Source organism: Manduca sexta, chromosome 27 (assembly GCF_014839805.1).
Source record: "Manduca sexta isolate Smith_Timp_Sample1 chromosome 27, JHU_Msex_v1.0, whole genome shotgun sequence".
Lineage (NCBI taxonomy): Eukaryota > Metazoa > Arthropoda > Insecta > Lepidoptera > Sphingidae > Manduca > Manduca sexta.
Genome location: NC_051141.1, coordinates 14,460,431 through 14,579,269, shown reverse-complemented (window position 1 = coordinate 14,579,269; position 118,839 = coordinate 14,460,431). Strand labels below are relative to the sequence as shown.

Genomic DNA, 118,839 nt, shown 5'->3' with positions numbered 1-118,839 from the left:
GAATCACACCTATTAATACAATTTAAATTAGAAGCAATCCGTAACGCTATTAAGACTCGGTTTCTAAAGCTAAAGCAGAGCCTAGAGTTAAAGAGAGGAAATATTTCATATACAACACATAGGATGTCAGTGTCTTGTCATATCATGCTTACTTAGTTTTATAGACACAATCCAAGCGTGTAGCACAATTTTCCCGTATTTCTAGTGCATATTTACAATAGCTTGAGGGAGAAGAGATATGAGGAACGTACAGCGAAGAGGAAGTGGAATCTTACACAAACTTGGGATCCTCTTCTACATTTAATTAAATCAGAACCCAAACGACCGGCTGCCGGACGTCAAGACACTCTGAGCTCAATCTGCGTAGATCGGGCCATTAAAAACTAACGTTTTAAAAATGTTTAATTGTAAAATATGTTGGTAGAAATTATACTTTGACTTTTAGGATAAATAATACGTCAGTCCTCCCCGTAAAAACGAAGGATGTAAAGTCTTCGACACAGAAGAAGAAAATTATAATACAAATATCGTTATAAAATCCGCGAAATATTTTTGTTTCAAAAATAGTATTGTTCCGCTCTTTTTTTATTGCTATTTGAATGATGACATGAGCTTGCCGTTCGCCTGATGGTAAGCAATACGACCGCCCATAAACAGTAGAAACACCATCCAACACCTTAAATTATAAAGTTTTGTTTGGTATTCCACGGCGCTCGCCATCCTGAGACAGGAGATGTTAAGTCTCATTATGTCCAGTAGTTACACTAGATACTATGTCCTTTAAACTGGAACACAACAGCGACTACAAACTACTGCTTGGCGGCCAAAATAAATATTGCGGTGGTAACTATCCAGGCGGACTCTCACATATGAGAGAATAAAGTAAAGTCTTGCAAGGCTTTATCCAGTAAGTCATACATACTGGTTCTGCTGCGCAACTTTTCACCATAGCCCATGAATACACAGTCTTACATGGAATCACAAATGTGAATGATATGAGAAGCAATTTCAAACTATTTTCTGCCTCAACACAACCGAAAACAATTTAATAGGTGCTCTTTTCGAAGCAATAGGATAATAAATTGATTTCCTTAGTTGATTGACCTTCAATAAGAGCAAAAAGCAGTTCCGCCCTGCGGCCCGAGCATGTTGATACACATAGGCTACTATTCGCTGTTTTAATTTCTAAAATCGTGAGTGGCATGAACAGAACAGCCGAAAGGATTTGCGCATTTCGAACATTAAGGGATCTACGCATAAGATATAAATCAAAGACGAAGGATTCATATAAGCCGATACCTGATGGTTTCTCTTAATGTAGAATCTAATTATTATTAGAATGATTTGCAGAGCGCATTCATGGATATTAGTACCAATACATTGTGCCGGGTTTCTCTAAAAAAAAATCACCTTTCGCCACTGATATAAATTGATGGTAAATAATAATAGACGCAGCCCAGGAACGATTATTTGAAACAGTCACCATCTTTAATGATTTTTCGCCGCTTTCAATGGCCCATGATCAACAATTCTGCAAGATTTCAGAGAGTGGAGTAGCTTAAAATAACATACGTAGACTCTCCATATCCGTTATATGCTGCGAAACTATAACAGGTTTCAGATGTCATCGAAATTTGCAGCATAGTTGAAACATGGTTTGTTTTGAATCGACCTATAGTTGCCAAGTACGTAGTACATATATATCGAAGGCCAAAGCTGACTTGATTAAGAACTCCACATTGTTAAAGCTCAAGCTAGTATTAAACTATTTTCATACAATAAAGTTTATTACAAGATCTCAGGCTACATAGAGGATTTTCTTTAGATGCATGTCATTAGTTTTATTAAATGTTTCTTTTATTTTTAATTTGTAAGCGGCTCAAGTATGATATAGCCGATCGTGTGCCGGGTCGCCTACTTCTCGATAATATCATGGTTGAGTAGACCGAAAGCTGACACACTCGTCATTCTTTTGAACTAGCGCTGCTTGTGGTAATCGGCCTACGATTTCACAAACTATATTAATTATCAAGTACTTAAAAAAATTAGATTAAATTATTTCATGATCCTCAGAGGATTGTGCACTTAAATGTGAACGGGGCGACTTTGCGAGCTGTTCCAATCAAAACTAAAAACGAATCATTTTTTTTTTTCTATATACTGTATCTTACATTTTGAACTGAATTTGAAAGAAGCAACACTAGAGTTTTCCGAACTGGAGCGCTAAAACTGAATTTGACGAAATCCAAATAATGTGTCATATTATATGAGTTCGAATTAATTATTTAATGTCACTATTGAAGCATCAGCCAATTTCATAATAATTAGAGGAATGAGGTACAATCTTAATAAGGACCTAAGGACCGGCGACGATAATATATTGAATCAGCCATGTAGATTTTCTGGAATAGTGCGAATCGTATTACCTTTTTTTATTGATATTCATTTATTTTGCCGCGCATTAAGAAATTTTGAGACGACAAGTATAAATTTCCCGTAAAGTACAATTTCACTGAAAAAAAGGATTCCTATTAAAATATTTTATATTTATACATATAGCACAGTAAATATATAATTATGAAATAATATTTCATTAACATATTTATATTATATCAAAACTGTAACCTAACCTAACCAAACGGAAGTCGGTTAAAAATTTATAATTTTCTGTAAAACAATTACAACCAAAAGAACCCAATAGGTATTAATGTGCATAGATATATGTAATACCTATGCACATTAATATTTTTGATACACATTACTTATAAAGGCGTAGCATCTTTCAATTCATGGTGGAGGGGGTCAATATCTTAAATATTGATCTAGGGGGCAAAGCAGCAATTTAATGTAGGTAGGTAATCCTAATAATTCAATACAAGCCCATAGAAAAGTATTTACTTGTGTTAAATCTATACTACCTGCCTAAATCCTTGCTTTTAGCAAACCGCAGTCAATATACATAAGAACTGGGCGCATCGGACGCGAATGAAGCTGCGATCATTTCTGAACGATTTGATCAATTGGAACAGATTAAGGACCTGCGACGGAGCTACATGTAAGGTGATTGACGCGATGTGGGGAAGTACTTACGTCATGGATACTCGCAAGAGAGGACAATCAAACACGAAATTAACTTAACAGGTCACAGCAGTATTTATGACTGTAAAAATCGATCTTATGACTTTCGATTTACAGACTGTGAGTTATTGCACAAGAAAAGCTAATTACTCATTGGCAAAGTTGTGAAAAACGTATTTATTAAGGTTTTTAATGAGTCAAACAATGCATAGAATAATAAAAGTTTAGGAAATCCTAGCAGATAGGTTGATTTCAACTATTGACTTACATCTGTTATTGAAGATCGTATGGAGTAAATACAGCGCCATCTGTTATCAATAATCTGAAACTGTACGGTATGATTATCAACATTATTATTATTATTATTATTATTATTATACCACTTTACATTCGGATCTGTTGGGACATTTTATATAGAAAATAATCAATAAAATATGCGCTTGTAACCTTAACAAATAATACATAATTGCTTGCGCCTACAATCAAAACCAGACGCGACCTGCAGAATCAGAATTGCGTTAAAAGTGGAAATTTTTTAAAGTAATTTTTTATACCATTCTCTCTTATCCTAAATATATGTGGGAAATAACTCAGCATTTATTTTCAAGCATATTATAAATATTATGACATATTTCTACAAGCTTGAAGAACCCAAATAAATCCCCTCGGTCGGCAATCATTTGAACTCTCTAAATAATTATGTTTTCTTTCGGTAAAGATTGGAGAGGGGCCGTAAAGTTATGTTTAGATAACAATTGGTTAATTTAAAAGTCTATTCATGCTATACACAAAACTAGGGTGGGCAGAGGTACAACTAGTGCATCCACTTTTCACCATGCATATTTCATCTTATTATGTGATAGGAGGCAGGCCCATGGGCACCGCCCACATTACTTTTAGGGAGGTGCATCTGCATTAGTAGGTACTACACGATATCATTATATTTATATTAACGTAATACAACCACGCCACCGAGGCAGTGAAAAAACATATTTTAGTCTTTATGTACAGTAGCGCCATCTAGAATACTTTTGTGAGAAATAAGCATTATTTACCCACTGAAAATTTACACTATAAATTAGTTCTAGCATTAGTCTCGAGATGGCAGTAATATTGTATATATATATATATATATTACGCAAACGCATGCATGCTCACGTTTTTTTTATCCCGTAAAAGGTAGGCAGAGATTCAACTAGAACACCCACTTTTCGCTATATGTGTTCCGTCATATCGCTCATATCGGCATACATTCTAAAATTCGGGTTGATACTGAGCAGTTTATCTCAATAACTGTTTGCCAGACACCGATCCAATATTTGAACCTAGACCTGGGAGCGGTAGTCTTACCGCCCATGCAATACAACTAGGCAATCAAATAAATAATTTATAACTTCAAAGATCTGTTTCTTTTTTCATTATTATTTTTTTAGTATATTGTATTTTTATTTGATGTCTACATTTAATTTAATTATACTTCATTAATATTTGTATATATCGTATTAGTTATATCTTCTTCTGTTGTATTTGCTTACCGCAACACATTTGTTGTGGTACCTACCTTGTTTATCTCTGCTCCATCCTAAGGTTGACTGGGAGAGGATGCCTGTGACATTAAGTCCTCCTATGTACAAATTTTATTGTATATGAAGTGCAAATAAATAAAATAAATAAATAAATTATTCCCAGTTGTAATAACTAAATGCTATAAGTACATAATTTGGTAATTTGTAATCGATTTTTGTTTTAAAGTTATTTATTTAAAATTTATAAAATCGCGTTATGTACGATACGACTGCACTAATTGGAGGATAAGGAATCATAAATTATTGGCTGTAAGGTATCTTTTTGACTTCGTACAAAAAACGTACCTACCATCCATCATGATATTCGCTATACAAGCAGAGAAGTGTAGGTACAATGTATATAACACTACGACCCCGACCCATCGGTCATCCTCTGCCTGCCTTCTCTGGACGACTTGACGCTGCTGGATTCGGCGTAACAACATTTCTGGGTTCGATTTTATGTTCAACGGTCATACTTTTTGTAACTAGTTAATTCGAAGAATCACACTTGGAATGCCTGGAATAAAAATTTGTGCTCGATATTTGTGTGCGAAAGGCTCAGCATTATAATATCATGAGTTAAATTTTGGAAAAAATTAGAGCGTATGGTAAGATGATGACACCCTAATCTTGAAAAGGCCACAGTGTTGACAACATTTCTACAGGGCTTCAATATCAAAACAGAAAAACAATTGACAATTTGTTGTTACATTTCACTTGACCAGCGAGACGCTGCACTGTAACAACTGTAACTCCGTCGAAATGTTACTTTTTTCTAAAGCGGAAGCGTATCAATGATATAGAATTGGAATTGACTCAAGACTGAAGACTTGACTTGACTTATTAAGTTCTCGGTAAAAAAATTGTTCTTAGTATATGCAGGGCTTTATTTCGTTTAAAGTGCAGTATAGAGGGGGGAGGGAGGGGCAAAATTTGGTGAACTAGCCTAGTGATGATTCATCATGCGTCGCAATTACTAGGTTCTAACCTACATGACACGTAAAAGTGTGCAGGATTTAGAATCTAGCAGTTTTAAATCAGCCGCTTGATACATGAAGAAGTTGCCGTAACGCATTGAGCAGATTTTATGTAGAGATACGGATGATTAGTCTTCATTCGATAGTTGGTCGCGTCCGTCATAATTGCCAAACGGTGCCAAAACTTTTACGACTCCGTAGCATGTGGATTGCCTAGTAACAGCGGCTGAGCTTGACAAAGAAAAGAGAAGTAATCCAATCTTGCCCGGGGCAGAAGAAAGAAGTCGAGCTTGTAAATTTATCGGTTAGTACTCGTTGAATTTCCCACTTGGCGGCGATCCCGTCGCGGGATGTCAACAATTTACCACCGGTACATGAATAAAATTTATTTATAATCGAATTATTTATTAGACTATGATTCAGTACAGAGTTGGCATCTTCTAGGCATGACGTACTGTGATGCGCTGTGTGCATACGCAGTCTGATGACGATTCATCATCTGCATCATTGTAAGTCATCAACGTATCCGCGTCGTAAGTTCATAGTGCCGATTAAATTAATTTCACAGACTTCTATGACATTTAAAGTTGATGGCGCCAGAGACGGATTAAAACACGCTTTGGCGCCGGAAGGTTAAGAATCAATGTTTCAGTGGGGAAGGGACCATAAAAGCCGATTCCTGCTGGCCTCCTTTTTGTAATTTATGTAAAATCAAATAATCATTAAAATTATTTGTACTACTAGAACCTATATGTTGTGTAGGGTTACATATTGGAAAACTTCACCCTTCGCGACTACAATATTTAATTATAACCATCAAAAACTTGTCAACATTTATAATAAGCAGAATTTACCAGAACACATTTGTAGCTCTTTGTTTCATAAATCTCATGAATGCATTATAATTATACTCACAAATATTATCGACTAGTATAAGCACAGGAGTAACAGTTGTCCTCAATGGAACCTCTAGGGCCTGTAATATCACTCCAACAATTTATTTAAATGCAATCTGCTAGCATTGCCAATATCCTCAATATTTTCCCAAATCGGTTAGAATTCCTGAGATCCGTTATACTTATACTTTTAAAATGCGCTGTCTGACATGGTCTATATATCTTCAACTTTTATCTATGCCCACATGAACAGCCTATCTAAGCTCTTAGGCGGGTTGCAGATCGTAATTCATGTACTAAGGTATGCACTATGTAATATTTTCTAATCTATGCAACATAAGCTAAACAAACTTAACTTTGTTTTCGATATGCTGTGACGATTCGTAATTGAAACAACATTTAGCTTTTTGTTTGGAACTTTGTATTAATCAGGTATCGATGTATGTATGTGATGTATATGTAAGATTTTGAGAGTTGTTCCTTTTACTAAATAAATCTGCGACCAGCATTAATCTGTATGTTTGCATACACCAGTTTAAAATGTTCTCAGTTTCCGCACCTGTGCGTTGTTGATGCTCACAAGGCCGGCGTCGTTGCGAAACCCCTGATCCGATGTAGAACGTTCTATTATTAACCGGGACCGACCGATCCTCGCCGCGGTCTCGCCTTGCATATCACCTTTAACACCTTTATCATAAGAACTGATAATGAGGATCAAAACTGATTATAGCTGATTTTGGATTTAGAATAGTTGTGTGGCACGTGGTGTTTGAGTTTAGATATGAACGACTAAAAATTAACATTAAAGTAATATACATTACTATAACACAACTTACTATATACAACATACACAAATACAACACTGAAAAGATTTAGAAAAATTATAAAAATTAATTTTGATAATTTTTTTGATCGCATTCTAACAGTTAATATTAAGATATAACCTACGGCCTAACGCGAAATCATAATATTAAAGCTTTTAAAATAATTAAATATGACCAAATCAATGTAAAGATTTATCGACAGAATATATTTCTTAAAAATTTTATTGTAAAAAACGAGAATAATTACATTTCTATTAATATAAAGCAGAATCCATCTTCAGGCTGATTTTATGCTGCTATTATTAAACTTTATGGTGCAACGGCACCCTTGTTATTTATATTAGAAAGAAGACTTGCACATTAATTATGTATCTCATATTTTTTTCATAATCAATTATTCTGCCGTGCTAAGCCCGAAAACGGTATCGCAAAATCTTGATTTTAATGTCGTCAGATCGCTTAAAGAAATACCCACCCAATGAATTTATCTAAATAACGGTATCTTGTCTATAACTTGTTAAAAAAATCTTAAAAGAGTTTCTCTATCTCTTTTTTACATATAAAACTATAAAACTATATTTACAAAACTTCGATTATCTCGAAATAAGGTTTCTGAGACATACCGTTTTTGCGTTTGCACGATAGAATTAATGTAGGTTGATTATAATATATGAGTATGTGCTTACGGAATAAACGCAACACTACTGCACATATAACTGCTCACTATAAACAGTTAATGGCTGTAATAAAAACTTCATAATCAACAAACTCTGTAGGATATTTCCTACTCAATACTTTTTACTACACACTGCTGTGGAAACGTACTGCTCGAGCAAAAACTTCCATAGAACGCACGTTTTCATAATGAATTAAGGAATTCTTTTTTCAAATGGAATTCGAATATTATATTGCTGATAAATAATTTCTTAAAACCGGAAACAAAATGAACCTCTTTAATTACAACTAAAATTTGAAATAGTTTATTCATTTTAAATTTTTATACAGCCTTATTCTATTAGCCAACTTTCACCAACAATTTTATGGAATATTATTCCTAACCTAAAGCTTAACTCAGAAGCGGCTATAGCGCCGGATTTGACGGCGACTGTCCGAGTGAATTTCAGTTTTTTCCGAATAACAACAGTTGGAGGTGATTCGCCGCCTACGCCAAGTTATTTTCGATGGACGCGGGAATGTACACACCTTAGCTCTAGGTGAGGATCGACGGCTTGGGTAAAGTTTCTATTACTATTATTATGTGACAGACCTATTTAAAAAAATCTTCAGCATGGACCCATTACTCGGGTTAAAAGGTTAACTAGTTTTCTCAATAACCTTTTCATTTGGTCGGCTTCTTAACAGCTAATTTCATATGATTAAGATCTAATGATTAAATATAAAATATTAAAATTTCAGCCGCAAAAATCACCTTCATATACGAATCCGATAAAAAATAAAGTAATATACTTATCAAATAATTATTAAGCTACCCAAATAATTGTGCAGGTCAAACCGAACATATCAAACCCGTAAAATAGTATTTTTAATCCCTACTTCAAATTGATAATGTTTTTAAATAACCTAGAGAATCAACAATCTCTACTTAATATTTTTTATTAAAACCCAGGACATCAAATAGAATAGACAACTTACGCGCTTACCAACTCTTTCTATTTAAGCACTGACGTAATAATGAATTCTTTAAAATCGGTTCAGTCAAAACTGAAACCAAAGTATTTACATTCTGTGTTAAAAATAGCGTGTATCCTTGACGCCGCCTAAGCCCGCGAGAACAACAGTTGGTGAACTTACATCAGTAGGATGTTTTGCCCTCATTAGCGGCCCTTTATCTATAAGGTGGAGAGCATCGGTGGCTATTAGCAAAGTAAATATTTCGCGGATGCTAATTGATGAAAAAAAAAGTGGTACCATGATTGTACTTCTGTCTACCTCTTCGGGGATAAGAGATGTGTGTTTTGATTGATGTTCCATAGCAACCTATGTAAACAGATAAATTGATAAATTTTAAAGGCAATTTGTAACACGAATTTATTCCTGTAGTATTTTAATTATGGGATTAGTGTTTTACATGTTAAAAGCAATGATCAAAATGTAGTATAATAATATATAATCATTTTCTTTTTGTATACTGGCATGGTATTAAATAACCCCATTGTATATAATGATCTGTGGAGTGGTGTCGAATAGAACGATATACACAGAATGATCCCGGAACGCCACACACTTACGTGGGAAACTATGGAGGATTTTAACATCTTGTGTACGGTGGTCGCTATTCGGGCGGATATAAAATAAATCCTACCATAAGCATAAAACTAAACTGACTCTCATTGCAGTAGCCCCGCGATAAACTATATAACGATTCTACATACTTTTTACGTTTCTAAGAAGAGTAGGGTCGTTTTGATATTATGGCAATAACGCTTTATTAGTATAATTGTCGATAACTGTTTAGGAAAGTAGTTATATTTGAATTCACACAGCTAGCTACTTCTTGCTGATTTATTTTTATTTATTTAGCATACAAAGAGCATAATTACATAATACTTTAATAACATTACAATGATATTGTATGTCAATATCATGGTAGAGTAAACATAATTACATAAAATAGGCATGGATGACGTTTAAAAAAAATAGAATACAATACATAATAAATAATCAATAATCAGATAGTGATGTTATGACTACGCGAGAAAGTCTGCTGATAGCAATTAAGCCTGCATTGTAATTAATTTTGAAAGCCTGCTGTTGGAGCAAACGCCCATGCCTTCTTTTGCACATTGCACAGCGTCTTTGGCTTCGGTAATTAAAAGGAATACTGCAAGAACTAAATATATAAGTAAAGTTAAACAAAACGATTTAATTAAATACATATTGGAGAATAAGGGTGCTGAAAAAATGGAATTTGTAACTAATTTTATTAATGCAACGTCCATAAATTCTCAGTCAGTAATAGTAGCAGTCAATCCACGTTATAAAAGGATGCTTGCACGATTTTATAAGCCTAATTCTATTTTATTTTTTAATAAAATATCAAAAATAATATCACATACGATATGAGATAGAAAACACAAACTACAACTAGGCCATTAGTACATTTATTACGCTTAGATATGCCTCTTTGGAGATTCAAATATGTCACATGTCATCAAAGTAATAGTTTTTGATTAGTATAGCCTAATTATGTAAGACTTAGCGCCAGACCGAGGTCTGAGAGGTACCATCGAATTATGACATCGATCAGCACTCCACGAAAGTGGGTTAGATATTCGAATAAACTCGAAAGAGGTGGCCGATTATAATCAGGAATGAGGTCGGCATGAAATAATGCTTTGTAAGTTATTAATTTTCTATTTTATAATCAACACATTCCTTGATATTTTTGTCCGTAAATAATTGGGATATAAATTGTTTCAGTTCTGCCTCCCTAGTAATTATTATATAATCATTTCTAAAATGGTATATAATAGAGTACATAAGTACAGTGAGTTTATAATTTGATACTCTTCGAAATCTATAAAATTATACAATAAAAATAACATTCATATATTATATGCATGGCTTTCCCTTGTAATTTTGAAACACAATTACACAGCCCGAATTGACTTTTAAACCGCTAACGTACCTACTGCTGCTTAGCGACAAAGATAAACAAAGCTTTGGCACCTATTCAGACGAATTCTCGCATACGAGTCCCATCACCTACCTTCTAAATATAAAAATATTCGTATGTTTATTATGGAAATGTTTAATTTTCTATTTTAATCTTCTTCTCGGTAACGTGCAAGAACAATATTTTTCGTATAATATTTGTCATTCGTGCATTATTATCAGTTTCGTGAAATTAATATCACTTCAGGAACAATTTCTTTTTTAAAAGTCATAAAATTCTCGTACAATCTTTATACACAAATTAGTTGGCAGCACTTGGCTGTACATCAATTTTCTCGCGCATTCTCTGAAGATTATTTTTCCTCATCAGTCATACATCAAGGAACCGCTTGGAGCCAAGTATTCGTTGATAGTTTGGGACACGCGCGGTTTAAGACAAGTTTATAAACAATTATAAATCGGACTAAACGTGTAGTGATCTTGAAATACAAATACATACATTATTATTGAGGGTAAACACGGCCTTTGCTATTGACTGCGTGCTTGACACCAGGTGGTTGTCTCTAAATAAGTTGACGATCATAAAACGTACGATGCGGTTTTACTATATTTGATTTATTGTAGTAAAATCACATCGATACATTTACGGTCTTTTTTTATATCGGGACTTAAGCAACAGTCCAAGAATTACGTTATGTCAAGTTTTCAAAGAATTCGACGTTAACAGACGTATAGGTACCTAACGGCGTTCTAAAAATTTTACATCCCAGCGTGCGACTACATAAATTTTATTATCTATTTACCTAAACTATAATATTATAGACTTGTGTTATATATGCAAAATGACCCCAGTGACCCTAATGGTAAGCAGAATGGGTCCAGATAGAGTATTGACTGTCGATTACCCCTCGCCAGCCGAGACAATTATACCGGCCAATTTGAAACCGTATATACACAGGGTGATCTCTGAATGCGACATACTTGCGTAGGCCACTATGGCGGGTATACACCTACAGTCTACACACTCAGACAAGTGATATACAGTGATATACCACATCTCTCAAAATAGTAGGTATATCATTGCACTCCGAGAGGATTGAAGGGAATCCAGCGAGATCTCTGCATCTGATTACTGACAGCTTCTTTGATATGTTAATAGCACTGAGTACCAACGATTGCATAAAATGCATAGCTCATTTAAACAGTAAGGTATGTAGGTGCATCTTGTGAATAAATAACACTTTACACAGTACAAAAAACATAATTACATTGTATTTTATTCAGAAAGTATTTTTTAGGTATCCCAATTTATTTATGATCACACTGTCCTAATTATACTATACAAATTATAATAGATTACTCTAATTTGAGATTTTTTTACTCTCATTTTCAAATTATTTGACGTGATGAATATGACAAAGAAATAATTATTTTGTCGAACCCTGAAATGATAGCGGTGATAGCCTAGTTGCAAGTGGAACAGTCTACCGAGAGGAAGGCCGCAGGTTCAAAGCCCAAGGCACACACCTTTGAGTTCGAAGTTACGTACTGTTCGTCACTATCGCTCGCTTAGCGTTAAAGGACAACATGGTGAGGAAACTTACATACCTGAAAATTCGTTAAAAGAAAATGGTATGTGAACTCTACCAACCCGTACTAGGCCAGCATGGTGAAGTGAGCAGCAGTTCAGCTATGGCATTTTTTTGGCATGTACGTTTCGTCTCACAACAAGAAACTGCTCACAATTCAGTTTGTGGAAATCAAACAGCATTAACATTCGTAGCTTTTTATAAGTAACGTCTGAAAAGTACGACCCCATCCAATTTACGAAATGTAACCAATATTTATCTCCCGATATTCGTGTGGCTACATTTTTGTGAGCCAAACTCGCCGGCACCGATGACTCATATAATGTTTATTTCAGAATGATTCATGTTTACGCGAGCGCTGAAAACGCTCGTGTGAATAATTTTGGGCTATTATTGACCGTGTTCCTGTACGGTATTTGTTTAAACTTACAATTTGGTCGAAGCTTGTAGAAACCTTGAGAAAGTTCCAGACTTTTGATGGAATCGATGTGAACAATGAACGATACAGAGTGGTTACAACTGAACGGTGTTTGTTGTGTGGATATGTTATTATGTAATTCTGTCATATTGTTTATAATGCAGTAACCTGTTAATGCAAATGAAGAAATTGGCTTCTAGTTTTTTGTATTTCCTTTAGAATTTTCACTTCACGTATATTATTATTTGCCTCATCCTCAAGATCATTTCTAAAACCATATGCCAAACATGTTGTAACTGAGACAGCGATCGTTTTGCGACTCTACAGAACCTGTTCCTTCTGCATCATCTGCAACGAACTAGAAAGTATCGGTTTATCATCGATCAACGCTAAGATTAATGAAGTGACGCGATCAAAAATCATTAATAAGAAAGTCAAATGGCGATGTCTAGCACACTTGTGCCTTCGTAAGTGCCAAAGAAGTCATCGACATTATTTATAAATAAAATCGAGTGTGATCACGTGTCCATAATTGAAATGTCATCGTGTCGCGTCTGCTATTCAAATTAAGGGTCACTGTAAGGAGAAATAGCGATCCAAACAATGCTCCCTTTTTAATTAGGATCTTTATTTCTGTAATTGCGTGTGTTGCAGCTATAAATTCTATAGTAGAGAAAAGAATTGTGTACTTTTGACTCTGCATTGTTATTGTAAAACGATTTTTATTTTGAAATGTTATTTAAAGCGACACAAGTTATTCTATAAAAAAGGTAATAAAAAAGATAAAGGTGATTTTTACAATAGGTACAACTGTATTTAACCATAGCGAATTTATTATATTGACAAACAAATATAGCTCACATAAAGATTGTAACGTAGCGGTGGCCGAGAAATTAAACAGCATTATCCCCGCTTTCAGGTCATTTAAAAATACAAAAGCATTAAATATTGCCGCGTTAATCGGCGTAGAGAAATTCATGAGAAACACTGAGTTCCAAGAATTATTGTCCATCCCTATTCTGAACTACTTTCAACATAAACTGACTTTTGCCCACGGCCTTGCCCGCGAGAGAACGCTGCTATATATTTTCCCCAGATAGAAAGTAGCCTATATCATTCCTAGGGTCTCACACTATCTCCATATATTTTATCGTAATCTGTTGGATAGTTTTTGAGTTTATTACGTTCAGGCGGGTAGACAGATGCGGCGGGGGACTATGTTTTAAAGTATATTTTTTATAACTTTTAGAGTGGAACTATTCCGTCACACATTCGAACCTATAATACCTGAGATTAGCGCCTTAAAATAAACAAACAAAAATTTTTTTCAACTCTATATAACAGTATAAATTCCGGGATAAAAAAGCGCTATATATTTTCCCGGGATAGAAAGTAGCCTATGTCTTTTCCAGGTTCTCAAACTATCTCTATACCAAATTTTATCAAAATCCTTTGGGTAGTTTTATAAATCGCGTTCAATCAGGCAGATAGATGTAGCTTGGCCTTTGTTTTGTAATACATAATTTAGATTTTTTTGAGAAGAATAATTCCGTCATACATAATTGTTGCATAACTTTAATCGTTTACGCAGCGAACGCAACGAAAGGTCTGAAAAAGAATAAATTTTCCCCGTTTTTGCAACATTTTTCATTAATGCATGCATTGACATGCATGCATTAATGAAAAATGTCATAACGTGATTTATTATCGCCTATAGCCTACCTCAATAAATAGGCTATAAAACAATAATAGTTTTTTTTTTTCAATTTGATTCCGTAGTTCTTAAGATTAACGCGTTAAGACAAACAAACTCTGCAGCTTTATATCTTGCTTTTGGAAAAAGTACAGGAGACATTTTTTAAGATGCTTATTTAAGCGTGCAAAATGATATTTCCCTTATTTATTTTTGTTTTTGCTGGGTTGTCTTGGATATAATTCTCTTGAAGTCCTGCGTAAAATGCAATAAATTATAATATTAAGTTTGTTGTAATGAATATTGTAAGTGGTGTTTTGTGCCGTACTATTTACAAGAAATAAATAATAGTAAAGATGTAGTGAAAAAAGCAGTGATAGCCTAGTTGGTTATGAAACGGAATGTCGAGAGGAATTTCCGCAGGTTCAAAACACAAGGGCACACACTTCCGACGTTTCTAAAATTAAGTGTTTATTCTTTGTGAATTATCGCTTGCTTTAACGGAGAAGGGAAACATTGTGAAGAAACCTGCGTACCTAAGAAGTTCTCTATAGGAGTGATGAAAGATGTAGTGAATATTTACAAGTACATTCTAATCGGATCACTATAAATACAAAGTAAGCACTAGAGAACAAAGTTTTAAAAAATATTCACTTATAAATAAACGTAGAGTTAAATAACACACAAGTAAATATTAGGGTATCTACAGATCAATATGTTCCCAGAATTTTCGAGACTTAACTCCAGAGTAGAAATGGAGTATAAAAGAAATTTAGCAATAACATTTTATTAAGTACTTGTTATATCGATATTTTTTCATTTTAACATCATAAATAACAATGACCGTAAAATGCTAAATATAATCATTTCAAGCGTGTTTTTATTGCCTCTACAACGTTTTGAATTTCTGGATTGAACCGCGACTCGATATTTTGGTGCACGGAATTTTAGTTTAAGCAATTGTAGAAATGATGTCTATCAATTATGTAAAGAAATTATTAATTAATTATTAAAAAGGTTTTCTAGTTACGTTCGACAATAAGTCGAACTGGTCACGAGTCGTAAATCAGTACAGAATGTTTCTTAAAAAATTCAAAATTTGTTTGTTTCGTTGTCCTAACATATTAATAAACCGTAAATCATAAAACAATGAAAAAAGTACGGCGAAGAATTGAGAACTAAAACAGAACTTTCAAAACAAAAACAAACTAACAAATCATTGCTAGTTTTTTATATTCAGTTGCTTTATACTGTAGATAGCGAAGGAAGTCTATGTCTACTAATCAGTATGAGCTAAAATCGCATTGTTAGCTATTGGTTATAAAAAACTAAATCCACCGAGAACAGATAACCATAAAATTGTTCTCTGCTATACAGGCCTAGAGCCTAAGTACAGAGATCGCCGTTAAACGGACACATACCTCCTTTATTATTGTTTCATATTCTGACATTGTAAACTTTATGGTAAATAAATAAAAATAAAATATGCCCCTATCGCTACAAAGAGATGTACTTGTATATTAATTATATCAAGTATAATCGTCAACATCGCTATGTCGCAGTCCCCTGCTAGACATAATATCACACTCTTAATAAAATAATGACCTATTTCAAAATCATCAATTTGTGGCAGTCGTCGGTAAAGTAATTTTAATTTGCCACCTTTTTTTGAAGTTGCTATAAAATTGAGCTTCTTAAAGATAGGTAAAAAATGAAACCTATAGAATGAAAAAAATGAAAAAACTAAAAGGTCGCAAACAGAAATTGGTTGTTTGACGATTCGCACAAATTGGCAATTTTGGAATGGGTCATTATTTTACTAAGAGTGCGATATGTCCCCTGCAATATGTGTCGTTTTACCCTGTCTAGATCTCGTCCAGCATCTGCCAGAGACGTTTCGCAAATCGTCATTCCACATATCTGGAGGGCCTCTTTCACTGCTCAATAATTCGTTTACCCCAGTTATTAATATATTCATAAATTTATTATATAAAGAAGAACTAATAAAGATGTCTACTAACGGTCCCAAATTTAAAACATATCGGTCGGCATTAAATTTTAATTTTAAAGAAATCATTACTCTTATGTCCTTTTCACATGTTTCTGCAAAATTTGTCAGTTATCGTATTAGACAGCTTATATAGATATTTCTTACTCAGTTTATTACCGTCTATTTGGGAGCATAGATTAGAGTGTGGATTTTGTATTTGATCGGCTTATACTATTATGTGATAAGTAACATTTACTCAGAAGTTTGAAACAGGCCGAAGATGAAATTAGCGCAATATTTATGTTTTTTGGAATACTCTGGTACCTCTCTAATCTAAAATCGCCCTCATCGTGAACTGAAGGTATTTTTACGTCATACACATAATCAGAATTGTTGGCAGCGGGCACCGGTGACTCCTTTACGACTGTTACGGGTGTAAAGATCAAAATAAACTTTATCGACTGCGAACCCGATGACTGCCCGACGAATTATAATTGTATTTTCTCCCATGACCAGTATTTTAGACCATTCTATCTAATTACTTACAAAATGAGGAAAAAAGATCCTATTTTGATATTTTTGTAATGTTTGGTTATGTTGGCGCTTTTTCTGACATATATGGATGTAGGCCTAAGAAAGTTTACCTCCAATCTTTATGTTCCTTTTGCTTATTGTGTTTAATGATAATGAAATATTACGTTCGAGAATATGTAACAGTGCATTAATTTACGAATCTACAGAATAAATCGTGAGCTTCACAGTCATAATAATAGCTCCTATTTTTAATTAATTATTATTATTTTCATTTTAATTAATTTTAATATAAATTTTAAAACTTATTTTATGCTTAATAAGTTCGCACGTCGTCTTGGCATTGTTACCTTTTTATTGTGTCCCTAAAACTCGGTTTAAGATTAACTGTGCCGCTTGAAGCCCAAGATACGTTTAGATTTCGTAGAATAGAACAAGATAGATTTCGTAGAATTTTCGTAGATCCTTAATCTCAAAATTTTATATTATATATTTTTAAATCAATGTAAATCTATTTTCCAATAAAGGATTTTCATATTTCAATCTTAATTAAAGTATTTAATACATATAAAAAAAAAACAAAGTTAACCACCGCCGCAGGCGAAGCATCTGTAAAGTTAAGCAAAAGACTCATTGACTATTTCTGAAGAACATTATGAAAAACTCGACATTTAAAATTCTATTCTGAAATTACCCGATCGCCTAAAAGAATTCACAAAGACGAAAATTATATAAACCTACGTGCACCGTAGCGTCGGAAAAGCTTCAGTATTAATAATTTCAGCTTGAATATTCAGCGAGCGATGAGTCACGGAGACAGGTGGAGGAGGGTGAGGTCTGGAGTGGCTAGGAAGGGGGGGACACGCGGAAAGCATTCGGCCCACTTCGTGCAGGTACGAATATAACCGAATAATTTCCCACCTGCGCCGGGGCACGATGGAAATCGGGACACGTACATGCAAACGCAAAAGTAGCTTTGAAATATTTTATCATATTATTTTCTTAACGGATAATAGTAATACGAACTATGTTAATATGTTTATTATCATCTTTCTTTTTGGAATATGTGAACGTTAAAAAGTCGAGGCACTGCGTTATTGTCCACACGAGTTCACATCGTGTTGACGAAAAATGTCGTCTATAATATTGTTTTTGAAATATATACCAAAAATATATTGATCACTCAAATACCAATAAATTACCTTTTTATAACAAATATTCCAAAATGTTACAAAAATATATTAAAACTTATTGATATATTACTTAATTAATGGAATCTGATAGTTTTATAGTAAAGGCACTGATATTCAAAGTTGACAGCTCGTTGACGCCACCTGTGTCCCGATTCTAAAGAGAGTCGACAGCGCCGCCGCACGCGCCTCCTAAAACCACAAACCACACGCACAGCGCATTTTCCCACCGCTTGTACACACGAAGACTGAAATAAATCTATGATTAATAACACCTACTTGATAGGAGATGCGCTAAAATATCATGACATTTCACTTACGAACCGTTTGAGCCGAAACTAATACAGGTGCAAGACGTTGCGAAACGTTCATACAAAGAGAATGATTACAATATTATATTATTAATTACGCATCGTCGGTCATACGTGTTATTTTCGGCTGTCGGTTTTTTTTAACTCTCCATTTGTTTTTTGTTATTACATGACATGAATAAAGGTCACAACTCACATACGGCTAATTAAGAGTACTTGAACGTAAACCACTAAACGCGTGGTGTGTGTGGTGCCCAAAATGGAATGATATGGAAATATATGTAAATAATTGTTAATTATAAAAAAAAAATCGTTATGGGTTGTTTTGCGATTTATTTTCTCTATTTCTGCTTCTGTTTAAATCTCAACAATTTTTTGTAAGATTATACAGAGGATCTAATAATAAATAATTACCTACACGTAAATTAACTATGACACTTTATGATAGATTATATCTTAAATACCCACCACGTATTTGAATCTTTACTAAATTAAATGATACATAAAATTATGTATTAAATTCTTTAACTATTTCCATATATTTCAGAAAAACGTCACACAAGATATCCATGAAATAATATTATCTCTATCGCTCCTTAAAAAATGTTTTAAATATAGATAGTGCTGCTGGTTGTAAGAAATATCTTATATCCGCCCGGATAGCGACCATCGTAGATAAGGTGTTAAAACCCGCCATACTTGCCCACGTAAGTGTGTCGTGTTCCGGCAGCCTGTGCATATCTGGTCCAAACCAACCGGTATATTTGTGTCGACTGGCGAAGGATAATTATTTCTCGCCATTCTACATTTTATTGGATTCCCCACTTCACTTACATTAGATGCAGTATGGCACTTTGCTGTGTCCGTATGAGAAAAATATATATATTTTTCTTTAAAAATGTACTCCACTTTAACAGAAATTTAATGAGAGTGAAATAGCCGTGTAAATCAGTTGGCGCCAACCTCAGGGGCCTTATTCTCTATCCCGCACGTTATTTTGACAGTGCGTAACAAGCACGTAACACAACGCATCATGTTTAGGACTATAGAAATTTGGCTTACAGAATACCATTCCACGCACATTTCTCGAAGATAACATGACACGGCCGCGTTACGCGTTTACACTATCATACAGAATAAGGGCCCAGAACAAGAACAAGCAGCGCCAACACTACGACAATGGGTGACAGAATGACGCACGAATTGAAAAAATGTGTATATTTGTCAACGGTTACGTGTTTATGGTATTTAAAATATCAACCCTGTAAAAATTGCGTGGGTTTATCAAAAGCTTACACTATACAGGGGTCCTGGACTTTTAATATCATGACTTTCCCCTTTTCAGTCGTAGACAGAAGTGTTATTACTCCCACATTTCACCAGCAATGTTACATTAAACCACACAAATGTATGCACAATACATTAATTTACACCATGCCTTACGCAGAAAAATATGTAATGAAGAAAAAGAACGCAACAATGAAGGAAGGGACTAAATTTTTCTAAATTTTAACCAGCTTTTAGTTTATACTGAGTGATAAAGTAAATATTTTTAGTTTAACAATTTACCGTCAGCAACATATAATTACTTTTGGTATCTCAAGTGATCGTGGAGAAGTAAGATTGTAATTTTCTGTTTGATGAGCTCTCTCGAGTACCCTAAAAGATACCGACACGTTTATATTAATAATAAAATTAAAATAATATATCCTTGTTACTCACGAAACACGTCAACGAAGTCATTAAACCATTATTTTATTTGCATGTTACACGTGCCCTATTTCTACACGAGAATTAATAATATTTCGTAGTCTGTCACATATTATTTATACACTGTGATACAGAAATGACTGCGAAATATAATTCAACCATACGGTTGAGTCATTTGTTTTCATCCTGAATTTCATGATAATCCAAGTCCAAATGAGTAATAAAACAAAGTACATATAAACTCAATGTCTCCAAAAAATATCGCAATTATCAGAGTTCCGGTTACTTTTTTCCTAATTCTTTTACAATACTCACTATAATACGTGTAAAATTACGATATCATAAACATATTAAATTATAATGAGTTCTTACCAATGTTGTCGAAAAAATACTAGGCATTAATAATCATGCTTATTTATTATTTTTTTGGCATGGAATATAAAATAAACTATTGCTACCGTATAGTTTAAAATGATTGGATTGGAATTGGCTGTACATCCATGTGCTAAAGATAAATATCCGTGAGACCGGCACACTGTCGAATTCTTTTTTACATGCATAGCAAAAGAAGAGTAGTATTCCAAGGACAACCATTATTCTTTTTAGACACCAGTGCAATGGTCCTCTTACTCAATGGTCATGAAAGGTTAAACTAGGCACCTCAGTAATCGTTCACATATATAAGTGTTAACGAAATACAGGAAATCTATTTTTGGCTAAAGAAACAATATACATATTACAATGTATTTATGTGAAAAACACAAGGAAATATTTCTCCACAGATTCTGGAATACAAATTAACTAGGCTGTGATAGGTTTATTTTTTCTGGTGTAAAAAGTTTGATCTACGTGTTGCGTTAGAAGTTATCAAGTGACAGAAGAACTCTACAAACGTTTTTTATTCTATTGCAGTTGATTAACGAGACGAGTATGTTGCTCTTTTACTGTTACGATTCCAAATTCGAATGACAAATTACTGCGTGTCAGTCTACCGCACTGCGCTGAGACACTGTTTAGTCTCGTAAGTACACTGATAACCTAAAATTTAATATTACTTGCATTATTCGAAGATAATCTCAAGGTCTTATTACTCAATAGAGTCAAAATAAATAAATATAATAATAGAATAATCCTATGAAATGTTCACAATAAGTAATATTATGTACATTAATGCGTTCCATATAATACGGGCTACGAAGGGTCTACGATGTGCTACGTCTGGCACGTGTGTGCGCCTGCGTACTTACTTAATATTATTTATTTGTGTACATATAGAATTTTCTGACTTCTTAATTTATTTATTATCAGTCTTTTTTTACCATTATTAATCTCATGCCAAATCCGACTCAGATTACAATTAATATTCCACTGAATTTTGAGTGAGTAGAATTTTTGTCGCAAGTTTCAAAATTTATGATTTCAGAATATTAACACAAGATTCCAAAACATGAACCAGTCCCGAGATAAACCGGTAAAATTAGACTTAATTAATGTTTGTAAACATAGAGCAGACTGCAGACGGGTGTCATGGGTTCATTTAAACAGTACAAGAAGTTCATTGTTAAGTTCAGCCGATTGGTGGCATTTAGTGAGATTGGCTCGCGGGCGCCTGCCAGGGACCGACAGGAATCCACCAGGAAGCGCCTGGATCCGGCTCACGCCCACGAAGCGCCGCGAGTACCGCTGCGGTGCGCTGCCCGGCGCCGCCACCACGGCCATCTCTTGCGCGGCGGCCGCGCTCCGCTACCGCCCAGTGACACGGATTTTAGGACATTAAGGGTTTCGCCAAATTTTTGGGCAAAACAAATAAAAGAGAACCGCAACCGCGTCAGGACGGGCGTGTCTATAAAAGGCTGAGAGGGGGGTGCGCGGGGGTGGTAACACGATCCGCGAGCTCCAGCCGGCCGGCCGCCCTGGAGCGGCGCTGCTGGTGGGATGCGGAGGGGCGCGGGTGCGGGAGGGCGCGGCGCGCGGGGCGCGGAGCGGCGGTTGGTGCGCGCGCGCCGCCCGCACCCGCTCTCACTAGTCGAACGGTGCCCGACCGGTAACGTAGCGCCGACTGCCGACCGAGAGACGAACAGCGACAATGTCCGCCGTGGCGAAGACTTCCAAGTACACCTACCGCAGCAGCGGCGGTGGCACCACCGACGTCAACATCGAGTACAGCGCCGACCTGAGTGCTCTCTCCAGGCTGGAGGTACCGGCCTTTCAACTACCAGTGCAGTGCTTGTGAAGTGTTTGCGGACACATGATAGAATATGTTGTATTTTTCAGGACAAGATCCGTCTCCTCCATGATGATCTGGAATCCGAAAGGGAGCTGCGTCAGAGGGTAAGCCCGAGCGTGCGAAATGTGATATGTGCGAGCGCGGCGGCCATACAGGGCGCGCGCGCGCACCAGGTGTAGGCGGGCCGCTACTCGCACACCTCTATTAATACCAAACGCCCTCCGTCCTTACTGCTGTACACCGCTGGCAGGGTTTACACCCTCCGCGTCTGAGTACGCCCACCCCCACCCCCACCCTAACTTCATCCCTTTTCATACATTTACTACCAAATTTCAAACAGTGAATTAACAAATTAACCTTCCAAGTTCAAGACTATTGTAATTTTATAACATTGAATTAATTAGTTAACACAGAGTTCTATTCTTCAATATAATATTTACTGCTTCCTAATAGTGTGCGGGGAGTCTTCAGTCCAATTGGATTTAATACAATATTAACAAAAAGAGGTGATCGTCTTCCATAGACCTAAAAATCATTCATACAACATAAATTATTCTGTGGTAAAGATCGGGTGGTATCATCTTATAGACATTTGCGTAGTCTATTTTTAAACGTAGCATCGTCGGTTGGGTACACGCAACTGTATCGAAGTGATACGCAAGAAGAGGCGCACCGCCCAAAGCCGCGCCGCCCGTCGCTACCGCTTCGACGTCCGCTGAACGCAGAGACTCGTTGCGAACGGCGCTCGCGCACTCCGCGATATATTTAGCCCCGTAGCGAAAGCATTCTCTGAAATCTTAACTTCTCGCTCTCCGGTCTCACTTTTGAAACTGGGCCAAATGATGTTCGTTCTCGTTGAGAATGCCACAATATTGAAATATAATAATAGACTGCGGTATGAGTGGCAAAAATATCCGACTTAGTCAGAGCTACCGTGAGACATGAAACGATTCTTATTATAGATAGGTACAATACTGAAATATGCGAAGGACGTCTAGCTCGATTACCACCTATTGCATAATATGCAATTATTTGTTTTATAGGTAAATGTTACTTAATACAGAAAATACTGAGGTATTAGACAATATTCATTGCCATAAGTAACTTTCGAGTACAGTCATCCATTAACACAACATATGGGGACCCACGTCTTGTTTTATAATACTTAAATATTTAAAATACTATTATAATACTACTATACTATTGAAAATAAAATAAAGACTTGTCTAACTAATCATTCCTAATAATTAGTTATCATTTGAAATGAGACTTAACGGCTCAGGACATAATTAATTAATTGAATTTGCAGATTGAGAGAGAGAAGGCGGATTTGAGCGTACAAGTCATTCAACTGTCCGAAAGGCTGGAGGAAGCTGAAGGCGGAGCCGAGAGTCAGGTAAACAAATTACATTTATACTTACTATACAACATTAATAATTGTGTATATTTATTAAGAAAATAAAACGAAATCAAATAGAAGTACAACTAAAGGAAACCAATGAAGACACTCCAGATCAGCAGACATATTATGAAGAATGTAAAGAGATAAGATAGATTAATAGGTTCTCATGAATCACCGAGTAAAGAAATGAAACAAAATACTTAGACAACAAGAAAATAAGTTACGAAAATACCAACTCAGAAATACCAACAAACAATCATCAAACAGTGAAGAGATTATTATAATTCACCAAACGTTGTACAAAACATCGAAGAAACTTTTGTATTGTGTTTAGGTACCGTACGAGTACGGCTTTGCGATTTATCTGTATTTGCATTTGCGATTGTTTTGCTAAGCGATATTATTGACCCTAATATTTATTTATTACAGCAAGGATTATAAAAGAAGTTATACGTATTTTTATCAAGTAGTGTCAGTAAAAGGGTTAAAAAAAATATATCAAGAAAATGTAAATATGAAACACAATTATGATTCAGAATATATAAACCATTCACTTCATGTTTTTAATAATTTCATTGAGCAACTTGACCTGTCATATTTCAAATGAGTACCCCAAATGTCAATTTGGGGGCATATTTTGAAATAAATTCATACATTTTTCAGTTCGAGATCAACAGAAAACGCGACACCGAACTTACCAAGCTTCGCAAACTTCTGGAAGATGTCCACCTGGAGTCCGAGGAGACCGCCCACCTGCTCAAGAAGAAGCACCAGGAGATCGTGGTCGACTTCCAGGAACAAATCGACCAGCTTACCAAAAGCAAAGCCAGGTGAGCGAAACAATATGCTCTCACAATACCATCGTCGTGTACTAACTGTTTGGCATGTCCTTAGAAATAAGAATTGCTGAGCGAACCCTTGCGAAAAGCTGTGCGTGATATCATGTATCGCATCATACCGAACTGCCCATCATCATCACAACATACCTATGCTCCGTGATTGCAAAAGATGTTTCTTTGTCCCCAGGTCTGAAAAGGAAAAGTCCAAGTTCCAGGCTGAAGTTTACGAACTGTTGGCGCAAGTCGAGAATGTCACCAAGGAGAAGATCACCATCTCCAAGACCTGCGAGAGGCTTGAGATCACCATCTCCGAGCTGAACATCAAGATCGAGGAGCTGAACCGCACCATTGTAGACATCACTTCCCACAAGCAGCGCCTATCCCAGGAGAATGTTGAACTCGTTAAGGAAGTTCAGGACCTCAAGGTATATTATATTTTCTATTTTAAATTCACCGTTATTGCTTTCTTTTTCAATGTTTAAAGATAAATTTGATGGTAAATAAATCAACTGAAGCTTTTAACTCTTGACATAAAAAATATATCGACAACATTTTTGGTAATTATAATTCAAAATTATTACGAACAAAACCATTTATGAATAATTGTCTAAATATTATTAGCTATAATATTCTCTACATCACTCGTCGTATGCAATACTTCATACGATACATTTCGTTAAAAATTAACACTATCTTTTTCCAGGTGAACATTGAGAACGTGGTGTACCTGAAGAGCCAGGTGGTCAGCCAGCTCGAGGACTCTCGCCGCAGGCTCGAAGATGAGGAGAGGAGGCGCTCTCTGCTCGAAGCTAACCTTCACCAGGTAATGTGACAAGTCTCAACTAACACTTAGAGAAATTCCATTAATATCTAAAAATAATACTGAATTCTCAATTTTCATGCAAATTCCAAATACATATTACATAGACTTTGAAGAATAATTTAAATTCTTCTTCGCGCTATCGAAAGTCTGAACCGTTTAATGAACACAGAGACCATTCATACAACATACAGTACATTAGTGTGAAGTGATTAATTCTATAGATAGCTAAACTCTTTTGTCAGGTTGAGATCGACCTTGAGTCGGTCCGCGTCCAGCTCGAGGAGGAATCCGAGGCGCGCCTGGACCTGGAACGCCAGCTCGTTAAGGCCAACGGTGAGGTCGGCCACTGGCGCTCCAAGTTCGAAGCCGAGGCCGCCGCCAGGGCTGAAGAGATCGAGGAGATCCGCCGCAAGTACTCCATCCGCATCCAGGAGCAGGAGGAGCAAATCGAGACCCTCATCGCTAAGATCAGCAATGTTGAAAAGCAGAAGTCTCGTCTCCAGAGCGAGGTGAGTCTTCGTGTTTATATTAGTTGCTAGCCAGGTTTATAAAGTACTCAAAGACAAAAATATTCTTACAAAAATGCTAACAAAACAAATTAAATTCCAAATTACACGTTTAATTGACATAGATACTTTTCGCAAACATTTGGAATGAAATTCATCAGCAATTTTATATCTAATCAACTGTGTCTTTAAAAAAAAAAAAAAAACTAATTTCGTAGGACTTAGGTGGACAATTTCAAATTTTATTTACAAAATTTAACCGCGATTCCTGAACAGGTTGAGGTCCTCATCATCGACCTTGAGAAGGCCAACGGCACCGCTAGGGAGCTGCAGAAGAGGACTGAGCAGCTTGAGCGCGTGAACATTGAGATCAAATCGCGCCTGGAGGAGACCGTGCAGTTGTACGAGCAGACCCAGCGCGACCTGCGCATCAAGGTCACGGAGATCCAGCGTATCAGCCACGAGCTCGACAAGACCCGCGAACAGAAGGACGCTCTTGGCCGCGAGAACAAGAAGCTTGGTGGTGAGTAATTTCGTCACTGACAACGCGATTATTAAACAGAATTGAAAATAATATTCTAATTTCAAATTTAATAAATCTAAATGGTTGAAATTAAAAAAGAACTTAAAATAAATTATCAATTTATTTTATACATCGTTTAATCATGTTTTATCTCCAATGTTTAATAACACTAGAATTATAACTTGTCACTTTGTGCGCGATGATTGCAAATTTGACTCTCCAGAAATTTCACATACCATTCAAAACGTTACAGGTTTCATGTTGGCATTTTGCGCAATTGTATTCGTGTTGTAGGCAGATATGTCCAGTGTAGCTTTAATACTTCTGAAACAGGATTAAACTTTTGTTAAAACTGTATGTACATAAACCTCTTCGCACTACCAGATGACTTGCACGATGCCCGCGCTAACCTCACGGAGTTGACCCGCCGTCTTCACGAGCTCGAAATCGAGCTGCGCCGTCTTGAGAACGAGCGAGAAGAACTCACCGCCGCGTACAAGGAGGCCGAAGCCGTAAGTTCATATGACTAAATTATTAGCTTGTATTTTTTTATACATAAGCCATAAGTTAATATCCATGGTGGATACCCAGTTGCGAACTTGCAGAGTTGAGAGCCAGTGTCTCATCACACCCCCAGTAATGAGGCTTTTTTTAACGCCTCCTTTTAATCTATCGAGTTTTTGAGACTACACTATTAGATTTGAAACGTTTACCTCCTTATTCATAAACGTTATTTATCTAAGGATGGAGCATTGCTGTGATAACAAGTCTGTTTCTCAGCTCTGTTTATCTGACAGCCTGCTGTTTGTTCAGCTTTGTTTATCTGACAGCCAACCAGGTTAAAGTTGTATCCTAATATTAGCCAATCGCAACGGCCGTATGTCTACGCACTGCGAAGGCTGCCATGCTGTCAGCACTGAGAAACAGACTTGTTACCACAGCAATGCTCCGTCCTTAGATAAATAACGTTTATGAATAACGGGGTTAGTGTTTAGTTGCCCCGGTATATGCTTCCGGATTAGGCCTGAACCCTTAGGAAAAGTCCGCCACTGGATAGACAATTGCCTTGACTATATTTTAAAACCTCTTCAAGTGAATTTAATACGAATCAAAAATACAGAAATTTTAGTTGGCCGATGTAAGAATTACAGATTTCAGGGTTTGCATTGTAAAAACGTTGCTGCTATATCCTTATAAAAGGTCTTTAAAACTATCGGTAAAGGAACGTTACAAACGCTTATTCATCTTATTATTCAGCATTACTAGATTGCATATTATTTAAATCTACCTTACAAAAAATTACAATGAAAATTATGTGCAAAACTATTTGCATATTGCCACCATAATTCCTAGCCTTTATGGTAGTGATAAGTATGTTAATCTATAATGTTACACATTTAAATGTGATTGACAGTAGGCAAAGTTTTAAATATCGCAACTGTCAGTTGTACAATTAATGGTTTTCTAATTTAAAATCAGCCACGTACTTGTTTATATGGACAAGGTAAATAAAGAAGTCTATAAAAAGAAAACATTGACGAAGCGAACGTCGATTTAATTTGACAACATTAATTAGTTACAAATTCACAGTTTGGCTTAGATTCAAATGTTTAACACTATCGATAAAGTTGCCAGATATCCGTTCCTAAGACTTCTAATAGATGCAATATTTATAGAATCTGGGACGCTAGGATAAAAGTACTTTTTACTTTATTCTAAGAAGAAGATTACATTATCATGAATGAAAATTAAATTAAATTAAATAAAACCATCGCTCTCGCTCTAATATGAAATACGTTCGCAAAATAAGCAAAGTAATTTCGAAATTAATTTATTATGATATAATGAAAATTAGTATGGAAAACTTAAAAAAAAAAACAGATCTATGATGAAAATTGGTTTATAAATAAACCCTTTTCTCTTCAACTTTAAAATAACTTATCGTATTGATTGGCCTAGTTATGAAATCAATAAATGTTTTTATAACAAGCATAATAGCATAAAACGGCATTACATAAATCTATATAAGCTGAAACAAATCTCTGGAGTGTTAATAGAAGGAACATAACCCATAGTCAAAGATTGCTTGCAAATCAATATCTAGTCATTTGATTTTCCCAAAAACGACATCCTTGTAACCAAAAAATACATGAACCTGTCATTCCCAGGGTCGCAAAGCTGAGGAGCAGCGCGCGCAGAGGCTGACCGCCGAGCTTGGCCAGTTCCGCCACGAGGCCGAGCGTCGTATCCAGGAGAAGGAGGAGGAGATCGAGGCTATCCGGTAAGTACCGCACCGACGTAGACAAAAACTCCCTTAAAAATATTTACTGGGAAATAATTATAAATCAAAAGTATACAGATATAAAAAGACTTATTAAAAAAGAGAAATAAGTATAATCAATATTCACGATATATCATTTGCAAACAGGATTAAACTCTCACTCATGTACAATAATATGCATTGTTTACACAAAAAAAATCCGCTATAGACTGAACAAATGAAGAACAACGCTCGATAAACGCTAACTCGGAACTACCGGCCTGGTTCGTCTTTCAGCACCGATGCCCCCGCTCTTCGAATCACTGAATGATGTCTGTCATCCAAAAACGCAACCTGCGATCTCCGACAATCATCAACCGTGACCCATTTGCATTATGGATTAACGCCAATTACACTTCGACACATTATGACTCACTCAATCTCCAAGTAAATGTGTTTACACTGAAGAAATGTCCATTATGCTAAATTCTTGCAATACTTGAATACCAAGGCGCATAATTTTAATACCGCACTTCCGACACGGAAAACATTTGAAGAGAATGTATTACACCTTAATATATCGTATTTCGAATTATTGGCACGAATTTCGTTTATATATAACTGGTCGTCTGATTGGTGAATATTATCATGAATTACATACGCATATTGGCACAAACTACTAATGAAAATGTACAAAAGACCACATCCATTTTCTCGCGCCCTCAATTCCGCGACCTCGGCCCCTGGCGACACACGTCGGGGTTGTCGATACTTTAGTTGCGTCGGTCCGTTTGAGTGAATCTATCTTTTAACGACTCACAATGCCGCCGGTTAAGGTGCCTAACTACAGTAAATGGAACAGACCACCTACTTCTGTCTACGAGGATAATTACGGCTACGGAATTCATTTTTATCAGCCAATGATCGATTATATCAGTGCTAAAGAGCAAGGCGTCGCTGCCAAACCTCCCCACTTACCATGGAATAACGAGAGAGCGTTGGATAAATATAGATTCGACAAACCGATACGTACGTACTCTCACGAAGATTTGACACGGATTTCACATGAAGTCGCAGAACAAGCGAAACGTGATCTAAATACATTCAAAGTAGCAAAGCGATCGCCATTTTCAGTGATTGCTACCGCAGCTGCTGCAAACGTAACAAAACACGTTGGTGTAGAAAGTATTACAGATAAAGCAAAAAAGAAGAAAATGGAAAGGGACAAGTATAAAATTGAGAGGCAAAAGAAAAGAATGGCTGAAATAGATAAAGAGCTAGAACTCTATGAAAAAGAAGTTCGTTTGGGTTCTGAATTGAAGCAAAAGGCTCCTATGTATAGAGGAAAATCGGCAAAGGCCATAGCTCAAACATTATTAGAAGAAAGCCGTAGAAACGTGGCTAAAGAAAGAATGAAAATACCAGTGACCATTCCTAGAAAACATATTATGGAAAAAGATTTATCTGAACTAAGAAGCAATATATTATCAAAAGTAATATCTGAAACAAAATTGCCCGCTGTAGCAGAAAGCAAAATATCAGAGGCTATTACTGAAACGGTTAGGACTATACGCGAAACTTCACCGATGACGCGTGTAGTTAAAATCACAACTGAAATACCAGTCATCGACGATTCCTACGTAAAACACCTTAACGAACTTAAAGAAACGATAAAACAGTTTGACGAGTTAAATACAAGTTTTTTATACGATCGGAGGTGAATTGCTGCATGATCCTCATTACTATTTTGATCCTTTTAATTATAAAGTTACGTTAAATGGGTTTGTACGACTTTTAATTCTTTTATTATTCTTCTACAGCAAGCAGACCAGCATCGAGATTGAGCAGCTGAACGCTCGTGTCGTCGAGGCTGAGACTAAGCTGAAGTCTGAGGTGACTCGCATCAAGAAGAAGCTCCAGATCCAGATCACCGAGCTCGAACTTTCTCTTGACGTTGCTAACAAGACCAACATCGACCTGCAGAAGACCATCAAGAAACAGTCCCTTCAGGTAAATGTTCTTTTTAAGCCTGTAAAATTTTCAACAACTTGAGGAATATTTATCGTTAGATAGAGTCTTGGCATCTTTATTGTACCTTCAATTTAATGTATGTTTGATAATGAGATAAATGATTCATCGGCGCTTTGTGTAGCTCACCGAGATCCAGACCCACTACGATGAGGTCCAGAGGCAGCTCCAGGTGACCCTTGACCAGTACGGCGTCGCCCAACGCAGGATACAGTCTCTCACCGGCGAGGTCGAGGAGATCCGTGGCAACTACGAGCAGGTAAGATAAGAAAGTAATTGTGAAACGCCAGTTTAATTGAACAACTTATACTTTTAAATTTGATTTCCTGTAAGCATTATAATTAGTATTTATATAGAGTAGATGATATTCAATAATATTTTTATTGTAATTAAGTCTTAGAATATAAATGAATATATTTTATTTTTATTCATTCCCTCAGGCCCTCCGCGCCAAACGCGTCGTCGAGCAATCGTACGAAGAGGCGCAGACCCGCATCAACGAGCTGACTGTCATCAACGTGAACCTGTCCAGCAGCAAGGCCAAGATCGAGCAGGAACTCGCTGTCGTCGCTGCCGACTACGACGAGATCACCAAGGAGCTCCGCATCGCCGACGAGAGATACCAGCGCGTCCAGGTACAATATGCTAATACGATTGACGATTCATAGCTGACATTAAAAGTCCTGGCGCTCACAAACAACCATTTGCATTAATTATGCATTTAATATGCGGCCTTATTATTTATTGTAAAGTATTCGTATTTCTATCAATAAACTAAAAATTATTATAATATACCTTATATTAAAATTTCAGACCGAGCTGAAGCACACCGTCGAGCACCTGCATGAGGAACAGGAGAGGATCGTCAAGATCGAAGCCATCAAAAAGTCTCTCGAAATCGAAGTCAAGGTACTGTATTCTGCGTACTGACACCATTAAAGTAATTGAGAATCATGAAGATGTTTGATTTTATTAATGTAAATGTAATTTATTGTTCAAATCGTAATCTAACTTCTAAATCTTCAAATATTTTTGAATGTCATAGCTACACATAATAACACCTTGTTTTCCACCTAGAACCTGTCTGTGCGTCTGGAGGAGGTCGAGGCCAACGCCATCGTTGGAGGCAAGCGTATCATCAGCAAACTCGAAGCCCGCATCAAGGACATGGAACTGGAACTGGACGAGGAGAAGAGGAGGCACGCTGAGACCATCAAGATCCTCCGCAAGAAGGAGCGTCAGCTCAAGGAGGTCATTATTCAGTGCGAAGAGGACCAGAAGAACATCGTCCTCCTTCAGGACTCTCTTGAGAAGACTTCCCAGAAGGTCAACATCTACAAGAGGCAACTCACTGAGCAGGTAAAACTCCATATTTGCGTTTAAATATTTATTATTAAAATTTTATTCTAGTTCGATATTGCACTTAGAGCCTCATGTGACACAGGTCACTTACAACATTTTCCATTCTTCTTTATTTCTTAATTCTGAACAGTTTTAAACATTATTCAAATATTTTGTAATAAATATCTTGAATATTACTCATATCATTATATTTTGTTTGCAGGAGGGTGTATCCCAGCAGAGCGTGACCCGAGTACGACGATTCCAGCGCGAGCTGGAAGCGGCCGAAGACCGTGCCGACGCCGCCGAGAGCAACCTGTCTCTCATCCGCGCCAAGCACCGCACCTTCGTGACCACCTCCACGGTGCCCGGCTCCCAGGTTTACCTGGTGCAGGAGTCCCGCGCCCTCAGCACGGAGCGCATGTGAACACGTCGCCACACTTCATGTGAGCGCCCAACCCCTCGCCCCGCCACACCAGCATTTCTCTCCACCAGTCAACAGAGGGGCGCAATTCCGGTCGGGTATAAGCCTAGTCGTTTGTTAAGTGATGTATGGAAGGGCGGGTGGCGCTACTGAGCCACGTATGGCTCGGTGGCGCGACCTGCCCCCTCCGGGCCGGGACGCGCGCTCGGCGCTGCGGCTCGCCCTAACCTCGCCGTGTCTCTACACCGGCCAAACGCCGACCGCTCGTCCCGACTACTTTTATAAATGTATGTAATGCTAATTCAACCAAATAAAGGAACCAAAAAATTTAAGCTTTTTTTTTCAATATTTTTCTATTATAAGATCACCGGCGTTATAAAATGCGATCACGTTGTGTACCGTAATTAAGGAGCGGTAGTTTAAAATGGATTATTTTATATTATTATTTATTAATTGTGCAATAGATATTGTACGTTTGTAACTGTAACTTTAATAATGAAAAATAAATGCTATTTATGTTAAAGAAACAAAAAAAGCAATAAAACTTCAAAAGAAGTTATGGATTTTTTCTTAAACGCCGGAGCCTTAATCCCAAATCAATTAATATTAATTTTGCATATCCTTAGACATTTTAATCAGATATAACATTAATCCTACCATCCAATAATTTATAACCTGTTGTAAATAAACTATTACTCAAGTAACATGACATGTGAAAGGGACAGTAATATATTATATTAATTATAATTAATATCTATGCGATGATACTATTCAAAACAATAATATTTGGACTCGTTCGTTCTTATCTTTAGGAAAAAAACGCATTAAAATATACATGTGCACATGATATTTATAGGTAGGTCACTTAAGATAATTGAAAAACCGACCATCTAACAAAAGACAAATTGACGTGATTAATATGAAGCATCATCTTATATTTGAATATACATAATTGCGAGGGAGGGAACGACTTCTTGGCTACTTACTCTTTGTAAGAAGTAATTAGACGTTATATTTGTTTGCACACTCGCGGACTATAAATCATTTAACATTACTTAATATAGGTTACACAGTAAACAAGTAATTTATTTCTTATAGAAAAATAATAAAACATTTAACATAGTAATTAAATTACCAACTGTATGTATTCTTTTATTTTACTAAGGAATAATATTACGAATCGTCGTATTACTTAATTATACGTGGTCCTAAAGTAGGGAAGGTTTTATCAAATTTTACTAATTTCATATGCTGTTTATCAATGCCACACGAAAATGTAATACGAAGCAAAGCTTTAGCATTTTGTATAGTGCTATTACACACGGATTATAATAATTAAGGAAACAAAATCACACACAGGTATTCTATGATCTTTAATTTTCCTGCGCAGAAGGGTACGAACTCATCGTTTAGGTTGTATTTTACAAATTTCAAGGAATAATTACAAGTAAAGACAAGTTAAAAAGTATTTATATATATATATTTATACTTCTATATTACGTAAGAGAAAATTCTATACCACGACATTACACCTCTAATCATGCTTTTAGTGGACAATAAATATAATGACAATAGATGGCGCTGGAAACAAAATTGTAAAACAATATTTTTAGTTACACCTGTACGTGGAATTTACTAGAGTTTAAACTAGCACGCCTCAATTTAATGAAAAAGCAAGTCATTTATTATAGCATCGCCAAATTTTTCCTTCGACTGTTCGCTTGTATTTCTTTTGAATTAAAACTGGGTAAAAATATTAATCAAACTCAAAATAAAGTATTATAGTCTCTACCGTCTATGTGAATAAAATTGGAATGTCTAAAAAAAATTTTTTTTCTTATATAATGCAAATAACATTCATAACATTTCGTAGCTAAAACTATAACACTACAAAAATAATAAAATTGCACACTATTTCCTGAAATTAGTTTATGTAAGATATGCAAAACCATGATAATTTATTTGATTTACAACATGTCTTATTAATATTATCTCTTTTGTTTCACTTCAGTGTAATATGTAACACATATTACTGATAACATGCATTTTTATCATAGCAAGATTTGGAACTTTGGATTGAACTCCCTGCATCGGTGTTCCCCAAGTGTTATAATTTGTCCTTCTTCAAACGGGGCTTTCAATGACTTCCCGGTAGGCAAAGGCTTGGCTGTCCCTCTGGCATTGCAAGGTCCATGAGCGGCGAATGCTGCTTACCATCAGGTGGAACGCTTGCTACTAGGGGATAAACAAAAAAGCCTTCTCAGGAGATAGATTTCGTATAAATTATCTTGTTAGGAAAAAGGTGTCTCCACGGTAAATATTTTTTAAAAATTTGACAATAGATGGCGCTGTATTTATTCCCTAGAACATTGTTTAGGTAACCAAATAGTAAAGAAAGATGACTTTACATCTAATGCATTTTTATTATATAAGTATAATACTTCATAGCTTGACCAGGAAAATAAAAAACCTGCTTTGGGAACGCCTACTGTGTTTTTTCATATTAAAGTTAACATTTTCAATATAAGACATTAGTTTCATATTTTACCAGAACACGGCGATGTCTTTTTATTTTCCTGGGTAAACTACAAGTTACACAACTGTATTTCAATTAAGATATCAAAAATAAATTATTAATAGAACTAAGAACAAAATATGTTAATAATAAATATTCATTTTTTTTAAATAAGCTAGTAACTAACTTTGAACCTAATGCACTAATTTCGACAATCATAGCAATAAGACACCAACTTGGAAGCTGGAACTTTCGCTCAGATAAAAACGACAATGATAAATAGCTACAAAATACTCATGAAATAAAAAGAAACACGTCAATTTTGAAAGATAACACGACAAACAAGTTGTTTGAGCTGGTATTCTTTAAAAAAAATTATCACAAGTAAATAGATATCACCGAGTATAAATATTCTGTTTTCGAGGAAATTATTAGTCATAGTTCCAACTAAAAATTGGTAAAAACAAAATATATAATATGGACCAAATCGGATTCATGCCAGGGTGAATAGGGACAATGAAGATTGTTTTATCTTGCGTGTTACTAATGTTATATTATTACACACTACAAAACTTTTATATATTGGACTGGATTTAATATAGATTTGGATAAATTTTCAAATTTTTTAGGCTATGTTTTATAGACATAAGATATTTTTTCCCGGTATTTTTTTGGATAGTTAGAACATAATGGAACTTTTAATCCTTTTTTTACTACAGTTGGCGTCGTATAGTTTTTTAAGGACTTTTCTAGCGGTAAAGGATTTTAATGCACACAAACCCACAAACAAGACTTAGTGTTAAATAAATCCACAAACCTATTCATTTCTACCGAACCATTAATGTATTAATCACAAGACCAGTTTAACCCCGATTTATTTTTGAGTTACCACATTTTACCGTAGCCATGTCAAAATGTTTGTATTTTACTAATAATATCAGGGCAGTACTAACATCTCCTGAAACCATTCAAGTTAGATTTAGCGGCCACACTGCGACCACGACCGTATCGGCTGGTAATAAGGTTCACGGTCGCGCAGCCGATGTGGCCGAGTCGAACTTGAATGGTTTTAAGAGATGAGCGTAAAGCCCTAGATATCTGAGTCAGCCTTTTCAATCTCACTCATGAACTATAATCAGATATACAATCGATTACGACCGGGTTGCTCAATGCAAATTCCTTTAACCCTGACTGGGTGTATCAATTATTGTTACTACTATCGGGTTTCGAACAGACCGGCATAATTGTATCAACTGTCAATGGATACTTTTCTCCATTCAGTCGATACTATATCTGAACGCCAATAAACCTACGAGCGGTGTAGATGTGCCACTTGTCCGTATAAAAAAGAATAAATTTAAGTTTATACTAAGTCCGTAATATAAAGTGCGACGTAAGAGTGGTTCTTTTTGATTATAGCTCACATTTATCATTCCGTCTACTAAAATAAATATAACATACAGTATTAAATACCAGAACTAAATCATTTCATTCGTAATTTTAGGTTGGTAGGTTGGTTTTTTATATCTGGTACAAAAATATAGAAACAGATTAAAGCTTATAGGCAAACTCCTAAGGATCACACAGTCAGAGCCAAATGTGTAAGATTAATAAGGTCCTTATCACCAATTATTGCCAATCAGTTGATTAGAAAATAATAAATTACAAATAATATAAATAAGGCAACTAACTGATATTAAAATACTTAGAAAAAGTTTGAGTACATAGGATGATAGACTGACCGTAAAAAATAAAATATATTATTGGAAAACGTGTTTTTAGTAGAATACCACCCACAATTTTACACCTCACGATAAAAAAAAAATCGTGTCGTAACCGTCCCGCCTTGTATAAGCCGTCGCCCCCCGGCGGAGTTGCGCAGACGCCGCCCGCCCAGTCGCCGGCCGCCCGCCCTGCAACGCACGCGCACGCTACACAAACGCCAGGTCAGTTACTGCATTTTTGACTAAAATACATTTATTTATGCCACAATATCCGTGAATCCATCTAGCGATGTGATCTAGCCGACCCTTCATACAACATTTCCGTAGTTTTATTTCTGTGCTGCATTCAGCGGGTGCATGTCGTCCGGGCCGCGGATGTGTAATTAAACGAAACGATATTTTGTGTATTTGCAACAGTTTTTAAATGAAACGAGGCCAGTTTCGACATTTCGTCCTGGTTATTTGATTTTGTGTAACGTCGATAAGTGTAGTTGAAGTCACGAACGCGCTAATGAAATGTTTTATATTATTTTTAATCACTTAAACATAGGTTTTTTTAAGTGTATGAGTGTTATTTTTATACGTACATCGCGGTTTTTATTTCCTAGTGATCTGTTGTTGTCATTTAATTTGCTATTAGCGACGTTTAATTACTTTGTTTTTGTGTAATATTTTCAATGATGCACTTTTATATATTAATGCAATAATAAAATTATGTTTTAAATTCGTACAATATATCGAATATAACATTAAACAAAACAGAAATAATATCATATATAGATTATAAATCATTATGAATTTATGAATATATTTTAACTAGGACATATTTTTACATACGTCCAAGAATTAATAGAAATATAAGTACCCAGTAAAGTACATAAACATTGAAAATTCTCATCAGATTTTAAAACTAGCGCGCAAGAGTTTTCCAATGTGCTCAAAGCACGTAAGTTAATGTAAACAAATAAACAAATTTATATAAACCAAAAAGTTAATTTAGGCGCGAATGAGTTGAGCGTGACTGCGAATATTTTACAAGTCGTGTTAATTGTTTCAAATTGATCTTGTGCACATTTAGTTTTAATTATATTGGTCAATGGTTTATAAAAATACTAGCATCTTCAACTGCGATATTGTAGAAAATGATTTTAAGCGATTGCGATAATATATGATTGATTTTAAAATTCAGATCGTATTGTTAATTCTAAAAAGTTGCTTCAGGTACCTATTTTACTTAAATAGAATTGCAAGTGTAAACATACTTTATACATAATATTTTACAAACAACTTATAATATAAACAAAATAGCAATAAATTTAGATTTAAATTTTATAAATTAAATCGTATATCTATTTAAAATTTAGACAAAGCAAATATGCACATCAAAATGTCCAGTATTCTCCGAGACCATAAAGACCGTAGTCTTCGAAACGATGGGAGAAAATTACAATATAAAAAACTGCGAAAATATCCGTAAAATAGTTTGATTTCAACACATCATAATGTTTATAATTTCTATTAAAATGAAGGGCTCTGTTGATAAGTCCGAAAGAACTGTAGTTGCGCACCTCTTCCATTAATATTACAATTAGAACTTGCCTTTGGGCCTAAGTAATTTATATCAAATCTATCAACAAGGTAACAGAATCCGAAATTACGCCGCAAAGTCTATAAATCCGATATGTATATGCGATGTTTATCGCGAAAACATACGTGCACTTCCTTCACAAGTTCAGTAACTCCTCATTATTTGTACTACAAACTACTAACTCGTTACTCAAGCAAAACAAGCCTTAGGAATTTCGCGGCAAATATTTAAAGTGTTTCTAGATGCCCTTTATTATATAGAGTCGTAAATCTATGGTCCGCTTTTACACCATTATACTTTATCACAGATATAAAAGAGATTTACGCTGATTTACTTGATTTAGTATAATAAAATTGTGATTTTCGCGATTATTATCTCATGTAGATCGCGAAAGATTTAAGACAGGTTGGACCGATAGTAGTATCGGTAAGCAGGGGCGTTTATAGTTTTATAATGTTTTCTTACATGCGCACGAGGGGGCGCAGTTGTTTCAAAACAAATAAAGTATTAAGTGCTTAACTTCTATTTTCATCCCATACACTACTTGTATATTACTATATTGTATTATGATTAAAAAAAAATTGGAAACTGATGATCCAATATTTAAACCTATTAGTCGTAGTAGTTGCCAAACATTTGCCGATGGACAGTATGTAATATTTTAAGGGTTCAGGGTTTTTCTTCTCAATAATAGTTACAACAGTAACCTTCCTTAACCACTATCGAAAACCATCGAATAATAATATTAACAAACCACTAGTTTTAGTGGGAAATCTATTAAGATGGCAACACTTACAGTGGTAATGTCTAAAGTCTAAACAATCGGTTCGTGAGGATGCAAACCTCAGAAAATTAACCGATATTGTCGAGTTCACATCATAACAAGATATAGATATTGTGAAAGTAACTAGTGTTGTATTACGTAATTTCTTTATTATTCTACAGATTAGTAAAATTTTGTTTTTATCTGCAGATGTAAGATTCGAATGCGCTAAATTAACGTCAAAATTTAAAAAAATATACGTCGCATAGACCTTCATGAAAAGTACTCATGACAGATCAAATATGTGTTATATAACTCATGCTCATTTTCATTTACCTTCTCTTAGCTTAACGTAAAATTGTTGTGAACAAAACAATACGACATGATGTGTTCGTCATTTTAAAGAGTCATTAATTCTGAAAACAAACATTACAACTACAGAGTTTTGCGTTTGCGTTGAGCGAAAACATGTTGACTTGTTCGGTAGTCAGCGCACATCGGGAAATAAATAGATAATTATTTCTCCTCGTTGAATCATCATTAATGCATATTTTACCATACCTTCTTATCTAGCCAAATGAAGATTATACAACGAATTAGAAATTCATAATATTACAAAACTTCGCAAAACTAGCGATATAACAAAAAACATGTGCCACAAACATTGGCTCTAATGTGTGTCAAGTTCGTTTGTTGTAATATATAATTATTTTATGCTCCGCAGTCTCGAATTTATGTATTCTTGTTCCTTCATTCGCAACCATCCGCGCAATTTGTAATCATTTGTTAAGATCTGTAGCGGGGAACGTGTTTTTATTACAACATATCTGTTAGGTAGATCACGATGTATAAACCAATTAAACAATATGGATGGATGCTTTTGGTTCATGTTTGGCAAACATTGACGCTTCCTCCCGCTCTGGCGTAGTAATTATCCAAATATACTTAAAAGATTTTTATAAATATGATGCTTCTAACACAATTCTTATATTATTGATCTAACATCAAATGTATTCAGATATTTTTGATACAAAATTACGAGCCAGAAGCAATCAAATCCAAAATATACAACGACTAAATTAAATACAATAAAAATAATCTTACCTATTTACAAATTACTCATACTTATGTACTCATCCAGAATAAAAACACATGTGAATGCATGCAATTCCACTGAATTAGCTGCGCTTTCTGGAGTTGTTTTAAAATTTATGCATGGTACGCCTGTATACCCGACCCGCCACTGTTTACATCTTGAAATAGTTAAATGCTATTTTGACGCACAATCTAAGTGGCTCCAGCAAAACTGCATTTTTAAATCGGGTCAGTGTCTCGTCTGTTGCTTTACTTTCTTTAGGCGCTGCGCAGACTTCAGTCGGCAGTTTTATAGCTATATTGTTTACTCGCCAACTGGTTGAAAGCGTTTGCGGTGGGGTTTAGGTCATTCGAATAATATCATAGTTGAATTTTTATTAATATTTTCAAGTGCTTCCTTGCTTAATTTATTTGTTAATACTTAAATTGCGTCAACAATTTCTGATGTATGTGCCCCAACTTTATATTTATCCTAATTATTATTTAAATTTATAGACATTATAACACACAAATACATCAAACGTAGATGTTGAAAATTATGTTATGAAAAATACACCTAGTTTACGTATTATTAGATCAAAAATTATTAAATCATGAAGAATCAAGACATGCCACTAAAAGAGAAAAGGAAAGTATATGACACGTGCATTTTACCCTGCTTAACATATGGATGCCAAACGTGGGCATTAACGGAAAAACAAACAAGACAAATTAATGTATGCCAAAACGGAATAGAGAGAAGTGTAATTGGAGTAAAAAGACGGGATAGGGTAAGACTACAAAATATTAAACAACTAACTAAATTTAAAGATGCAGGGAAAATATGTAAGAAATTGAAATGGAAATGGGCAGGTCATATGTTAAGAGATAGAAATGGGAAATGGACAAAAACAATAAGTGAATGGTACCCGAGGGATGGGAAAGGGAGCAAAGGTCGACAATCAAGACGCTGGGAAGACGACTTAAAAGGAACTGGGGGACCATTGTGGATGAGAGTTGCGAGGAATAGGGATATGTGGAAATTACTAGAGGAGGCCTATGTCGAAAGACAAACTGACGAAAAACATACCGATTAAAAATTATGATACTTAAGAATTAATTGTTACTCAGAAATAAAGGCTTATTTTATTTTATTAGATCAAAAATAGATTGTCCAGTTTTTGGTGCAATGGTGAGTCGCTCTATATCCTGAAGTTCTTTGTCAAGAATAATGACGTATGACGTATGAGAATGACAAAATCTTATTCCATTTTGTAAATCGATGAATAATCTTTTAATTTCAGTCATTGTAGGCCAAATGTGACTGAATATTCAAAGCCGGAAAATTATTTTAGTCAAATGATTCTACAGACTTCTAATCCTTTGTTTTGAACAAGCAAACATTCATTTAAATGCACTTCACATGAATGCGTCAATATGCTTATCGCCTTAATAAAAACATGCAGTGTCAATTAATGGTTGCTAGGGTGGCGTCCGTACCAACGGATATGTAGACAAACTGGGATATATAAAAATAATTTGTCAGGATATCCTATTGCATCGAAATGTAGCTTGCATCTATTTTTAGTGCAGTGCGTGGATCGTGGGCCTACTGGGCGACGTTTGTGGATCTTATGTTCAACGTCTTATATGATGTTCGCAGCGGCACGCGCGGGTAGTCTGAACAATCCTCTTTTTTTCTGTTGTTAAATATGGATATCGAATGTTCAGGGTGCTAGTTTGTAGAGCTGGCATTATATCAGTTAAGAAGAGTCTAAGTGTCGGTTAAATACATATTTAAATTACCAGTTACTTTGCCAGTGCCACTTCCGTCATAATTGTTTAATACGTTGTGGTATTATATTTACTAACATTACTGTAAGTAGATCATAATGAATTGTGTCAAGTCTTAAGTATATGTTCAATATTTTTAATATGTTTTCCAAAGGCAAATACGCAGATTCAAACAAGGTAAAACCGCGCTAGGCGGAACTACACTACGACAGATAAAGGCGCGTACCTTCTATAATAATCAATATAAACTTTATACTTTATTCGCCCGCGCTGTACACCACTGCATAGTGTAGTATGCTTCAAACAATTTCATTTTATGTAAAAATATTTGCCTTCACCCAGTCTCGCAGTTAGTGCAATCCTCTTGTAACAGAATATAGATCTGTCCTGTTGTGTCCTCCGACGAACGGAATATATTAATATTTGACTTGTCAGAGGAAACACGTGTAGAGTATGACGCTCAGATATTTGCAATTTCATTTTACTACGAGCGAAAATATTAGATTATGCGAGCAAAATAAACACATGCGAATTACCGACTCTTTATTTTAATAAAAACTGAATCAAACTAGAAATACCGTGACAAGAGATTTAGGTGCGTTTCGAGAATTTCAGAAAACATTAATCAGAACATTATTTGCACACTTTTAATACTATATCGTACCATTTTTACGAACACTACAAATGAAACGTTCGCTTTACAACTAACATAAGAATTGGGCAAATCCTCAAAGCAAGTTCCTAAATATTTACCCACTATAGTATCAGACACATTTGTGGCCAAAATTTAATATTTATCTACGTTTTAATTTTATACTTTCACCAAGCTGGCGTTATATAGTTCATTAATAAAATCAATGGTAAATATAAATACTCGTCCTATTGATCTCGGAATGTGGGCTACTCGGTTACCTGGTCGAAAGCTCTTTGAGTCCTCACGCAAAATTCACTAACTGTCACAGAGATAAACCTATAATTAACAATAAGTATTTTTGGCTCGAATTATTCTGGCCACCTTCCATATTCCAGATATTGTTACGTTACTAATGATTTCTTTACCATTCCATCAAATTATTTGTAGCCATTATTCTACTAGTAAAATCCATTATAAGGTAGGCAATGTCGAGGGATTTTTTAACAGGTGAAAAATTGTTTAACGATGAATACAAATTGATTAGAATAAACATAAAAAATAGTCATACCAATTGCAACCATTTTTCACAGCAATTACAATTATTACTGAGGGAATTTGCAGCTGTACCTCGTATACATTTTCTAATTATACTTCCATAAACAAACGTCTAAAACATTGCAAAATAATTTACTATAAAATATATCTAATTACGCCCACAACATCAGAATAACAGAGCACATAAAATATTCTCATTACCGACATGTAATGCATTTGTTCCACTCATGCAGTAATGAAAACATATGATATTCCCAATACACCCAGTCACAAAACGGTTTACGGTGTCACAAAATGCGTGCCACTGCTGATCCTGGCTTACAGGAGTTGTAGTGGTGGGTGTGAGGGCGGGAATACACCCAGTCAGTTTCATACCTGCCACCAATGGAAACAGCAACACGTCAGACAACGTGTGGATGTTGTCCAACCGCATGAGTAACATTGTACCTGTGTTATTTTACGAGCATTTCATCACATCATTATCGCCCCACTTTTAAATATAGATGTCTTTACGCCCTCATGTTTGATATATAACGCAATCTCCTTGAAAAATAGTGTTACGAGTTGACAATAGCGTTTGTGACTTTGTAGCGTCTATGAATACAAACCGCCCATCAATAGATAGCTCATAACATTTATTGTGGATGTTTATTTTTATCCAGCACGGTGACCTCACTGCACCTGATGGTCAGTGGGATGGGGTCCAATAGAATGTCGACCGATGAAAAGTGATTACCCGTCGATAGCCTACACAATTATGCTGGCCTTTTGTAACCGGATAACACAGGGTGATCCCCAAAAATGTAACACTTACGTGGGCCACTATGGGTTTTAACACCTCGTATACAGTAGTTGCTATCCGAAAAAATATTTTAAGCGACTGATATAGCGATATTACTTATAATGTACGTAAAAATATATACGTATTATCCCTGCAGTAGTACGAAAACGTGTGAAAAGTGCTTCTACGTTCCGCCGAATAAGCATTTCATAATTTAAAATACCATATAAGTTATTATTGAATATAAGTTCGCATCTCATGTGTTTTTCCCGATTACATTAATTCAGTCCTGCAATTAATGTTGTACCGCATCGAGCTAGATAAGAGTATCTTCGGTATTATTAGTTATTTAAAAGCTGTTGCAAAAAAACAAGCATAATATCAAAAAACTTAATTATAAATATTATATATGAACGCAATACTAAATAGCAACCATAAACAGCAGTCGTAAATTATGTACCATTACGTAACCACTTTAAATAAAAAAAAAATATTATCACATTATATTATACATTAGTTAATAGTATCTAAAATTCATTATGAAACGAACATTTCGATACTAATATATTTTATTAACAACAATACATTGCGAAACAATACTAATATATTTGAATAAATATAATATCTAAACTTCCTACTGTTATATAACTTATTGATCACTCTATTTCTATTATGTAGAATCTGCATAATGTGTTAAATTTAAATATTTATGTAACTTCGAAATATGTTGTGGTTAACTTTATTCTATAATTATTTTATTTTATTCTATATTTCTTTATTCTTTATTCTAAAACTACTTTTTATTTCCAATAAACAGTTATTCGAAGTTTGACTCCGAAGTAGTTAGTACTCATCAGTAGTCACTAACATATATTGCGCAAACTTTTACGGTATAGCACTTATTTTTGTAATTCGTTATGTTTTTTAAGCCTTTCTATGGCTTTGTCGAAGATTTCTAAGACTGTAGAGCGGACACTGGTAAGATCGTTATAGAAAAATTTTGCGCTCATGCGATAGTTACTCAATCTACAGTAAAATAGTAAAACTCCAATGTAATTATACTCCATAATATTTTTTCCATATCGTAATTTATACGTTTTTAATGGCTAAATTATCATATTATCTGCAAATATGTTATTTTTGTATTAATATCTAAGGACGCTGTGACATCTTGTTACACAAATATTTCAGATGTGACAACGACTCAATACCAATTCGCAATAACTTTTGGAGCACAAATTAGGTCCTGCTGTCTGGTCTATAAATAACTATATTGTTTATTGTCTTTGGGACTTGTTAACTTCAAAAATAATTACGATCTCGTATCATCACTTTGTTATATAACAGGTTATTTCATAAACTGCACTTTCTGCATCAGTTAATATTTGTGACACCCTAAATAAATTAATAAATGTTTATCTAGCATTTTGAGTACCAATATGTTGTCTTAATGTCTTTTTGTTCTTAATTATCATTGTTTATAATAATCATTAAATATTAAGCGACCATAGCTTAATTAGGGGTGGTATGGACTGACAAGACGAATGTCCACAGGTTCAAATCCCAAAGGCACACAACACAAACTTTTTAAAAAAATATATGCATACTCTTTGTGATCTGCTTCTGAAAATCTGCTTACCTGAGAAGTTCTCTATAGGAATTTGGAGGGTGTGTGAAGTCTACCAATCCGCACTAGGCCAGCGTTATTTACTGTTGCTTCTAGCATAGTGTTAGTTTTCTTTCAATTTTTTTAACTCATTTACACCTTATGAAGAATACTATATACTACTCTATTCTATTTACTTCACTGTAGCTATTTCACATAACTTCTTGGAGATTGCCCTAATGTATATTTTGTAATTGAATTAGAAATAGAATCTTAACGCTAAAACCATCACAGTAAACCAATAGTCTTGAGATTTTTTATGAAAAAGAATTTCGTTCATCAGATAAAGTCATGGGAAAACATATAACCTGAACAAATTTAAAAGGACAGTTGTATGAACAAAGTTATTCAAATCATTGTCACACTTTTATAAAGTCAGATTATAATTTATTTCAAGAATATTTTTATCTGCCGATCGAAAAGAAGCCTACAATAATTTATCTATCCTAACCAACTCCGGTATTGGTCACCTTAGTGAATTTTATACAAATTGTAGAACGATCTAGCATTGGTTTCAAATATCAACACATTCAGGAAATGTAACAAAATTAAATGGAGTATGTTTATTGATCTCGTAAACAATTAAATATTTCAATACACTCAAGTTAATACAATAAATAGAAAAACAGAGAAGAACAATAATTGTCTTTTTTAGTATCATAAATACATTAGTAATTGTTTTGCTACATATAATATATTATATTTTTATATACCAAATATCAATTACAATAATATACCTCACAGTTTATCCAAGTATAGCCTAAGAATCAAGTCGGGGGCCTCCGAGATTCAAATTCACAACACATTGCCGGTAAGCCAAGATGATGGAAATGAAAACTTGAATGCAAGCAAAATATATCATAACAGGTGCTCAAGATATCTGTTCACATAATACAAAGTGCGAATTGAATCGAGCGGAAATATTTAGATGGATGAACAATTTAAATACGCTTGAAATACCCATTTCAAACGATAGACAGATCTATAAACAATGACCGCATATTTTAACCAGATTGTATGTATCCTAGTTATTATAAAGGGTTACTTGTAATGAAAGATTAAAAATAACTGGTTTAAATTTTATTTTGATTTACGTTTACTGAGGTGATGAATAGTCCTTCGGCTAAACATGTTTTCTGCGTGTAGTTCAAATATGCGGCCGAACATTCATTATGTATGCTAATCATAAATCTTGCGCTGCACACATGTAACGACACCAGATCTTTGGCAACTATACACTGTTTTTGCATAGATAATTAAATTTTCTATTCCAAATGTGTCACGATCGCTTTTAGCCCCATTAAATCACGCTTCAGTTACTACGTTTCTTTGTCGATAACTTCCAAAATGTTTTGTTCTAAATTTATTGTTATAGTATATAGCTTGGATGTATATTATTTCTGTTTGTTTTTTTATGTCGATTTTTATTTGAATTTGGAACGTACGTGCGTCAGAATTCCGGAAAATTTTCTTTTAATGGTAAATATGCTAATTCTGTACAAAATTAGGTATTACTAGAGTCCAGCGTTTGGCACGAAGGTTGGTAGACCTGGCACCCTCGACACGGGAAGCAGATCCGACCCCATTTCGTCCGAGGCAACAACCTGATTCGAACTCGAGTCTTTGACACTTTGCAGCTGGGAGTAGGCCATTTATTTTCGTAATGTACTTTCGACAGAAATAAATCTAACAGTTCCTATAGCGCGATTGTTTAGTTGCGTTCGGTTGGCATTTGTTTGGTGTATACGGCTGCTACCATACGGTGAATAATATACTTCTACATTTACCAAACATATGTATATATTTAAGTAATATAGAACAGTTTTGATACTGTGTATCCTTTGGTGAGAGATTGTTATATAATCAATTTTATGCCCATAAGTGGCTTATTCTTTTAAATGTTTTTTTCTTTAATCTATTTTTGCTGGCCTTATGAGATTAAAACCTAGACATAAAGATTTAAGTGGCAATAAAAAAGTGAGTTGCTATTTAAACTAGAACTACAAGTCGATAATACTAACCGCAACGAATCCTGCATATCCCACATTGGAACGCACGGAGTGGCTGTACAAATCGAAGTTGTGTCGCTCGCTTATCAACTTTTTAAATTCGACTTTAAGTCCTCTCATAATCAGTGCGGCGTCGGCCACTTTCACTGCAGCCGTATAATCGAGACCATTACAAAACGTCATTGCTTATCTACACAACAGGTTGGCGTAAAGCTTCGGCGACAGAAATAGCACCAATTCTAACATAGCCGATGAAATATTATGTAATTATCACCAAGTCACACGGCCGCTGGACGTTGAGATGAATGTCCATTGTCGACTCGCGCGATGGACCTTTATGCACTTACCACATATCCCGAATCGTTACAGTTATGTTTTCCTATTATTGTCGGATGAGATAATTATGCATGTTTCTAGTTGAGGGAAGTCAACGTGCTATTATATGGCTCATGGCGCAATTCCAAACACTGCGTTATTTATTTTGTCTTGCGATGTCTTTAGAATGTTGATTACAAGCGGCGTTATTAAATGAAACTGGTGGACGTCCCGTGTGAATTAAAATTATAGTGTTTACAGTAATCATGTGTTCTTTTTTTTATTCATTCAAATCTAGAATTGTTGTTGTACATAGAACAAAATAAATGGTACTTATATAATAAAATATATTAAAAAGCAATTGGCGCGAGAGTACTCGGGCGGAGCAAACTACAACCACGTCATCAAATACATTCATTACCGAGCAGTTACAGCTGAAATAAGATATTTACGACACGCGTACCAGTATGCATAAAATCTATTACCATCCAGGCTCCAACGGATCATTTATGACCTTAAAACATTTACGAAAACGTGTTCAATCAGTGAAACGGCTGTCAGCCTGATTTATTTGTACAAACGCACCAGACATAGACGATAATTATGAACCGAACGCTCCACCTGAATATGGACTTTAAGTTTAATATAACAAGATTAGGTCTTGTGCGACCGTGTAGAGAAAAAAGTTGATCATCCGTCTTTTGTCCATTGGCTCGATCGATATAGGTCAGTCCGGAAACTTTTTAAAATCGTTTCTATTTTAATACTAAAAAGAAACTCGGTATTGAACGCGCACGGTCAGCAACCGATGTTTTATGAGTTCTTTTTATGTGGTTATGACCTCTGAACATTTTCTTTATGTTTCAACGATGCGACTAATGAATATTAAATATAAAGTTTCACCGCGACGCGGGCGGAGAATACTTTTCCACGGGATTCAATGATACTTAGAGAGTGCGTTTTGATCATTAGCACCAATATATGCATTTAAGAAAATGTTAGCATGTTAATTGCGAATGTAGAATTTATTTCTGCAAAGCTCACTCTGGAACTGTGCTGCCGACGTCGAATTCATTCTTATTATGTAAGCAAATTGTTCTCCAAAAGAAAAAGATACATTAACCTTCGATATATTTACACTATGTGTTCTGAGAATTTCATACGACGTGTAAATAGATCCACATAATATCCCGAGAAGACGGTTTACAGGTGTTAGACTACGCGAGTGCATAGCTTTGCACATTGGAAATAAAACACCGCCGACCCACGCATAGCTTTCCATCAAATTCAAAGAAAGTGCATGTTATTTCTCTAAAGAATTCTTGGAAAATAGTGTAAAGTTTTGACATTTATTAACTCGAAATCTGACTATCACAGTCTGTATATGTTTATGTTTTCTGTAATTTTGCTACACGCGCAATTTCTCCCAAGCGTTATTAATTAGTATTACTTTTAAACAAGATAAATATGTAAGAATGGGTAAACTACAAGTTCTCTCAAATCACCGATAAAATTTATATTTCCGCATTATACGCAATTTCAAGACATGAAGGTAAACATAGAGCAATACCAAACACCTATTTATATCGGTTTATTAACGCGAAGTAGAATGTTTAAAAACATAGTAACCGTGTTTGTTCGTTCTCGGGACACCTAAAATATTACCGCTACTAATTACTATTTTAATTAGTAATTAACCTGATCGGTGATCTTTATGTTTCTCGTTTTATTTACTAAGTAAGTGCCGAAACAGCGATTAAGTAGTGTAAGATGCCTTATAATTATATTTCTTTAACAAAATTATTCTAGTGTTTGTATTTTATACGTGTCAACAAAACTTTGTACCTCTATTTAAGCACATTGCACGCACGGAGAAGTGTGAGATGTCGCATAATTAAAGTTAGTATACAGAAGGGGTTCAGAAAAAAATAATTTCTGTATAATATGATATATAAATATATTAATTCCACAGTCGAATTTCGCCGACTGGACAACCACAAGTACATATTAATATGTGAAGAGAAAACTTTTAACCGCTTTTTAACTACTAAAGAAGGAATATTATACATGCGCCATTCATTCTTACTTGATTAGTAAATCAAGAAAGCATTAATTTATTTTACCTCGCATAGCTGAGGTCGATGGCAAAGTAATTTTTCCATAGGTACTAGTTTATTAACCGCAAACTATATACTTAGTAATTTGGCTTTTTCAGTTATTAATTATTGATTCATTTGGGTACATGTGTATATACTTGGTTTATAATGTTTTACTCAAACGAAGGTTTTAAGATTAAAGCTAAAGTTTTGTAAGGATTTAAACTAAGTTTTGTCCTAGGATGTGCAATTTTTTCAGCCTTGTGAGCTCGACTTACTTAGTTTAGTTCTTGGTCCGCAACTGGCTTAATTATCAATGAATTATAGCTCCAAATCAATATATTAATTAGAATAATTGCTAGTCTCGTCTTAATACTTGCGCCTCATTCTAAGCCCTATCGTGTAAGCAAACGGCACATCTATGGCTTTCTATAAACTATTTTACAATCAAAATAAACACGAATCAAGCCTAATCACAAAATAGGACCCGTTCAGTAATAAAATTGCCCACACTACGGTTTACTGGTCCGTCACAAACTAATCATAAATGGTATCGGAATATCTATATAAGTAGCGATATCTATGTTTTCAGATACAAATAAATAACAATATAATCAATTATAGATATTTATCTACAAATCATTTTTTATACATATGAATGAATGAAAATTTGTTGGTGTTAGGATATATTTTAAATCCGCCCGCACAGCAACAACCGTACAGTATAGTAGTAGGTATGTCGCGTTTTGGGTTCACCCTGTGTATATCCGACTCCAACAGGCCGGCATAATTTTATCGACTGCCGAGGGGTAATCATCTCTCTCAGACGACATTCTAATAGACTCCACTAGGGGGGCGAGCTACGTATCAAATAGCGGAAACTCGCCCCCCCCCCTCCCCCCTGACAACCAAAGGGAACCACAGCCACAGGCTATCATTAGTTACTAAGTTAGCTGGTAGATAGCGAAATTGTAATAACTTATAAGACATATTGTTAACAACAGGATGAAAAAAAAAAAAATTAGACTCCACTCCACTTACCATCAGGTGAGGTGAGGTCTATTTTCCGTGCCTGTATGATAAAAGTGCATGTAACATATGCTTGGTGCTAGAAATAGACATTGCGGTGGTACTTACCCAGACAGCCAAATACGAGACAACCACTAGTGACTTAAGGCTACATTTAAAGGAATACGAACGTGCTTCATTGAAACGTTAATAATTCCTATGCAACGATGTCAAGTCCAATGGAATAGCTCCTAACAAGCGCGGACGTAAACAAATAAGCAAAGGTGAATAATTTGTTTTAACATGTCTGGTGTTCCTTCCAGAATTCACGCTACACTTGGACCAAGAGCCACGCATCAATGGAAACGAGCTGATGATTTGCCAAGATGTCTTTCAGAAATTACGTGAGTATTCTGTACAATACTTTGTAATATTATATAGCTGCTCGTCTGGCAATATCATTATAACCGCAACTCTTCATTATATTTCGCTTAATTATATTTAACTCTTCATTATATAAATCTAAGACCGATATGTTTTTTACTTCTCATATCCTTAACATATTCAGATATGTTATTGCATTTTTTGGAATTCTTTCCTTTGCTTAAAGGCTGTGTTCTCTAACATAGCCAACGTCCCATACTACTTTACTTTTGTAGAGTCCAAAACCATTTTTATTTATTACCAAACATGTGGCGATTTTTATGTGCCTGACGCAAGACGCAGCCACATTAGAAACTTATACAGTGACAATTGACAGGCGGATGTCCTTACGATAATTTCACTCATCGAAACAGTGTACTATGTATGTATAATTAAGTTTCGAAATCCTTCGTACAGTACCTTCAACAATGGTGTTGAGGAAACAGATAGTAATATATTTACGAGAAAAATATATTTCCATTTTATTAATTTGAAAACCGACTTGACGTCCATATTCCTACGCGATTAAGAGTTTTAAAACAAAATTCAAAAAAATATGAACCGCGTAATCTATTTCCTGGAATAATCGGATACGAAAACATTTTGTTGTAAGCATTACCGATGTTTTTGGACATATTAAAAGTATTAAATTGAAACTAATCTATATACCGACACGATGACCTGGCATTCTAACTGGAATCTGAACGACATTCCTACTTTTGGACTAACCTGTTATTTAGAGTTAAAACAAGCTTAATTCTAACTAAGCGTTGTAATTCTATATTAAGACAAGATTACAAAGATTACGAAAAGATATTCTTGAAAGATTGAAAAGTAATACTTCGAAAATAATTTCTGTTAAAAGAATCGTCATAAATGGCGTCTTTTTATTTATACCTTCATTTACATTTATAATATATAATGTCTTAGTTTTAAGTTACTTACCTAGAACTGTAATTATTGTTTCAACGATATTTTTACCCAACCACGTAAATACAAAACAGCAAAAAAATTCATTGTGAATATCTTGATGTTTTTTCAACGCACAACAAATATTCGAGACAAGGCATCGATATGTATGTACTACGAGTACGGAGTAGTAAATCTAGTAAGATTTGGTGTTCCGAACATTCACTGTGTTCAACTGAATTAAACTGCAATCCATTCAAACTGACTTTAGTATAGTCAATATTGACAGCTTGAGGTTGTGTAAGGAGTGACGCTCATGATATAAAAACAGTCTTACTGTAAACTTGGATGTGAATAAAAAATATTAGTCAAATCAGTAAAATTATTTAATATTTAAACGAATTTTGAACAAATAGTTTATTAGGACGTTTGAGTCTATAGAACATACGTCAATGGGATAAGCAAAATAATTATACTTGTCACAAGACAATTTCTTCGTCACAGCTAGTATAAATTCAGACTTCATAAGATACAATTTTCCAATTTACAATTCTTACACACCAAATAAGGCTTACGACTATAACTTAACAGTCCAAAGACGTTACAATCGATAGAGTAATAAGAAAGTTACAAATAAAATCATTTTTCGATGACCTAAATAAAGAACTATCTCAATGGACCCAAAATGTCGGCAAAGTTATTTTACGAAAGACAAAATTTTACAATTAGCCGTGTCACTGGAATAACTTTGTCCCTTAAACTGACGAAGCGAACGAAGCTGGAATCTATAAATAAATTTGCTGCTAAATATACGACGTGTTTTTTTGTCAATCATTTTATATCTCTCTCAAAGGACTTATACGTAAAGTTTAGGAAAATTTGGTTCTTTGAGGTCTTGTTTAAATAAACTTTGTACAATTAAGCATAACTTTACGTTTATAATAGAATTGCATCCAATTATTGCATAACGTTCTATTCATTATTAGTATGTATTTTTATTTGTTTTCGATTTAAATATTTTTTTAGTAATCACATATTAAAAGATATGAGTTTTAAATAGAAAGTTCTAAAGGTCCACGTCAAGCTTTAATATTTATTTTCTATTTTTAATAAATGAATATACTTAAAATGAATCGCATAATACTTGCTATTGAGAAGGCATTATACAAGATTTTTACTTTAATAAATATTTCTTTAACAGACTCTTGTTGACATTTTTATTTTTCATATATGGTCTTTCATTATTACTAAAGCAAGAAATTGTATTCTTGGATTAATGAAATAGAAATCGTAACTGTTATTCCACACGATCGATTACAAAAACATTGGCTCTGTATGAAGTTTTACTCGAATATAGCTTGTATGGCTTGAAATCTCATCCAATCAATCTTGATTCTAAAAGCAACCTAAGAACAAGCCACATATTAATAGCGAACAGAGTTTTTCTTATTCTGTTTCTTGCTTTACTTTCCAATGACCAGATTTAATATCTAAAATAACTGCAGCGGCAGTAATCTTAATTGACATTAACATCTGTTACTATTTTTTATGACGATATCATAAAACCCACCCTATAAAACTAAATTCCACAGTTTAGCCTCTTATTAATCAGCCTCAGCTTATAATACATCCTATAAAATAGGGCTTAATAAAGTCCTTCCCTATACATTATCTCCACAAGTACATAAACGCATTCCCGTCTCTCTATTTATAAAGCGGCAAAAGAACAGCTCTATATTGATAGTGTTGAACGAAGAAAAGATTTCACGATTACGCCGGTTGTAGTTAACGCATTTAAATTTAATAACACAAGACTTTTAGTGCCTTCTTACTAAGTGAAGTTATTTTTAATTTCAGTATGATACACCTTCGTACAGTCGGAGTAGAGACACCAACAGAACGAATACGACAACCGCGACTACAGACAGACCAACAACCGTCACGGCGAAGTATATTAACACAACACCGTCGTACAAGTCATCGAGTATTCCGATTCTCTGTACGGAAAGGGCTACTAAAGAAGATACACCCATTTCAACTATTGCCAATCGATATGCCAACTATAATAAAAACGATAAAGCCGCCTCCAAATATGAAAATGCCAAATATGATAATACGAAATACGATAACGCCAAATATGATAACACCAAATATGATACACCAAAATACGATAATTCGAAATATGAAAAAGGAAAATATGAAAAACCCAAATATGAGAACACAAAAACTGAGAAACCTAAATACGATAATACTAAATATGATAAATCTAAATATGATAAGAAAGACTACTCTAAACTTGCTGTACCATCCCTCACTACGAGTAGAGAAAAAGGAAGAGACACGAGTCCTGTATCAGTATTATCAAAATATAGTCTCACACGCCCTACAAGGCACATAAGTCCTGAGAGAAAATCTGTTAAAAATATCAAAGATAAATCCCGAGATCATAGTCCCGGAGATCGAGACAAAGACATTCCAAGTAAGACTGACAAGTCTGCAGGCTATAATAGCTTGTCGAGCTACAAACTATATCCACGAACATCAAGTTATTCACGCCCTTCATCTAGAACAGAAGTCAAACCAGAAATTACCGTAAATAGATATGCAATTGCCAGTCGGTTATCATCATCATATTTGAGGAGTCCGCCCACAGTTAAAAGAACTTCCGTATCTCCCATTAACCATTCCGACTCCACAAAATCTGAATCAGAAAAAAATCTACAAGTAACAACTCCAATACCCTCGATAGCAATAATCGAAGAATCAACTCGACCTCACAACGCGCCTCTCGAAGCAATTAATACGACACAGGAGAGTACGGAGGTATTTAAAAATAATGAAGACGAGAATGAAACTGAAACGTTAACAGTAGTTACGCGACACACTTCACCAACGCCGCCTGGCTCTTCGGCATACGTTAGAAGTAGAAGAGCTGATATGGCAAAGACTTTTGAAAAAACATATATCAGGTTAAAGAAAAGACCTCAAATGCTGGACAAAGAAATACAATCAGACAGATTAGATGACCCGACACGTTTGAGTCGCTTTGGCAGTACAGCGAGAACTAGTATGACTAACTGGTCATATTATTCGCCCAGCAGTAGTAGTTACACAGGATACGCGGGCAGATATTCTACACAATATTCCAATTTGAGAGAAAATTCAAGTAGCAATTCTTATAATGATAGAAATAGCAGAAGCCAAAGTACAGAGCCGTCCCCCGTCCCCCCGCCCTCCAACCTCTCCCAAGATATTATGAATACACTGTCCCATTCTGATAGCAAAAATGACAATGTGGTTCCGGATAATGTGATATTATCTGAATCAAATCAAGATATTGTTGGTGTTTATGAGAAAGATAATAATGATGATAATAACGATACATCAGAAATTATCATCAACGTAAATCTTAAGTTAAAAAGAGCAAAGAGTCCTGTGGCGGCTGCAGAATTAGTGTCACCAGAAATAACGATTACGAATAGTCAATTACCTCCACAGGCACCAAAAACAGAAGCAAGTACAAAAATTAAGAAGTCCAAGATTAGAAAATCTAGTACGGAATCATCCACAGACTCATCATCTAAGAAGAAAGTAGCAAAAAGGAGGAGCAAATCAGTTAGTTCCACTGACTCCGACCAAGGCAGTGAAGTTAGCGAAAAATCTACGGCATCAACAACAAAAAGTAAACCGAGAACATCATCATCTACCAATTTACAAAATAGTCCTTCCAAATTGAAACATTCCAAATCACGGGAAAGCAATAGTCCTGAATCAAGTATAACATTATCAACACAATCATCTGTAAGTGAAGATGAAAATATTATTAAGACAAAATCTAATGATATGTCCAGAACATCCGCCGACGAATTGTCATTACCAACTGATAAATCGGGAAGACAGCCATCGCCTGCTCCAGCTCCTAAAAATGATGGTGTCACAGAAGAAGCTAAATCATTTTTGATAAGGGCACTTGCTCCAGTAACTAATCTTTTTAAAATGCGACATCAAGAATCAAGTGATAACAACAGATGGCTTGAGAATTCTACTTCAGAATCAACCGGAAAAGATGTTTCTAATCTTATAACAGAAAGTGATAGGTCCTCTAAGAATAAAAATGTCATTGCTACAAACGACGATAATTTGGTGAAACTTAAGTCTATCAGACCGATAGAGTCTGGTGAAAGAGCTTGGTGGTTAGATTCGGAATCAGATAGGAAAAACAGCTACCCCAATAGCGAAAATCAAAAATCTGCATCAGACAAAAACGTCCCAAGGAAGATAAGACACGTAGAATCTGGAGAAAAAGCATGGTGGCAAGAATCTAACAGTGAAAATAAGAAAGATAATCCGGTAATAAATAACACGTCAGACAATTCCGATCCCGGTAGACAATTGAAAAAGTGTAAATTTTTAGACGATGAAAAGCCTTGGTGGCTCGATAGTAGTGGAAACATTCCTGAAGGCATCGAGCGATTGACTCCTCCTAGAAAGTCATCCAGTGATAGTGAAAAAAGTGATAAATTTAACTTTTTCAAAGTCCGGCGTATAGAGTCAGGTGATCAAAGAGATTGGTGGGCACCTAGTAATGAAAACTCATCCAATAGTAACAAAAATGATGTCCAAGCATTAAGCAAGTCAGGTTCTGAAAGAAACTTCCCACTCAGGCGCATTAGACATATAGAATCTGGTGAGAGACCGTGGTGGTTATCAAGTGACAAAAACATTCCAGAAGGCATAGAGAAATTACCAACTCCTCCGCCACAGCATGATAGCGACTCTTCTGACGAAGAAGTTCAAGTTTACGTTCCACAATCACACGTGCCCCCATTCCCCTTACATCTGCCAGATGACGAGCCGTTAGGGGACAGACGAAGCCCTGAAGGTCTAGAAACTCCTAAAGAAAACGAAATTTACAGAGGACGTTCATCACCGTATGAAAACAATCGCCAGTACAGGAGGAAAAGTGCTAGTGCATACCAAAAAGGTCCCGAAAGATATATTTCGAGGTATACAGACATCGATGACATCTTGGGTACTTCTGGGCAAATCTATAGTCCATTTATGGATTCAATTTTGGCGAAAAGGATCGGCCAACTTCCTTTTGATGATGATGATGAGTGTGAAGAAATAGACCCCACACAAGTGAGGATTCATGACAGTACTCCTCAAAGGCCGGTCATCAAGAAGATCCGTTCAAGGTAATGTATCTATTATTATTATTATCAAGTACGTAATCATTTTTAGTAAACGCTGCAAGTGGTGAGAAAAGTAGGAAATGCACAGCACGAACGCATTCCATAATATTACAAAATGGTTTCCAACAATGGTTATGCACGGCCCAATAATACGTGTCACGTAAAACTTTCACATCCAGCGTCTTCTGGTTTATGCACGGAATAATTGCTCTGTTATTTTTTTCAGAAGCGACATCATTGACATCCGGAACGAGGATCAGGTATGTCATTGCAATTATTCGTTTCGCGTTACTTATTTTTTTAGCCAGAAGACAGAAGGCACCAAGAAACAGTCTGCTCCATTAAAGTTAAGAAAACCTTTAACAAAACCTCCTTTGTTAGAACCTATACTTCTGCGTACTAGGAGATTTAACTGAAACTAATACTATGCTATAAAGGGAGCATTTATTTTAAAATTAATAGGAACAAATATTTACACAGGCCGTTAAAAATAAATTGCGGGTCCGACTAATAACATCGAGTGCATTTATAAAAAAAAAACGATTTATGCCGGGGCTTTAAAAAGATCAACTAAACAATAACATGTATAAGTTACTTGGCGACTTAATGGAGATCCATTAAGTATCATTATAGATATAAGATGTTTTGATTATCCATATAATTATAATTATAATTTTGTCTACAATCCTTTTTAGACGCGGGTGTTAATTTTTTAAACTGACGAAAATAGGCTAAGTCTTCTACGCTTTTTTCTTTAACTAAAATAATATCAGACAAATAATATTATTATAACGTTAAAACTGAAATTCATTCTTAAACCTTAACGAAACCCATAATTAAAAATTATTGTAGGTACAATAATTGTGGTAATAGTTTAAGGCTTCGACGCACCAGGCGGAGGGAGCAGTGAACTGAAGAGTGCACTGTATCCTTGAATCGGTCCCCTGTGGGAGTATCGCGCTGGACAAGGACAGCAATGTTGTGCGCGTTACTAACATTTCAAAACGGTGACGTCGACTGCATCAAAGATTTCATACTCTAATAGACATGGCATTCAACATTTCCACGGAAGTCACGAATTATACATTCATCGATATCTACTCATAACTTCTGTCACAACATATTTTGCAACAATCATTTCTTTCATACATTGTTTATAATTATTATTTATATATTATTCGTTAAGTCACAAATAATTTATTACTGCAGAAGATACCCTAAGTTACATAACATGTTCAAATCAACCTTTCATACAGGACATTTCACCTTTAATTTGTTCGTACTCTATGCAAAGGTAAGCAGTCATTCAGTTTTCGTCTCTTTCTATCAGCAGCCAACGCGATACAACGTTCTTTTCATAGTAACCCAGCCAGGTAAGGTTGCAACTGCGTGGCAACAAACTTTTGTAACAATAAAGGCGTCGCTACATAAACGGGTAATAGAAACGTGAAAATTGTACCTGAGGCGACTTGTCTTGCAACAAGCTCCTCAGTTATATTTGTGATTCAGTCGATGTCGGGTTGATAGTAAAATGCGTGTAGTCACCGGACCCGATACTTAAAAAACTTGAATACAGACTGATACAGTGATTTTTGTGATTCTAAGACTGTGCTCTGATCTCAGAAAGGTAGTGTTGTACCTCGGGCTGCGGTTTGCCGGTATATTTGACATAAAGTTGAACGCGAAGCCGGTTTTTGAGTATTTTCTTTTTTTTAAATGTACGCGCTTTCTGACGGCCGGTAAAATATTTTGCTATTGTTTTAGTTTATATACTAATTATTTTAAAACAATTTTCTGTTATTACGAGGATAGGATTATTCTTGTATTGCTAAGTATTATCAAAGTTCTACACATCTTTTTTGTACTTTTTATTGTTATAATTATGTGGGTCCAAATATATTTTAAATCTTTATCGTAATTCATAATAATACACAAACAAACTCATTTATTGTTTCCAGTTTAAGATAGCAATACCGTTATTATTAACAAAACCAGTTAGGACCATCTCAGCAACAATAAAACAAAACACAAAACCCATACGTCAACTCAAAAAGTAAAAAAGGAATAAATACGAATAACACCCACATAAAACACATGAGCGACCTTCTATAAATTTAATTACATTTAACAATACCTGGGTAATTTTTGTTATTGGTTATTTCACGGTATTTAAAACACGACGTGGTTATTACAAACATTAGTCATGTTGTGATTCCATAACAATTATCACGTGAAAGATTACAATTATGCCTCGTATAAGTTTATAATATATTTACTAAATATTTAAAATTAAAAGTATTATAAAACTATGCTTTATTGATGTGCATTTAACAGATTTTTAACTTCATAAATATTATTACCAAAAATCAATACACATTTCCCGTGAACCCGTATTATTTAACAGCTTTTTAGTAAAGTTATGATTCGAAATATAAACAATAGATATTATCCCATGTGTAATTAGTCAGGTAAATTTATGATAAGTTAGGCATTAAATAAAGCATCGGCCTACGAAGTATTCAATGAACATTTTTTACACATCCTGCCTTCTTGTGAAGCCGATAAGGTTTTTATTGCTTTTACACCTCAAACAAAAGGTGGAACAAAAGTTAACTTCGGCAGTTTGATAAGTTTTTTGAACGGCTGGTGTGGTGTCTACCGATATAATTAGGGTTTATTAGTTCTTGTTTGTTGTACGACATCAACATCCTGACAAAATACTATTATTGTTATCTGTAAACGTTTTTTTAAATAAGATGGCCCATTCTAAATTATAAGCAAAAAATATCAGTATCGATGCATATACAATAGCAATGTCATCATTACTTATATAAAATTATAGTGTTCCATACATTAACACGAGAAAATTGAAGAACGTTAAAGCGGGCTGGCTGGTTGCCGGTCCCGAAACAGACAGGTTTTTCGCATCAGCGACCGGTTACTAGAATAAAGGTGATTGGACGTTACACTGCCGCCGATAACTTTTTAAGTAAACATTACTTGCAGACACATTAAAGTCACAGTCAATTAAATATCAATTAGATGGCTTTTGATAAGGCTATATAAAAACTCGTAAACCTTAAATATAGTTCGATTAATCTGTGATTAACCGAAAGACTTCTAGATACAAGATAAGGAAAGCCAGGGAACATCAAACCGCATCGATAATTACATTAAGATGTCCATCAGCTTTGCAATTAAGATTGACGCGTGCTTTCCTAATGAATTTAATGAATTAACAATAGATTAGAAAGGCGCTGTAGCTTAGATAGTTTCACCCGACGTGGAAAGTGCCAAGGACTACAGATTAGATCAAGTGGTTTTTAAATATTTTTAATTAGACAAGTGTTTAAAGCATACTTGATTCTTCAGTTTTCTCCTGAACTATGACTACGCAATCTGCATCATATAGCGGTGACTATTGTGTTCCAATGGCTAATAATTAAATATAGTAATGGAAATTATAAACCACTGAGCGAAATAACTCATGAATATGAGTATTATCTTAGCACGCAAATACGCTCAAATAATAAATAATCACTATCAATTATAAACACCCAACAAGAAGCATATATGCCATTAAATATGGGGATTCCTTATCAAAAGCATCAGAAGGATTTCGGGGGCTCTCAGAAATCCCAGGTTACTTCTGATTTACAAACATTTTTCTCCGAAATAGTACTACCTTCGCCGAAACCAGCATATTATACTCTATACTTCACATTTATATTTTTTATCAGGAAATAGATACAGTAAAATAATACCTAACCAGAACTAATATATTAATAAATACAACATAAATGACGTGTCCATAAATATATACCATTAAAGCAGATATATTGGTTATAACCTAAACTAGATTCAGTTAAGATTTCAAAATCTCATGTCGCTACCATTGAGCTAAATAAAAGTGACAGTTGGAATTTTTAGCTCACAATGTAATCTAAACTTAGTTTGCAGGTAGCTTAAGTCTTCAGTTATAACATACCAAACCAGCTGATGTAACTAAAGTTAAGGACCTAGGATAATGTCCAGTGAGGCGTGACCTTAATTTTATTTCGCTCTACTTACGCGTAGGTATCATGCGAAAAGGTTATATAGTCGCAATACGTTTTAAAACTATTAACTTGATACATGTTATGGTTTATTGATTACTAGCGTGTACGTGATGGGACTTCCCATTGAATCTACTTCATTATTATAATAGGCGACGTCTCAGAACACCTTATTTCATATACAAATTTAAAAAATCAAACTTGATGTACAACTTTTCATTTTATTTTGCTCTCTTAAGCGATGAATTTCCAAAACAATGATACAAATTGCGTCTGGGAAACTTATTTAGAATTTGTAATATCCAGTATGTGGTAAGAATTTATCACTTAAATAGATTTTATATAATTAAACTAATGTTAATATTACAATATTTAATTTGCAATAAGTTATGTTTTTTTACATGTCATTCTACCAATTTAAATAAAAGAATTATTCTTCTTAAATATACTCCAGTCCCACATCCTAATTTAATTACAATTATTTACAAAAGTCATTTATATTTTCTTTTTATAAGTTAGCTTCCCATGTACGCTTCTAGGCTAGCATTCGAAAAAATAACTAATCTGCAACTAGCAATCGTGAGCGGACCGTTAAACTGTCTACTTCAATAAATGTCTGGGATCATTCACACACGTCGCATGCACTAGTACATTTAAATACATATGGAGCCAATATCCCGGTCTCTTTAGAACCTAGCCTAACATTACACATTCCCTCATATCAATGACCTCACACGATGTATATCACGTTTATGAAAACATTTTGAATTATATTCATGTACTAACTTTCGCCCGCGTGTAATTATTTGAACGGGATGAAAGTTCGCTATATATTTAACCGGGATAAGAGTAGGCTATTGTCCTACTTCTCACGATATCCACACCAATCAAAATCCGTTGGTCAGTTTTTGAAATAATCGCTTTCAGACCGACAGGCAAGGAAAGGCTTTGTTTTATAATATGTACGGAAGAACAAATACTTAATATCATCATTCTTAAGATATATGCAAATTAGTAAAGTATTATTTTCATCAACATTTCTCTCAAAGAAGTAATACGTTTTGCAATGCTTGTGAGGCAAAGCAATACTACATTTTGATAATTTCTTCTTCAATCTATTTGTAAATGACCATTTCTGAATACTGTAAGAATCTATCAAATTTGAACTTGACTAGAACTGTATTTTTATAACAGTCAGCCCACAAATAAACCTGTGGGTCACGTCATGTTTAGTAAACAACACAATAAGCCCCACAATGCTACAGGGATCGGGGTTGTACCGACCTTTAAGTAAAAGGATAATTTCATTATATTATCCTTGTCCATGTAATCACATCTAGCGTTATGACGTTTTTCTAGTATCCTACGTACTTAGACCACGTGTTTTTAATTATCTCCAATTCAATTTGAAGTAATTCTAGAATATTCTATATACGTTCGATTATTTTTATCAATTAAACAAATAACAGCATCAAGTGGGCGCGCCGGCACCAAAACAGCTAAGACATTGACCCCACCATCGCCTAAATTTTATAGCAAATTTAAGCACGTTGTAATAAAGAACTCACACTGGCGGGTCTTCGTAATTTTTTGCTTGTTACCTCAAGTGTAAAGCAGCCTTACAATACCGATAAATTTCGCCATTTCATAATGCAGGCTGACACGCAAACGTTACTTTGCGTTCGGATGATTTTGTAAGGAAACTAATTTTTTAGCTTTTTCGGTCACTTGTATCAGGTAACGGCTCTGGCAAAAACCAAATTTATCTCAAGTTTAAACAAATACTGCGAATACGTACTTCCAAACCAAAAACAGAACAGTACAAATTACATTTAACCTCTAATGTTGGTAAATAACGGTATAAATTCCACAAAATTTTATTTCATACATAGCACAAAATAATGGTAGATATATTGTTTTTATACCTACTCATAAAATAACGAAGAATAGTATTTAGTAATGACTACAGATGTCATGCAAGTTGCAACACCAAATGCATATTTATTAGGTAAAACGATGAAGGAAAACGATTTTATAAAACTTCGTGGCACTAACATAGGTATTTCGCACAAATTTAATATAACCTTCGAACAGCTTTTATAATAAACAAAACTGCATCATTAAAATAAATTTAAGAAACGGCAAAAGCTCACTTTAACTTATCCTGTAACAAAAATACTTTATACTATACGTTGCTTACATTAAAGAAAAACCAAAAAAAAAATAGCCTCGGATATCTTGTTAGCATTTACATGTACCTAAATTAAAAATCTATAGAAATCTAAACTCGGCATGGACGTATTTAAAAAAATAATTATCAATTTTAAGAATTATAAATAAGTAAGGTCAGGGGCCTTATTCCGTCTACTGTGGCATACGAGGATGTTTTTATTTCAATTTTTTTTAAATATTGTGACTACAGTAAATAGTGCGCTGTTTTTATGTGCAATTTTGTTAGTTTATGACACATCTATTTGTAAGACGTCATTGGGGGTATATCCGTATGCTTCTAATTACATGACACGTTTGATCACCGTATAGATAAAGAGGATTTTTTGCGTATCCTTAATTCAAGAGTCAATAATCAACCCTTACGTTTTTAATAAGAAAACAAAGTCCCGCTTCTATGTTTTAACATTTGGCAAAAGTAACTGTATTGGATAATTTTTGCATCGCGTTTTTATGCGGTAAACACTACTCACCTACATTTGGCGTTCTTAATTTGTTTCATATAAACGGGAAATGTTTTCAAAGAACTCAAAGAGATCAGAATGAATGTTAAATTTTACAAGCTGTTTAAAAAGTGTATATGTTTTGTATAGTGATATTTAGTTGCTTTGTTTGATGTTGCACTTCCACATTTTTACGCAAAGCAGGTGACGACCGCCCTTCGATCTAACGGGATTCTTTGGAATTCCAACTGATCCTATGTAAATGTATCACTAAGTTTGCTTAATGACTTATTTAGCTGGTGTATTTGTTTATAATTATGTAGAATGGCGCATTAGTGAAAGTTGAATTATTTTGCATAGAGTGGTTGGTATTTAGATTCCGTGCGTTGAATGGTAATAACTCACTTCCTGATTTAAAAATCTCATAATTTTTACAAGAAAGGTCTCAATTCATTTGAATAAAAAATTAGTCTTTTATACAATAAAAAATGAGAACAAATACTGTGAAACGCAAATTTAAAGTAACAAGTCAAATTATAAAAAAAATCTTAATACATTCACAAATATAATACACTTAAAACTATATGGCTAGTAATTATTTCTAAAAGCTTATAAATACATGATAGCTATAACGATTGCATTTTATCGACCTTTTGGCACATTTTGTTCAAACTGCGGATCAATATGAGCAATAAGCGTCTAACTACGGTAACCGTCTCACTTGTTCATTAATAATATATTGAACTAGTCCGATCCGCGGCCTCGACGAAGAGGACTGTCTCGGTTAGTAACATCATCGCGAGCATCTGATACAAAGGATGTCATCAACTTTTTGTATTCCTGTTCGACCTTATTGTTTTAATAATCTATACTTATAATAAATCTGTAGAGAGGTCAATTCTGTACATGAAACATATTTCCAAAATAACTATCAGGGGGTGATTAGGGATCGATACTGATGCCAAAAATGCAATTAGTAAAATTTTTGTCTGTCTGTCTGTCTTTCTGTCTGTCTGTCTGTCTGTCTGTATAACCGTTATAGAAACAAAAACTACTCGACGGATTTTAACTAAACTTGGTACAATTATTTGTCATACTCCTGTGCTGGTTATAGTATACTTTTCATCACGCTACAATTAATAGGAGCAGAGCAGTGAAGGAAAATGTTGGGAAAACGGGAGAAGTTACTTCATTTTTTAAGCTTCCGTCGCGTGTGCAACCTTAATGGTTAAAGCTACACAGAAATCATGTATGACGGAAATGTTCTCCTTAAAATTATGTAAAAAATATCCCACGACAGCATATGTCTATCTTTTATGGTTGACTCACAATAACACGTGTAACTCCCGATAGCTTAGCAGTTCGAAGCTTTCTCATTATATTTGTTTACTCTTACGTTTATAACACTCTCAGTCATCCCTAATTAAAAAAGTTAACATTATTAAATATTCCATAAAAAGAATCATAGAAATCGGTATAGAAACACCAAAGTTATACATGAAATACGCTAATAATAAGCCATCACGCGTGAATACTGAATCATGCTATAAGCTTCCTTCGATTTCACCAGGATCCCATCATCAGACCCTGACAGGACAATCGGACCACCTGCATACCATCATACTTAAAAAAACATCCCGACAAAGTGAGCACCTCCTCCATTTTTGAAGTCCGAAATCCACGCGGGCGAAGCTGCGAGCGGAAGCTAGTCTAAAATAATGTGACAGAGTCAAAAAAATTGTTAATATGATGGTCAATTACCTAAACTTTTTGGTACGATGGAGAACGTATGACATGCATAAGAATAAGACGATTGCTCATACATAATATTTTACCCAATTGCTCATTCAAATCACCTTTAAATAAGTCAGTTCCATTCTCAACTATAAATAGCGTTTTGTCCACCAACAAGCTTTGCTAAACGATTCGATCAATTTCTAAATATTACGACATCCGATAAAAATCAACTTTCAAGAGTTCCCACCATAATAGACTTCAATATCCATCGTAATCATCCTAATTACACGCCATTTCAATACGTAACATGCAGTTACATCTGGAACAGATGAAAGGCAATGTTCGTAAGTTGTGTGCGTTGTGGGAACAAGTCACGGGCCTACACACGTTGTGTCACATTGTTCGCGGAATATTCGACTCACGACATTTTTATATTCATCTGATCTGTACTGATACCACAATGTTTAAAAATGTGCTTACGGAAATATAGATTATGAAACTAATATTCTTGATTTGTAAAGTAAACTTGAGATTTTACTAAGTTTTTGGTGCATTTGTACGATATAGTAGATTCGTTCGCAATAATAAATTCTTATATCGTTAGACTGATGTATGTACCATCACACTTATATTCCCAGCGGAATAGTGGACATATATGTACAACGGGTGAACCCACTTCTCTATAACGGGGCGGTAAATGTAGATCGAGAATCTACGATCGGTACATAATTAAACAAATCCAGGTATTCGATATAATAGATTCTGCCGAAAGCATAAGGTGTAATTGGATTAATGTCGTATAACGCAAAAATATCACAAAATGTAGTTATTTTTCAGGTTAAGCTACATAGGCAGCGACGCCGATTTCACTCTGCCCAGCCCTATATACCGCAGCTAATGTTTCGAACAATAACATGTGTAGGGTTGCTAAATCAAACCAAAAAGGTGGATTTGGCTCTTCTTAACACTGATCAGGACTTCTACTTGATTTTGTGAACCTTATCATACTAACTTATAAGCGATATTAGAATGATGTGCGCATTTATCCAGCGAACGTCCGTCTTCGGATCTTCTTCGTCTTACGACACACCTAATCTGTCTACAATGACGAATCCCTCATTGCAATTACAGGCAATTTAATTGAAGGACAAGTTTTATAGGTGAAAAGAGTAGATAGAAACCTATATACGTATACGGCTATCAAATCTGCCCTTAGACATGTACTGTACATGGTAATCCATCCATAATTATATGTACAGCTGGATTCTTACGACTTCGTCCACCCACATTTTTCTTAAGTCATCCTCTTCATCTTTTATCAACACAGAATTAATAAATTCCATACTATCTCATTCGATGCCATTATTTGTATCGTAAAATGAAAACAAAATATCCAATTCGACATGTATAACATTTTCTCGAAATCTGTTATCAGACGTACTATTTACATTTTGTTACAAAACAAGTCTTTCCGACTCGAATATTCATCGTCCAACACGATTGTTCATTTGCGAAAAGTAAAATGTCTGCGTCACACCTTCAATGGTCAATAAAAATTCACGTTGCGTCCTATTTTGTATGGATAAAGAATATTGCACATATTTTAAAATCATGGTTTATAGACCGTATAAACTAGCCTGCCAACTATTCAAATGTGGCAGAACGTTCCGTTTCCAAAGCTATTTTCGGTCCCGTACAAAATAAAAGATATTGTTTGTACCGGAAATTAAATTCTATGAACTGCCAGTTATTGACGCTGTCTATGACTTCATTCGATGTAATGAACGATTCCTTTAAATATAAAGACTAGGTTTTGTAGTATTTATATTGACATTTTGCCTATTACCAGTATTCCTTTCTGCTCGTACAAAATAATAGCCTACATTTTCAAAAATCTAGACATTAAGGTCCTCTATCGACCTATTTTTGTTAGCCGTTGGGATTACACCACCCAGACGTAGAAAATATCGATGAATTTCATCACGACTCACGTCTCGCCCAATTAAACCATGAATGTCATCCAAACGTCATTGTGCATAAAAAACAAGTGTTTTTTTGTAATGCCGGTAAACCCGTTTATACCTGTCTTGTAAAAATGCGTTGCTAGCCTTACCGAAGCATGCGCGCATACGAAAACCAACCACGTCCGAAGGTACACAAAACTATTGCCGCCCTGGTCTTTACGCGTACTGATGAGCAAGACAAACACACATTAGTAGATGCCTATGCATAAATAGACATCGTGAGAAAATAACACAATGTAGACGTGGGTGTACAAGTTAGGGGACACGGAGATATTTCGGCTCTTTCAGTAACAAATCTTATGTGTCGATTGAAGTAGCTCTCGGTTACGTTTGGCACCAAACGGCGAAACGAAACAAATTATTCTTTTTATCCAATTCTGACATGTAGGCACTCTTTATAATATTTTCATCACCGAAACAACAACCAAACACACTTTCTTATAAACAATTTTAATGAGATTCGTCGAACAAGCGTCGAAGCCCCGTCCGTACATGTGCAGTGTCTTCATTCCTCGTGGTGAGACTTTAACGCCACCATACACGGCCGTGTAATTACCAACTTAAACCATTAAGAAGATTTTCTTCGCAGCGAGCCGCTAGCATCGCCTTTGGCAACATTTTCTAATGCTGTTCAATGTTCGTATGCTCACGCCTTCTTATTTCTTGAACTTGACATAATAGCCACATTAAGTAAATGAATTGCAATAATTTGAGATCTAATATGCTTCCATTTCTGACTTATCTGAGCAACCAAATGCGGATTACTTATCAAAGTTAGCACAACATTCTATAAAGATATACTTAAAGGCTACCATCGTTTGTTCAAATAGCATTTCAAATTATGTTCTTTACCTTGGGACTTAATACTTCTAAGATTAAGTGGAATTTATCTTATATACAATTCCAAATTAATAAGTCATTAGGACCAACAGTGGTCAACTCAATATAGTTGATACTCAAGACTGGCGCCACACTAAGTAATAAAGAAACATATAAATGCTGCAATACCTAAATGATTCATACAACATTAATAACAATAATAATTATCTGGTTGAAATACACGTAAATCTTTGCGAATACCACAATTTACAAAGGCTTAGTAACATTTTTTTCAAGTCTTTATCACGCAATTGAAATAGATTCGGTGACGGTATCATATCAATTAAAATGTTTGCCTTTGTCACTGTAAATAATTGGTCTTGCCTTGTGCTAATTATTAGTGTATTGTCATATTTCCTCCTCGTTAACCCTTAGACTCCTGTCGGTTGTACTTAACGTGTCAAATTAGACTACTAAAATACACGTGTTATTTTAAGAATAAATCTAGCTCTAAACTACTACACTTAAACATGTTATACAATCAAAAAGTCGCTCACATTTATATTGTTTTTATTTATTTATTTTATTTTGCGAGTTACTCATGACCCTAATTTGTTAGTAGGTACACAAGAAACTTTATACTATGTTAGTGATAATTACAGCTTTAAAAGCAAGGAATGACACTCCAATCCATGAGAGATACGCAACGGTGACTTATATACATGTGGGATATGTTCAATAAGTGCCAAAACAACAGGGGGTTTTCCAAATACACATTTATTTATTTTTTCTTCCGTAATTTACTCGTCTTAAGTCTAACGTCTTACTTACAATAAATCTTTTTTTTTCCATTCCCATTCATGCTCTCACTTATTCTTAGCATTGAATCTATCTCTTTCCCTTCTACCTTATTCTACTAGTTTATTCCTTTCACTCACCTTCGGTCCATATCTCCAGATCCAAATCAAGTCAAATCCAGACCAGAATGCTGTTGGTACTTGCCCTGATCCTGCGCACTAGGGAAGCAGATTACATTTATGTCGATAACGCTATTCATTTCCATAATTTGAATTATAATAAGGGAGAATATGTTATATTTTTAAACGATAACTGCATACTCATTTAAAAAAAAACATTAAAACATTTCAAAGCTTTTACATTTCAAACCTTAAAGAATAGTAAATTGGGTCAAAAGTTGTGAAAATACTTCACCATTCACAGTCGGTAAAATCAAGGAGACCCATTCACGTTATCCTGAGCAACGGACCATTAAAAGAAAACTTTCTTTACCCACTTCAAGTTTCAACCACTTTTTAAAACGGGGACAACTTGAGTCAGTTATTACGTTGTGCAAATTTAGACTTTACTTCTCCGCAATAACAGTCGAATTTGTTTGCCATTTCATATACAGTAGCGTAAAGCTGCCCTATGATTACGGAATGACAGTGAGAATTCCTAAATGAAACATGTTGGTTGGAAAAAAAAAGTATCTTTTAAGCAATGAACTTTAATATGCAGCCATAGAGTTGAAAGTCAGTTGAACTCTAAATTGAGAGGGTTACAATATTTATTTCACCGCACGTTGGCCTTGAAAAGGTTACAATGTGCAAGGGTTAGTTCTTTTCTTTGAATTACATACAATAAGCAACGAATTGTTGATTTTTTTTATTAAAAACGCCTTATTCTTAAGTACAGGTTCTCTTTGAATAGAAATTATCATCATCCATAGCGCAAATCTACCAACCGGTGACGTTTGCGTATAAAACAGTAGTCAAATTATCTAGATTCGATTAAAAAGTGCTGAGTGATAGTTCCAATCCGATCAACATCCTATGTACAATAATAGTAATGACTGATATTGTAGCCAACACATGAAAATTATAGTATCTTAATAATGATCATTGGTGTGGTTGTAAAACCTCACCCTTGTCCGTACAAGGGTAAGGCCTTTTAATCGTATCTAGACGTACCTAGTATCGTAACAAAAAAAATATGATCTTTAGGTAGACACACACTCGCTCACGTCTCTCATTACTGATGTACCCACTTTCCGCCGCGCGAATTCCGTCCCATGACGTGGATAGGGGCGAGCCTATCATGTTGAACACAAATTCCACACTCCAGGCTGATATTGAGCAAAAATTTTATATTATTTTGCCCAACCAGGAATATATCCGTTTTATTTTATTTTTGTGAACAGAAAATAAAATTAATAAAGAACGCTCGCTATTTTGATTTTGTACGGCTTATGAGGTTGACTGTAGCAGCGATAGACTTCGTGAAAGTTTCCTAATAGTAAAAAAATCTTTATACATTTATTACTCGTATTCATCCAAGTTTTTAATACTGGAATACTCAAAAGCTCAGGTTTGCATGTCCTTAAGAATATCAGCGAGAGAACTAACCCATTAACGTTTGATTTTTTGTATCACGTCACGGGAAATGCTTGCGATAACTCACGGCGTGTAATAAAGAAGCAACGGAGCGTACACTTACATGCGGATTCCTTACCATGATTAAGTGTTTACGAAACAATAATTATTATATCGCCTTAAATTAAACATTCTTTGCATTGCGTCTTATTGGTATTTTTTCCATTGACGGTAACTTAAATTTACTGTTGCTTTTTCAACATTTGACGTTGGTGTTATGGAAATTGTTTTTTTTTATTATGAGAGCAAAGGTATTGATGGACAAGAATAAAATATTATGAGAGCGGATATTACGCCCGAACACATATAGTCGGCAATTTCAAAGTTTTATTGGACTTTGTTCAACTTTATTTATCTGACAGCTAACTGAAGCAAAATTGTATTTTAATATTAGTCAAGCACAGCGCCCCTATGCCTACGCATTACGAAGGCTGTCATACCGAAGCACTAAGAAACAGATTATTACCATGTCATTGAGCCGTACTTAGCTAAATAACGTTTGTGAATACGGGCCCACCTTTGAGAACGCTCAGTACACCGGAACGCATAGTGTGAGCAGTTTCATAGTTTTCTTTGGCTTTGCCCAGCTTTGTTTATCTGACAGCTGATTGAAGTAATCTGTGTCTTAATATTAGTTATTCAACATTTTTTTTAAATACGCAACTTGTAATTCAATAAGCTTCATAATAATATCACATCAATCCACCGCGTAAGGTTCAGATTATAATAATTCGTAAACATATAAGCGTTAGCAATGCTAAATTTGCTGGTACAGTTAACATAGAAATATATTCTCTCAACCAGTCCAAATTAATTTTATGGCTATATTGCTGTTCTCTATCTATTCAAAGTTAATGTTAGCCCTGGGTATCCTTTACAAGCCGTTTGAGAAAGTGGGCGAGCGCCAAAAGCGCCTTAAGCGAAATACAAGCGGAAGCAACAACTTAAGTGCACCTTAATCGTAGTCTGTACTTGTAAAGAAACTATATGGCAATAAGTAAAGAACAAAACATAACCTATTTAGCATAATCTACCATCTCTTAACAGTTTGAAAATGTCGAGTTTTATGAAAAAAAAAAATTTGAAGGAATAATATATGTATTAGTTTTGTTTGTCACAATGCAGTTCCCACAAAATCACTTAATAATCTCCATGCATACGACAGACGTTGAAAAATTAGGTCATAACCTTTAGAATAGTTGTAAAGGAGGCGCATGCATTAAGCAATACCGGTGCTATAAATCAAATTGTAATTTTCTGGCGCATCTACCTCGCAAATTCCGTAATTATTATATTTAGTTACCAACAAAAAGCTGTTTGCGTCACTTGGTGCTATGCTAATTAACTTATAATGTTCACGCGATAAGAATATCATTATTTTTGTTGCATTATAAGATTTTTATCAGTTACGTTCGGACGGTTTTACAAAACGTCTGTAAATAGTGCGTGGACCAAGGACTCGTGGGAAGTTTGGCTAATAGCGGTGCGATTTGCACTTTCCTTTTTTTAATGGCTGAATATTAAAATTCATTACTAATTTTAAAACTTAATTTTCAATTTTGCATAAGTAGAGCTGGTAATTAATTTATTTACACATTGTACACATGGTATACAGGCCGTCTTAATGCCCTTAATTGAATTCCTGATTTAATTTAATTCTTATTTAGTTTTTTATTTATAAAACAACTCGGCGACAGATCAAATGATCTAATGTTAAGAGCACAGTATCGTCGAACTCATCCATTATTCTAGAAAATGGATGCGCTGTAAACTTATAGAAATAAGGAATAGAAAATTGATGCGGCTTTTCAAAAATGTTACCATACGTAACGAAACAGGCAGCTGACAGTTTATATTGGTTTTCTATAAATTAATAATTGTACTCCGATCGAGGCAGTCCATTCATGCTGTATTGTAGACATATTATTTTGTCTACAGCATTGCTACGATTATAATGTCGCTTGACTTCTTTAAATGTAAAAATAATCTTGCCACTGCTTTTAATTTCGTTTTATTGCAGACGTTTCTTTAAGTTATTACGTAATTCTAAATTGCTTCAAACACTTATTTTATTTTTGCCAATTCACTCTCGCGTTCCAATGACGCATATTTGGGTCTTCTTTTCATAATAGACTAACAAAAACTGACGGTATAAAAATATCCTGAATTGAAAATTATGTAACGAAGTGGTAATAGGTTCAATTAACAGCATGGGCCATGGTGTAACAGGAACCTGGTGACATTTATATTAATAATGATTAATTATATATATACTTCTATTTGTAACATAAATTACAATATCTTGTACATCGGAAACCTACATACTGATCAATCAATAACAAAGTCAGCTCATTAATTTTCCTACATCCCATTGTCATATCTAATGATAGCGTTCACTCACATAGAACAACTAAACATAAACAGTAAAAACAATCCCGGGAAGACATCCCGTAGGGTAAACGACTCAATCACATAACGGTATATGGGATCACGATTGCAATCGTGAATTGAATTATGCCTAGTTTGGACTCTATGTTTTGTACCGTTAGCAAATTCGCTGGACATTGTGGCGCGTTTATTGATTTATTATATTTGTTGCTATACGAAAACCTTACCTTATATATATTGTTTTATAGCACAAATTAGTGTAGAAGTGATACAAACTTAAATATTTGTCGTGAAAATTAATTGAAATAGAACTTTTAAATCTTTGACCGTAAATTAACAATCGGGTAATAATAAAATAAAACGTATTTCTATTTTTAGTGACACACATCCCGTATTTACTGCTAAGTACAATCTTGACAAACGTTTAACCAAATTGCTGTGGATACGAACTCAGAATAATCCCTGTATTTACGCATAATATTCAGTTATTTTTACACGGTAATATTTTTTTAAACGTCCATCTTGTGTAAAACCACTCACAGCGTTACGAAGATGACAGTCTTTACCCAAATTACCAACAGTAAAATTATGGACTAAGGCTATTAAAAGAACAGACCTCGAATAACGGAAGTATGCTTGGGAAAAACAGGAACTTTAATTTGCTCATATTTACCGATTTGATGAGGTGTTTTATGTTAACAGTATCCGAGGCTCGCCAGCGTGGTTGTGAGTGTGAACATCAGGTATCACGGTTTATTTTAAAACTTATTGGAATTATTACACACACACACACACATCACGCATTTAACCCCCTAAGGATTATGCAGAGGCGCAACCAGGGCACCCACTTTATGCCAAGTGTGTTCCATCCCTTGATGTGATAGGGGGCGAGCCTATCGCCATATCAGGCACAAATTCCAGACTTCAAGCTGATACTGAGCAGGTAAACCCAAATATCACTTTGCCCGACCCGGGATTTGAGCCCAAGACCTCAGAGCGATGCCGTACTGCGCATGCAATACAACTACGCTACAGATAATATTTTTTAATCTTACATGACGGTAACCAAAAAAACGTGATATGGCAGATTCTAAATTTCAATACCTCGATGGTAAAAAAGTCCATAGACCCATTAAATATTTTAAAAAGTTTCAAACTGAACCGATATAAACACGAGTGTAACTAAATTCCCACAACGCGACGAAACAAAGGAAGTGACACAGTCACACGAGGAGACTAAATTTAACACTTTGTCTCGAACACATACCTGCCTGTATTTGTCTTTTGTTATGAATACGTAACCGTCTTTGAGATTACTTCATAAGCGAAGCAGATCATGCTTTCAATAGAGAAAAAATCTAGTAAGTATTATATTTGTCTGATGTTCTTTATCCTAATATTAGTATATTTTTAAAGTATTGTTCAAATTGGTTATTTTACCCGTAAATGACGCCAACACTCGTAACGATCGTGTAGAGGTCAAAACGCCCTCTGTTTGTTTTGATCATCTTTTAAAATACTGAACATGACTTAAATCTTTATGTTATACTATAATTGCAAAACAATAAGTATCTCATCGTCAAATGAAATACAATGACCTAGCATCACAGAAATGTGCGTTAATTAAACAATAATTTAAAAAAATAAATAAAAAGCAATAAATTTCTTATTCTCTTACGTTTATTACACGTAAAAATATTTTCAAAATACATATACAATGCATACGACGATATGTGTGTTATAAAATGAGTAATCTGATGAACGCATAATTTCTTACTAATATGATCCTGTGATTTCAATTGTGCGCGTCAACGATATAAATATTATCTAACGCGCGTGGATTTGTTATCGTGAAGGAAATACCGCGCAGAGACAAAATAACGTCACGTTAGGAAGGCAGGAACAAACTGGATGCAGGTCGCCGTTGAGAGGTCCGTCTGAGTTCTGAGACTGAGTAAGGCCTATGTCCAGCAGTCAACTTCATGTGGCTGATAATGTGTTGGCTAGTGACCACCGCTCTTCTAAACATTTGCAATGTCCAAGGAATTTAATGATAAAGTCTTGCTCTACCACAAGACTACTGTTAATGATTTATAGTTATTATATCTGTACCCAAAAATATTTACGAAGATACGACTCAGTTTCAATCTTACGAAAAGAAAACAAAATAAGTTTTATATCACATAGGACTGATTCATTCTGATAGTTTTTAGTAAATTATAACCCGACTAAATATAAAATTTAAGAACGAACATTCTTCGGGCGTGTTCCACAACTTCAGAGTAAATGCTACTAGTCACATAAATATATTAGCCGAACAAATACAAGTCACTCTAATATATGCTCCCAAATTAATTATAGTAAAATCGGTTATTTATTTTAGCTTATAATACGATAACCATAATATTAAATGTACTTGATTTTTTTTACAACATTTGTTTACTTAAGAATAAAACAATTGAAAAACACACATAAACTTTAACTGCAAATAACCGTATCGTTGTGATTGCATTGTGCACATTTTCCCATATTGGTGGTGTGGCGTTGAAACCGGTTGGGACTGAGAGTGATCGTTCATAGATTCTGCGAAGTGAGGAGTAACCCCTGGGTCGCGGAGTAAAAGGTGCCACCGTACGGAACCTTCCAGCTAGGCTTAGTTCCCAACGCGATTTGTATGGGGTTCATATTTAGGGAGAAGTTGAAATTCGCGTACTGTATATATATAGTATTTTCTGTAGAATTTGTTCGTGAACTATTGAATAACTGAAAATTTCGTGCGTGTATCTCTTTTTTTTTTAATGTTCATGTCCTATATTTTCTGTGTAAGTATTTAAAGTCGACATTTCAATTAACAAAATTGATTACTATAAATATTTATTGGTATTCAACCTTCTCAATATTTCTAGAGCAATGGACCTAAAATATAAAGGCAAAATCAGAAGTCATCCATTTTGAATAAAGCAGTCATCGCCGATGGGTTTAATAACGTTATGTTTATTGCCCATACCAGCTAAGCAATATGGCAATATTTACTTAAGAATAAAACAATTGAAAACAAACAAATAAGGCATCTACAAAAATGGAAGTAAAACTTGTAGACTTCGCTTGACGACAAATCTAACTTCAAAAAAATTTCTTAAGATTACCTACTACCGGATTTTTAACAGTGAATCATTTTAATAATGTGCACATGAATTTTCCTTGTTCATTGGAAAATACGCAGATTTCCATAGTCATTGTAAATGCAAGTAGGTACAACTTTAGAACTGTAAGTAATTTAATATTTAGTGGTGAAGACTACATAATAGATATAAATATTTATAACTATCATATAAAAATCATTTTTGCATTTAAACTTGTACAGAAGTTATTGCGCTTAATTGCAATAAAATAATATGTAAATATGAAGAAAATATTTTCTATACTTTCTAATTTGAATCGGATTGCGTTGTATTTAAACCAATATGACACATCGAGTTAAGCCCAGCTTTACACATTGAACTGCGACCTTGTCGAGAGACAATTTGCGCCTTAAGTCACAAACGGACTGGAAATTTTATTGCTATTAAAATTGAGGTTATTCTTTCTTCGTTATTCGCTTCTGACGATTTGTAGCCGAAATTAAATGTATCGCCTCTACATATTTCTAATAATCTTAAATTTGATTGTAAAGCTTATTTTTATCCTTTATAATCACATTCATATTAAAATTTAAATATGCATAAAACTCTACTCGAATAAGTCTTGTGTATAATAATTACAAATGAATATATGTAGTAATTAATTATTATAATATTACAATTAGCACACAAATTACTGCGGCAAGGCCTCTTTGATAAAGTTTATGTAGTTGTTTCTTGCAGTAATTGAATATATAAAATATAAGGAATGTGTTGATTATAATAATTATGATTATACAATTACTATGTTATTATTTTAGATACATGAGAACTTTGCTTATACGAACAGCAATTTATTGAGCGTTATTAAGCATATTATTATAAAAAGACGTCACTCCTATTATCATTTTTGCCAGTAGATATTATCCAATATGGATATTATCCCCAATGATAGGATTGCGCTTATTTACTAATCCATGCGATTTAGTTTCATATCCATTATTATTACTTATTATAATCTGACAAGAAAAATTGAAAAACTGCTTCTGGTGTAATTTTTTTTATCTTAAAGTTAAAGTTATAAGCATAAGAAGTTAGTTCCATGTACCACTACAAGGCGAGTTTTTTATTTTTCTGATAGAGCTATTCATTACTTTCCCAAATGTATGCTGCTTATATTATGTTATGCTTGTGACTTAAACCGCGCTTCTTAACATACAGTCATGGCCAATCTCGTTAGGCCGCGTCCAGCGACAGCGCGTGGCGCGAAGTCATGGCGCTTGCGGGAATCCTTTTTGTTAGTCTTACGCGCATATTTCAAAATCGATTATTATAAATCGATATAACCAGTCAACGGCACCGGTATGGAGATAAATATTGCCAACGTGGGAAGCCAATGAACTGTCTTCAAGTATAAAATGTTAATTAAATAACTGCAATATTGATGTCTATATCTCCATAGAAAAGCGGAAAACGAATAAAATTATGATGTTACTTTTAGTGTTAACAACATGAAGTACAAAATAAAAAATGACGACTATCCATGACCTAAAAACCAGAGTTAGATTCATCATTGTTTATTGGAATCTAAAAACGGATAAATAAAACTGATATTATAACACAATATGTGTTTATGTGCATTTGTTACGCAAGGTAAGAAAAACAAACAACATACAATAATTGTAGTTTTTACTATTTGTATTGTTTTCATTTGCTGATTGTATCACCATTAATATCAAGGCGTCACATCCACGTAAATACAACCGAATAAAGTACTAAAGACAATTACGTCATAGAACAGATGAATTTAACAAATAGGTCATTATTCTTCCTTTATCTAAACTTTATAAACAGAAAATATACTCCGATAGAATATCTACAGCTGATGTACCCGAATTTTCAAAAAACTATCTCATTCGCTTTTTTCGATTTAACTCTAAAAAGGACCAATCAGAGCAAAGTTATTTTGTGACATGCTTACAAATGATTTACTTTGATAAGTTCTTTCTCGGAATCAGATGGAAGATTGATTGATTATTTAGTTTTAATCTTTATTTCAGAATTTTTGTTCATAGTTGCACGACCATGTCGCTCTATTCGTGGGAACGTATATTAAAAAAGGCTAATAGTGGAAATGTCACCTAGAATCAAACCAACAACAATACAAAATATCGGTCATAAATTTCATGACAATTAAACGCACAACCGTTTGGTGAACAAAGAAATACATGAGTAATAATGAAGCTGTAATCTCGAGTTAGGTCGAGGCAATCTTGGAAACTAATCAGCCGATGTAAAAATTCTTTCACGGATGAATGAGCGATGACTAATACGAGCTTCCCACGGGGATCGCGGCCGGCATAAATATATAGTCAGCTTCAAATGAATGTACAAATGCATAAGTTAATAATATAGAACGTCAACGTATTTATTTAGAGCTGACCGTAAATATATGACGATATTTTAACGTTTACGTCATGCAGGTATACGTATATTATTTCTTGGACTAAGATAATAATACTTCAAAATCTTTAAGGACAGTTTAAATTGAATAATACCTGGATAAAGTTATGAAATTTAAGATAATCAAATATTATCTTAAATTTCATAACTTTATCCAGGTATTAGATTATTGCATACATACGGATTTTTTATTATTCGCCTAAACGCAACTTAAGGTATTACTTACTCAACCGGCCTGCGTCCGGTCTACATTTCAGACAGCCATTACAAAAAGGGGCCTGACCTTTCTGACCATTACAACACAATGTATCCATCAAATCACTTTCACTTCGCACTGCACGCTATATATTTTATAACACAAACACAGAAAAGGCAATGAATTGAAACCATAAATCTGATGGTACAATAAACCATCGTTAATGTCTCATTTTCTCCACAGGACAGTCCTGAGCCGAGATTCGGGTTGCCCTCAGCATGTTCGCTTAAATTTCTCAAGGGTTTAGAGCGCCTAAAGCTATCAGCCAAAAGTACGTGGTGTTTTATAATCCGATCCTTGTCAGGCTAACGAACGTTTAGTCAAGTTTTAAAAAACTCATCAATGTGAGAGTTCTGTTCATCCTCTTTGATAACCAACAGTAGTTCATCTTACATACTGTACGAATTCTAAAACCTAGACTCGAAAGATTTAATTGCTTTTCAGTATAACTTAATATAACCTTTGTTAAATGGAGTTCGGGAGCGTAGTGTGATACTTTCTTGTATGAATAGCTACTGCCAACAGCTCTGTGGTAACCTCTACATACTCCTTTGCTTAAAATTTTTCAAATTGTCCTACTGTGTATAAAATTACGTTTACATTTAAAATATTAAACACATCCTCCTAGATTGCATTTAAAACCTTCGCGTGACAATGTCTTTTAATAATTTGGCCAGCACTAAAGGGTGATAATTGTATGATTTATATACAAATTGCATTATAGTGTTAATTGCTTCTATAAGTGCTAAGCTAGCGTCTGATTGTGACATTAGCGGCTTTAAAAAATTTAACATCCATATTTACAACTTTAAAAAATTACTTCGCGTTAATTCCATATTGCTATTTCCTCATTCTACAACATATTAACACTAAACAAATTAATAAAATTACATCATCGTTTGAATATGTTTTTATGACGTCATGTCGGAAGCGTCCGGCTCGTTGGCTGCGCAAGAGTCGACAAGACAGAAAGTATGACCTAACAATTACTTGGCTGATCACTATTCAATAAACGTTTCGGTAACGTGTGACAGCGGAAGCAAACGGACGATGTAAGGCGTGCCGAGATGAATGTCATTTGCGACAGCAAGTGACAGTTGGCAACTTTTGCATGCGTTAATAAATAATAACCCTTATAGGTACAGTCACCCTCAAATGAATTTTTACTCGGATGAAGGGAAAATTATATCCTCCTGTTTACAAATATATTAATTTGGGACATCAACATCAGTCTGTAGTAATGAATTAATAATGTAAAATATAACTCTACGTCATTAATCCATCAATATACATGCACAAGGTAATTACATGAAATTAAAATAAAGTATAGGTAACAAACCCTTGAACTCATTTTCACTACAGCAAGGGTCCATTTTATTTATAAATCACAATTATTTTAGACTAGCTGACCTGACATGCTTTGTCTGTTTGACTGTCTCAACTACAATCATTGAATTCGATTTGGTATATTTAATACAAAAATATATTATTAACAAAACTTATTATCGTTTCTGATAGTTATTTCAATCACCTGACACTTAAAATTAATATTGCCGTTAAATTTTCTTTATTTTCTAATGTTCCGTTCAACTTATTTTTTTTTCTTTAAGAAGAACCTTCTCGTGACAATAATTATAATAACAAAAAGAATTAGCCAAATTGTTCCATCTATTCACGCGTGATGCGATGACCAAGGGAAATAGATTATTTTTTATATATAGATAACGTATCCGCCACAGCTGCCCCTGAACAATTACAATAACAGAAAAAAACATACTGTCGAATTGAGAACCTCCTCCTTTTTTTGAACTTGGTTAATTACAATTGAGAACTACAAATGTCAGGATAATACCGAACTACATTCGACACCAGTATAACCCAACTATTGTAAGAAGACTAATCCGTCGAAACAATATAATTTTCGTCGTCAAATTCACAGCCTAACCACGTACTAACATCGGGAGAAATGTTAAAATGTAGTTCCTTTATTGAATTTTATGTACATTTCTCTTTGAAAGTTAGCATTTTACGCCGATAAGGAAACATATTGAGTCTGCTAATAGATTATCGATTATAATCTATTACGAAACGTTTTATCGTGAATTACAATTCACGCAAAGAATCACATATCATAGAATTAATTAACCCAGCTTCACGGATAACTACACAATATTGAAAAGCTAAAATATTATAATGATTTTAATATGAAGGTTTTTATCTTCAAACTCATAGTGCCCACAGCAGTACTTAGACTAACCGAAGTAATATAACATAATTATTGTTCAAAACATCGTTTTCTTTTTACCTTTACCGACATGATTGTACAATATAAAAATAGCCCATTTGAATTTAATTGAAATAAATTTCAACTTAATTATAAAAATACGTGACTAAAATCGTCAAAATAAATTAAACAATATGTAACGATGCAAAAATAAGACGTGAAAGAATTTTACTCATACGTATACAAAATGTAGAGTACCGTAAGATGTTGAATAATGGACGTAATATTGTTCAAAGTTCATACGATATGCACATATAATATCGATGTGGCGATATGCGCGTGAGTTGACAATGGAATGGTGGTAAATAGTGCATGCCTGAGTTATGCAACCGTGTTACGATCGTATAGAGGCATGCGATGTTAATGAAAGATTATAGAAGAAACAGAACTTGCTTGTGAACAAACATTATTTCTTAATTTTGTACGTTCCCTATTCCATGTTTCTTTGTGGCATTAATACGGACACTGAATCAAAATTGTCAACAACCTAGGAGACTCAATATTTAAGTTGTACATATTTATACTCGACCGATATTTTATTCTGGCTGTTAAATTAACATAATTAATATTAGAGTTGAAGTCATCAAGGATTCTTGAAAACTTGGCTAAAGGATTTTTTTTAATATAGGTACGTGCCAGCAAAGGCACGGCACCTGATGTTTAGTGGAGTGCGGTCCAATAGAATGACGGCTAACAAGAGATGATTACCCCTCGGCAGTCGATACAATTATGTCGGTGTATCGGAACCGTATATACACAGGCTGATCCCGAATCGCCTCACACTAACACCGCTATAGTGGGTGACCACCACTATGGTGGTCGCTATCCCGGCGGATATTAATTATATTTATTATATTTACAGCGCGTCTCTACTCTTCCAACATCAAGCTACATCTTTCATTAGATATTTTCTGATCTCTTTCTTTTTCACACAGTGCTAGTACGTTGAAAGAATGAACTACTTTACCGCTGTCACCATCCACTAAATAAATATCTCGCAAAATAGACGTTGAAAATTCAAAGAACGCATTTATATCTTGAGCGTCTATTTCTACAATTCGATGAGTGAACGACCTGGATGCATTTCTGTGACTTTCGCTTTTCGTGCTGTGGTCAAGATGACACTCTTAACGCAATCTCCCCAACCTTGGTCTTCCCCGACCTCGATTTCCAGTCACGTTTGCATTAAATATGTTTTCTTGCAAGAGTCGCATGCACCGCATTTTTTATTTCAAAACCTGCCCTTGCTCAACAACGATTAAACATTATAATTGGCTATGAATCTGTCAATAATATAAATATATCTTGTCATGATCCTGCGTTATAATAATGCTATGTAGTTTGTTCTTCTGACATATAAAGATTTAAATTGACGTCAAAGGTACTAGATATTAAAAATTGCTTACTATATAGGTTTGGTAATATTAATGTCACTGCCGTTTTTCATATAGTTTATCTATTAAAAGTAGTTATAACTGACAACTCACAATGGCTTAAAACATACCATTGCAAGGTTCAGTTCTTCCAATTTCGATCGCCAACTGTCCCATACCAAATTCATTTAACATTTTCATCCATAATCACTAAAAGTATTAAAAATACGCTTTTAAATTAATACCCAACAATTCTAGGTAAAGTGACATAATATTAAAACCAATAACAGATCTTTCATAGATAGACCGCGCCGAGTTATGTCATTGTATCTGTTGAATTTAAAGAATTTACGCAGTTCATCGACCTCACACATTACCCGCCGCGTCACTCTCTAACTATATGTATCCATTATGACAACAAGCTTCTTTTCATGCAGAAACGAAACTAATAATTTATGCAGTAATATATTTTAACTATCTACCGATATTTTTTATATTTTTTGATATGTTACCATCTTTCATTTGCTATAAAAAAGTTGTATAATGGAGATTGTTAGTTTCATCTCTTTATATAATTAAGATTAATACATTCTTGTTATTACTTTCGTGAATTACGCCGATAGTTAAAATGCGTATTAAACTGGAGAACACTTCATGTAAGTATTTAATTAAACAGTTGATTAGTTATTTAGAATATGAGCTCATTTCCAGTATTTAAATTAAAGTTAACTTCTAATTGTTGGCGTATTTCTTAACTACACTGACTTCTAACCAAATTTAGTTTTAGCTGGTAGCCCAATGTTAACAATATCGTACATTATCATGTTTCATTATACTCAACGGATTGTCTTGAAGACTGTAGAAGCGATTATCCCATTGTGTGAATTACAGTCGTGGTCATAAGTGTTTCACGCTCTAATTAATATTGTTGTTCATAAGTGGCGGTGTGGAATAAATTATTGGCATATTTACTCTTTGTTGTGTTTGAAGTCGTTAAAATTGTATGTATAAACAAAAACTAACTACAAATTAGTTATAACTAGTTTTGAATGTAAAACCTTCATTTGAATAAGAAGTATGGCTATTAAATTCGTACTTGCAAACATTCCAAAATTTGGCTTTCCAAATTCGTGCCAATTATGCGCATATTGATTGTAAGTAATTTATAGTTACACCTTAAACCAATCAACATGTACATAATTTGTCATTTAGCTATGAAAACAACTTGAATTAAAATATTAACCGAAGAAACTGCCAGCATGATTGATATAAACACGATCTATTTACACATTATCTAAAGCAACACAATGTAAATCTTATACATAATCTCCTCAAATAACACGAGTAAAAATGACTAAACATACTATTCGATGGCTCCTATGTAAACGACCGTATCTTATACAAAATCTGCATTTTTTTTTCTTAAATGGGTTTAGTATAATAATAAACAGTTCCTAAATAATGGAACGCTAAAAAAGTTTTTTTTCACATACGATAGATTACTTAGGTTCCATCGCATTAGATCTTACTCTATATTCTATATCTGAATAATCTGATATATTCACAGGATGGCACATGACATTTAAATGAATCTGCAAATCATAAATTACACAAATTATATACGATTTCCTCGAATTCACTATACATATTTAAATTGGGTTTAGAGTTATATTTTAATCAGCTTGCATTTTTAATACAATGTAACTACGTCTTAATTCTTCGATTTATGTAGTTAGTGTCATCGATTTGTTATTTATTTAAACATCACGTTGTTTCTTATTATCGATAACCAATGGAACATAATTATGTGTCCGATGCGAATTAAATTTGAACTATAATTAAATCACTCACTCATTTATGAAACGCAAGCACTTTATATCTCAACAATTTATGAATTGACTACTTAATTCTAGTACAGTTACGATATACAAAGCTAATATGTATTTAAATTAGAACACTATCGAGAAATAATCTTAGCCTAAATAACTCTTTGTCTTACAACTTATCTTCACGATTTAAGGGTTTGAATTAAATAATCACATTTGGAGGATATAAATAAACCAACTCGTTGTGGATCTTGTATACTAAATAACGTATTGCAATGGTTACAATACCGTAATAACGCAGAAAAAACAACCTTATTTTCATTGACAAATTATTAATATTCCTATAATACATTTTGTCGCGTTATATTTCCAGTTGAAGTGCTGAATTGATGGATACAGGTTTGACTATATACTGGCGTGTAAATTTTGCGATCCTTGCACCAAATAGTTTCAATGTTAAACGAGACAATAATCTGTTTGATTAATCTCTAGATATTTTATTGGTAGAGTATAGAAGGTTTTATTGATGTAAAAATGAATGAGGAAAGGATTAGATTATATTTATGTAAAAAAAAACTATGGAACTTCACGTGCATCTGTCCATGAGTCCACATTTTCGCATATTGCTCAACATTACCCACATTCGCCGGTCCCGATGCCCACGCGCACGTTACGTAACATGTTCCAAATTAGAATAGAATACCGTCTAATGACGGCTTTGCACCGCTTGTCAAAATAATGAAACCTGTCATATCGCCCGCCGAAACGTCAAAACGAGCGTTAACGTTTTATTGTTATCTATAAATTATTACCATTTAATGGTTTACATTAACAAGGATTGTTAATATTGTTTTTTCTTTTATATTTACTTAAGAGAGTACAAAACTATCGGCGGACCAACGGAAGCAAACCTCACATATATCTCAATATATTGATATTACTACCCGTGTGAACCTGTAAGTTGTGATTAAAAAAAAAGTAAAGGTGAGATTTAATAATGAATTTAGAAGTTACAATTTAATTAAAACTTCTTATAATCCAGGTTATATTTAAACTAATGGTCAAAGACCAGGACGATCGATATTGATGTCCTCTATCGGCCTACTACTTTTAATTCACTGATCTTATACCCAACATAATTTCATTTATAATTTTAATAATTTCAATTGACTGAACTTGGTCATAAAATACAATTTTGCAGTATAATTAGAGTACCTATTAACAAAATCATTATTATTTTTATATTGGCAATCTCGTCCTAATGGAATCTGAAAAGATATAAAACGCTCTGTTTATTTTCAATTACTGCATTCGAATAATATGCAGAGAAGACGATAATATGCAAATAATCTTTATGCACATAGATTTTATGCATATTCAATGAATGGATTGTAAAAATTCTCATGGTTAAAGATTTAGCAATACTTTGACCTTAATTATATAAATACATACTATTAGCTTCTTCACATTATGAAGTTTTAGTATTCGGACAAAAAAGTTACATTACGTTTTAATACTTCTATGATATCTTAAAAACTTTTATTTATAATTTACTATAAGAGTAAAATATACGTAAAAAAAACACATTCACGTCGAATTAATAATCTCCTCCTTTTTTTGAAGTCGGTTAAAGATAAATAATCGTAAATATTTCAATTTACTTAGATAATCTTTCCGCTTGCATTAATAATATTTACAATCAGTTTTATAATTTAATATAACGCTTTTATTTAATTAAGTACCTACAGTACCAAACAAAATGTTATTAAGTACTACAATTTCCCATATTCTCATTCCATCGTATTCAAATACGAGATGGTTATTAGGAATTATGTTTATAGAACTGCAGGTTTAATATAAAATAGCTCCTCTAATCTGAGCTGGACGCATTCAAAGATTTACAAATTCTTTTAAACTTTTAAAAATTCAAATAGCTATCGCCAAAGTTGCAAGCGTCAGTCTTCATACATTATTATCAATGTACAATTGTCGTGACGAAGCCGGGACACGATTTAGTCGCGAAGTTCAACTCGCCAGGTCACAGCGCTATCACGACCTTACAAATGGTCAAACATTCTCCGAATGTACATTGTACATGGTAATTACCTTTGTGCGCAGCGTTCGACCGTGCTTTTATTTAAAAACAATAAAAAGAGAAAGGTTTTACGACCTTCACCTCCTTGGATTCAAAATATTTGCTCGCGATATTGCAAATTGTCGTGCAATGTGTTTACAAATTTAATTATATTTTTAAAGTTATAATTAAAGCAAATATCGCAAAAATGAGATTAAACGTCGCGTCGTTTGTTCATAATTATATTACTTGAGTCCAAGGAATTTGTACAATGAAACTCTTCAATTTTGTGAATTGTGCATACTTATCTAAACCCGGAGATGCAACTAAATCAATTGCTGAAACTGCAACAAAAACTTCGTAGAGATCCGGTGTGTTCAAGCAAAAAGGCTTGGTAAGCCCATCGTGCCGCGCTATGGTGTGAAACAGTGTTAAAGCCGTTACATTTTCATTTTAACTCAATTTATATAGAGCTCGGAGCTATAATCTTTATTAATCCTCTACACAAGAGCAGGTAAAACACTAATTCATTGGCCAACAAGATCTCGAACAAGGCTTTTGCCGATACAAGCGGTCCACTAACGTTCTGTAGTGTTCACGAATAAATTTTCTACTAAGTTCTTTATTGCTCGATATTAACATTTTAGGATTCCGTAGGAAACAATATGAACTGACAAAATGTGTGCTATTATCTTGTAGTCCATAGTGCAACAATTCTTTAGTTCAAATCTTTAACGATAACTAAACTTTCATATAGGACACTACAACATTATTTTCTATTCATAAATATAGTATTTTATACCCATCTTGTACGGCAGATTTCTCGCCTTAGTAATGAAAGAAATTTAAGGAAACCTGATTGAAATATGGCCCGTATTAAGATGCAAATTATTCGTGTATTGTGTGATTTATAATTGATACGATGATAAATTGACCAATTACCGCGATTGTGAAAATAATCAAGGAAAAACGTACTTTGTATATTCAAATATAATTAGTAATTTTTAACATTAGTAAGATAAACGCCAATACGTAACTTTTTATAAGTTCGAAAAGCATTGTTAAATATAGAACAACTATAAAATTTCTGCTTATAAGTACCTATAGTGGAAGTTATAAATGTCAACCACTATACCATTACCATCGTAGTGCCATCGTGTTTACGTAAATAATTGAAGAAAGAAGAAACAAAAACAATTCCTCAAAAAGCAACTCGATCCACAAAGGAACCCTAACAAAAAACACGTTTGCGGTGCAAACGGCAGCTCTGCTTTCTCCCGTACCTCAGCAACAGTTAAACAACGTTGATCTATGGGTTACTTGTGGTATGTAATGATGGGTATTAGCCAAGTTACCCGACGAAGCCACGCAAGAAAACTATGAAGGTCGGTGACTTACTGACATGAATCTTCCTGCTCATCGATTAAATTGTGTTGGAGAATGACAATTAACAGTGTGTTGCGTGTTAAGTAAATAAAAATAAGAATAAAATATTTGTACCAAACACACACAATGTACATACATATAAAACAAACAACAAGTACTTATATGTGTCTTTGATACATAAGGGCTTAGCTTATGCGGGCAATACAGCCAGCAATAGTTTCCCACTGGACCCTTTTATTGTTTGTGCAAATATGTATAGCATCAACTTCTTTGGACCGACTTAATTTAATCTGACACAAACCTTTCTATAGTGGGAAAAATTCGATATATTTTTTATAAAATCATGCAAACTCCCGTGTGTAAATAGGTATATACTGAGTCATACCTACCGAACGACCTATACTAATAATTTACGAATATTTTATATTGTCAATAATATGAAAAACAATAACATACAAAGTAACAAAATATTACGATTTGTCACGAAAAACTAGATCAATGCTGTCCGGTCACCAATGTCAAAATGAATGACCAAAAACAATGTACTTATTTTAAAACGCTAATAGTTAATGTGTATTGTAACAACGCACTAATGAGCTATTATAATTAAAATGAAATTAGACGCATTAGATTCAAACGTGCTGATCGAAATCTTTACACACCATAATCCGGTGTGAATAAATCTTAAGGCATCAAAGCAATTGAATCTCTGTTAAAGGATTATTATATAGAAAGCCTGCTAAGCTAAACAATTTCTGTTTAGAACAATTATATGAATGTTAATACAAAAAAAAAAACGGTTTTCATGATCAACGGGCCATGGACACCGATGCTGCTTCCCATCAAGCCGACAGGTGTTTTAACTATTGAACTTCTAGTACCTTTACCAAGTGACATCTCTGGAAAAATAGCTTTACAAAATATTCGTTACATAACCTCCAAATTTATTACAAAGCGTTCGGAACTGTGCTATTTATTTTTTTTCCATCAGGCGTCCCCAATCACGGCGTGATAAATTGTAGAAACAGAGCGGCGGCGCGTGCTCTTAGCTCGTTGACCCCGTCACACCGACTTCCCGACCACAGACTTGGGACATCCGATTGTATTCTCATAAAATACTGGGCATTTTCAGATTTATAGCTGATGACGCAGGGTAACAAGCGCTATGTAAAATCGCTGTTCATGGGTACTGAGTAGTCACTGACTATCAGCCGAATGGCTTATTCGCTTTGTCAATAATTTTCATAAAGCACTTAAAGCCGTTGGTCTTGCGCCTGAACGCTCTCCGGTCATTTCGGATTGCCGTTTCACCGTACTATGAGAGTGAAAGAACATAGGGTGCACCTGTATTTTGCGCACACACTTGTGCACTATAATATCTCCTCCGTAATTACCTGGCTGATCTGCGTCAAGATCAAAATTCGGTTCGGAAGAAAATCAATTAATTTATATAAAAAATGCCACTATAATTAGGAAATCAATTTCTTCAGAGACATACGTAATAATATAAATATAATAATATCAGCCCTGTATTATATACATACTTGCCCACTGCTGAGCACGGGCCTCCTCTACTGCTGAGAGGGATTAGGCCTTAGTCCACCACGCTGGCCTAGTGCGGATTGGTAGACTTCACACACCTTCGAAATTCCTATAGAGAACTTCTCAGATGTGCAGGTTTCCTCACGATGTTTTCCTTCACCGTTAAAGCGAACGATTAATTCACAAAGAATACACACACGATTTTTTTAGAAAAGTCAGAGGTGTGTGCCCTTGGGATTTGAACCTGCGGACATTCGTCTTGGCAGTCCGTTCCACACCCAACTAGGCTATCGCCGCTTCGCTTCCATGAATAATGAAATGAATTTTATTTACACAAAATTTGGCCGTGCTGCTAAACTGTATATTATTAAATAATACTTGACCAGCGCAATAAAACTGTCATAGAAAGTTCATAAATATTAACGTTAACACAACACAACGATTTGAATTGTCTCTTTATATCCTTATAAACTTTTTCTAGAAGACTCTCACTCATTTTTGAAGAAACAGAACTCTCACCACAGAAGATAGCATTCGAGATAAGCCTTCAGGTAACCTATCACACCTACAGAGAATACATGGCAAATTGCTTTTTTTTAATAACATAGAAGAAGACAAAGTATATTTTTTCCTACTAGCAAAGTGATATCACTTGAAATGGAAAGTGCAGTGTTAGTAAAATGTCGACCATCGATGAGTTGCGAGGGCTTAAAGGTCTTGTTAAAATAAAATAAAAAATAAAAATGCTTTATTCATCACGTAGGCGAACATGGTTGCACTTATGATAAGTCAAGGTACATGAGAACATTTAATTATTACTTAATTAGATTAGCTTACATAAATAAAGACAATCTATATTGAAAATAAAATAAATGAAAAATATACTTAGTAAACAAAGAGGCCAGCTCGGGCTGGCAGGGAAGAAGAAATAAAATGATGTATATATGTATTTTTGAATAGGCAATAAGGGAGAAACGCGTCGCGATCCTCACCGGTGAGGACAATAAAAGCCCTAACCTAGCTGTTGTTGTGTGTTTACTTGTTAATGTACATAAAATACGATCAATAACTTACTTTGGGTATTAAAGACAACAGACTCAAGTCCCGACCATACCCAATGGTAAAGCTTTTGTTACTTTATCCTTAAATATTTAAATCTTGAAAATAAGCAATAATCTCGACTAACAGCCAATCAACCTGATGTTTGACCATGATTAAATTTGTAAAATATAAATCAGATCAAATTGCGGTTTTCTAATCTGCTTCATTAATAAAACTCGTAACACGTTCGCATCGTGACATTTTGCACTTATTAATAGCGAATATTGAAAGCATGCTTGCTTATGGTTGTTTGTAACGTCCTCTCACTTTCTTTTTTTATTTATGAGATAAATTTGACGTAAAATAGCATAAGAAACACATTTAAATGTCTAAAAATTAATAGTTTTCTAAAAGTCTTTATAATAACAGCGAAAGGTATATGATTATTTCATTTATAATAAAAATCTTGACAACATTATTGACCGAATATTTATTGTACTTCCAGTCTGTTACCACGTTGATGTGACTTCCCATTGATAAAAATGTATGGCAACTCACAACCGACTGTGAAGTGAACAAACAAATAAGTGTGAAAGGTACAGAACGATCTTGCGGCCGGTAGATATAGTTTTTATGTTATAAACCAACGAAAAAGAGACACATATTGGTCGCACAGTCGCTTTGTTTTTGTCTTTCTCCAGTTATCAATTTTACTGTAATCAATAAATTCCCTCCACGCGACGTATCGATTTCATTAAAGATGCATAGACCTGTACTATGAAACCTCGGTTAAGGAAAAAATATAGCAATTAACTATTTGTCGATAAGTTGTTTATGAAATTATTTATACAGTGTCTTATTGTGTTTATTGACATAAAAGCTGTAGGTACAGGAAAAGCAACCGATCCAAATTGCTGTGTCTTTATGTTTTTGACTGAATAAACTGCATCATAGTGCGTAACCATTCCTTAAGTCTTTAGTATAAATCCAAAAAAGTTAATTTATCCCTATGTCTTATTTAATATGGCGTCAGTTACGTTTGCGGAAACGCAAAGGAAAAGGAACCTTTTATTATAAACGAAATTCTTAAGAAAACTCAAGATTATTTAACACATAACCGATTTATTGCTTACGTTATTCATCAACCAAGCTCTGGATTCAAAATAACATCGCAAAGGAATTCCGTATGCGCGATTTGTTTTCGAAACCATTACGTATTCTAGTATTAACAAAACTATAATAGTTTAAACATAATATGTATAAACCATCGTATTATCAAATATAGGGCACATTCCTCGTGAATCACGCTCTTTGTAAGAGGAATTAGGAATTAAGGCTCTGCGCAGATGGAGTTAATTTTTATATAAGAATGACATATTAAATCATAACTTTCTTCTATACCAATATCATGAGACTGAAAAGTTTGCTTGCTAGTTTCAACGCGCTATTCCCAAGAACTACTGAACAGATTTTGAATTTTTTTGTCATTGAAGCTACATTATTCCTGAGTGCTATGAGCTACTTTTTATCCCGGAAGAACCTCTTCACGCGAGCGGAACCGCATATAGCAATAAAAATGAAAATTTTAACAATCGCGACAAAACTAGTTAACTTTGTGCCTCTGTCTACCCCATAAGCGCCAAAAAGCGTGAGTGTGTGGGTCGCAACTCAGAGCAAACTTAATCAACTCAATATCATAGACTAGTAACAGATAAAAATAAGTCTAAAGGTCCCAATTATTCCAACTACGCTGTACATGTCGCCCTCTAAAACTTGTTAAGAACAGGTCTTCCTTAATATTGTTAATAAATATTCAATCTGGGGTACTCATTTTCAATATAATCAGCGAATCTTATAAGATCCATATTGCTGGGAACTTAAGGAAATGGCCACATGAGATTTAGGAACAAAAATAAAAATATTTTAAACGTATGATGCAGTTTCATCATCAGCCTATATCTCTGTCCAATGCCTCCGCCAATATACGACATTTTACCCTATCTTCGACGCAGTTTGTACTAAATATATTACATCTAGACGATCGGAGATTATCACTTTGATAATGGCTGATAATGTAATACTGGTTGATTAAAAACTTGTAATAGGTCATTATTAATAAAAAAAAAAATTCAAACGAGACTGATACATAGGTTTAGAGTACAGACATAACAAAAGAAAATATTTGCTGTTGTCATTGTATATACGTAGTTATTGTTTTCTTCTTCCAATATAAGCGATGATTTCTGAATTTTCTTTTTTGTTTATTTTTTTCTGTCGCATCTCTACTCTACCGAATATTTTCAAAACAAATTGACCATTGTGAACGAACTTTTACATATGTTTTATAGCTTTATAGATTGTTTACGGATGAATTTAGGGCACAAATATAGGTAATATATTTGTTTAATGTTTATAGTAATAAATTAATTCTTGACATTAATATTCAATGAGAATAGGGTGTGTGAAATACTTACCATCTAAAGAGGCGTACTCAGATATATATTAAGAGAAGTTCTTTCTTAAATACAGTAGTAAAGCCTACTTCATATGAGTGTTGTAGATTATATACAGCTAATAGTGTTGTCTATGACTAGATTGATAAAACTTTTGTAGTAGATCATGGTGAAATGGTTGTTTGTGGATGGTCATGGCGCAGGCTGGAGGCTCAATTTTCTCACATCCTCAGTTCTCATACATCCTACTGATTGGCGTCAACAATTCTGACTCTTCTAACTGTATTCTTCATATAGTTTCGTAAAGGATGTTGACCAACCTGCACATAGCTTGTCATTACGTACAATATGAAATTTTTGTAGTGTATTGTTAATAAAACCACTGTGACGGATCACTATTATTTAATACGATATCTTATTTTAACAGCAGCCCATGACAGGTAGAGGAAGAGGAGGCGTGTTGCCACAAAAAAAAATTACATATTTATCAAATAAATGTTACCATAAACAAATATAAATGTACCCATTCAACATGTATGAAACCTTTCGTATGATTGCCAAGTCCGCGCTATGGACACGTAAGGACGGTGATGCGGTGTTCTATTTTTCACCTCTCACCTTGCCACGTACCCGTACATCTGTTTTCCAAATTTATTATAAACTTTTTCGTACCTAACCTAAATACCTTCATTTGGATGTGTACAAATATTTACTTTGAAAAGTAATTTGATAGAAGTTTTAGAGTAATTTGTGTCAGAAATTAGTTTCACGTTTAAGCTGCATATCATGTTTGACGTTTTTCTTTGCGTAATGGTATATTAAGAAACTTCGCGAATAAATTAATGGAAAATGATTTAAATTATAAGATATTAGTCAATCTTATCTAATTCTTTAAAATGAAAACCACGTATCAGACATTTATATTATTAAAGCCGAAAACTAACTTATAGAATCTTCCGGAGTTATACGTTTTAACAATTATAAAAATGAAAAATCTGTCCAGCGGCGGTCTGTACTGACAAACGAACTGCAGCGCCTCTCCTGGATAAGCAACAGATACTATCAATGAGAAACAATTCCGACAATGCCTACTTGGAATGTATATCGTGTGAACTGTAAATAAAGATAACTTCTTTTAACATAGTTTCGAGTACAGTTAATGAGGGCCATTTAACCGTACCATTGTCTCTGAGTGACGCACGAATCATAATATTACGTTGATGTTAAAAAAACATGTGTCATGCTGCGCTCCATTACTCGGTAGTCGTTGACAAAACTCTTACGAAATCGTGTTATTTACAGAGTATTATATAGTCCTTCCAGTAACCGTGAGATCACATCAGCTGAAGTGCGTTTGCTTGAGTGGTCCAGAATGGTTACGAGAAAGATTTGACGATCAGAGATCAGTTACAAAATGTTTAGTATGTCAGCATTGTTATGTCTTTAAGGGTGTAAATAAACTGAAGCATAGACTCTCCAATTTATTAGGATTACACAAACAGAATAACTAATAAACATCCATCTTCATTTTTCTGTATAATAATAAAAGAACATGAAAATAATCGTTAAAATAAAGAGATGTAATAGTATAAATCAAAATTTATTTCTTAATTAAAATAAATGATAATAGACTGACACGTAACAACTGTAATTGCGGAAGAATTAGTGTCCCAGCTTTAAACAGGTATCGCTGGTGACGCGATGTTTCTAAAAATAATATAACGCCGTGATTCACTGGAACTAGTGCATCGGGATACGAGAATAGAATATTCAAAACTGCACAATGTTAGGTATGTGCCAAATATAACATTACAAAAACGAACGAATACAATAAGTGTAGCTTTAAATCCTTTGCCACTCGTAATTTATTAGTATAAAATTTGCAAAAATAAATCTTATTATGTGCTCATCACGCCTAATTTTCAATGTAGTTGGACGAATGACAATAACTTGTTATTATACGAACTGAGTAATCCGAGATTTATTTCGAGATCATCGAGCAAACATTATTTATTTTACAAGATTCAATCATAATCAGAAGTCGCCGTACGAATGTCACACAAAAAGCTATATATAAAATCACACGCGACCGTAATGTAACGGTACAGTTTACAACAAAAATCAATAATCTTATCGAGTTAGTTAGTGTTCTCAGTTTAAGAAACCACATCCTTGCATTACGTCCGATGTTAAAAAACCTAATCATAACATCTTGCACGCTTATCGAGGCACCACGATCTAGCGAACCGCGCTCTCCACCGCTAAACATGACGCACGCTTCAGTCGCCGCGCGGACTCTGGCCGAAAATGATTATAGCATAAAACCGTAAAAAACACAACTCGAAAACCGGCTTTATCGCAACAAACGCATTCAAACTTTTATTTCCATTTTTAGTGTAAAATGTGATCTTATTTATTGAACTGTGATTTGATAGTGTTTAGTTGTTAAAATGATCGAATTATTAAAAGTGAACGGAACAATGAGGGATATTGGGGCTGATTCGTTCGTGTGCCGGGTCCAGTATCTGAATGATCTGGACCCGTTTATGGAGTACAATGTGCGGGAGCCTCCGCGGCCTCTGTACCACACGTTTAACACTACGATTCCTCTGTCATATCAAATTGCCGCTGTGCATCGCTTGCTGCAAGCCCCCCATCGAGTGAGTATTTTTTTCTTTTACTTTAATTGATATCATGTTACTTGTGTTACTCTGTTTTCTTTCTTAACTTGTATAATAGCAGCCCCGCAACACATACACGTACGGTTTTTTATCTAGAAAGAATTTAATTACATTTTACATAATAAGAAATGTTATTAAACTTTGCCCATTGCATAGCAAATTATGTTTATGAAGACAACCTTATTAATATTCATAGAAATTATAATTTCGAAGTGATTTAATGAATTACATACTCCCATTTCACAATTTGGAAGTAATGCTCGTGTAGTATAGAAACGTTCATTTAATTTACAAATTGTTTTCTAAATGTTGATAATCGAATGAGTTACTGATAAGAGAATGGCACCGTATCGTTACGGCCAGGCGTTATCAGAAAAGCCGACAAGTAGGTTCTGTTAAGTATTGGGGAGAATGTCAGATTTTCACGTGTCAAAGTCAAATGCGCGTTATGCGTGCAACCTTGGCATTATTTTTTTTTTATAATCGCGCCAATTAGCGTTTACCCTGCAATTCATAAACGATATGATATTATGGCCCCTTAATATATCTAATATAATAATATCATCCCTGTATTATATACTTGCCCACTGCTGAGCACGGGCCTCCTCTACTACTGAGAGGGATTAGGCCTTAGTCCACCACGCTGGCCTAGTGCGGATTGGTAGACTTCACACACCTTCGAAATTCCTATAGAGAAACTTCTCAGATGTGCAGGTTTCCTCACGATGTTTTCCTTCACCGTTAAAGCGAACGATAAATTCACAAAGAATACACACATGATTTTTTAGAAAAGTCAGAGGTGTGTGCCCTTGGGATTTGAACCTGCGGACATTCGTCTTGGCAGTCCGTTCCACACCCAACTAGGCTATCGCCGCTACAAATATATCTAATACCTGGAGCATATTCTAGGTCCAGGCGTAATTATCTCATCGCCACCAGGTCTGTGTACATACTTAATTAAACGGTTATGTATATAGTCGGTACTCATAAAATAGTATTCGAATATATTTTTAACGACATAATATTTTTGTCTTAGCCTTAGCAATCGTTTGTTTAAGAAAAACTTAGAGTTTTCCGGGATAAAATTCCCGCTATATATTTTCTTGGGCTAAAAAGAATACTACGTCTTTTTCCAGGTCTCAAACTACATCGATACAAAATGTCATCTAAATCCGTTAGGCAGTTTTTGGCCTATCGCCTTCATACACGCAGACAGATGCGGCGGACGACTGTGTTTTATAATATATTTTGCGATCTTTTAACAACAAATAATTTAGTCGAACGTGATTTTTGCATAACTCTAACCGATAACGCTGCACACACAACGGAAGCTCTTAAACGGAATAAATTTTCTTCGTTTTTCCAACATTTTTTATTCATGCTCCGCTCCTATTAGTCACAGCGTGATGTTATATAGCTTGTAGTCTTCTTCGATAAATAGGCTATCAACCTTAATAGAATTTTTCAAATAGAACGAGTAGTTTCTGAGATTATCGCGTCTAAACAAACAAACAGACTCTTTAGCTTTATATAATAGTATAGAATATAGATAACAAACCAAGTTTATAAGAGTGCCAGATTTTATCCAAATCTTCAAAAAAAAAACATTTTACATTACGTACATTATCAAGACACTAGTTGTTGCTCGCGACTCCGAACGCGTGAAGATCTTTTCTCGCACCAAAAGTCCCTGTCCCTGAATCATTGTAGCGATTTTTAACAATCTGTACGACGCTAGTGACATCTATTTAAGAAATCAGAGTACTAAATTTCATTTTATTCAAAATTACCGGGATAAATAGGTATAAGCCTATTTGTTAATCTACGACATGGCGTATCCGTGTGCCAATTTTCATTCAAATTCGTTGAGCCGTTTCCGTGTTTAATTGTAACAAACATCCAAACATCTAAACATACTTTTGCATTTATATTCGTAAAAAAAGATGATAAATACTATAATAAAATGATAACAGTTCCTTTAAATCGTCTTCATATGGCTTCTCTCTTTGTTCATTTTGCTTCGTTTTATCGTATGATAGGTGTAATAAGTGTGATTTAGTATATCTACTATTTACCTGTGGTAATAATAAATAAGTTTATGCACATGTATTAAAAATAACAATAAAACTAATTTGTTCATTAGATTGAATGTGTTGTGTTTGATAGTTACATCAAAGTGCGGAATTAACCTGATGTGTGTGTCTTGAAAATTTAAGTGTTACATCACGATTGAAAGTAGCATTTCAAACAGAAGTATAAAATATACATTCCATAAAACTCAAATAGATAATTGGATGAAGCATATTGAAAACTAACTTTATAATATTTGAAAAAATGTTTACAATCTGTGCTTTTTAATTATAGTTTCTAAGAATAATAATAGAAATCAAATATGAAAAACTTTGTTGGTATAAAAACACTTAACCTAATATAAATATAAATAGCATTAAACTAATACTAACGTCGGACGTCCTATTCACATTCATATTTTAATGTACACATTATTTACAAGATTTTCAAGGCCCCCTATCCCCACCCCTCCTCCAGCCCACACATGGTTACAACTATATGACGATAAATTATAAACATTAAATTAATTTGTTACTTTGAACAAATCTAAAACTGACATGAATGTTGATAATATTTAATTGAAATTGTTACATATAGATTAATGAGTATAAAAAATGAGCCAACAGGGCCCTTATTCTATATGATAGTGTAAAATACGCGGCCGTGTCATGTTATCTTAGAGAAATGTGCGTGGAATGGTATTCTGTAAGCCAAATTTCTATAGTCCTAAACATGATGCGTTGTGTTAAGTGCTTGTTACGCACTGTCAAAATAACGTGCGGGATAGAGAATAAGGCCTCTGGGAGGTACTCGGAAGCAAGTCTCGGTTACATTAGGGCAGTGTCATTAATATAATAGTTAACAAATGCCAGGTTACTCATCGTGTTTAGCTAAAATTATACGTTCTAAATATTTCTAGTGGCACCTATCTCAGGTGAGGATTATGACGTAATCCCGCAGTAATACTTCAATAATTAGCGCAATGCCCTCTCGTAAATCCAACGATTCGTCTGTCATAAGCATGTTTGTCAATTTAATTGGTGTTTTCAATAAAAAACAATGATTCACTACTAATTTATAATTTGGTAAATAAACTTAATATATCTTAATTATAAGTGATCACTTATAATTAAGATATATTAAGTTCAGTTACCAACGCACCAACGCACTTCTAATAGCTAAGTATTAAAAATGCGTTGGTTAGAGATGGTTGATTAGATTAGAGTTTTTTATAGACAAAATAGGTACATATTATAAAACATCAACGATCATAATAATATTGTTATTATATATTTATTTAAAAATGGTCGTCTTGAGATATCAGTGCTGGTAAAAGCACAGTTCGAAGAAAGTGTTCACCTTAAGTGACGCTACTGGTTAACCCTCCAACGAGTTATTCTTAATACGTTCCTGCGGCTTTCACTCGTTGCTGAACATTATCTGTTTTAGGCATGAGCATGTCACTGAAATAATAGGGTAATTAAAAATTGTTATATATATGCTTAAAAGCCTACTTTGAATGTGGAGACGAGCTTGCCGTTCGTCTGGTGGTAAACGATACGAACACACCCACAAACAGCACAAACAGCATTCAACACCTTGAATTATAACGTATTGTTTAGTATTCCACTGCGCTCGCCATCCTGAGACATGAGATGTTAAGTCTTATATCCAGTAGTTACACTGGCTACAATGTCCTTCCAACCGGAACACAACAGTGACTACACACTATTGGTCGGCGGCAGAAATAGACGTCCATACTTTTTTTTTTCAGAATAAAAATCCTGCTATATATTTTCCGTATATTTTATGTTAGTCCTCTAGCAATATATCGACCAAACAGTATATTAGACATGTATTTAATTTAAACGAGATTATGCTAACAAAGAATATGATTATTAATTAATAGTTAATTTAATGTATTTAAATAAAATCCCAGGGTCCGAAGCGCATCGAATAAAAAATGTGATGGTAGCGTGCGGCCCTCTTATGACATTAATGGGTTTCAAAATCGATGCTTTGCAACGGTACTATAATGCAATAAAGTTTCCGTCATGTATATATGAAAAACAGTGACCATATATCTGAAAAACCCATTTTATTCAAAAATCTTTATGTAGCATTTATATGGTTTATGTTATTAATACGGCTGAGCGGAACTAGCACTTTTATTAATTAACCGTTAACAATTTATTGTTTCATATACACACATTTCCATTTTTGTTTAATAAAATGCGATAATATAAATTATAAAGTAATTTTAATAAGCTAAAATAACAACACTACTAAACAAAATACAAACTAGAATAATTGAGATTGAGTATATAACATATAGGTTAAAAAAAGGCTGTTTATTTGTGAATTAAAAATGGGTTAAAAATAAATACTGTAGGGCTGTCCTAGCTAACATATATGTTTCTACATAATAATCAAGGAAAAAAATAATGCAATGAATTCTTACAGCGCAGCACCTAAAACTAAAAAAAGAGAACAAATTAAAATTGATCAAAACAGCGTATAATAAATTAAACTGGCAAAAATACGAACAAACAGATTATTGTTGTGGTGCATACCGATGTTACTTTCCGTGTTAATAGATCAAAAAGAATACGATCTTTATAGATTCCGATTTAGTTCCAGGAAGTTTGATTTCTATGAAGATATATTCTATTCAGTAAGTTGTCCTTAGCTAGACTCGCATGACATCAGCTTCGACACGTTAGAACATTTAGAGTTCACTGCTGAAAACGTTTACAAACCGTTTCAACTTATTCAAATTTAATCTTTAGTTTTAAAATACGATCCATACATAAATTCAAGATATTTATTTACAACAGCTAAAAGACCTAAAAACTAATTTATGTATTTCTCTTAGGTATAATAATCAAACTATATTAATAATTTATTAACAAAAACGAATTATAAAACAATAATTGAAATTGATAAATTAATAACAATGCTCTTACATCCTGTGCGTTACCATTTTCCATCTCAATTTCCCTCTACTGAACTCAGAAATGACATTAGAACCTCTCTTGGCAAGGTTTTTAATAACAGTGACATCACATTATTACGTATTTAACAAGTTGTTGTTTGAACTGCCCACTAGGCTGCTAACGTCCTCTGCTAATATTGATATAGTCAATCTCCGCACATACAAATAAAATCATATTAACTCAGCTTATAGAAAAATCGTCGCACACAAACATAAGTAATAAAAATAAACGTAGCTTTCATATCAGTTTGTATGATAGGCATATTTATATTGTAAATATTTTTATTAGTAAAATTCAAACGTATTAGTGAAATGTTCGTGAATCTCAGAACGAATTGGTCTTGAATCTGTCCTTATTAACTTTATTGAGCATGCTGCAGATAGGTCTTGGTACCCTTCGGAAATCTATTCCTGTGCAAATGGTGGTATTAAAACCCATACGAAATGATACCTCGTCTAGAGTCTATAACCCAGCACTTTAGGAGAAACTATGAAAAAAATTCAATTAATATCACTCAAAAAATCCCATTACATTACTTTAAAATTAATACCATTTGAAAATTGGGCAGTTTTAATATTATCTATTATGTCCCTACGTATAAATACGTGTTATTGATTGTCATTTTGTCGATGACTTTACCTTGATACAGTGACCAAAATTACCATCTGCCCTACATTATGCAGTAATCAAATGCAGGCCGTAGACATACAAAAACATTATCAATAATATCAAAACAAATCAGAGATTAATTTTATATAAATACTCGGGTTTTTGAACGACAACAAATATTATTGTTCCTTATCAATAATCGTTACTATAATCTTCATTTAATTATCCTTTGTTTATCGTGGCAAAACAAACAGTTACTAAGTGAGTGAAGACTATAATGTAATATCCTTTGTTTTACTAATTAATATACAATTAATGTTTGCATTTTTCTGTTATTTTTGACGAAGATAAATAATTCTATTGTATAATCACACTGTGCCTGTGTATGGATAACAACACATGAACACAATATTATTTGTAAAATTAAAGACGTTTATTTACATTCCAAAAATAAAACTAATAAAACAACTTACAAGTTGAATTGTTTCGTTAAATTCGCCTTGTTTCGACACCCGAGCCACGTCATTTGTTTCAAACCAGCGTGGGTTGTTTGTAACGATTGCGATGTTCAGTCACCTGCTCCTGAACAACAAAGTTTTATGCAGTTTATTGTTGGTTTTGTAGTAGAATATTAAAATCATAAAGCTTTTTCTTACTTTAAAAAAGGAAAAAAACAAAACATTGTGATATATATTATAAATACTTCGAAAAATCTCTGAAGTATTTCAGCTCTACTATTTATGCTATATCAAAAGCGCTATAGGCAACATACTGGCTTAATTTAGAGAGAAAATGTAATTCAGTTGAAACAGTGTATGCGTAAAATTATCTGCACTACTATGTTTATAAAAACGTTATATCCGGGACCACCGGCCGAGCCGCTGTCTACTTGTATCCGCTTTAACGCGATAAGGACCTGGGTGGTCCTTTTCCACCACTCAATTTGTAATCTACTTGGTACCTATGCGAAGGGTCACAAGAAAGCGACTATTTTCATTCCCCGTTCCATTTTCCAGCACGTACCTGGTATTAAATATCTTGGCTGTGAGCCAAGATGACACGTGGATCTCGCGACAGATGCGTGGTGACACATTACACATTTAGACTTAGGACTAATAATTTCTGTAGTTCAGAATTCTAAGAATCCATTACAAAATGGATCAATGTAATATATACTACCTGATCACTCTAAATGAGAATTAAATTTAACTTTTAACAGGACTATATTTATAAGCACGAACTTAAATTGTACATGTCTTTTAAAGCGTATAAGGTTTTTTTCTTTTATAATGATTTATGCATGTTATAAAAGTTTGAAGAACCCGTTATTCTATGTGAGCACATCATCTGAGTCATGAGAATAGCGCGGGAAGTGTGAAAAACTTTGTAATTATGATTATGATTTTGTCAATAACCTAGACATGTTACGTTCAATATTATTATACCAGTGACTTACTGCTCTATGCAATTACGTACTTAAAAACTATAGAGCATACCTAGGTATATATCTAAGCACTTTTAGTTTTATTGCCATTTTAATCATGTTTTGGAATTATGTGCCACTTCTTAGATCCAAATGGTTATAATTTAAAAAAAAGAACTTGTTACCTAAATAAGCAGCTTCCCCGTACTAGTTATGCCTACTAGTAAATATAATTATTGGGATCTAGGGAGTCAGACCTGGAATTAGGAGAGGGAGGGGGTTCCGTACCCACGGAACCTAATCCTAAGGTCAAAAAAATATAGTCGGGGCCAAAAAAAGATTGTCAAAACATACGTTACAGTTTTATACCTACTATTTAAATCTTAAAACAATACAATTTATTATCCCACAAGCGCAATGGCTGTCGCACCAGTGTTCGAAGGTAGTCCTCCAATTTGACATTACTTAGTAATAACTAATACTTACTGTATTCTGCACTCAGAATAAAAAAATGTTTTACAGCGCCATCTATGCTCAATAACCGTTCACAACTGGAATCGCCATGGAGATAAAATTATATATCGTATTGTAAAGCCACCATAGATGGCACTATAATCAAAGTACGAAACATTATAAAAACGTAGTAATGAAATCACCCAATCAATAAAAAAACAGCAGCACTGATTGGAAATACATTTCAAAGGAATTCAGAAACAATTATGTAGATAATTCATAACGATCCTCTTCTGGTTTCAAATCCTGCTAGTTTTTGTACTGGTACTATCAAATTACTTGATTGGATGCATTTAAATATTTTACACACAGTCTGGATGTTTTAATGAAGTTATTTGTTACAGTTGGACGATGCGACGCTGCAGGTATTTAAAGACGGCGACTACGGGCCCTATCTCGACTTGGACTCTACGCTCGGAGAACAAGATGAAGAATTGGAAGGGCTCCAAGACAAGTATGTATCATTTTACAGTTTATTGTCTAATTAATTACATGATTTTCTTTACATTATTGTACTTCACCAATCTATTTTCTTCGCCCTGTATACCTAGTATGTTATGTCTGTTATCTAGAAATGGGATGAAAATACAGCCCAAGTCAAAATGTATCCCCGTTCCAAACCATCTCTATATTATTTCTCGCTATTGTTATATTTTATCCCCTCTAGTACTATAGCAGCAGTCTCAAGATGTTAACTGAAGGATCCGTTGTATGGGTGGAATGCATATTGCATAACGATTCAAATAATATTTGTATAACTGAATGTATCGTGACGTGTCACGTAGAGAAAATGTACCTAGTACAAAAAAATATATTTTTAAAATTGATAATTCCTAAATACAAATCCAATTCAAAGCAATAAAACTCATTTTAAAACGCAAAAAGCGTGCCATGTTTACACAAACAACGTAATCACATCCGCAAGTAACAGGCAATCACAACTGCAGGACGCAAATCATATTACGGAACGATTTAAACAAATCTGGCGTCAGGGGTTCAAGGACCCCACTCTTGTTAGTAGTTAGGCAGCACTTCCCGTGCTCCCTACCATCTATAATATTATTAATGAAAAAATAACTCATCTGTCTGTTCCGCTTTTAAAGTTAAACCAATTTCAATAAAAAAAAAAAATATGAATTTTGTACGTAAACTTTAAATAGGGACGTAGGCTATTTTTATGCTAAAAAAAATTATGTACTACACAAGCGGGGCCATGCTTTATATTAAGCAAAACTAGTATCAATTTGATTTGACTATAGATCACGATAAAACTTTTTTCGAATAGTCAGAAAATAAGTAAGGTCGCAGGATGTCGCTGGATACTGCAGGTTTACAAACAGGTAAGTCTGCAAACCTTAGACGAGGACCTTTCTTCAGCAGTAGACGCCCTGTGACTGATGAATTAATTCAATACCACGTTTATTTCATGACAATTCATTTAATTATTTTTTACCAGACATCAAGGCACTGTGAGCTCATTCTGCGTAGATCGGACCGTCAACAGCAAAAAAAAATTTATAATTGTAAAATATACCTAGATACTTAGATATTATAACTTTAACTTTTCGGATGACTAACAGCTCAGTCCGCCCCGTGACCACGAAGGATGCAGTCTCCGAAACGTCGGGAGAAAATTATAATATAAAATACTGCGATAAAATTTAAAAATAGTTTTATTTCAATAATTATAGTGTGGTTATTGAAACACCAAGATCTTTAAATACATACTTAACTGGACGGTGAAAATATTCTATTTACAATACACAAATGATCAGAAATTCGCCGTTATATTTTTAATAAGTAATTTCAAAATTATATCTGAGTACTATGAAACTGATTCTACGAAACTACATACTTTAATTATTTTTTCTATACCAAGCACAGGAGTAAAGTTTAACACCTACCTCTTTATGAAATTATTAAAAACACGAAAATTTCAATGTTGAAAGGTTCATCATACTAAGTAAATTGAGTTATATTAATAAACTTCAGTTTAAACAGACTTATTGTATCGATCAGCCTTGTTTTAAAAAATCCTGAAATACTTAAATGTGTCAATTAGGGTTAAGTAATGTACAATTTTAAGATATTATAGAGAATTTAGGCACGTTTTTACAGTATATAACTCACAACAAGTACTTCTAAAGTTAATATAGTGAATAAAGAAGGGGACCGAGGATTATTGGATTTTATGATGATTGACGCACCAACACTGCAGTTGCGCGGTAAGGTAACGTTTGCAGCAGGAATCAAATACTCCAAGAAAACTATTATCAACTGCTTCTTGCACAGTATTGTTTACTAGTTTGTTTTAATACCAGACTTTTATGCGTAAAACAATATGATTTTTTATTTTCATGTTGGAACTTTATAATAGGCTTCAAAACATACTGACGCCACCTGCATCTAATTTTTGGGCGTTACACTTACCCAGAAATAAACATATAGCGTGGTTTGTCTTTTGAAATAACATAATATTTTGTACTAAAAACTTTGTTATTAAATATGGAATTGTAAAATAAGGTTAATAAATATTTTGCATCATTTTAACAAAATTCCAGGAAACGAGTGTTTTTATTTATTTGTTTGCCATGATTAGGGCTCGTCTCGCAGCTGGAATAAGGCTGGAAAGGTCGTCGCACCATTTTCCAACAGTTCTAAAATAGATCAGAGCCGAATTAGACTCATGTAAATTTATTTGGGTTACTGTTACACTGGTAACCGGGTAAAATATCTGGGCTCGCGGTTTCTCATGCGGTACCCTTTTAATCATTCCAATACGTGCCTGTCTGTTCTGCGATTTCGTAGTAAAGCGACTTATTTTATAATATAGTGTGGAAAGTATGAAAATCTATATACACGAGCGAAACCGTGAGTGTTCTGCGTAATAAGAGGTTTTTTGGTGCAAGTTACAATCGGTACGAAGACTAACTCGTGACAAAAAGTGCAAACACACTTAAACAATGAACTTATACCGCGCATTTGTTACACGGGCTGCTTGTTATAATGTTCGGATTTTTCGCGTAACGCAGTTTTCTTTGAGTTCGTAAAATAATTTTAGTATTTTTTTGAGTAATTATTATAAAACTCGTTCAATTGAGCTCATCGCCGCCACAGTCTCTGACCGACTGCGCAACGAAGCACAGGCGCCATAGTAAACTCTTGTATTTATAGTTTAACATTTCATTATCCCTCGAGAGTGTATGTGAATAAATTATACAAACATAAGTAATTATAACAAATAAACATAATTCAATTAAATCAATAATTTAAATTATGATGATTATTGGCAACATTAAGTGAATTCAACTTATTTGTATTTTATAAAATCAGTTTATCTACAATAAAGCAATCAATAATTCGCAACGCCCTGTATATACATGGAGGGGAAAATGGATCGCAATGGGATGGGAGACGAAAACTTCACACGGTGTACCTCTAGCAGAGAGGTCGGGAGGGTCTCGCGCGAGCTGCTACGCATCGCTTCCGTGGACTCCGGCCTTGCCGACGACGAGGACACCGAGCGTGTCGCAGACACAAACCTGGATTCCGACGAGTGCTTATCCGATGATGTGGAGTTCCACGATGCTGAGGAGTTGGAAGTGGATGAGTGAGTTAGGCAGTGGTTTGGTTATATACGTCGCAGTTCGGTTATGTAGATTTTTTTGTAATTTGTAGTACATAAGTTCATACGGCCAAGTGTAGGTATTATGTGTGTTGTAATATATACTAAGTTACACGATGACTTAAGAATATGATTTCTGGAATTGTTAGTCCTTAACGACTTCCTCACAAAAATCTTATGAATAAGCGAACTTAAAAAAAAAACAATATCCGAGTTAGTAATAATTATCTAAATAACATTTTAAACAAATGCTATAAAATATCTATTACGTTTATTCAATATGTATTGTATTAAAGGAATGCTAAATATATTAATAAGACAGTTATTTTTTGTATTTTTAACACTGTTTTGTGGATTATTACGAAACGAACGATTACGAAAACGAGGTTTTACTTATTATTGTAACTGAATCGTATTTTTTTAATCTACTCATTCCCTATGTCATAAAATTGTATATCTAATTTAAAACCAAAATAGCGTGTGTGTCTAAAATTTATTGCACAAAATAAGGTTTCAAATATTTGTGCAGAAACACCGCAAGTATGTTTACCAATAAGTTAAAACGTTTCTTAAAACTTAATTCTCCAATCTCATATACATTCTAAGTGCAACTGATTTCCTCCAAAACTTGATATGTCGATTACATCCATCTAGCCCAAATAAAGATATCCTGGTGTAATTGACCAATCGATTGTTATTCTAAATACAATTTTATATAACCAGCCAGGGAACAGTAATAATTATTAGCTAAATTAAACGATGTATAATTGTAGACTAAATTAATTTAGTTCATACGTTCAATATTTTAATCCATGAAACAACTTCTTATAGTATATATTTTACATTACCCTTAATTTTTATTTTATTTGTTACAGTCGCAAAAATGCTCTCGTCCTACGAACGCAGTTGTCCGTACGAGTCCACGCTATTATCGGTAAGTTGACTACTGCATCAGGGGCGAAGGGTCCATACAACCCGATTCTCGCCGGCTTCCCTTTTATAATATATACAAGCATACTATATAAATAAATGAAATTATTAATGAACAAATAATTTACTTCAACAAAATTAATGTAAAAAAATATATTTAATTATTGATCTAAGATGTTAGTAAATTTTTGGGATGTTGTTTCATATTATTACCTAACAATACATCGATTATTACCTAACGGATTAATAATAATAATGGAAACTATGTGTTCAAAGTTACGCTTTGAGAGTGATATATGTGGGATAATTTTAAGGCGCACTTACGTATTTTATTATAACAATTATATAAATAGAAAAGGTGTAGGTAGAGCCTTAGGTTCTAATACTATAAGAATAAAGTATGTGCCTAGATATTTCAATAGTTCTTTCCGATATATATTTCTGGCTAAAGCGGAGTGTAAATAGAAAAACGACTATTATGAAGTGACTTTGTTTATTTCTTGTTTAGATATTAATTACAAATCCTAGTAGCGTTTATAGTCGCAATAGTTTATGTTAACATTTAAACTATAATTCAAAATAGATTTCAGTCTTTTAAAAACATATTATTGCTATTTTTAGTGTCGGGTTGCCTTTCGAAAAATTTCACCCTTACTCGCTGCAGAAAAGTTGAATTTCTTAATTCCTTTACAGAAATAGAAATAAAATTCAATTAATAAATTATAGGGTAATGTGCCGAAGATTCCCAATATGGCTCATCACCCATAATTGTGTTTTGTTTTGGTAATGCAAAAACACAATACAATTTTCAGTTAGTTCATTTATTGTCAAATTTTATTTAATTAATGATTCCTTTATCTTTTTGAATAATTCAAATGTTTCGATATGAGATAAAGGAATTATTTTTTATAATAACCTATTAAAAGATACATTTGTTGAATCACTAAAACAGTGTGATTAACGCTAACCTGTATTTTTAATTCATAATTATCATTTTCAGAACGGCTGTTACACTCCCAAGGGCGCGAACTTCGAAGGGCTCTCTTTTCCCTCAAACAAATACTACAATCAGACAAGGACTTGGTGCATGAGTTTGTGGCTAACAAAGGCCTGGACTGCCTCATGCAAGTCAGCAGTATGGCCGACCATAACTACTTGGACTACATTCTCAGGGCCCTTGGACAGGTAAGACAAGAAAATAACTTTTTTTTTAAATCGTTTAGTGCCAGACGTAGGTACATGAAGGCTATATTAAGTACGGATGTGCCAAGTGTTATTACTTAATGTAAAGCTAATAAGTAATAACAATTATGATGACACTATAAATGTTATTTTGATTTTTAGGCACTATTGTAGATCAATTACTTTTTACACAATATTTAACATTTAAGTAGAGCGCCGTCGAGCTGATAAAAAAAATAGAACAAACATATACAGCGCTCTGCCATTGAAGAAAAAAGTAGTAAAAATTCAAAAATACTATTTATAACGTGCTTTATAAAAACCTTCATTAGTATTTCTTTTTCTATTTGTCGCAGATTCTTCTTTACGTTGACGGAATGCACGGCGTCATGGGCCACAAACGCTGCATCCAATGGCTGTACTCTCTAATCTCAAGCAAATTCAGACACGTAGTCAAAACTGCTCTCAAGTTGCTTCTAGTGTTCGTCGAATACACAGAAAAGAATTGCCTTCTACTCATAGATGCCATTGTCGCCGTAGACGGTGCTAATGGCCGACAATCTTGGTACAATGTTATGAAGATACTACAAGACTTTGATGCATCAGATACTGAACTCTTAATATATGCTACAACACTCATAAACAGATGTCTGAATAATGTACCGGATAGGGACACGTATTATGACCAAGTGGACGCTCTGCAAGACCAGGGTATGGACGACATCATCCAGTTATACATGTCGAAGCAAGGCACGGATTTGGACCTGTTGCGTCAGTTGCAGATTTTCGAAGCCGTCTTATTGTATGAAGATGGTGATGAGAGTGGCACTGCGCTTAAGTAAGTACAATTATTTAAAATTTGTTGTGATTAATCTGTAATATAGGTTAAATAATACTATCGAGGTAAATTAATGTAAAACAATAATATTTCGTAAAATATTTCAGACAATTGGATGAATCTGTTGTCACGTCAGTGCGTCGTAGAAGTCTGAATTTAAACACATCCGAAAGAAGAAAATCAAAAAAACATCAAATAAAGGAGAAAGGTTAGTGGACCTTTATTAACTTTACCTTCTTTTGTTTGTTTTTGAATGTTTAGATTTGTTTTCTTTTTGCATGATAACATACGAAAATCATTCCTTTGAATTTTAATGCTTCTGCCATCTTATTTTTTACATAATTTTTTAGTAATTCATTAAACGTTTTGAAATAATATCGTGCCCTTTTCACTAACAACAGCAAAACCACCAGTTATCACTCATCCAGAACCTGAAATTAAAATCTCAAATAACCATCGATCTCAGTTCCTACCATCGATCATGGATAACAAAGAAAATAAAGAATTAAGCACAGCATTGCGAAGACGACGGGATAGATTCGCAAGGCAGGCACACCACATTATACAACAGCAGGAAATGATGAACAGCAATGGCAACTATAATGGAATGTTCTCTAATGGTACTTATACAAGTACTAATGGGACTTATTCTAGTACTAATGGTACTTATACTAGTACTAATGGGAATTTTACTGGGACTAACGTCAACTACACGAACACTAATGGTAACTTTACTACTACCAACGGTAATTGCAATGGAAATTACACACCAGTTAAAAGTTACACAAACAATATTGGTAATCATAATTGCACCAACCACTACAGCATTGGAGTCAATGGTCATCAAGAAGAAGAAGATTCCTATTTAAATGGAAAGAAGAACCTGCATTTGGCTGATGTTTTAAAGAATGGTTTGTTCATTTACTAACACACTAATTAGAAAGTTTACATTTCACGCTTTCGTATTGTTTTTTAATTGCTTATTGAATCATTCATTATTCAATTTATGTTATGCTGCTTTTAAAAATAGAATCACGATTTTTGAATCTGATAAAAGTAATGATGAATACTTGTTTATAACAGGAAATCAAAAATACACAGCCGGACTAAAACAAAGGATTCAAAATGGGACCCTTGGCCATAGCGTTAGTGCTGCGGATGCTTTAGCAGTTATACGACAGAAACAGCTAGAAACAACTCCAGAAACCAAAGACGATCGAGGTATTATAGCCAATAGAGAGCATAGTATCAAAGATCTAGCACAGAGGTTGACCAGTCCTGTAAGCCCTACCACGGAAGATAAACCATTAAGGGTATCGGAGATGACTGGAATAGTGTCTAAAGCCAAAGAAGAATTAGCTAAATCTCAATCAAAAGGTATGTACTTCTAATGTAGAGAAAAAAAAACTATAGAGCATTCTCTAGCAGTTTATTAAACTCCGTCCTTGAACGGTATATTTCTTTATTTTACAGAAGTAATTAAAAATCCAGCTATAGAGAAATCACCAAAAGTGCACGAGATAAAAGTATCAGAAAATGATCTGCACTGGGAAGAATTAAAAAAAGGGTGCCTGCACAGAGAATTCCATTTGTGTGATCTCGATTTTTCTGATCTTCGATTTGATTCAGATGACGATGTGTCATCACCAACTGTCAATGCGGCTCTTGGTCCACCACCTCCGCCTCCTGGATTATTTCCTCCAGTCACAGCTCCCCCGCCGCTGCCTGGCTGTTTTCCTACATTATCCAAAAATCCCCCTGCACCTCCTCCAAATACTTTATCGTCTGAACTATCAAACGATTCTGACAGCTCTACCATAAAGAAAAACAAGAAAACAGTGAAACTGTTTTGGAAAGAAATACAAGAGAACCCGGTACCCGCGCCGATCAGGACTAAAGTCGGTGGTTTCATATGGGATGATTTGCCTAATGTTAGCTTGGACACAGCTATGTTGGAACACCTATTTGAATCCAGAACTAACGATCTGATAATTAAGGTTTGTACATCTATATTCTCAATTTAATATTCAAAACAATTACATATAGCGTATTAACATATTTTTTCCTTTTCATGACTTCGTCGTTCGCATTGACAAATTGTTGCTCGTCTATAGGAGGTGAGTATTAAAATAATTATTAATATTGCATTAACGAAATTAATTGTATATTAATTTTACAATTTGCTAAGCGTGCAATCTTTTGCAGAAACTTATGGAACCTAAACGGAACTTGATTCTTGATACAAAGAGATCTAACGCTATAAACATTGCCATGAAGAAGCTACCAACCCCGCAGACCATAAAGGCCGCCATCATGAAAATGGATGCGACAGTTATCGGAAGAGATGTCGTTGAAAAACTTCTCACCATGCTTCCTACAGAAGAGGAAAAAATCAAAATTCAAGAAGCTCAGGTAAATCAGTCTATATGCATGTTCCCATGGCCCGAAATGTTCAAGGAAAAAATATACTTAAAATACAGTTTATCACATACTGCATCACTAAATCAGTAATTCCTATTATTTATTTTTGTATATTACTTTTATTTATTATAAGTACTTTTATTATTGTGATTGTTTTAGTATGCCAATCCAGACCTGCCACTCGGAAGCGCCGAACAGTTCCTTTTAACACTGGCATCTATAAACGAATTGTCGTCGCGTCTGAAGCTTTGGGCCTTCAAGTTCGATTTTGATGCTTCAGAAGTAAGAATATTTATAACAACATATATTTCATACTTGTTAGCAGTTGCTCAATGCTCAAGCCACAAAGATTTCAATATGAATTGCTTATTTCTAATACTTTAAAGAATGTTATTGTATAGCTTACTTATATTATATGTGGAAAAGTTGATCATTGTTTTAATTATTTTGTTATAAATCAACTAAGCAAACTGACGACATAAAAATAATTACAGAAAGACATAGCAGAACCACTGATGGACTTAAAGCAAGGCATAGAGCTTTTGAAGGTAAACAAAACTTTCAAAGTGATCCTGTCGACCCTGAGGTCTGTGGGAAGCTTCCTGAACGGTAGCCACGTGAAGGGTTTCAGGCTGGAATACCTGTCGAAAGTCATGGAAGTCAAGGACACAGTTCACAAACATCCGCTCCTATATCACATATGCGAAATGATCATAGAAAAGTTCCCGGATAGCACCGACTTTTTCAGTGAAGTTAGTATTTATTATTCGAAATATAAACTATCTAGATTTGTAATTATTTATTTATAATATTACGTATTATTTTGAAGTCTATTTTGATAAATCTACTATCAAACTGTAATTACAGAAGATATTTAAATAAATAGCATGTTCTCTATTTGTATGCTTAATGTATCTATATAGGTCGGTCCAGTAATCCGGGCATCAAAAGTAGACTTCGACGTACTGAGCACCAATCTCAACAAACTGGAAGCCGATTGCAAAGCGTCTTGGGATCACATGAAAAGAATCGCCAAACACGACGGCTCGCAAATATTCAAGACGAAAATAAACGATTTCGTCACCGATGCCGCTGAGAGAATTATATTACTGTCCGTTATTAAAAAGAGGGTGATGAGCAGGTAATGTATGTAAAATAGGATATAGAATCAGAACGCCCAAGTATTATTTGACAGCACTTATTTTGATCCTTAGCCGTACGTAATTAATTTAACAATTATTTTAATGTGATTAATGGTATCAAAATACTATAAATTGGTTATGAACTTTATCGTCTGATGCGCTTATGAATTAGATATCTCGTGCTTTGATTACCGCATTTTATGCGCGGAATGGTAAAGTATAATTAAAATAAGATTAAATATTTTATGCTGTAATACAAAACACTACACTGAACAGTACACAATACATTTTCACGAGCAAAGCGAACTTTACTTATATTTATTGCAAATGCGAAAGCAGGTGGCTTTTTGTAATCATTACACATTAAAGATAGTAGAAGATGGTTGTTTATTTGTTGCAGATACCGCAAGTTCCTATTATACCTGGGAGTGCCTCCCGCTGACATTTCAAAGAATAAGCCTTCAGAGTTCCTGAAGGTGATCGCAGAATTCGCTCTGGAGTATCGCACCACGCGAGAGAGAGTTCTGCAGCAGTTAGAGAAGAGAGCCAACCACCGAGAGAGGAACAAGACTAGGGGAAAAATGATAATTGATGTGAGTTCGAAGGAAACTCTATGGCAAAAAAACAGTAGTTGTTAGTCACATTATTTTTATATGTGTAATCCAATAAAAAAAATCTCGTTCACTGCCATATATATGTAGTAGAGCAGCGGCACTGTAGTTTGTATCAGTGAATCAATTTAACAATTTTCACATTCGGTTCGGTATTCAGATTACGCCTACAAACAAACTCGAAAACTTTATATCTTTTTAACATCAGTGTTTATTGTTCCTTATTTGCAAGATTTAATGAAGTTTTTGAATGTAAAGTACCTGATAATATAGTATATGAAAGAGATCATTTTCTAAAATCTGCTTCATCATTTTTGTATTAGACTAGGTAATAAACTTATTCGGATGATGGTATATTTTTTTTGCATGTTGTCAGCTAATCATATATTATATATCCTCAGATGGGTAATTACTCAAGTAAGAATGGAGACCATACAGCAGACAGTGCACTGAAGGAGCTTCTGAAGACAGACCCCGACACAGACAGCCTTACCGAAGGAAGACGCAAGTCTCAAATATCTACTAACAAATTGCTTGTCAAGTACGTTTAATAGCAAACCTGCCTTATATATTATAATTTTATTCAATAGTATCCGTCTAAAAGTTTCTTTGAATTCTTCTTTTAAATTTCTCGGAATATTTATCAAATTATTTTAGACAAATCCATAATCAAATCTCAATGTGTGTAATAAATCATTATTATATATTGCAGTGGCGACCTATCGGCTGATGACGAAATCATTGAGAGCCTGGTGAAATCAGCAATGTCTGCGAGACGGCCGATAACCCGAGAGCGAAGGAAGAACAGGATCTCCGACAAGAAAAGCTGTAAGCATTTCATTATTTATAAGATGCGACCAGTATCATTACAAAAAATTATCATGTAATAAAATATTGATGTTGATAATTTCTTTAAGTCTATGACATCGATATTCTTTACCTCTGGCACGGCTTGCGGGTCACTTTTGGTAATAAAATCTTTTGGAAAAGATCATACCTAATTTTTTTCTTCATCATATTTTATAATTCCTGCTACAGCTCTTTTCTGTGCTCTGCTGATATGAAATGTATATATATCTAGCTCAGCGAATCAACCATTTTTTCGAATATTAAAAACTCAAATTATTTTTTATAATGCATGCGATTTGATTTGCAGGGAACAGGACTCTCGACGGTCATCAGTCGTGGCCTGGCCGTGAGAACAATACAGGGTAAGTATATATTTGTTGGGTGATTTACCCATAATTCTTTTTTACTTTTTATTAAACTATACTGTGCCAACTCCTAATCATACCATTGCACAAAAAAAAACAGTTTAACACTCCATCATGAGAATCTTTACACTTTCCTCGTTCACCTTTACTGGAAATAATTCAGACTTAGAAAAGGCTAAGAACACAAAACCTAACTTCCAAAGAATTACACTCCTAGCTCTAACGATCATACTAAATAATCTAATGTTTATATTTATTTAGGTACGTAATAAATAGGGCTTTCACACATTGTACAATACAAAGGTAGTAAGTACCTAAGCTATTTATAAATAATATAATGTTTGCATTTAATTAAGCATTTCTTTTTTCAGATCTACTACTGAGATCCAGCACAGATAGTGGACCATATTAAATATAATGATAATTACTTATATTATTATGATCTAATTATGTGGTACCTATTGAATTTAATATTTTTAATCACTCTCACATTATCAGTAGCAAATTACTTATTTTTACATTCTTCTATCATTTAATATAACTGTGCTCACAATTCGTGTGCGTGGACCTAAACCTATTGGAGCCTGAGAAGTTTTAAAGTAAATTGTAAATACCCTAAACTTTTATATTTTTTCCGATATCGGATTTGGAAGGAACAAAACCTATATTGCGCGCATAGCTATATTCTGGCCGCATATAAAAACTATGCGAAAGTCCATTTACTAGTTTCGGAAGAGTACGGTAACAAACACACAGAAAATATCTAAAACACGCTGATCTGTTTTCTATTAACTGTTCCTCCCTCAGTCTTTTTCTTCTTTATTATTTTTCTTTAATTTACAAATACACTGGATTTTGCTGTTTTATTATATATACAAAGTCTTACTTACTTTCTTATAATGTACAGACTAGTGTACCGCCCCGGACACGGTACTATTTATTATACTCACAGATAGATACAGACTTCTTATTCTAATGTTAATCTATCTTTCTTGCACTTTTATGGTTAGGTAATAAAATGTGTAAGAGAGTAAAAAAAATATGCAATTAGTGTAATTTGACAAAATTTAGGCACTAGTCATAGTCATAACACATGATATCTATGTAGATATCTCACCGGTATAATTTGCAAAGAGAAAATTGGAATATAAACAGCTTTCATATTTTAAAATTTATATGTACTTATAACAATAATACATGAATGTAACTTGAAAATTCTATTTGCGTGTGTCGACAGACTCACTTATTTTTTTCGAAATATCCATTTAATATTTCCGTTTTCTTTTATTATTTGTCGAATTAATACTAATAGCAATAAAATAACGTTGTCTAGTATTCTTTAAATATTGTAATAATACAGATAGAAATAAAATAGTCTTTAAAATATTCCCATTCAATTTATTTAATATCATCATTATAACAGAAACGCATTTTGAGAAATTGCATTTTATTATTCCATTGTGAGAGTGATAAATATAATAACGTATAATGTTGTCGGTTCCTTAAAAAATCCTTGCGAAAAAATGTCTGATTAGATAATGAATAATAATAGAAAAGTATTTGCGTAAATTTCCTGCCATGTATAATGTGAGGCAGGGTAGGTATAAGGAAAATTTTTGGCATTAGTGCAATAAAATTCCCTGATAATCATGTCCTTAGAAGCTAATGAGTCACTATTATATTAACTAAGAAAAATTCTCTACGAAGTATTTTGGATATTACCGTAACCTATGAACATAGAGTAGTAGGTACCTTCTTACTGCTAAATTATACCACGATAATTATTTATGTCTCATTATGTTATTGTATTTTGTATTTATGTAAATAGTTCGTGTAAATAACTCTTGATTGGTTTTTTTACAACGTTGTATTTGGTAATACAGAGATCAGGAATCTAAGCGTAAAATTAATTTAAATAGAAATGGCGACATAAGTTCAATATAAATGTCGCAAATTTGCAAAAGAATATTGATATTATTATGAATTATCCCTACATTAAGAACTATCACATGGGCTATCTTGTATTGTTAAACATAACGAAACATTAATTAAATTTACGTGTACAAGAATAATCTTTGACGCGCTTCTAGATAATGTAGCAATAATTTATCATAATATTATGTGACGAGTCAACATTCACTGTTTTTAATGATTTATGTACGTTTAAAATTGGATTAAGTAACTGTAGATATAATAAAATAGATCTACATAAACTCAAACTGGATATGAAATTTGCCGTGGCTAAAGAACGTAATGTTATTTATCTAATACATAATTATTTATCTCATTGATGTTTAAGTTAGTAATCCAAATTAAGTAGCTACCTAAGCAGACTAGAGCTTTCTAATACGAGATACAAACATATCGATCCCATGATTTAATCATTTACAACGTGAAAAATGTAATAAGAACAAACTACCTAGATATGGCTAAGTCTTGAACTATTTAATCATCAAACATAAATTAATTGTCTTGTAATGATTGCTATAAGTGCTCACCTCCGTGTTGTAATAGAATTTGACTATTAATTCCATATAATCAATTTAAATAAATGTGTACTACCTAAACTAGCGTTTTATTTCTATTACTTAAGTATGTCTTATGGTGAAACGAATAAAATTTTTGGATCAATATAATATGCACATACAATAATAGACCTAATGTCATAAATACTTATGATATTCATATTGTTGAACCACCTTATATAAATGTCGACAACTAATTGTTAATAAGTCTTTCTACAATCTGACTATTGAATAAGTTTCCTTAAAATGCAGAAAAGCACTTGGGTCGAGTTGCGTCACAGA

The 118,839-nt window shown here is 34.1% G+C and overlaps 2 protein-coding genes across 4 annotated transcripts; both read left to right on the top strand.

Moving 5' to 3' along the window:
• Positions 1-22,414: 22,414 nt before the first annotated feature.
• On the top strand, positions 22,415-33,116 carry LOC115455744 (paramyosin, long form). Of its 2 annotated transcripts, XM_030184416.2 has the most exons (16): positions 22,415-22,608; positions 22,686-22,742; positions 23,948-24,034; positions 24,704-24,870; positions 25,067-25,304; positions 25,583-25,702; positions 25,945-26,211; positions 26,485-26,731; positions 27,116-27,243; positions 28,900-29,012; positions 30,812-31,001; positions 31,144-31,278; positions 31,460-31,654; positions 31,833-31,928; positions 32,097-32,378; positions 32,584-33,116. In XM_030184416.2, exons 1-16 carry the CDS (start codon positions 22,498-22,500, stop codon positions 32,785-32,787), a joined length of 2,637 nt encoding a protein of 878 aa, XP_030040276.1. In that variant the 5' UTR covers positions 22,415-22,497; the 3' UTR covers positions 32,788-33,116. The 2 variants fall into 2 exon arrangements, with proteins under 2 accessions (XP_030040276.1, XP_037299837.1); XM_037443940.1 differs by lacking the exons at positions 22,415-22,608; positions 22,686-22,742; positions 23,948-24,034; ... (5 more) ...; positions 27,116-27,243; positions 28,900-29,012 and adding an exon at positions 29,798-30,708.
• Positions 33,117-37,186: 4,070 nt separating this feature from the next.
• On the top strand, positions 37,187-118,599 carry LOC115455732. 2 transcript variants are annotated; one of them, XM_030184402.2, is made up of 21 exons: positions 37,187-37,245; positions 51,630-51,710; positions 54,496-57,836; positions 58,060-58,093; positions 104,414-104,523; positions 108,570-108,628; positions 109,625-109,809; positions 110,163-110,644; positions 110,752-110,852; positions 111,046-111,555; positions 111,728-112,021; positions 112,118-112,642; positions 112,848-113,056; positions 113,225-113,347; positions 113,560-113,817; positions 113,989-114,206; positions 114,608-114,800; positions 115,220-115,359; positions 115,531-115,646; positions 115,975-116,029; positions 116,404-118,599. In XM_030184402.2, exons 2-21 carry the CDS (start codon positions 51,693-51,695, stop codon positions 116,429-116,431), a joined length of 6,999 nt encoding a protein of 2,332 aa, XP_030040262.2. In that variant the 5' UTR covers positions 37,187-37,245; positions 51,630-51,692; the 3' UTR covers positions 116,432-118,599. The 2 variants fall into 2 exon arrangements, with proteins under 2 accessions (XP_030040262.2, XP_030040263.2); XM_030184403.2 differs by lacking the exon at positions 111,046-111,555.
• The last annotated feature ends 240 nt before the right edge of the window (positions 118,600-118,839 follow it).

What these genes read in the sequence shown, in the direction of transcription:
- LOC115455732 (XM_030184402.2), top strand. An exon ending in GAGAGTGGCACTGCGCTTAA is followed by an intron (nt 110,645 to 110,751) that starts GTAAGTACAATT and finishes AAAATATTTCAG; the next exon opens with ACAATTGGATGAATCTGTTG. An exon ending in AAAAAGAGGGTGATGAGCAG is followed by an intron (nt 114,207 to 114,607) that starts GTAATGTATGTA and finishes TATTTGTTGCAG; the next exon opens with ATACCGCAAGTTCCTATTAT.
- LOC115455744 (XM_030184416.2), top strand. Translation starts at nt 22,498, where the DNA reads ATGTCCGCCGTGGCGAAGACTTCCAAGTACACCTACCGCAGCAGCGGC. An exon ending in CTTACCAAAAGCAAAGCCAG is followed by an intron (nt 24,871 to 25,066) that starts GTGAGCGAAACA and finishes CTTTGTCCCCAG; the next exon opens with GTCTGAAAAGGAAAAGTCCA. An exon ending in AGAGATACCAGCGCGTCCAG is followed by an intron (nt 31,655 to 31,832) that starts GTACAATATGCT and finishes TTAAAATTTCAG; the next exon opens with ACCGAGCTGAAGCACACCGT.